This window comes from Accipiter gentilis, chromosome 29 (genome assembly GCF_929443795.1).
Source record: "Accipiter gentilis chromosome 29, bAccGen1.1, whole genome shotgun sequence".
Lineage (NCBI taxonomy): Eukaryota > Metazoa > Chordata > Aves > Accipitriformes > Accipitridae > Astur > Astur gentilis.
In genome coordinates this window covers 18,430,941-18,573,901 of record NC_064908.1, presented here as the reverse complement: position 1 = coordinate 18,573,901, position 142,961 = coordinate 18,430,941, and the positions used below count along the sequence as shown (strand labels likewise).

The window sequence follows — 142,961 nt, the reverse complement described above, 5'->3', positions numbered from 1 at the left end:
ATTCTTTTGCAAAATGTTCTGGTTTAACAGGTTGAGGAACATCAGGAGATTTCCCTTTCTTAACAACATGCAAGAAAGCTGCCTTGCCCAATTTTAGTCGCTGCCTTGCTGATAAGGCTTCCATCTTCTTCTTCTGCGCTTCTATTGCCCTTCGTTTCTCTTCCAACTGCATATGAAGCTGCACCAACTCAGAAGCTAAAAGATTAACATTATCTTTATTTTGTCTGTTGGGGCTTTGTTCTCGCTTTTGTTTCCATGTGGTTAGTGGTGCTGGGCAGCTTTCTGATCCATCTGGTGTGGTCTTTTGTGAACTACTTGTGCTGGACTTTGTTTCATAGCTATTAAGTCTCTGAAGCTTTCGTTCTGCAAAGTTGGTCATTCGGACACTCCCACTAGTCATTGACACACTGCTAACTTGAGAAATTGTACTCAAACACGGGCTGGAACGTCCACTAGCATCATCTTTATCTTCGTGTTCTTTTACCTTCATGTCTTCTTGCAATTTTGCAGATTCTTCCTCACCAATGTATTTACTGACTATAGGATGGTCATCTATGACTACCAGATCCTGTTCAGTGTCTTCTAGGTCTAAGAGATCTGAATCAGAGTCCTGTCTCACCATAGTCCATGTAGCATCTGGAACATGCGAATTGAGGCTTTTCACATAACTTACATTGACTTTACTTGCTATGTCATCATCAGATTTAGCAGCATGAAGAAAAAATCCTCCAGTGGATAGCTCCTGAGTGGAAGGATCTAAACTGCTACTAGCCAAAGGTCTGGAAGCTTCTAAACCTGCCTCCACCAGTGCCACTGGATCTGCAGTACTAGGATCTGCAACTGGAGTGAAATCGGAACTAGAAATTGGAGTAAAAGTCCTATTGAGGTCATGCTCACCATGACTGCTGTTTGTTTTCTTGCGGATCAAAGGCAAGTGTCCTTCATTTAATCTCTTTGTTATAAAACTCCTTTGTTTCCCCTCCCCACATTCATCCTCTTTATTGATTATCTGTTTTTCCTTTGCTGGTTTTAGAATGGCAGGCATTAAAGGCTCCAAGTAAAAACTGTCTGGTTTGCTTTCTGAAGTCTCACTGTTTGTTTTTGGAGACCATGCAGTTGCAACTATGCTGGGCACCCTGGCTGATGCATTCTGTAATTCAAGATCACTACGGTTTGGCCTTTCTTCAGATCTGATTATTGCAATAAGCTCTTCATCTTCATCCTCAATTTCAACATTGTTCAGCAAGCTCTTCCCGTTAGTTTTCGTTGATGGAGGATGGGGCTGATTTTTTGGAGTTACATTAACAATGTTTGAAGCAAGACTGTCTTTGCTGATTGATCTAGCCAGACTAATGCTATCACCAGACCCAGGGTCCACATCACTACTGGCAGAATGATGAAGAGCAAATGGTGTTGGCTGAGACAGAGGCCTAGAAAAGATAAGAACAGTCTACTTACACTTAAGCACAAAAAGTTACAATTTGTTGAACTAAGGACCATAATATAGACAGCTAAAATTTTTGCTCCATTTGAAAACTGTATCCTGTATCAAAAGCGACCAGCAATACTAAACAGCTACTTCAGATACTTAATTTTCAACTGTGCTTACTGAAAATCATGTTTAAAATACTTTCAATTGCAACCCTAAAATGAGTTGTGTCTGAAAATGTACTTTAAGAGAAAACAAAATTAGGTGACTCTTGGTCCAGTTCTAAGGAAGTGATACCACATTACTACAATGAAATTGTCACAGTATCCTTTCATTAAACAGTATTGTAATACTTAAATGCATGTTACCTGGGTTTCCTCTCTGGCCAAGCAAGAACTGAACCTCGTGGCTGCCCATCAACACGGGTCAGAGAATTGGAACGATGCCGATGACCTGAAATATTTTTTAAATTTTTAATGGTTTTACAAATGGTCTTTAAACTAGCATTTTTACTTTATTTAATAGCAAACATCATAAACTCTTTCACCAAGAGATGGCAGCAGAAAACAGATTTGCTGACATATTAACCAAACACAGACAGTCGAAGTCTGAAAAAAACCCAGTGAAAAGTAACCACATATACATATCTGACTTTTGGATTTCCAAACATGAAAAGGTTCAATTTGCTTTCCTCCATCAGCCCCTCAACTTTAAAAAAAAAAAAAAAAAAGTCCTCACTGCATGTTGTTAGAGCCTAAGCAGTTGGAATGTTTGGTTGGTACCTTAGCTGATAAAAGAAGAAATTCTGAGCATCTCCAGGTCAGTATAAAACCTAGGGGTTTAGTAATTAAAAAAATGTTTAGGTAAAACATGTCAAGTACTAGAGCGAGTTTGTCCTTCTGGATGACAATCTTCCTTCCTAAGACTTTTGCTAGTCTTATGAACATTTGACAAATGGCTTTTTCCTTTCTTTTCACAGAATTGACATTATTAGTCTTAATTTCTTACACTTGAGATTCTGAGAAATAAGCTTATTTGTAAAAGAAAAAAGTTTTTTAAATCCAGTAACTTTCTTAAAAGATCTTTAAATTCTTTTAATGCAAGCAAAGATGATTTACTCAAACTAAACATGCTTACCACTTGGCTGACTGCAGTTTAATTCAATTTTAGATCATACACATATATGAACTTATATTTTTATTCATTACTGTATTGACATTGATCATCATCGCTTGTTGAAACACAAATTCAAGGTAGACTTACCAGGGCTGTCTTCTCCCTGTAAAGATTTTTGTTGCTTTTGTCTCAAAGGGAGCAGTGGATGGGAAGGACTAAAGGCAGGGCTTCCTCCTTTGCCACTAATTCAGAAAAGCAAAAATTCATTACTACAATAATTTTTTTTCTATAATAAGAGAAATCACATAGTTGCAAAGTGACACTGGTAATAGTTACCCCCATCTCTTTAAAATACAACAATATATCAATAATTTTAATTTTAAAGAAGTTACTTAAAGAGAAGAAAAGGTTTTCACATGTAACAAAGCAAAAGTAAACCTACTACCTGAAATCAAACTGTTTAAGTTTCTAAATACAGCAGATTTAAAATGTGGCTTATGTAAACAGTACATTAGAGACAAAGCAAAGGCTGAAATAGCTTATTCGTTGCCATCAAACCTAGGTCAGCTGAAAAATCTTGTCGTTAACCTTCTTGTACATTAGATTCTATTGAAGTTTGTTTTCGTATCACCATTTATAGAATACCGCTAGTAGAGATGATCTGCTTAAACAGTTTTCACGTTTCACGTTTTCTCCAAAATAGAAGTTAGACTAACTTCTTCCGTCATGCAATGGTGACATTTACTGGTGGGGCTTATTGGCATTTGCCAAACAAAGATCAAACATAACAGTGTAAAGTGTTTCTTTGAACTTGAGAATTGAGAGTATTTTAGAGACTGACTGCACACAACTCAAATTCACTCAGTTTGTAGCAAAATCAGAACATTTAGCAGCAGGAATTCCTAGGTCATCCAAATGGAAGCATAAACTGAAGATTAATCTAAACAACATGAAAAACAGACTTACAGATAGTCAGGCTCCTCAGGGTGCAGGTAGTATCTATTGCAAGCTTCAGGGCCTGTCTGAGCCAAGGGCTGCGAGTCTGCTGGACTTGTACTAGCAGGGCTAGCCATGAAACTTCGCTTAGTTGCATTGGAAATAGGAACAGGTGGACGACTGCTCTTCTGCTGCAACACTGTTTTAACTGTGCATATGTTAATAACATTAACACAACTTATACGAGACATTAAAACAACAAAACAGAACAGGAAGTTTTCAGATTGCAGTACATGAGAATGAAAACTTTACTACAACACTAAAATAAAACCTTAAGTACTACTCTTTATTTAAAATATGTATCTTCTGGTGACCTTAATGGAAAGAAAGTTACAAGTAAATCATTAGTGGTTTTAGGGAAAAAATTAGCTACTTCATTCAAAAAATTCAGACCCAAGTCGATCTAGGACTAACTTTCCTTCCATTTTTACTGCTTTCAAGGATCCCCAGCGAGCAAAAAGTTTGAGTAGAAACAAAACTCCAAAGGAAACACCACCGTGCAACAGTTTCATTGTAATGCAAGTATTTCAAATAACATGCTAAAATTTATCAAGAGTTAAAAACTCACCATCTTTTATTTCCTGAATATCTCTTGGTTGTACAAAGTCTGGTTTGACATTCTCAAACCACCAGAAGAGTTCCGCAATGAACACCATGACATTAGGCTAAACAGGAAACAAGAAAAAACACACCTCACAATAACAAAACACTTATGATTTACCCACATTTTATTTAAAAATATATTCTTCATTATGGTTCTTACCTTTAAAACTAAAGGAGCATATAACATGTCCTCCAATGTGAGGTAAAAACATTTGTTTAGATATTCATTTGAGAATTCTCTCAAAAGTTGAATATTATAGAGGCTGTCCGCAATTGAGGTTACCTCCTTCAAACAAATATCTAGAAAGGTAAGAAAGAGCAAGGTATGACACTATCCCAATGAATTAAACTTCCATCCACAATTAACAGAAACACTACATACAGGAACTTCACAGACTGCTTATACACCATCATTTAATATTTATTGGCTATCAGTGACATTTCTCTACCTGTTAAGTACCAGAGGGATAGGAAAAAGAGGAAGAAAAACACAGATAAAACAGTATCAATTCTACATTCATTTTAGAATCCATATAGGAGTCTCTCTATTACAGCAACAGAAAAGGTAAGCAGGCTACAAAGAACACACATAATGACAAAATAAAATAAAACAATTAAAACCAGACATCTTTATTTGCAAATAATAAAATATTACTACTAGGATTCACAGTGCTGGTTCCTTCTGAAACCATTCAGGAGCTCTGCAAGGTACAACATATCTGAGAATTTAAAAACCAATTCAAAATGTTGATTTGTAGAGGTTAAATACAACAAGGTCATTGAATTATTGAGAAAAACACTTCTGGGAAATAAAATTCATGTTTGATATGCTGAAGAGTGACAATTGCTGAAGACTGGGAGAAACTATTTTAAAATGCCAAATTTTTTATACTTGTACAGAACAACATGAGAATTATCAGCTAACAGTAGTGGACATGTATTCCTTTTTTGTGGTCTATTGAAACCAAGTTCAGTTATTTGAACAAAGAAAGCTGTATCACCTAGATCTATAAAAGAAAGGATTATTTTGTAGCTCATAAGATACACAGCAAAGCCTTCTAAATACAGTAAGTAAAAAAGAAACAAAATCAAAGAGAGGTTACTTTAAATACACTGGTGAGGATTCCGTATCTGACCTGACTAACTTGCTGTAGTCCACTACCTATGAGATGTGTCACATTTTCATTTGATGATGTGTTTCTAGTTCAACTTTCAAAGATTGAAGAATTTTTTAAATTTTTTATTTTTATTTTTTTTTAAGAAACCTTTACTACATACCATCTAGTTTCATTTGCTCTGGACAATAATAGTGTATCACAGCTAGAAGAGCAGCACCATCGCTACCATCCTTCATCAAATCTTCAAGCAAAGGAAAGTAAGGTAATTGCCTGCTTGAAAGATGGTCTCTTCGGTAACGCACCTAACAAAAGAAAACAAGCATTCATATGATGCTAATAAAAAGGAGAAAAAAAACCAACAAACAAAAACCCAAACAGGAATTTTTGTTAAGCACTGAAAACTCTTTACGGTGGATCCTTTATAGCATTCTGCTCTAAGTCAAAAACAATTTACAGGGTTATACTTTTCTCTCAATGGAGGCCAATTCTGAAGAATACAGCACTTTCCTTTTAATCATTCTCCTTGTATCTGGAAGCAATCCATGCTGCGGAGTTCCTAGCTTCATTCACACATTTTAACTTACTGCAAGCAATTTAAGTCAAAATCCTTCCACGCAGATGCATGAATGCAGAAGATCCAAAGAAAGAGACACAGATAACTACATGAAAACACTTAAAGCTTGGGAAAAACAAAACAAAGCAAAAAATATTTCAGATGAGCTAGTGATTTCTCATACATTACCTACATCCACAGACTTGCCATCATGTCCACAGAGATTCAGAACATGGTATGTCTGGGAAGCCAGTATACAATACTAATATCGTGCAAAAGAAAAAAACATGGCCTTTTCCAAAAATGGTCAACAAGAGGAGCAAGTAGGCCTTTTACACCAATGGCAATACTCTCCTTGATTTCACTATAGATCAACAAACTCTTCTGCAAACCACCCCCCAGTCCTCACATAATTTGGAGCACAGCTGAAGAGTAGCTAAAGCCAGTCAAGTAAAGAACAAATCTTGGCATTGCTTCTTGCAACTTTTGCAAGAGAAGTTTTAGCGTTGATATTTACTAAGCATCCACATGCTAGCTAGACTAGAAGGCTGTATCTAAGTTTGGGCAGCAAAGCGATCAGGCAAGCAAAAGAAGAACACGCTACAGGGCCTAGCAGAAATACCTTTCAGTGTTGGAAAAAGATTCCTTTTACACTTTAATGCATTAATACCACTTAGCATTTAACAAGCTACCTTGACTGATATGCTGGCTTGACGTGCAGATATACAGAGAATGTACTTAATCATCAGAGGAAAGTTGGATTTTACCAATGGTATCATACACTTTCCAAGATAACCTGAGAAAGCTCTCTACACAAACACATACACACTCATATGTGTCAAATTAGGATGGCACAGGCTGAGAAAAAATCTGTTCAAAGGAACAAAGATCACTTACAATCAGAGTAATAAGAACCAGTTTATTTATTTTGCACAAATATAAACATGTTAAGTTTCCCTGGCAAAGGCAAGTAACTCTAAAAGCTATCTCTATATGCTAATGCTATTTTTCCTGTCCTTTTACCAGGTCCAAATTATTTTTTTCCCCAGCCTGGAGCACTCCACAAATATGTAATGGAATGTGAATCATACTGTACCACACGAGCATATTCCACTGGTTCCAGCATGCAGTGCGATATGGCATGCATCAGATCAGGCTTACACAAAAAGAAATAGTGAGATATATGATGGTGATTATTCAAACATGAAAATCAAATCAAATGCATTAGCAACATCCATTATGCACTGGAAATGTGGTCATTAAGTCTGATAAGTATGCACACTAAGGTGAACTGGTTAGCTTAAAAGGTTCATCATTTATCCACTTAGTTGAAGTAAACATATTAAAGGTGAACTTCAGAAATTTCTTTCTAAAGTTTAATTCCTCCTGTATTTAAAGCAGATACAAATATACCCTTTCCAATAGGCTTAAATGGAATTTAAACCAACTACAATCAATACCAAGAACTACAATCCATAATTCCTTGTTTATTTTACCTTTGGTGAAAAAACACAAATTTATCATTAAAGAGATTTTTTATGGACTTAATTTAATTCCTTATTTTTTGCTCAACTATTATTCTCTTAACCATTCAGTCTTTTGTACTGGAAAATTCCAAATTCTTTCTTATATTCTAAGCCAAGTTTTGTGGTTTGTCCCCCTGCCATGCATACAACTAATGACATTTGTATGCCTTAAAGTGCAGAAATGGGTGCTACTGAAATAGAGGTAACTCCATATTTAAAAAAAAATTTAAAAAAAAAATCACAAAAGAAAAAAGAAATACAGAAGTGACACAGTGTGGCAACTGCTATGGAGACTGCAAAATCTGTCAGTAAACCATTATAATCTATCTCACTGGACTAGCAGTGAGATAACCTCTATTTACTCCTTCCTTCACCACCAACTTGCTCAACGATATCCTGCAAGTCAACTCCATTCCTGTAGTTTCTTCTACTCTCACCCAGTTGTCTCTAAACAAAACACAGAGCTACTCAACTTCCTCGAAAGGCTATCAAATGTACACCTCAAATACAGACACAATCTTTAAGCACACTAGAATGTAAGTGATAAGCACTAGGTCAATACTTCATTATGTACTGGCGCAGGTCATTAAATGAGGCTGGAAGACAGGGCTCTGTCAGGTTTTATTAGCCTGCAGATCCCCACTTGAATTTCCTTTATATCAGATATTTAAAGTTTTTACTGTGGTCCATACATTTGGTTCAAACAAATAAAGGATTATGAGGCAGATGTGTGGGACTGAGCTCTCTGTGGAAAGGCAGAGAGACTGGGGGGACAGGTGACTGCCTGATCATGCCTGCCTTTTTTCCAAGTGCACTGCTCTTTGGAACTTTCAACTGAGACAACAGCTCTCATCTTCCCAAAGAGAAAATGAAAAACACCAAATCCAGCAAGTGCAGGAGAAGGGTATCAAGGCTAAGGAAAGCAAAGGAACAAAGAAAAATCTCTACAAGTTGAAATAAACCCAGGAAACTCAGCCAAAAGAAAGCAGGCTTGTATACTAGAAGTACAATTTTATTATTTTTTTGTATATAGTGGAATTGATATTCCATTTTCACACTTCACCATAAAGCAAATAAGTATTTTGTTCTGATATGTAAACTGCCTTTCCTCCCATTATGCCAGCTTCAGTCTCATTAATTTAGCATGCAATTCCAACAACTGTCATAACGGGTCCAAACTGGTTTGTCAAATCTCCTAACCCCATCTCAATAACAGTGTTCTGGTTTTGACAGATTTACAAACCTGTGCAAGAGCAGGTGCAAGAGCAGTGCAAGAGTATTATTTAATGAACAACTGCAAACATCTGAGTATCTTAACTATGGATTCAAAGATTAAGCAACCATTTAAACCCACCAGCTTTTATATCACCTTAGTGCTGTGATCAATTGCCTACTTACAACAAAAATAGTGCCTACTTACAAAAAAATAGTAAATGCAACCATTTCAACTATTTTTAATTTTCTAATTTTTTGCTGCTACTCCATATCCCTCACTCCTGCACTGTGGAAACAATTTTGAAATGCTGTAAAGTGATTATGCTATATGCTGTACAGTATGCAAAAATCATGTTATGAAAACTAAGCCTGATGACCCAAAAGCTTACACAGGTTTTTTTCAAAGACCATCTAAGAAGCATTGTAATGGAAGCAAACACTCTGAAGAAATTTAAAAAGCCATGATTTTGTGGATGACAACTGGTGTAAAAGTAGTTCACTTACAGGTACTAATTTCCAATACCATTTGGAAGGAGACTGCTCAGGAAGCAAGGAAAGGAATGTAGGAATAGGAAAGGAACATCAGCAATGCAAGTTAAAAGCAGTAATACTTAAATGCACTTCAGCAATAAACACTTTCATGTTTTAGAGGGGTTGTAGCCTAGAAATTTAGATCTAAAAATATTAAAATGAGACCCAAAAGTCAACAGAGAGTCAAATAGTTAAAGGGATCCTTTAGACCACGCATCAACTTATAAACAGCTCTTTAGCCCTTTATCATTGAAAGATATTGTTTTATTTGCTTTTTACGTAAAGCATCTTTGCCACTAACGTGAAAGTTAAACAATTGTGCCTTGTTCATAGCTCACATTTTTAGCCCCTTTTGCACAGCAATGCCAATTTGAAGAAAGAACTTAGCAGTTTTTAAGCCTTCCTCAAATCATAAATTGGGAGCTCAGATGCTGATACACATTATGTTTGAGAAAGATCTATTTGACATTCTCCAGAAATGAAAGTGTACTATATTTTGCAATGTTAGTGCATTGTGATATAATTTCAAGGGAAAAGGTGGAAAAAACTACAAACACACACATATAACATTTGAATGCCAAGAGTATGCTTACTAGATAGAACTTGAATAAACCTCTGAATATATATTAGACAATTAACCCATGCAAAATGAATATGCTCCAAGAGCTTTCAAAATACATATTCTGTGCTGTGAAAGCTGAGTCATATTTACCCACGTGAAGTTGATACAAGTTATTTTAAGTTGAAACAAGTTGGTTTAGTCCAACTGAAACTTAAAAGGAAAGTCAGAAGATACCAGTGGGCTTGAAAGGTAACAAGGGCAGTGATGATAGACACAACACAAATGGCATGTACAAGATCTCAGGATTTCTCTGACAAAGAAAATACCAAGACGTTTGTATTTAAATCCATTAAAAAATCAGCAATACATAAAATCACAGATGAAGACAATTTATTTTACCTTTTGGTGCCCTGGACTTTCCATTAGTTGCTGTTTTAATTTAATCTCTTTCTCTGTTATCTCTCTCATTTTAAGGTTCACCTGAAAGGGCACAGCATAAAAAAGATATCAAAATACATCTGAATATATGTTTCCACAAGTCAAGTTTTCTTCTTCTACCCCTTACTTAATGGTCAGTCTGTTCCACAAACATAAAAATTTCATCGAATAACGTGTTATAACAGTTTTCAAGACCAACTCTCTTAATCACAAGGGAATCCTGGGTTTGCAAAGGAGAAATTCTCTTTGGAATGTGACTCTGTTGTCACTTAAAAGGGTTTCAGTAACTTAACCTCTACACTCTGAAAAAGTTTCAGTATTTCTGTTAAAAGTATTCAAGCTAGTCAGAATTAAGTCTATCCTGTTATTTAAGATGAAACAATGCTTCACTTAAAAACTTATGGCAGCTTGTCTGAAAATAAAGAACCCAATTTCCACAGTTTTCCTAATTTAGTTCTTAATTATCTTCTTTATTTTAAAATTTGCCTTGAAAAATTTACCAGCTTTATTACAGCATCCCTAAGAAAAAGAAATTGCATTTCCCTGCTAGTCTGATTCTCTTCCCCAATGCATATGGAAATCTTGGGAAGCCACACAAGAAGATGAAAATAGAATACACTGCAGTAATAAGGAAATCAAATACCATTAATAATAATCTGTATTAGGAGGATATTATACCCAGCTACCATTGGACTTGAGGTAACAAGTAACAACCCAGTAATTAAAGCAGTTCTCTTCATCTTAAGTGGAAAAGATGATAGAAATGCACAAGTAAGAAAGATACTCATCAGAACCTTTTTAAAAATCTGAAAATTGACAGTAAGAAACAGGCAGACTTTTCTGAAAGGAAATTTTACCTTGTTAATCCAGAAAACCATTGCATCCTCCAAATCATAGGGCAGTTCTTTCGAGGCACTGAATGTAGAAAAACGCTTGACACTAGCAACCACCTTTTCAATGCTGATCATTTCTACAGTATAGGCCATCATTAGAGCATCAATCATGGCCATATGAGAACTCTAAAAGAAGAAAACAATAAGGACTGAAAAATAAAATCCTTTAAAAAAAAAATTACACATTCTAACTGTATTTAAAATGAAAAATTCCTGAGGTTAGCGACCTAGAAATCAAGAGCTCTTCATTCCATTCACTATTTTAAACAGTGTTAAATAAAAAGAAGATCATTAGGTGGATTTAATTAAGCTAACCATTTTGATTGGTGCACAGCCCAGATCAGATTCAGACACAGGTGTATCATCACTCTCCATGACGTAAATCCCTTTTCGAGACAGAGCCTGGATGACTGACTGGTGTCCCTGCAGAGCAGCCACCTGATCCCCCTTCAGAATGAGGCTACAGACACGGCAGTACAGCTCGCTGGACAGCAGCAGCTTGATGACGGGTGGTTTAATATGTTCTTGCTCATACTGATCTATGTAAAATGGGTCCTTCAGCTCCTCTGGGACATTATCTGAAACAACGAAGAAAATTTTCAGCAAGCGGCACCAGGAAGTGGCATTGGTTATAAACAAAAGGAAACATTTTTACTTTAATTCAAAGATGGCATATGAAACAACAACAACAACAAAAAAAATCAAGCACAAAAAATACCGAATGTAATTAAGTCTGCAGTTTCATATTGCAACTGGTTTTCAATAGGTCTTCGTGCTTAAACTTTAATTCAGTAAAGTGTATATAATTGGCTCCTGCCATACACATACTTCAGTAAAATTCCTATACATTAACATTCAGCTTTCTCAAGATACTGGAGTACCTTTCACGAAAGCACTTCAACACGGACAAAAGTCCCACTGTCTTCTACGCATCTCTAGCTGTTTCCTTGAATAAGACCCAGCTTAAGCGGAATGGTATGCTACCACCTCTACTGATTGGTGCATATTATTAGTCTCTTAATTTTATTTAGAATTATAAATCATTTACTTAGATCGCAGGCTAAAATGCTCTGTGTATCAGATGGGCAAAGTTGATATATCTTCAAAGCAAAATTTACAGCTACTTCAACCAATATCCCAAAACATCTGTGCACAGCAATGAAATAACTGCAATGCTCAGTCACTAAGAGGGACTAGCCAAACATTCTCAAATTGAAAAAGAAAACTAAGCCACCTATTTCTTGGTCCTAAACTGCCAAAGTTCATGGAAAGATTGAAATATCTGACTAAAATCTCGAGTGTTTTATAAACGGTTTGCAAAACAATTGAGTCTCCAGTGAGCTGATTTTCTATTTTTTTGACGACAAGAGCGTTGAAGCAAAAACTATTGCAGCTTTTCAGCCTTTAAAAAAAATTAAAGCCTATGAAGCAAAACCACTCTGCTTGGATTTGGATTCAACATGAATTTTAAACTAAGTTTAAAATTAACTTCTTTTGTAATGGCACAATTTCCACAAGTTGTCTTAACAATTCTATCAAACTGAACACAGATTCTGAGTGTAGTAATTTACATGCAAGTCAAAATTAACAACACAGAAGACTTGGTCCTCGCACACCACTTCTTCCCCACCAGTTCCCAACCCTCATAAAGGCTTACACTTTTGCTACTAATCAGCACAACTTCATAGCTGGCAGGAAAGAAAGGCACTAACAACAACTAACATTCTGATCACTCTAAACACATCTAAGACATTGCAAATCCATACCTTGCTAGCTGAGGTACTGCCAGTGTTAAAGGTTGTAACACTACAACACAAGGCAAATGTCAACTGATTACAACAGTTGAAAGTGGAAGGAAATGCTGTTGTAAGCAATAGTTTGATATCACTGAAAACACAAAACAAGTTAAAAATAGATATATCCCAAAATACTTCTACTCATATTCAGTAATCAGACTAGAAGCTATTGATCTTTATAATAGCCTAGCAGTAATGAGAGCCTCAAGTGTGTTTTCTTAATAGAAGCCTGACATGTCATAATTTTGAAATATAAAATTCTATCTTATGCTATCCAGTCACTCCGAAGATCTTCCCCCGAAGTCACTTCAACAGTTCATTTTAAATACGTACATCTACACTTAAAAGAATTATTACTTTGACAGCATATTTACTTTTCATTCAGCTCATTTCCAGAATAATTAAATTTCCCCATTCAAAAAACCTCCTACCCACAGTATATCTTTGAACTGCAAAATAAGCCGCACAGTATTTGTATACTGCAGAGCACTTAATGTTCATAAAGAAGAGAAACTGAAACAGAATGTTATCAATTACATGAGCCAGGAGCACAACTCACTTAAATGTGAGTAGTAAACCAATGTTATCATAACAGCTGTAAGCTGAAACAGCTACTCAGTCATGCAGTACTGCCCCTATTTTTCAAAATGGAAAGATTTTGGAGTTTTTAAAAATTAAGATCACTATTTTTCCTTTATGTGGCATTGAATGCTGTGATATACGGACTATGTACTGAAGATGGTTAGAAAAGACACAATAAAACCCCACTGGTTCTGTAGTAGTATTTGTTAACGTTGGTGTCCATTTTTAAAGAAACAGATAATAAATTCAAATATTTTTAATCTTCTTAACATTAGTCAACCTGACCTAAAATCAAAGGCTGTTGGAAGCTAATTCCATTTAATGTTCATTGCCATTTCCAGAAAGAGAACTAGAACTTCCATTTCTAAAGACTGGGAACAGATCCAAAAATCAAAATGTAAAGCAGTTCACTTAATTCAGTATTTTAGCTTCATTACAAGCAGCTACCCCTTTAACAATCAAAGATACATTACTTTTTACTAAAGTTATTTGTGAAAGGAAATAATAGAATACTAGCTCATAAAATATCCGTGAAGTAGTACATTTCTGGTAAGAGCATTAGCACCACTCCAAGTTTTTTAAAACAAAAAAAAAAAAGAGCAAATTCAAAGTGTCTGAAACCTGAAGTACTTAGGCAAGGGTTTTAGTACGAACATCTGCCCTCCACCAGCTCCACAGAGCCCGGTGGAGCAGGGTAACCGAGGTGACTGTCTGAAACTGCGCTGTGAGTAATGGCTGGACAAAGAACCCTGAATCTCCTCCAACACATCAGCTGCCCAGCTATCCATGCAGCCCACTGCATCAGCAGACAGACAGCTCTCTCTGCATTTTCTTCAGGTCCCTTTTCCACAAGCCAATAACTTCTAGTACCAGCATTAATAATTTGAATACTATCATAAGAAGTTATTCTTAAACATTAATCCTCCCGTAAGTGCAATTTATTTCACTGTAAACACTTGTCCAGTTTTATTTCCTACATTAGTGTATACAACACTTCTGCCAGCTAAATTTGCCTATCTGTGACAGAAAGGAACAGTTTTGTAACCAACCTGATGTCCTGACTAAAGGCCCACAGAAATTTTAAGATATAAAAACCACATCAAAGCTCAAGAGCAGTAATATTAACTTTACTATTAACTCTAATTTATTACACACTGGACATAATCGTACTAGCCACATGGCAGCCACAAATAAGTAAGAAATAAACGGCAGGTAAAACTGTAAAGCAAAAAGGATGCTATATAAGTATGTCACTGAGTTGAGAAACTTCCAAATATCATAGTTGTGGATGTCCTATACACAATGCAATTACCTCAAACAGGGTAACAGTCTTCCTGGACAGCCACCAACAAAAAAAGTGCTCTAATCGTGAGATATCTTCAATATTTGAATTCCGCATCTGAAAGTGCAACATAAGGGACCTATCTTCTCTTTCACATCTCTGCTAATTATTAACTGTAGTGTAATGCCACATAAAACACTTACAGCACCCAGGTCTGCTCATTCCCCAACACCCCCTTAGAAGTGTCAAAATAGCCACATTGCCAAAAATTTCAGAAATACGTTATCAGTTTTAGACCAATTACACACCATCAGAGTTAACCTAACACTAATTTAAATAACACCCTATGGGTACACAAGTAGGCACTGGTATTACGGATAGCATTTCGCCCCAGTTTTTATGGATCTGGCAAACTCCAAACATGTCATACGTTTTTTGCTTGCCTCACTACAGAATGTCAATGCTCTTTTTGAAGAAAATGACCCAGTCTTTTGAAGTCCCAGTTTCTATAAGCACCTTTCTCAACACCTTACTTTCATGACCTATAACTGAACTTAGACGTTAGAAAAATTCCATCCATTAAAACTTGTATTTTTACACATTTATGCTATGGAATTCGGAAAAATCAACATGAAAAATTAACTTCTGAGCAATTAACTTCTAAGCCATAGCTACAAAAATTTCTGCTCAAGAAGTTTAACTAATCATACCAAAGCAAACCAAAACCAATTAAACCATGTCCTTTTTTTTGCTTATAAAAAGGTGTCCAATACCATCATAATTCCAAAAGGAAGCTGCTTTTAAGTTACTACTGCATGTTATCGGAAAGCTTGCAAATAGCTTCTGCCTTTCCTAATGTGCTTTCTAAGTTGTTACCCCAGGAAAATGTTAGCATCAACTTCAACACAAGCTGTACAGTTGCCATTTTTAGGCAAACTGAGGTGCTCGGAAGACAAAGGTTAAAAACTACCAGTGTTTTTATAGTAACTTAAAAACAATGCCACATAACCTGATAATCAGATCTGTAAAGGCATAAATCATTAATTCAGTTTGTCCTAAGTTTTCTATCAAGAATTGTTGAAAAATTTACCACGCTACACTCAAAATCGGAGTTGACCAGATCTCTTTCACACATGGATTTTATGTAAATTTTATACCGTGTTACTTAGTTGCAAGCAGTCAGCTTACTATAGAGCAAAAATGCTCATTTTTGCTGTTTCCCACACTTATAAAAACAAAGTAATAACATATTTTTTCCAAGTTTCTGTAGCATAAACTTTTAAGTGTTCTTGCCCTACTGAGCCTACTAGAAGAGATATCTCTACCAGCTATTTTTATAAGAGATGAAGGACTCAAAAATAAACCACCATAATTTCTCACGAAGCAATTCTTCTGGTCCGTTCCATCATATCAATGAGTTCTAATCTCTCAAAAAACCTGTCAGTTCCAAGCATAAATCATTGCGTACAACATAGTTTACAGGATTAAAAAAATAATTTCACTTTTAACAACCATCAGAGAGACAATTATTGCCAGACTCTCTTCGCTTTAGGGTAGGAACCATTTCTTTATCATCTCACTTACAAAACCCTGTTCAAAGACGACTACCTGATTATGATTTGATAAAGAAAAATACAGCAATCTGTACAAATTTGACTTATCCCTTGAACTGGAGAAGTGGATACACCCCAGATCTTATTTTACCTCCAGAAGCATGAAGAACTGGTTTCACACGGAAAGAGAGCCAAAGCATCATGGTAAACAGAACGAAGCATATTCAAATTCTGAGTGGGATTTCATTAGTATCAGTATCTGTTCACAGAATTATTTAGTACTGTATGGATGTCCTCTAAGCTGCAGATCATGAGCAGAAGCTACATGTTCTCAGCAACTAAGACCACCTGCATTATAATAAAAACATTCTTTGTTGGTTTTCATTACAGAACTGTATTCTAAACTCCGTAAGTGATCTATAACACTACACCTGAAAATTTACATACAACAGGCAGAAAAAAAAACAAGCTAAAGACTTTGTATACTGCTAGCGAGAGTGACCGCACTCTCATTATCATATCTTTGGATCAAGCATAAAGCCACAAACCTGGATGAAGCAGAAGAGACAAAATAATAATTATGGAATTCTTCACCCCTGTAAACTTCACACAAGTAATATTTAGTGTTTATGAAATGGGCATCATTAAAGAAACAAATGTTTAACTATTAACTATTAAATATTTGCTAAACACACAGCTTGCTTAAAAATATTTTTACTATGGATCTGAGAAGAAAGCTGACAAAGACGAGAAGCAGGGAACCCAGGAATTTAGCCCGGGAAACATGCTCGCACTACCTCTACCAAACCGGTAACTGTGGGTAGCTATTATGGTACTGTAAAACCTTATTTAACAGGTAAGTATTAAGTACTTCAAAGACCAAAAAAAGCCACAACTTGCATTTCCCCTACAATGCATTACATTACTCCTTGGCTTTCCTGCCTGTATCTTGCCAAAGGTCTCAGGCTAATGTTAGCATTAAGTCTGGAAACTATGTAAAGCTCCTAGCCCTAATAAATAAGTAAAACACAGCAAGTTCGTTCTGAAAAATCCGAATTTTACGAACTGTTTTACAGAAGCGACAACATTTGTTATGGAAAGGGTTGCAAACAACCTACTTGCTCACGGCAAGCTGCAACATTGAAAAACTTCCATAAAATCATTCCGTATCTAAATTTTAACATTATAACCGTGATGGTGGAAAACATAGTTTCTACACATAAATTCATGCTGTACTAACTAGATCTGCTGAGAAATCACAATTTTTCATTGTCATTGTCTCTTTTCCCAAGTGGTACCAAATGAAAACGTACTAGTTGTGTTCCATTCTGACCGCTGCTGCTCAGAGCCCGAGGGGACAGTGGCGCTGAAGGACCAGGTCCACTTCCCTCCACTCAGCTTTGTGCGGCGTGTGGCCCTGTTACTGCTTGGCAATCTGGTTCATTCCACCGACTGTGAAAAAGTGATGTCTCCCACGGACAGCTTGCCAAGCCTCTCTAAACCTCCCACACTCACCTCCCGTGAACTTAAGTTCCACAAACTCAATGGCACCCTTGCTCCTCGGCCACTTAAATGTTATGAACTGTATTTTCACACTGCTAGTAGAATTCCTTACAGCACACATTTGGTTCTAATCAAAGTTTGCTCATGAAAAAGATAATTCTGTTCTAATCAAATTCCATTCCCTCAAACTACTGTCTCAGTTAAATGGACTTAATCTTTCAAGTGTACAGAAGGTTTCCAGATGTTTGCACACAGACTTTTAGAGCGATCCATGTCAGTACTCCCAGATTTATTTGGGGAGACGGACGACACTGAACAGGGAAACACCTTCCTTCACAACATCCTTCCTCTGTCTTCCGGAATTCTGACAAACAGTTGTAAGACCTCCCTCTGGAGTCCATCTGTGACAACCAGGCAGCCACCACAGACAGACAGAAGGGGCTATGGGCTTCCAGAAATAAGCCAGCCAGCCCAATTCCTATGCAAGAAGAGGGATTGTCTCACTAGCAGTATTTGAAGAGAGAAAGTAGCTGTCCTCGGTTGTTTGGCTACCAAAATTCTCTCTTTTCCTGGCCAGAAGGGAAAAAAGGAGGAATGCATCATCAAATGAAACAAAACCCAAACGAGGACTTAAACTCCAAATTATGTGTCATGCATGCTCTCAGTAATTTGTCCTTGAGAAAAAAAAAGAAAGGATGAAGAATTTTTCTACATAGATGCCAACTTAGATGTGGAGAATTCAAATATCCTGCAACAGCAAATAGAAAATCCAGTTTCAGGTAAAGCCTGCAGTGATGAATGACTTTTAGCAACAGTCTATGCTAGAATCAAATTTCTGTTCTTGACCATTCCCACACTTCAGCACGAGCTTAGCCTTACTCAGATGAAAATGAAATCCAAGATATGCATCAGCATTTGAAAAATTAAGGCACAAAATTATGTTAATTCGTGTACATCAATTCCAAACCTAACATTTCAGAAAACCACTCCTTACTTAGCCACTTGAAGGCAGTTATGGAAACCCTATCAGATAAGAATTACTTTAGAACATAAGAGAGTGTTTTAACCTTATAAACAGAGAGGCATTTTTTTTCCACCAAAGTGACCAGAACTAAGTCTAAGTCTAAAAAGCCCCCTAAAACTTTCACCTGCCTATTGAGATTTTATATAACAAATTCACAATTGCTTGGTAGCTGCCCAAGACTCACTGAACAATATCCAATATCTTAAAACAAAAACATAAGCCTGAGAGAGAAGTAATATCTTACGTTCAAATATTATTCAAAACAATAATCACATAGGAAACCTTTCTAAACCCATCTCTCTATGAATTAAAGAGGCTTATAAATTTCTAGGTATTTTGCAATGCTGTTCCTGATGTAAGGGTTACTATGTGACAATGCCTTGCAGGAGCCATTTCAAAAATCAAATTAAATTTCCATGGGCCATGGTCCTGCAAAGATACACACAAAAAACCTTTCTTGTTGGATCTAACCGTCAACGCAACACCAAAAGCCCCAGCAAAAAATATTTCTTCCTACTGTTCATGGCATTTAATTTCTATTAAAATGTAATCTGAACAAGCCTAAACGCAAGTAGAAAAACTGGCAAACACTACTACAACCTTCTCTACGCTAGAGATCGCATCATTGTCATTATGAAAGGTGGCTTTCTTTTTAGCTTTTAGTTAAAAGAAAGCCAAACGCTTATTCAATGTAAGCCTGTGTTGTCAAGTGCATAAACAGACTTGCTGTCAACCAGTGAACTGATCCAAGATGTATGGGCACAACCCCGAGTTCTGGAGCCCCAGAAGACACTACACCAAGAAACACGAGGCCACAAAGCTTTCTCTGCAGCACAGGATCCATGCCAGTTGATTCTAATTTGGGATTAGCTTTCTTTCGAAACAAAGTCATAATATAAATAGTGCGTCTCCATGTCTGGAATACCCATTTTATCTCTGATCCCTAAAAAGTCTTCAGGAAACATCACAAACAATTCCAGCAACTGAAAAATATTTACATGAGGAAATGCCTGTTCAGTTCTTTTAAGCTATCAACGTTCTAGTAACAGACTAACACCCTCCCAAAACTCCCACATTTTTTAAACGTCATCTGATAAAGGGGGGGTTTTTTGCCTCTTGTTGCTTGTAATGAAAATACCTTCACTAATACTAAACATTATAAACCCAAGATTTTCTGTTTTCCCCCCAATCATTAAGATGATGAGAACACTGAAAGAGCTGGAAATATTAAAAAAGGAAAATAATTCAGAAAAATATTCCAACAAGGATTAATATTTAACTGCAGGAATGGACTGCTTTTCTTCAGCCTTGTCACAAAGTAAGCTAGTGCTAATCCATTAAGCATATTATGAGTTTGGTGAATTAGACTTAAGATTAACAGGGCTACCTCATTTTCCAAAACAAGATTCTGTACACATTTTTATTATATGTTTTGTTCTGGACAAACAAAACCCACAAATATTCTATCATATTTCTCCATAATGAAGCTACTTAAAGTCAAGATGTATCTAGTAACAATAATTCAGAACAGATAGATAGATCTAATTAAAAAAAAAAAAAGCAAATTTCAATAGATGTCAGGAAAATACTGTACAAACAATACTCCAAAAATCTTTATTTTTCCATGTTTGACTGTAAAGGTTTATGACAACATGAGGAAAAGAACTCCCCTACTACCTACAACTTGCTGTTTAACGTACAGAACCCAGACAAACCGTACCTGCTCATTTGACATTTCTTTTACATAAAAGAATGTTGCTGATCATAAATGTATTGCTTTTTAGTTCATTTTGAAACGAAAACCATGATCTGACAGGAAAAAAGTCCTAACTGAGTATACAAAGGGCATCAAGGTCCTAGCATCCCTTGGCCAAGATGACTAGACCAGGAAACACACTTAAAGCCTTCACAGCCTGGAGGGACTTGGGGCCTGCAAGCAGTGACATACAGTTCTGTGGAAGCAAGTCTACTTAGCTAACATGAGGATTTAAACACTTTGAGGTATGCATTCTTCACAAGCACAATCTGTGAGTGTTCACCATTAGGTTTGCTGATTCAGGGCATGTCTTGCAGTTCCATTATTCCTGTCGAAGGTACCAGGAAACATGTAATATTGCAAGAGAACAGACTGTCATATCATTGATATTTAAAACAAAGGTGATTCAAGCCCAATTTAATTACTTCTGGAATGGCAGGGGACACCAAAAAAGCAAGAACAAAATCAAGAATGACTTCCTGAGAAAAGCGATCTTACCTATTCCGTAGGCTTTAGCACAGATCCATTGTAGATTAGCAGCTATTTTTGCTCTGGCTGAATCATAGAGCTCCAAAGGGACAATCTCAACTGCACTATCTGTCAGGGCATCCATTTTTCTTCTGGTACTATCTCCACCGGCACAAACATCAACATCCACCATCTAAAACAAAAACAAAAGGCAGCGGACTTTCACACAAGCAATCGCTCCCCTTGTATTTTTAAAACGGCGCAGGAGAGGAGCCGGCCGAACGCATCGTGCGTTACACCAGGCACAATACGGCGGGCTGAACGCCACAGGCCCGACATCCTTCAGGATTTTCCTCGGAAGGGCTCATTTAGCAATTTAAAATCCACTCGGAAATCAAAAGACATCCGAGCCCTGAGCGAGCATCCCTTTTTAGGGAAGCCAGGGCTTTGCTCACGGAAAAAAAAGCCCTTTGCCGAGGCTACCAGCTGGCGTTAGCGACAGAAGAAAGGAGCAGCCCCATCACCTGCCCGACCGCTGGAATAAAGAAAGGCTGGGGCGCTCCCTCTCCGCCCTCCCAGCGCACCCTCCGCCGCCCCCCCCCACGGCCGCCAGGCAGCCGAACAATGCGGGCAGGTACCGCTGCCATCCCCCCACCCCTTCTCCCGCACCGCCCCCGCCCCGCGGGGCCGCGCCGGGGGCAGGGGCCGGGGCCGGGGCAAGGCCCCGGGCAGCACCTGGGGCTCCTTCCCTCGCCTCGCCCGGGAGAAGCAGCAGAGGTTTCTCGCTCGCACCCCCATCCCCGCACCGCTCGCCCCCGCCGGGCGGCGGGAAGCGCCGGAGGAGGGCAAAGCCGGGGGTGTGGGGTGTGGGGGGGACACACACGGCGGCTCCGGCTCCCCCTCCCCGCCGCGGCCCAGCCCGCATCCCCGCCCCCACCCGGGAGGAGGAGGAGGAGGAGGAGAAGGAGGAGGAGGGAGAGGGGCGCAGCCCACCCGCCGCCGGGGAGGCTGCTCCGCACTCGGGAGCCGCCGCTTCCCCCCCCCCCCCACCACCACCCCGCCTCACCTCACGCCCGCCCGCCCGCGGCCTACAGGCCCCGCCGCCTCACCTTTCCGCGCTACCGCTGCCTCATCCCCGGGGCGGAGGAGGTTGGGGGGAGGAGGAGGAGAAGGGCACCACCTCACAGCGCGCCCGGGGCCCCGGCGGCTCGCCGAGAGGCGGCGGGGAGGGAAGGGAGGGGGGTGGGGGAAGAGGCTCGGCGGGCCGCGGCCGCCGCCGGTGCAGGAGGGAGGAGGGAGCCGCCGCCGCCGCCGCCGCCGCCGGGCCGGGGCTGCCAACGCTCGGGATCGCGCTGCGCGCGCATGCGCCCGCCTCGCGCGCGGGCGGGCGGGCGCGCGCGCGCGCGCTCCCTCTCTCCTTCCCTCCCTACCCCCCCCCTCTTTCTCTCCGTCCTCCTCCTTTCCCGGGCCTAGGCCGGGGCGGCGCGCGCGCTCGGCGGGAAAAGAGGCGGGGCCCCACCCCTCCCGCGCGCGCGCTCGCTCCGCCAGGCCTCAGGGGCCGGCGGGCGGTGAGCGGGGGGGGGGGGGGGGAAGCTTAATGCGCAGGCGCCGAGAGTCGGGCCGCCTGCGGCCCTCGCTAGGCAACCGTTGCCGGGGCAACGGGGAACCGGCCCGCGCGCGGCGCGGGGAGTCTCTTCACACACACCCTCACCCCCCCCCCCCCCCCCCCACCCCCCCGCCCCGGCGGGCCGCCTCACGGCCCGGGCAGGGCGGGACGCGGTCCCGGTGTCCGTGGGAGCCCCCGTCCCGTGGGTGACAGGGGGGCTGCCGGTGGTCGGGTGAGCCCTCGCATCCTCAGAGGGTGACCGCCGGGCCTGGTCAGGCCGCAGAGTCCGCCTCTCCCGCCTTGGGAGTCCGGCCGCCTCCACGGGTGGTGACCCCCTGCTGCGGCTTCGTGGCCCCGGCTCCGCTTTCTGAGCACCGGGCATCCACGGTGACAGAGAAAGGAGCCTTTCTGGTTAAAAGTGGGGTGAACCACGAGAGCGGCTCGGGCCTCTGGCCCGTCAGAGGGGTCACGGCCCTCGTAACCCGTTTGCGGGGGTTTGGGGAAGCAGCCGGGCGGGCAGGGCTGCGGGATGGGGGTTTGGGGTGAGCGGCGCGGGGACGAGCTCCGCCGCCGACAGCCCGTTGTTCCCCTCCTCTCGCCGGCAGCCCCTTCGCAAGCCGTTGTCATCTTCGCTTGGGCTTCCGTCTGCGCGCAGGGAAGCAGGGGAGTGCCCGAGAAACTTTGTCTCTTGATTGCAAATCGCTACAGCCGTGGAAACCTTTAGGTACGCAATAAATTCCGCTGCAGTAAAATCAGACTTTCGCTTGATCGCTTGAAGGGTCGAGATCTCTCTCTGCTGCCAGCCACACCTGACAAAACATTGGTTGATTAATCAGCAATACTTTTCCTCAAGTTATCGCAAATAGTTTCCCCCGAGACTTGATGTGTCAGTACCTGCTGACAATCAAAGGATGTCAAAGACGGTTTTTAGGCAGGAGCCTGGCGTATGCATCTTGCGTATTTCTTAGCAAATAGAGAATTTCTTCACCGGGTTTTTGCCATGTTCCATAGATAACAGCAAGAAACGTTTGACAGGTATGGTATGTTGGTTGTTGTTCTTTGCTGGGTGCAGTTAGACTATCAAAATCACCCTCAGGCCATGCTGCTGCGTGCCGTTAGACACCGCTGTCTACCAGCCACCGTCCAGAGGCCGGTGTCCTGCTGGTCCCACGGAGAGCCTCCGGAGTTCATCCCACCCTGTGCCGCGCACTGCGTTTGTGATCAGAACCAGATCCTGCAGATTACCTCGCTTGACAAGAGAGTTTCAGGGCTCATCTCAAAAGTGAAGCTACGTGATTAAGTGACTAGAAGTTCAAGCCTTTAATGCCCGTGCTGGATAGATGAATTATCTTAATATCCAGCTACTGAAAATGTGATTATAAGTTTAGCTGCACAACAGTGATAGCAGATTGACCTTATTCTACCTAATTTTCTTTGTTATGATTCTCATAAATTATTTTTTTGCTGCATGTAACTGGTAGATTACATAAATGTTTCAAAATCATTAAAGATTAATTTGGGTCTGTCTTAAGATTCAACATTTATTTCCCTATATCTTTTCAAAGTGTAAGTGGAGGGCATTCTGTGTCATCAGGAAATACAATCTAGCGTTCAAAGGTTATTCCAACCTCTATCACTCTTCCATATTGCAAGGCTGTATGCAATTAAAGTAGATATCCTTCACAAACAACTTGCTAGTTGTTTTATAATCTCTGTTTGAAGAGTTCGGTTTGCAATACGGTTTTCACAGGCTGTCGTTTTGTGACGTTATCACTATAACAAGCTGCTCTTGTTTTTAGATTAAGCATTAAGGCCCAATCCAAATCCCCTTAAACTCAAGAAGAATGTTTTCATTTATGTAGTGAGTCGGACATTAAATGGACTGCAGAAACAGAATGGCCCTTTGACTCTTAGAGCAGGTGACTGGTATGCGAGGGTAAAGGTGCAACCGGGAGAAAACTGACCTGCTTTTTCCTCCCATGTATTTTTGCTAGAGGTAAAGAATGGATCCAGTTGTTAAACTTATCAGAAGCACTTAGAAATATGTTCTAAGAGGGTGGCAGACTACCTCTGCAAAGCCAAGCCAGTATTACCCGGATCTCTGAAACTCTCTGAATAAAAAAGTGGAAAAGTGTGCCTCAAGAAAATGAGCACTGTGGAGAAAAAGCACAGGGGGAAGTCTAGCGGTAAGGAGAATGCTCTCCTTTTACAGGCTTCTGCTGCATGTAGGATCCTGACCTCAGAATTACCTCTTGTTCTACCCCTTTCACACACGCGGCGCTACCCTCCAGATCAGCGTTTATGTATCGCTGTCCTCCAGTCGGATGTGAAGTGTGCTGCCACTTCTTCCTCTATGGCGATACCCTGAAACTCTGCTACTTAGGGCATTGGCGTGTCCTTAAGTGGAAGCTGAAATTGGTGTTTCGGGAAACTTTGTAGGTGATGATGAAGTGGTTTGTCAAGAACTCGGCACCATCCCACATCAGCATCCTCAAAATTGTCCTGGGGATAAAAAGCCTGCATTTAAAATGGGAGGCTCATCAGTGGATTGCTAAACCTGTTTGCTTTTTCCATGAGAAGATAAATGACTCTCCCATGTTCAGTAGCAGCAAATTCATCTTTAATTTGTGTACCACTTGTTTCTTTCCTGTACTCTACTACTAAACATGCTTCAAGGCTTTGCTTCTGGAAAATGTTAATACATTGCTCTTCTATAAGAAATAATTTTCCTGTTAGTCTCCTGGATTCCTTAACCATTCAGAGTGGGTGTACATGTGAACTGACATATATACTGCACAACTTGTCTTCCAGCAGAACTCTGGAGGCCATGCCTTTAAGAAATTACCATATTCAAACACAACACCTATTACGTGTAACAAAGCTGAACCCACGTGCTTGTTTTCTGCCGTACTGGAAGAAAGCCTGCGATTTCGGTTTCTTCCACCATGTTTCATTAATCAGTATGGGAGACTACGTGTAGAACAAGGACGCCAGTCCCTTGTCATCCCAAGGACATCAGATCTGAATTGATTTTGTAAAAAAATGTATAGTCTGTAGAAATACAAGTGTGCTGTGCAATGGGATCATGTAGGGTGGAGATACATCCCGGGTATGTAAAGAAAGCGAGAGCTGACCCGTCAGAGGCACAAACCAGCACCTTCCAGTTGCAAAGGCCAGCCAGGAATTGGGATTCTCCCTCAGCATTATAAAAAAGCACCTTCAGTTGAAGGAAAACGCGTATCATCTGCCAGAGACTGCGTGAAGCCCATGCTTCACTGTCTCCCTGTAGCTATTTATGGAGAGGGAGGACTCCATCCGATGTCTCTACCCATCACATAATGCTCTCAGTGCTAAAATCAGCAAAAAAGCAGGGCGAGGGTCTATGGCTTGGGAATTTTGGCACACTGGGTACCCTGATTTCTGCTTCATTTACTTTCCTCCATGAGACCTCACCACACTTTCCAAAGTGGCGATTTCCCATCTTTGACTTCCTTTCTTCCCCTCCCCAGGAAAAGAACAGTTATTACCAGGAGAGAGAGCCTTTCCCTCCACCAGCTCCTCAAACGCTGCCCGCAATCAGGTAAGATTTACCATACCCCAGTCCCACAGCACAAACACTGTACGGATGGGTTTGCTCCGGGCAGCACCGCCACGGAGCAAACAAGAAGAAACTAGTCTGGTCTGGTGCATACTGCGCTCCTCTTCCCCCCGGCTGGTTTATAACCCACATCTTGCAGGACCGAGCTGCCCGCTGCCGGGGCTGCTCGTTAGCGTTGCTGGGGCAGCGCTTGTTAATCCACCCCTCCTCTTCAACAGCGTGTCAAGGTGGGTGGCTCTACCTGGGAAGACGTTCCTTGCCTTCAGTCTCGCTCGACAGCTCCTGCCTGCGCTCTCAGGAGCAGCGAGAGAGGACAGTCAAATGAATCAGCGGGAATTTTTTCCTGTTATCCTTGCAAAATTTGCATAACGGTCAAATGTGCTGAGGACGGGCCCGGCAGAGCAGTGAGGAGCAGCTCGTGCACGCTTGCAGCCCAGGCTGCCTGCAGCCCTCTCCTTATGGCTCTATTTTCAGCCCTGGACTAATTTTGAACACCGCTGTATCTGCTTCCCAGTGCTTAGTTCTGCAGGGCCTCGTTTGCCCCGGTGCTGAGCACTTAATATCCCCAGCTGGGATCGACTTAGAGCCTGGGTGCTTCTGGAGGTCACTGGTGCTGGCACTGCCACTGCGGGCTCTCTGGGAGGAGGAGAAGTCCCTCTTCTCTGTGCCGGGAAGCTTTGGCATCCCCCAGCACATATTACAAAGTTCAAAAAAAGTTACGTCTTACTAGAAATTCACTAAGGAAAAAGAGAAGTGGTCAAAAAGACATTTAAAATATCGCCTGAGTGAATGGAGCTGGGGTACCGTAACGTGAGGGTGAAAGGGGGGCTGGCGGACTCCTCATCCCGTTGCTGCTCTGACAGCTTCAGAACGTCTTTTTCTCCCTTGTACAAAATAGTTCCCTATGACAGTTCATCATGCAGCCAGCCTTAAGGAGGAGAGAGCAGAGTATTATTCTTAGTAATAGAACAGTCACTTCAGTGTGATTACCAACACCACGGGAACAGTTTCTACAGCATAATGCCGTTGTCAGTAATTACTTATATCCAGTTCTGTAACCAGGAGGAATATGCAGTGGCACGGCCTTGTGCATCGGGGAACCGCATACAACAAGCAATATTCTTCATGTAAATAAAGAAAACAAAGTAAGTACAGATAGTGGGACTACTTCATTCATGCATTCATATTATTTTAAAGGTAATGTGCATGCAATCCAGCTATTATACTGATGAGTGCAACAAGTTATTCAAATTTATTTCTTTTCCCCTCCCTTAAAATGTTTGATGTGTATCAAATGATGCTGGGGGAAGTACCGCTTCACACCTCCGCCTGCCATTTGGGCCTTGCCTGGGCTTCGCCTACCAGCCCACGGGGCTGCTGCAGGGCTGCTCCTGCCCCTCCGAACACAGGGACCGGGACCATCCTGCTCCGGGGGCAAACGAGCCGGGCAGGGAGTGCCGGCAGCTCTGCTCCTTGCAGAGAGGGGCTTTCCCCCAGCTGGTGTGCACGGGGTGAGGACGAACCCCATCGCATCTACAATAATACTTCTGTTCAGCACTTATCTTCAAAGCGCTGTACAAACATTAATTAATGACTCTGTTATTGCCAGGGGGAAGAGCTGGCAGAGGGAGGGGTGACAGCTCGCCTTGCCTGGCTGGCTTGCTGGAAGCCAGCCCTTCCTTTGCCGGCTGCGAGGAGCAGGATGGTCCCTCACCGGGCTTGCGGTTATCTGCAGCAATTACAGCTCTGGAGACGCTGGTGGTGGGTTTTAAGTGCCTGCATTAATCATAGGAGGGGGTTTAGTGTGTAAGATATTTTTATCTATAAGATTATTTATTTTTACAGTCCCTGGGCTATGTTTAGGAGGATGACAGGTCAATAGCATTTACGACCCACCAGGTTTTCCAGAGAGACTTTCATACCAAGAGGTTTGGTCCCAGCGTGCCTTCCCTGTGCCTTGTCCTTCCCTGAGCAACCCCAACCGGAGAGACCCCAGGGACTAGCTGGGCAAGTGCTGAAAGGTTTTTCAGTGTTGCCACGATCTAATTAATGAGCAAATGATATTTTTTTCTATATTTCAATGCATCTTTATATTCATTAAACCCTCTTAGCAGTCACATTTGGGTAGTGTTCAGACAAAAATCAATTTCAATGGGAACTGTTGATTTGCTTTACCCAGATGATTTCTTTTTAAAACGCACTTTTTTCCTGAGGACACTTTGGAAAGTAAAACTGTATTTACCACAAATGTATAACTATGCAAAGAGAGAACGACTTATCCCCAACTTTTTCACCACTATTTAAACATTATTGGAAAGCAATGAATAATTGAGAGGCAGAAGAAATGAATAAGAAAACAAAATCTAACCAAATTCCAAAATGCAGCGTCTGCCCCCTGCTCCAGGCTGTGCTTTGCAAGCTGCAATAGCCAAGAGCAACACTGAACGTACTCGGCATCTCCATCCCAATAAATGCCATTGAGTTTGTGGCCGGAGCAGTACGAAGCCTCAGCACCCCGATAACCTCACTTCCAACAGAACGGCACATAACCCTCCTCTCTCCCTATGAGCTGGTGCAGGGTTCTGCTCAAAACCAATGTCCTGAACCACTGCTAAGCATTACCTTTGGGAATTCACAGCGGACTCCAGCCAACCTTTTCCAAAAACGTGTGACAACATCGTTATTTCACCAAAACGCTTTACAATCGTTGCACAGAGGGAGATGTTTGCGTGGGAGCGAAACTGGGGCCGCCTTGTACCAGGTTCCCCATGGGATGCACAAGGCAAAAGCTGCCCGCTGGGTCCTGGAAAATCACCTCTTCCATCCCAGACACAGGAGGGATGTACTTGACACAGGTGTTTCCCTTTCCCTGTGGTGGGTTTGTGTTACGATCTCGAGATACAGGGGGTATTTTGAGGAAGGGCTGTCATTTCTGGATTTTAAGCCTTCTACCTCCATAGATTAAGATATAAACCACACAGCCCTGGGCTGAGGACACAGCACCGCAACCCGCTCCAGGTGATGTTGATGTGCAAGGCTTCAGCCCGGAGAGCTTCTAAAGAGCAGAACCTGCCTCAAAAGCAAATAAAAACTCCTCTAATTCCACCAAGGCAGGGTCTGGTGGGATGTCGGGCAGTGGCTTCCCACTGCATTTCGACTCATTCCCGTTCAGTACTTTTAGCTCCTGCTATTCTGGTGGGACGGCAGCTCCTGGTTTACCTCGCTGCCGGCTCCGTGCTGCGGCTGAGCCCTTCACCTGGCAGCCCTGTCCCCTCTCGCCCTGCCTCTAGAGAGGTGCCAAAACAAACACTGCCTTCCTCACGCCTGCCAGCTTGCACACGCTGCGCTTGAACGCTCTTAAATCTGTAGCCAGAGAAATATGTTAATGTACAAATTAGTCAGAGTAATTGAAACATCTCAATCCTGCTTGTCCGGGTCCTACTTACAGCGAGAACTCGACGACTGCAAAATTCAAGGCACCGAGCAGGAAACCACGCCGGCACCTCCCAGCCACCACCGGCAGCAAACTCCGGCCGATGGATCTCAGAGCAGATGCCTCGGACGGGCAGGAGCAGGCAGGGGGGTGGGCAGGGACCAGCCCGGTCCCCACTTTGCTCCCTGGCAAAGATGTTCATGCCCTGGGGGGCACGTCCCGTCCCACCCTGTTGCAGAGCTTGGCACACAGGGGCTCCCCGCACGCCCCCGGCTGTCCTGATCAGGGTATCCGTCACCCGTAATCCCTTCCAAAGGCTTTGGCACACCCCGAGGTCGGTAGACACAGCCCGTGGTTCTGCGCGGGCAGGATGCGGCCCTGCACCAGGACGGGTCCGAGCGAGGAGAGAGGCCGCGACACCGCGAGCAGCACCCCGGGGCTGAAACGCAACGTGGCTCGTGGTGGTCCCATCCTGCTGTGACAGGGCTGACCCCGCTGTCCCAGTCGAAGTGGGTACGGTGCTGGGGATTCGGGCCGTCAGGATGCTACCCACGCGCGTGGGGCTGTATGGCCCCGGTCCCCTACACGCAGCACCGTACCACCCCAGTCCCCGCGCGTGCTGAGGCTGATGCCTGCCCAGCACCGCTCTGCCCTGGGCTCCCCTCCTTCCCCGGGGTTCGGAGCTGGCTGAGAGCCACCCATACCCCCCAGCCGGCCCTGGGAACTGGGGCGACGAGACCCCCGGGGCTGCCAGCAGCACACGGAGAAGGGGATGCTGCAAAGGACACCCATAGCCATGGGGCTGGGGCACGGGTGCCGTTGCCTGTCCTGCCAGGGAAGACACACGGATGCTCGAAGACCCCTGGCAGAAGCCCCCCGGACGGGTAAATCCCCGAAAGCGCCGACTTACCGGTGACAGGCGTCGACATCCTCGCAGCTTCGGGGGTCGCAGGGGGCTGTGGGCAGCAGCCCGTGACGTGGGAACCCATGGCACGTCCCGGGGGTTCAGGGCCGGGGGGCTCGGTCCCCTTCGCTCCCCGGGAAGGGCCGGGGGGAGCAGGGGAGCGCTGAGCTCCCCAGCATCGCTGGCGTCGCCACGGCAACTGCTGAATGACTCACACTCATTTATGAGTGACATCAGAGATGCGGAGGAGGGGGCCGGGGGGCTGGAGGGGCCCAGGACAATGTCAGGAGCAAATATTCCCGGTTCGGTTTTGGTGGTTAAGGATGGAAGGGTTTGTGCAGGGAAAACGTTCAGATCCAGCCCGTCCTGGGCAGCGTCTCACCGGGATCCTGGCGTTATTTTGCAGGAGATCCACGGAGTGGGGAGGGGAGGAGATGCCGGAGCCCCTCCATGGGTCGGCTCGGAAAGCTGCCCAGGGCTGGCAGCTGGGCACGGGGTGGGCTGGGGCAGAGCAGGACGGACACCCCGGGCAGACGGGCCCCCGCTCCCCCGTGCTGCCTTTGGGCCTCGATTCTGTTCAAAACACAACCAGATTAAGGAAACTGCTTTAGAAATCACTTGCCTTGACTGGCTTCGCCTTCATGCCGGGCACACGAACAGGGGGAGGGCACCTTCAAGGGGCACGTTGAGCTCCTTGTCTTTAGTGATGCTGCGCCCGTGCATCATCCCCAACAGGACCCAGCCCGTCCCTGGGAGGCACTCGCAGCTCCCCAGCGCTGGTGGCCCCGGCACGGTCACACCGTGGGAGCCGAAAAGTGGCCTTGCTTGAAAACTAGTCAGGAAGAGGAAGAAGCATTAGCTGGACACACGCACAGGGGACTTCAGGCACCACCACACGCAATCGGTCCCCATCCAGACGTTTTTCCGAGCATTTTGGTAGCACCGTTGCTCGTAGCTGTGTTGTGCGGGGCTCCGTTACGCACCACCCGCCGACCACAGCCAGCAGCGATCCGTTAGATCGAGCCTGATGAGACAGAATGAAATATTTTTAGTAGGATGAGAGTCCTGCACGAGGCTCTGTACTTAGCAAGAGCAGCGCCAGGTCAGACAGTGATGCAGCAGCTACACGGTCTCCAAGATAGAAACTTTTCTCAGCCCTCTACGGGAGCAGCCCCAGGGGCATCACTCCCCCCCCCCCCCCCCGACACCCTCTCAGGGGCTTCTGGGCATCCCTCCTTACGTGAGGCTGGGATCAGGGAACCCAACACTCGGGGCTTTTATTTTTAGCACAGCAAAACTATAAATACAGCCCACGGTAACCTACGGAATTCTGAGCGACTTCTTCGCTTGGGAAGCGACGGCACCGAGGAAGCCTGCGGCGGCCAGAGCTGCCCGGCCAGCACCAGACCCCAGCTGGGTCTCTGGCGCGGAAAGGCACCGTCCGACTTCCAGACACCCAGGCTGGATGAAAATACAAGGCACTTCAAACCGCTTATGGGCTTGGCTGCCCCGGGCACGATGCTCCTGCAAGGGCAGAGAAGGGGCTGGCAGGAGGAGCGGGCTGCTGCCATCTCCTGCCCGCGCTGGCAGGAGAGGAGGGATGGGGAAGGATCCCTCGGAGGCCAGAGCGCAGATTTCACGGAGGACTGTGCATTATTTTCTTTTTTTCTGTGAGCGTTTGGGTCTGGGAACAGGGGAGGAAGGTGCCCGTCTGCGAGGAAGCCAGGCGCATGGGGGTAAATGCGGAGAGCACCCCGTGATTCATCGCACGCAGCCTGGCAACGAGCTGCTGTGTAGGGGAAAACACAGATGGAAGAGGGCTGCTGCAACACCGAGCCAACAGCACGGAAATCATCGGCTGGTGGCCTTTTAAGGATGATTTAGAAGGGTCCAAACTCTTTTTCCTTTTCTCGCACGCTTTATGGAGGAGCCATGCGGGACGTGGGGGTCCAGCAGCCCGTACCACCTGGCTCAGCCCAGCTGGAGCCGTGCTGCTGTCCGGCTGCCAGGATCATGTGGGAACAGCGCAAAAAATCTAATCCCATGTGCCAAGAAATCCAGAGAGATGTCCCAACCCCCCCACGGCCCCCATGTGATGGGAAGGGGTCGAGGCGGCTGCGTGGCTGGAGGCAGCGGGTTCGGTGTGGCACCGGGGGCTGCGCTATTCCGAGGTTTGTCCCACACAGCAGCGTCGAGGAGCAGCTGAATAATTCAACCAAACTTTGGGCGTGTGGGAGCTGCTGCGGGTACGGGACTCCCGGGCACAGATTCCCTGCGGAGCAGCCCTTCCTCAGAGGACAAATAGAGGTTCACTACAACATAAATGTGGTTTATGCCCAGGCTATGGCTCATAAAAGCCACGTAACCACATCATGCATAAGCGCTACAAGTCTTCCATGAATAATTTTTTTCAGGGTGCACCAGCAGCCACTCACACCTGCACAGCACAGCACCGAGGCGCTCGGGCAGCCCTCGCCAAGAATTAAATGCGAAGCCTCCGCAGCCGTCGCTTGCACGGCACACGCGGAGCCCTGGCTTGGAACCAGCTCGACCAGCTCACCGCTCCGTGCACGCCGCTTCCCAGAGTGGGAGAGCTCGTTATGCAACTGCTGATGGCAACGTTAACGAGAAACCTGTCTGAGAGCTGCAACTCTTCCCTATGACAGCCGTGGGGAAGCAGCAGTACTGCATCCTGGGGTGCAGGATCTGTGCAGGACCCCAAGACGTGGAGTTTGCATCCTTCCAGCTGCTGCACCCGGAGCCACGGTGACTGCCCAGGAGCCCCGGGCACTCGCGGGCTCTGAACTCAGGCCTTTTATTTGGGCACCAGCTCCTCGGCCAGCCGTCTGATTTACACCCTTGGGTTTGAGAGAGCTGGTCAGTTCTCCAGGTTTATTTTGGTCCGGCGTGGTCTGGTCCAGCACATCTCGAGTTACTGATGTCCCTCCCCCAGCTCCACCAGTGACCGGATTCCTGGTGACACTGGATACACGGGGCTCGGGCACGGCCGTCCCTTCTCAGGTCACGCTCACTGGCAGTCGTACCAACGCTGTTCGCACATCTACGCTCCGGACCTGCCCACTTTCAAGCCATTTTCCAGGACCAACCACTGAAGCAATGCTCCAGCTCACAAATGCAGGTCTTGCATTTGAAGTGAAGGCTTTTGAGTAGCGACACAAAAGAATTCGCTCCATTAATTCTGTCCCAAACCCGCTTCCCCTATAGCAAAGCATCCCCTATAGCAAAGCATCCCCAGCAGTTTCTAGAGCTGCTGCTTCCTTTGGCCAATTCCTCTCCTATAGTAAAATCACCATTAAAAAAAATAAAAAAAAATAGCACAATCAAGCACAGAGCAAATGATTGTCACAGAGGGGACTGCAGCCCTGATCTGGGCGCATCGGGCTGCCAGGGTGTACGAGCTCCCGGGGCAGCATCTGCTGTTTCTTCCCATTTCCACTGGAACCCACTCCATGCAGACACGTTAGAGGAGTCGGCCAGGTAATTGCATGATACTCTACTGCTTTTTATGGGTTAGTGTGACTAGTGACCTCCAATTCATGGGAGAAGCTTGAGCGCATGGAAGGAAAAAGCCCAATGACTGCACGGCTTGCTGGGAGAGGCTTCGGCAAACCACCCACTTAGGAATGGGAATGACTCTCTTGCCACACCATTTGCCTTAGTAATGTCTCACCTTGCCAACACCAAGTTGCATTTTCAAAGCCGAGTGCAACCTGTACTTACCTTCCCCACCCTTTGTAGTTCGGACTTGGGCTTTGCTGGAGGAAACTCTCAGGGTGAAGGAGCCTCTCTCCTTACCGCTGCTGGAGAACGCCAGCAACACGTCTCTGTGCTGAAAGCGCACTTCTCGTCTCGAGAGCTGACAAACACCACGCCAATTACAACCCATCCTGTCACTCAGATAGCAGCGCTTTTTAATTTTTAAGGTGTGGATTTCTGCCCAGACCTGCTGTACCAGTTTAGGTTCAAAAGTACCATTATCTAATGATAGACCACAAGCTGCTTTAGGGGTGTTTTATTTTTGGTCTCGTTTTAATTTTAAGTTAGTGGAGAGCTGGACCTTTGAATGCAGCCTACTGCTAATCTTTGCATTAAAGGAAATCTGAATTAGGGGCCACTTGGCACCAAGAGAATACCTGCATTTAACACCACCACATTTACAAACCTGCTCCGAACAAGCAGCATTTAGATGTCTCATACACTAATCCTCCGATCTTTCACGGGATCCAATGAAAATTACTCTGAACTCCTCACCAGTTGCTGCAAGATGTGCTAAATAAACAGGCTGCTGGCAGGTGCTCTTCCTTGCCCTGAACATTGTGTGAAAATGCTAATAACCCCACCTCTTCTTTAGAGAAATAACCTCGCACGCTTACAATCTTAATCAGTTGCCTCCAAGGCAACCACACACACGTGGGCAAGGCTTGGAGGCGCTTCCCAGCTCATTGCCAAATGGCCGGCAGCAGCACTGGCACCACGGAAGCAAGAACGGCATTTTGGTTTCGTCATGTACAAGTTGCTGTGTCCCACCACTGCGCCAGCTGCTATTTGCTGGAGCTGTTTTTCTTAGCGAGGGTTCCCTTGTTGTGGAAGAAAAGGCTTCCAATTTATCAGTCACCAACTGTCAAGATAAATACCTCTAAATGGCATCGGTCCATCACAGGGGATCACCACATCTTGTTTCACATAGCCCTTACATTGAATCTTACCGACACAACTTTTCCTGGAAAATAGAGAAATAACTTCCAGGTGCAAAACCAGGTATCGAACCAGGATTTTCTGCACAAATCGTGTTACAGGTTTCTTGACCAGCTATTGAAATATCTTATTTTCTGAGGAACATTGAACAATGTGGATTCATAAACCTTTGCTGCTCCTGAAAAAGATGTTTCAGAACACCTTGTAATAAATCAAAAAACTTTATTTTTAAGATATATTATAAATTTACAACACACATAACATCCGTGTCTTCAGTGTGTATGTGTGAGCAGGTTTAAAGACTCAGCATTCATTCTAGTCTCATCCGTGGGTACGACTTCTCCACATGCTAAAGGTACGTAATTGTTTCAGTGTGAACAGGTCTGGCTTTGCTAAAAACCTTGGTAACTTCCAGGAATATGTTTCAGTAGACAACAGTGACTGCTTAAAAGGATAACCAATTAGTAGCATTTCTTGCTTTCTGCCTGGAGGGCTATTATACAGGAGCAAAGCCTGCTGTTTTTCCCACTCAGGGAGAGGTCAGAAACCCACGCGAGCATGTCCAGAATGAACCCTGAATTCCACAGGCTCAGTGGCGTCCGCCCTAGTTAAGCTTCATAAAAGTAATGTTACATCTTAGAAACAGCTGTGCATGCCACACATCAGTGTCAGTGCCATATAAAAATTATCATATGCTGTATCTAATTATTTTATACACAGGTGAAATGAAAAATGTTAAGTCAGTACCTTGCAATATAATTTTACTGGTGCTGCCTTGTGGTAAGTGCTGGATAGCAAATCACATTCTTGTACAGTTCATTAAACTATGATAAAAATATGCAAATTAAAAATCTCTACAGGCCTCTGTTACCTGCTGCAACAAAGACACTTTGTTTTGTGGGGCTTAGTTTAAAACGTGATCCAATTTTTTCCCTCTCCCCAGAGCATGATATAAAACTGTACCCAAATTCAGTAAGAATTTAATGCATTTACATTTATTGAAGTTCACATGCTGCAAACAGGATCTGCATTCATTGAAGGTCTTCAAATATAGGGCAAGAAGTCCTTAAAAAAACCCCTTTTGTTATACCTAGATGTCAGGATGCAGGTGAGAACCACCACCATGATAGCACAGTCACGTAGACATAATATATGCTGCTTGCTGTTTCCTCTGCAGGAACAAGGGGATTGCCGCCCTGGCCGGGCTCACTGACTGTCCTCCCTCCGACAAGAGCCAACACAAGTCCTTCAGACAAATAATCGGTCCAGAGAGGAGGATACAGTCAGTGGTTTGCTTATGCCTCGAAGTACAAGGACTTATGATGGGATGGAAATACCCAGCTGCAAGTGCCGCTATTCTGCTAGTTAATAAAAATGTTATTTATTAAAAGTAGAAAAACAGGGCATTTACTTTGGATGAAACACTCGGTATCCTGTGAACGTGACTTTTGGAAAATTGCCACTGAAGTAGAGATCTCTGGTAACCTCTGTATCTCTTCCACAGGCAATATTTGCTGACAGCGTTAATATACATTCGTATGGTGCGATGCTTATTTAAACAACTTTCAAAATATATTAAAAGATCCTCAGCTCATGAATCACAGTGCCTAAAAAAAAAAAAAAAATCCTAACAGTCCTAACTAAAAAGGATTTCAGTAACCACTAAAGCGTTTCTTGGGCATGAAGATCAATCTCCAAAAGACAAGTTTAGTTCCAGAAGAGCGAGGAAAGAAATGGGGGTCAAGGTTCTGGGATGCGTCTGTGATAGAGGCTGCGAGCAGCCAAAAAGAAGCAATTAGCTGGAGGTTTCAGACCTCTTGCAGGAGTGAACCTTGCACCATCCCAGAAGAGCAGGAGTACACTGATGACTGCTTTAGAAACCGTGCAAGTCAATTTTCCAGCTGCATGGAGAACAGAAGCGTCCTTGAAATGGTGTAAAGATCAGTGAACTGTGAAGCAGCTGGGTAAGCTTGTGTGACCATTTCCATGGAGTGATGCAGCAATCTTAAAGGAAGACTCATGTCACTGCTCACAAGGAGAGAAAGAATGGCAGATTCTTTGGACTGGACCAGACACTAGAGGTTTATTAGGAGAGTTATGCTAGCTCAGGCTCACAGGTCAAGACAATCAAGGTCCAAGCTGTCAAATAGCCACTGGCATATTTTCCAAATACATCCCTTTAAATGCATCCCCCTATAAAGAGAGTATAAATATGAAGCCCTGAGAACAAACTTCCATATAGTACATTTCTATTAAAAATATTAGTGTTTTGATGACAAAATTATAAGTTATATATATTTAAATAAATAGCTAGCTAGCTTTCAAGACTCATGTAATATCAAAAGGTAGAAGATTGTCTGTATCAACTGATGGGGCAAAGAGCTAGAACTGTAAGAAATAGACATTGTCTTGGCCACCTACCACCCCATTTCCTTAGTACTTGATTTCACAGGCTTCCAAATATTCCCTTGACCGTGTTATGAAACACTTAAATATGACACGTCTTTGCTAGTTATAACTTGAACGCCAGAGATGCAAGCACAGGACCTGAACCTGTAAATCCTTACTCCTGTGAGTAGTTCTTCCTCACAAAAACTTTTTTTTTTTTTTTTAAACAAAAACTTCTATTCCCACATGCTTTGGGACCTCTCACTGGCTTACAGACCAGATCCACCAGTTCTTTACCCTTCAGCCACAGAACAGGACAGTTTATCACCAGGCAAAGCTCTTACCACACACACCCCTTGTGCCTGGAGACCTGACTGCACATTCTGACTCAATAGCAGCAATCTTTCTAGCAGTGATCTTTCAGTTATTTGCAGGTTTTGTGAAAACTGAGATAATCAATGCCTTTGCAAGCACAGTGGACTTAAGTCCCCCTCCATTTACTGTGATGAAGTAGCAATACACCCAGGTGGGATGGGGACACACAGCTCCCTAGTCTGTTACCACTTCATACCCTAACAACAACACTGGTGTCTTGATAATTCCCCAAGTGTTTCTTTAACCTCAAGGGTAGCTTTTGTTTGCTTTTTGCTCCTATGCCTTGCTGCAAATATCACACCTCCTAAGTTTTGGCCTCTTTCAGCTACTGGCCACTGGAAACTTAAGCTCTCAAAAGACAAGCAGGACTATGTTAAAGCCATACCAAGCAAAAAGTCTGTTTGGCATATCAGGAAGAACACACTCTCCAACACTTCAGCTGTGTAAGTGCTGAGCTCTGGAATAACAAAATCCAGAAATAACCACATATTCTCAAGCCTTCAAGCATTTTAAAGATGCAGTATTCCTTTGTCCCCAAGGTCTCTAACTGCTGCTGCAACATTAGGTTATGTTGTTGAACCTGGGCATTCTTTCCTTCCTCTATTACATAAGCATGATTTGTTTTACTGATACTTTTTTTCCTTACTTCATAAAAGGTTCAGTGGCACTGATTCTGTTCTGGCATACCAAGGCAGACAGCTCTGGTAACTTTCATCACCCTGATCAAAATGATGCTGAAGAACACGCACAGTTCAATAGCAGGTCCTGGCAGTCTCACACCCTGATCCCATTGCTGTGGAGCTGATGCAGAGATACACAAGCAGCAGAACCTTCACCCTTAGAAGCAAGCCACTCTGCTCTTCTGAATCTGCTCTTCTGAAGCAGGCCAGACACCATGTACCACAAATGCGCTCAGCTTCAGTCCCCTAAAAGCTGGGGAGCTGGTTCAAGTTCATCACCCACATTGCCCTGGCAGCAGCAACAGACAGTCCTGGGGGCAGCTCCTCCACTCCCAGTACAGGCAAGATGGGTTGCTCACTCTTGCCGTATGGCTAGGCCCCTAGGTTCTGCCAGCAAACCAGACGCCAAACTTTTAGATGACTCTAAAGTTGACAGATGATCCTTGCCTGGTCTGTCTGGAAGCTCTACAGCCACTCCAGAGTCTGATCACGTATTACTGAAATCAAAAGAAGCATTTTAACAAGCCTTTACATTCTGCAAAGACCAAGACTGCTACCAAAGTATCTGTTCAGTCTGAACCTGTCCTTATTCATTCAGAAGCCAAAAAAACCCCACCAAACTACAGGGTAGTTTTTCCCAGCTTTGTTTTCTAAAAACACTCATTAAAAGGAGTATTTACAAGAATCCTGATTCATAGAGAAGGACATGCGGCTCTAACATTAAAAGCTTCAAGTAATAGTGTCTTGTATTACACACAAAAAGCTTCAGGGAGTAAGAAAAAAAAGGACAAAATAATCAAAACCTTTCGTAACACTACAACATACAGTCACAACTACTCATGAGTAGTTGTGCTGAACTCACTGGGTTGCAGGATCAGGTTCCTAGCTTTTACATTTCTAGGACAAGGTTACAATTTACTTCGTATTGTCAAGCTGTCAATCTCTTCTTAGCAAGAGTCTGGGAAAATGGTTTTAGTGTCCAATTTGAACAGAAGAAGCATCACTATAAAGCTTGGAATTTCTAAATGTAGAAGTAAATATTTCAGTAGTCATGAACTGTAAAGCTTGATATGAAATTACAAATAACAAAAAAAAGCCTGGGATAGTAAGTCAAGATAAAATCTCATGCTGTTTTGATCTCCCCACCCTTCATATTAATTATGTGAAATTGGCAACTTCAGTGCCTTGACTGCATAACAGCTAGATTAGATGCCAAGTTCAGGCCAAAACTTGTTGTAGGGTTTCAGGTTGCATCTTGTTGCATTTTTGTTTAAAAAACTCAACTGCCTCCCCCCCCCCCCCCCCTTATAAAGGTGACTTGCAGAGCTATTCAGGATCTCTCTATTTGACAGGACACTTTTGTGCTATTTAAGGATAGGGTCTCCATCTGGTTACTCTGCATTTTGGAGACGCAGGTCTTGCCTAGCCTGCCTTTCCAAAAAGGGCTGTGAAACACAAGACATGGCAGGGATCATGACAGATGTCAATCATGTTTCACACACTTGAAAATAAAAACCATTTTTGTTCAGACTGTTAAACACCTGCAGAGCCCAATCATAAAAACTAGCTGGATATTCACAGTGAGTTCCGTTCTTAAAAGCTCACAACTCCTGTCTGAAATCTCAAGTCAGCCTTCTAACAAGATAGGAAAGACACAGCCTGACATTCTTGGTATTTCCAAGGTAAAAATAAGTGTCAAGAAAAACCACTTCTACCTCAAAGATGATAATAATCTCAAGAGTGCTTTTAAATATGTTAAACAAGATAAAAACCTAAGCGGTTCTGCTTCTTTACAGATCACCAATGAAAAACCCATGCAAATTATTTGCTTTTCTGTAAACAGTTTGAAACAAAGTAAAAAACCACAAGTCTCTCTTTCCAAAACTGTGCACATAAAAATGGAAAAAACCTACTACATGAATATATCCCTCCTTGTGCTAGGATGTGGCAAAGTGTGAACTTAGGAACTGCAGCCTACTTGAGAATCCAAGTCTTGGTGTAGCAAGTTCTGTCGTGAAAGAGATACTGCATCTTTAACGTAGCTGACAGAGAATCTCCTACAAGTATAACCACCGTGGGACTGCAACAACACTAACGCAGAAAATAAATAGGAAAAAGTAATGCTATTTATTAAAAGAATTCCATCTCTGAATTATTCTGTTTAAATTATAATGCAAGATAAACAAGTTTGGATAGAAACGTGCTTGCTCTCCCAATATTTGGACTTTTAAAAAACATTTCCTAAGAATCAATTTTAAAAAAGCATTTTATAATTTGATATAGCCTTAAATTAATACTGTATGGAGATGATTAATATCTTATGCTAGTGGTCAGTGACCTTTTGTAAACACTAGCCAGATGCTAGCAAAACTGGCTAGAAAACTACTGTCACAGGCCTTTTTAACAAGCAATATCGTATTTCTTTCCGACAATCAAATTCTTAATTGTTTTCACAAAACCTTTTCCTATTTTTGATATACTTTATTTTAGACCTAATACCTGAAAACATAAACAAGTCTTCAAACCTCTTCCCCTAACACTAAATCCACAAGGCAATTAACTTCAGTTGGCTGTAACTACATAAGCTCTCATATGAGAGACCCGTTCAGACAGGATCTCCCCCCTCCTTCCCCTTCCATCCACCCTTCTCCCTAAACAATCCATGCATCCTCCCGTTGAGGAGAAGGTGAAGCGAGGGACAGTAGGAAGTGGCACAGTGGACTGGCATTCCCCTCTACGTGCGATTCAGCGTCTGGAAGATTCGAGAGATCTGTAGCATGACAGGCCCAGTTTCTGGATCATTCATCCACTGAGTGCTGTTCAAGGGGTTTTCAAGCATATCCTCGAAGGCTGCCAAGAGATGGAAATTGTAACACTCAATTAGTCTTTTAGTCAGCGAAGGCTTCAATGCTTGGGATGCTTCAACAACAGGACAGTTAGAAATAGCTACAACTCAAAGGCAGTGGGCAAGCATCACACAAAAATAACACAAAACACAAAAATGGTGGGAATACACATCATACATTTACCGTTTGCACTCCTAAGTCTCCACAGCCTGGGATGCTACAGGCTGTTACGCTTTCCCTGTTCCTCAGCATTAAATTCACTGCAGACAGAGGCTGATTAAATACTCAGCTTGGATTATAGTCCACCTCACAAAACCGCAAGGACACGGGTTTGAAGAGCTAAATCCTTAGCAAATGTCTACATGCAGCAGCAGGGAACATGCTATGTGATTCATCCACATATGAATGCCCATCTTAGAAATTTGCTTTCCTATGCTGCACTTTGGACGTCCTATGGCTACTCTCTCATAACATCTCTGAAGAGAAAACTAAGCCAGCAAAATAAGAAGCAGGTATGCAAAGGCTACCCAAGAACGAGCAGCAGAGCCAGCAAAAGTGTAGCCCCTTAAGCTCCCAAATCTCAGAGCTCTATCTTTTCACAGAGGCCTCTGGAGCCAGAAGGGAAGCAGCATCTTCCCTCGGAGCAGCATGTGCTTTCTTATTCCTGGTGTTTGGAGAGTAGAGGATGTTAGGGAGGCAGCCAGTTCCACCTGCCTAGACACAGGCAGAAGGGAAAAGGCTGTGCAGAACAGTTACCTCCTTTTCTGAACAGTGACAGCAACCCAAATATTTAAGAGCTGTTTTTTCTTTCTGTACACAGCTGTCTTTATAAGCTTTGTTTTTTGGGTTTTTTTGTTCGTTTGTTTTTTTAAATGTGCTAGTTTTCACTCTTCTACTTATGTTGAAGGAACCAGGCAGCTACTGCAAGAGCTAGGCTGCAAATTTGGCAGAAGAATTGTCCAGGCGATAATTTATAAGCCTTATGACAGACACTGAGCTGGGCTGCTGGACACTTGGAGCAGCTATCATGGAACAGGACAAAAAAAGCAGTTGCACATCTGACCTATTCAGAAGCCACCAAAATGTCAGTGTTGTAAGAGTCTGGCAGACCGGCACCAAGGTCAGTGTCTTAATTCTCCCAGAAGTGTTAGTGTACAAAGCTCCAACTGACATTAGTGGGAGCTGTAAGTACCCAGGCACCTCTGAAAGGCTCATCATTAATACCTTGCTCAAGGTCATGCAGCATGCCTACAGAAAAGCCCAGATCTCACCTTTCACCACTTTAACTATATTCTTTTACAGACTCAAGAGCTTAAAAACTAAAGATTTATCAACATTCTTTAAGTATCCAATTAAATGCAGACATTCATTATTAAAATATGTGACATAAGCAATTTGTAGATGTATCATTAGGAATATATTCTCTGATGTTCATCCAAGCTTCACAAGTGCACATAATGGCATTTCATTTTCTATTTATATTCTGCACTGCAGTGTGGAACCCTCGTTGGAAATGAAGAGACCATTTGTTCAGAAATCAGAGTGGGAAGGTTCTGCTCTTGAATTGTTTAAAGGCTTGCAAACTCTCCTAATTACATTTAAAGTAGTATTTTTAAAAGCTCTCTTTCAAGAGCTGCACATACACCCTTTATTTAAAAGCATTGCTTCAAATACATTTTGAAGCCAAAGACTAAATACAGAACTTTTTATATACATCACAGAGCCAATGTCATTCTTCTGTGTCCTCCTCCAGAGTCAGAGAGACCAATTCATCAGAGATTTATGTTTCGCCATCAGGCTCATCAGTTGGGTACTTGCTGTGCTCACAGCCTTTCTGACCATGAGCACACAGACTTTACCACAGAGCTGAAACTCAAGCAAGTTCCTGGGGAAGTGTATTTTCACATACGTTCTCCCAACTTTGATAGGCAAGGCCTTACTTAGCTTAGACTTCTTGTTTGGTTACTCCTCCACAAGTTATCTTCTGTCTCGGTGATCAGGCCTCAACACACAGTAAGCTGTACAGCAGGAGACAGCCTTGTTTTTTCTGTGAAAAACATTCCTGATTTTTCCCCTCGTGGCCAAAGGGAGCACACAAAAGGTCTCCTAAATCCACAAAAGCATTGCAGCCAGCAGCTACCAAAGTTCTGAGTTCAGCAAGTGTAATCCAGTAGCCTGGGAAATTAGTATCATTTCTGGGACAGCCCCAAGTTCTGTTCTGGGTTTAGCTGAGTTGCAGTATGAAGCAAACAAACAATATAGCTGCTGAAAGTGAGGAAAAGGGTACAGAGCTGCACCTAGCCCACAAAGTGTGCTGTCATCATCCAGGCTCTACTCTTATTTGCTGAACTACAGAGACAGCATACATATATCAGGAACCCAAGTAGGACTTACCTAGTAGAGTTTTAGGGTTGGTTAGCCCTAACTGTACCACTGGGTTTTCTAAGATGGCTTGGAAGAGCGGGCTATTGGTGTCAATGCCCTTATCTAAGTCCTCTGGAGAAGGCTTTCTGTCTCCCAGCAGCCATTCACACTGAAAGAAATCACCAGGCACAACAGATTTCATGATTGGTTCCATTAGAATCAGTGTGTCTCAAAAGTTTTGACAATGTGGCATGTTAAAAATATTTCTTCCTCTCACAGTTAAAGACTGAGCTATACATTTCTTTTCACACTAGACTACTATTCATTTGTGTGTTGCTCCCACAGAAATCAACTCCTATTTCAAAGGAACAGCAGCAGTGCCTGGTATGGTAATGAAGTTATACCAACTTTGGATGTTTCAAAGCTCAGGGAAGATGTGTGTTATCCTACATATGTACTGCCTCAAAGGAACCCCATCAACATGGTTACAATGCAGCAGCCTGAAGTACCATCCAGCCCAATATCCTCTCTCCAACAGTAAGCAGCACTGGATGCTTAAGAAGAGAAGATTCCTTGGCTGTCAGGTGTGTCCGCGTAATTCTCCTTAACATATCATCCACTAGCAGGGGACTAATCAATCTTTGAAAACCTTTATGTTTTTTGATCCCATAAACTGTGGCATACATCGCTGCAGAATGGTAATTTACACACTGCATGGCTTGAACCTCTTGCTTGATCATTTATTCCTCTCTTTTAATCAGTTATCAATTATTGGGAATACCTCCTCCTTCCTCATGATAGCATAATCTCTTCTGCAGACTCTGGTGAGGGAGTTTCTCAAAAGCTTTTAGAAAATCCACATGTGCTATTCCAACCGGATCAGCCTCAACCTCACGCATGCTGAGTTCCTCTCAGAAGTTTAAAACCTTTGTGTTCTAGTTGTGTATCTAGTTTGAAAGAGGCACAGAATATATAGTGCTCATTTCATCTCCAGTAACAGTTGGGCTTTATGATAGATCAAAACATCAACCAATTCAACGATGAAAAGAATTGGTTGAACAGACTATTATAGCAATAAGGAACAGAAGTGACATTGTACTCACAGCCGCGTTTTGCTGGTTGTTGTTTACTCTGAGTGCATCGACCACTTCTTTTTCATCAAATCCCATCTCCATCAGGGCAATGACAGCCTAGATCAGATTTGCACAGCTTAATAAATGTAACATTTAAAACAGAAATGAGAACAATCATATCCTTTCACCTTCTGTGCAGGAGCTTTTTGGGGGGTAGAAAACCCCATTGTTTCCATTTGTAGACCGCTGAGTATTCTTAACTACAAAGTTTTCAAATACCCTATATCAAAAGTGTCTTTATTATGGAAGAAGAATAAATCTTAAGAGTGAAGGCAGTTCCCATCCTCAACACTGAAAGCTGAATGCAATGCAAAGAGCAAGTGTACCTGGGGTAGAAAGGAGAAGAGCAGGGCAGAAACACCTTATTTAGAACTTCCCTCAGGTCACAAAGCTTTTGTTCACATCTCACTGACAGATCAAGCTTCACATGCATTTGTAGTTCTATTCACTCAATTTAATGTCACTTCCTGGATTTATTATATTGCTAGTGAGTGTTATGTATTTAGACAAGCGTACCTAGATAATGTTATGAGAATGTTTAATCATTTAGAAATTGTACCCAGGTCATCAAATACATTTGCAGCTTTTAACTGAAATCTTAAGAAAGAGCTAGTTGTAAAAACAAAGTGTTAGATTCTAAAGAGCACCTCCTGGTGAGTTTACAGTGTGATAACAACACATTTCACTTCAGCTAATACTGTGTTCTGAAAAAAAGGCTAACTTGTGCATTTGCTGCAAGACTTAAATCTGCTGGTGACACTTTTTCTTGACCCCTAAATACAATAGCGCTTTTCTGTTCTTTTCTACAGCAAAAGGACCTACTCCTGCCCTGCAACCCCTCCTTCCTAGACAGCAGTCATTAAAAGCAGTCCCAGGAGTCTGGCAGCTCATTTCAGTCCCATCAGTTAATTTTCAGGTGCAGAAGTAACAGCGTCAGTAATTTAGATACTGCTATCTGAGACAGCAATGCATTAATTAGGTAATATCGCTTTCAGCAACCTGAATTTAAACAGTCCCTAAAGACTTCCACTAAAATACCGTCAAGCCAGCATAATATACATCTACCCAGATGTCCCATTTCATTTATTAACTAAACATCTATTTGGGTTCCATGGTGCCCATGCAGTCCCTTCCAATCCTAAGTTACACAGCGAGATAAACAGCACATACTCGTGGGTCTGGACGAAACTCCCTTTTCCTCCGGATCTTCTTGAATATTTCTGTCAGCTCATCCTTGGCCTCTTCCCCACCCGCTTCTGAGCTAGGACCTGCAGCTGCTTCAGCAGAGGATGCACCAGCTTCAGCTGTGGCTTCTGATGGAGTCTGACCTGGAAGTGGAGCATCCACTGTAGGGTCATCTGCGTGTTCTATCAACCACTCCATGGCCTGTGTCACTGACATACTGAAAAGCAAATCAAAACACAGGGATGAGAAATACTCTAGATGTACAGTAGTGTTCCACGTACATTTGCCTTTGCATTTATTCCCATGCTATACTGCCTTGCAGGGTAATTAGCATCTGAAAAGTCATAAAAACTTTTGGAGCAAATCTCAGAGTGCCTTAATTCCCTGTGCATTCAGGGCACCACAATCTTCTCTGAAGCCAGGAAGTCAGAGGAATGAAGTCCAACGTGGACAGCTGCAACCCAGATTTTAAAAGGTGTTTCTGAGGGAGTCACCATATTCTCCACATCATCTGCTTCATTTCACAACAGAGAAACACTGACTATTTGCAATTGTTGACAAAACTGCAAACAAAGCATGTTCCAGATTTACATGGAACCACATCTCACATGCAAGCTGCTTTGTTGCTTCTTAAGGAGCTCGCTCTGACATCCATCCAGTATCAAGGAATGCCATTAACAACACAAGAAAGAAAGAAGGTGGAAAACATTGTATGCACACAATATGGCTTGAGCGAGAGCAAAATTCAACACAGGCAGTTGTCCTTGGACATGTACCACTCTGTTCTTCCTCCACTTTGGCTTAAGAAGAAATCTGTGATCCTTCAAAGGAGAGGCCAGCCCAAGGGAACAGAGCATCATGATCATAACACAGTCACTTGCTATGCAACGTAAGTGCTCAAGCTAAAGGATCTTGAGAGCGCCCCAACACATCTCTTCCCAATGAATATAGAGGAAGAAGCAAAGATAACGTTAGGGTAACTGAACATGTAATTTCACTTGACACATGGGAATTATTACATGTTCATGGAAAGGAAAGCCTTTGCCTATTTGGCTTTCCAGTTACAACATGAAAGATGGAGGACATCAGGGGAGAAAGCCTTTCTGAGCCACAAGGGAAAGATACTGGAAAAGAGTGACTGGAATATGTTGTGGATTCTCTATACATTTTCAAGAATGGCCTAATGAACCCCTCTCAGGAGTCAGTCAGTCCAGCTAATTCTTTTTAGGGCATGAGAAAAACTATGTTACCTCCTACTTTTCTACAGTTGCTATCCAGACTTCACAATATTCTTGCAATGTTTTTAAAAGATCAGCACAAAGTATTTTTCTACACCTGAAAGACCAATGTGGATGGGCTAGGTTTGCTTTTTTTCACTGTAAAATCTGAACTCTAACGTGGAAGGAAACGTGAGTTTAATACTTGGAAACAGTGCAAGCCTGGCAGCCTTGTGAACTGCAGACCAGCTATTCTTTCCAGAGCAAGTATAACACCGTTTCCCCTTCCCTGGGCCATCTGCACCTGCGCACTGCCTGAGGCAGCACTGTTCTTTGAGTTAATGCTTTTTCCAACCTAGATTTAGGTGACCCACATTAAGGAGACTTTAGAAAAAAAAAAAATGCAATTTTTTTTTTAACCATATCAAGTAATTTACAGGCAGTGTGCTGAGTACACTTACTGATTTAATCGAAGGGCTTTGACAGCTCTGCTTTCTGGAAACCCCATTTCTGTAAGCTGTCGCAGAGCTATCTCATCCACTCTGTCTTCCTCATCCTCATCCAGCATGGCTATATATACACAAACAAAACAATGTTCAGATTGACTTCAAGCTAAAATAAACCCCTTTCTCAATGGAATGGCATGTGTTAAGTTCGAACCCCATTCTTCTCTTCCATCCCTTCTTTTGTTTCTGTCCCGAATTTGCTATCTCATCATTTAATTTGCTGCACTCAGCTTGGTCCGGCTCAGATAAATTCTTCCAGGACAAAGACTTTGTCCAGATGTGTTCAAGATCTCAAATAAAAGACAGCTAACTGTCACATGACCACAGGATTTCCACCTAAGTAAATATATAGGAGATTCAATGAAGATCTATTTATCGTTTATCTAGAAAGTAAGCTGGATCTGGTTGTAGCAGATCTCAAGGGCAAGCATTTCCCAAAAACTGAAGCAACAGCTATACTTTCTCCTCATTTTACTGTCTCCTTGTGCATTTTCAACTATTCTTTACCATCTCTAAAGTGCAACTCGCGAAGTTTTCAGATTTTTTCACTACTAATTATTTTAAGTGGAACTTCTCATCCATCCCAAAGGGACCTTATAAATTCACAAGTTTTATACAATCTATATCCACAGGGTGAAACCTTTGCCACAAATTTTGTAGTAGTTTTGCTATTACATCAGGGTCTGGACTTCACTCTGCAAGCCCACTCTTCTGCTATGGAAGCAAACAAATTCCCAGGATTGAACCAGTAACTATAAAGATATGTTCATACCATTTGCCTTCTTAAATAGTTCAACTGCATCCGGGTTCAGTGCTAGCAATTTCTGGGCAACTTCTATGAGAGACACTAAGATCTTCCGGAGCTCTGTCTGGAACTGCAAGAAAGGAAACTGTCAAAACATTTAGACAGGAAGTTACCAGACATCATTGAATCTTAATATATCTATTGTTAGTATCTCAGCAGTCATCTGGCCCCCTGTACAAAAGGTTGCTTTATTTTCATTGTTTAGTCTCTCAAGAAACACTGGGCCTTCCCTGTGGAGTGCTACACATAAGTAAAAGCTACTTGGCAGAAAGGTCCTTTTATTTCTACCACAGCCCACTGCCTAGTACCACCACAAGATGTGCAGTGTTCAAGAAAACTCACTGCTTCACGGAAACACTTTGACTCCCACCTTGCAGAAGTGTTGTAAGAAGAGAATCGCAGTAGCTCCGTACCAGTGCTACTTGCTTCTGTGAACCAGCAAGCCTTCCTAGTCTATTTGCTTTCCAGTAATCTAAATTTGAACATCATAGATCACAGCTTTTTTCTAAACTGAAGCATCACAAATTCATTTCAGTTGGACATTTGTTTTTAAATATGCTGTGCTCAGTAGGTCATGTTGGCCATTAAACAGCTTAAATGCCAATTGTCCCCTTTGGGTTACTAGGGCACACTGACAGCATGCAATACGTAGGCAGATTCGCTGCTTCATACCCCTACTAGTACAGAAGGGTGAAAGTAGTCCCCACACTGCTGAAGTCACAGTTTAGAAGCATTACGGATTCTATCAGCATTCAATTACTGAAGTCACAATTTATGCTTAATTTCTCTTTTCAAAACCATGGAAGAAACAACAAAAAAACCTGCAAACACGTGAACTATTTAAGTCTGGAGAAATACCCCCCCCCTCAACTTCACATTTGCCAGATCTTGAATATGTTTACTGTGGCTCTCCCATGGACAAATAAAACATTTAAAATCTTGACTTAGAACAGAGTGTTTTATTATCACTAAATAGTATGACCTGTATCTAAATCTTAAACTATCAACTTTAATATACATTACATACATCTGAATTTCTCTTCCAGAGAAGACAACCACATTCACACGTAAGAGAAAAGGTTATACAAGATAACCTATTTGGTTAGCCTATTTGGATGTTAGTGTGTGAGTTAAAAAAAGTCAAGTCTAATACTTACATCCCTCATGTTGTGATGGGCCACGGTGCGATCTACATTGCGTGAGGGCAGATTTGCAGTTGCTTTGAGAATAGCATCCTTATCAGGAGCTTTCTGCTCTTGTTTCCTCTGAAGGATAGGAAACATGATCAGGTTTCATAACCCATTATCCACAGAACAGAGAACACAGCATAGCGGAGAGCAGTTTCATATTCTTCACCAAGGCATCAAGCAGTGCTCTGTAACTTGCAACTATGAGAAACAGCAGTCTAGCAATACAATGGATTAATAGCACCAGTACCATTTTGCAATTATAGAGCAAAACTGGACCTGTTGGGTTGCCCCACTTTCAGTCCTTATACCTATGTCTGTTATCTAAACACGCAGGGAAATTCCAGCATAAAGAGGGAAAGTGATGTATCAAACATGGAGAGAACTCGGAGGCCTCTGTGCCCAGGACCATATTCTGCTCCCCATGGTCTGCTCACAGCACGCTCTCTTCAAACCCATGGTTTGTCGAGAGATGTACCACTACTGTGCACAGACTAACACTTAACTGCTTAACACTGGAAGTGCTTCGCCACTTGCAAGTATCATGCAGAGATATATGGTGCCTTGGATTTTCAGTACATGCTTATAGTCCAGGGTACAAACATAGCAGGGTACAAACTACAAATATTTCCCAGTCTTATAACTTATGCTCTTACAGTGACATTCTGCACAGCAAGACCATACTGAAGAGAGACATACACCAATACCTACAGGAAGGGATACAGAGACATACACCAATACCTACAGGAAGCAAGAAGAAACAAAGCTGTGCAACGACAAAGTAGAGACACCTAGGAATTCACAATGTCAAGCACACCATTGCTCAAAGTGTTTATGCGATAACATCAACTGCAGTACCACTCATGCACAAGCATCATCCTGAGCATCACTGACCCTCAGTAACAATTACATTCCAATAAAATAAAAAATAATAGTAGGGGGGTCAACATGTCAGCTCTAGAGACCTGGTTAGAGGGTGACAAGCCACACACAGATAAAGACAGAAGACAGCCTGACAGCAAATCAACATATTACTATTGGGTTTTCAGAGACAAAGCAAGGCACTTGCTGAACTATGCTTATATAGGTATTAGACATTTGTTCAAAGATCAAATCTATACCACTTCCACAGAGTGTATCTGTGTGTCTTATTCTAAGGCAAATGTTCGCACAATCAAAGTTAAAAATGGAAAAACAGCTTCCTCAAAGTTTGGAAGAAATATAAAATAATTTCACTAGAATTTAGAAGCACTAGAGGCAGCATTTGCCTCTACAAACAAAAAGAATACACCACTGTAATCCTTTCGCAGCTCATTAGTAAAGCAGTTAATCAAAACGGCCAAGTCAAGAAGTCTTTCAAACTCACTTTCTCCTCTGCTGACACGTCTGCCATTTTGGGGAGCGGAGGTGGTGCACGCTTCTTTATTAAAAGCAAGACATCTAGAAAAAGAATGATACTGAAATACATTAGAAAGTAATACGAAAACAGTTCTTGTAAAATACCTCACAGATTCAATTTTTCCTAGAGATTATTTTTGTATTAATTCCCCTGTAGCATTAGACCTTTTTCACACTTTAAAACCTGTATGGCTCTACACACTCCCCTTCATATTTGCAATTCCTTAGTGCACAATGAATTCAAAACACAGTCTATTATTAGTTATGCTTGGACTGTTACTGGTTACTTCTCCTCACACACCACCATTAAAGAAAGGCTCCGGTTGCCTTGTACATTGATAGTACATCAATTGGCTCATCATAGTAAGAAAGCATCAGCACTTCCAGTGCTTCCACGGAGAAGGAAGAAGCAGAAACAGGTCACAGATGGTTTCTGGTCTAAGCTGGGGCCTTCCTTCAACTGCAGCAAGGCAAATGCCAAGCTTCAACAAGAACTTCCAGTATCGGGCTGAAGCTCGCCTTTGTGTGTGAATGGCAGTGGAATAATTCATGGTCTACAGCAGGGATGCAGCACTGGTAGCCCACCAGGGCAAATCTCAAGGGCAAAAAAGTCTTTGGTCTCAGATATCCCATATGACCTGGCATGAGTTTGATTTGGGCTTTTAAGACTAATACTTTCCCCTTACGAGGCACCTTTTTTCTAGAGACTACGTGATGCTTTATAAGTTTCTAGCGCCTCAGTTACCATCACATACATTCTAAGGGTGGAAAGATGCAGACACACTAGTTAGAACTCAAAACAGGCCTGTGCACCATCTGCAGTCCTTCAAGCAGATATGGCCTGACATGCAGTTTTCAGTCCATTGCATTAAGCAGGTAACAAGCAAACAAAGCATACTTTGCACAACAAGTTTCCTTGGTCTGGCTCAGCACATAATAGCCAAGAGCAACAGCTGGTGAAGGCTGTTAACCCTCATTTGTCCAGCTGATCAGAACACGAAAGGATCCACATGCTGACTCTTGGCTGCCCTGTGCAGTCAGCCGGTGGCAATCAGCTGTTGGCTGCGATCTCGTCTCCCTGACAAGCAAGGCACGTGGAAGGTACAGCACATGGCAGCGGGAAAAGGAGTGAAGAGGCACTCGCATGGCAGCTTACTATGACTACACAGTTACTACTGCTTAGATGCTGCAAACTGCAATTCAAAACTCTGTAAGAGCCAGCGCCTTGCCTAGAAATAATACACCACCAATCAGCAAAAATGCTGTCCCTTGCCTAAGATGGCACTTCTCAGCTCCTGTTCAGCTGTAAAGGTGATAGGTGACACTGCCTTGGAAGAGACACCAAACTGCTCGTATTCACAGCAGCATTTCTCCAGCCTGCATGAACTCAGGCAAAAACCCAGGAATTCTACTCCTGCTGAATTTCTGGTTCAGACAGTATTTCAGCCTACAGCAGTCCTGCTTCTCTCACTTTGTGCACCACTGCTCTTTATCTCCAGAAGGGCCCATTAGCTTAAGCTGCCTCGTAAAAACTGACTCCAGCTGCCCTGACAGCTCTCATCTTTAGATCTTGTTTTGTCCTTTATACGTTTAACGTTCAGGAGCAAATACATACCTCACATACTCTACTGTAGTCAGTGATACTATAGTGTGATGGATTTTGACCTATGTTTGCAGAGGACAGAATGAGATCTAAACTGCAGACGCTCTGATACACTTCAGCAAACATCCTTCACAGACAGGGTTGTCTGTCTTGGAATACTCAGCCATGATAACTATTTTTTAATCATTTAGGAAGATAAATGCTGCCCTGGAGGTTTAACAAAAATCCTTTAAAAGGAGGTAAAAATGATCTGTTTAACTTATTGACTTAATGAACACTCCTAATTCCTTTTCAACTCCTAAAGGGAAGCATGAAAAAACACAAACTGTTCAAGGTGCTTTCTCTGGAGGAAGAAAAAAAACCCAGAAGTCTTTTTCCTCTTCCTTTTTTGCCACCTTATTAGCTTCCTATGTCAAAGCAGAGAGTAGATATTAAAAAGGCTACTGTTTGGAACTCGCCAAATAGTTAAACACAATCTCATGTTTCCAGGCTGATAGGATTAAAAACCAGACAACCTTACCTCTATCTTGAATGTTTTCCTCCAACACTGTTTTTGTGTCTGTCAGCACCTTCTCAGAAGTAGCATGTATCAACTTATGATGTGTCACGGTTTTTGGATCTTCCAAGCTCCCAGGTACACACTGCAGAAGATTATAAATATTGAAGATCAGAAGACAGAAATAAGCCTACTGCATGAATCACTGCACTTTGCACTTAAGATTCTCCACATGCAAACTGTACCATCATTTATCAGCTTCTTAATAGCTTAAGCTAGAGGCCAGTGCACAGGATGTATTTTATTAAAGAAACTGAGGCTTGATTTGTGCTGTAACAATACTGACTGTGGTAGGTTTCTACCTGTGTATCCAAGCTCCTGGCTAGGAAGAATAATCAACAAAAGGAAGGATTCTAGCCTTCCTTCCCTGATACTGTTAAATTAATAGCTACATCAGGGAGTTGGACTTGATGATCTTTATGGGCCCCTTCCAACTTGAGATATTCTATGTTTCTATGATTTAAGTGCCGACTGGTTACGATGTTCTAAAACACTTCTTTAAACAGACAGTTTCAAAGACCTAACGTTACAGCCCAGTCGCCCCAAATAAGCCCTTCAAGGGCACCAGCCTGTGTGCATGGATTTATACTTTTGTCGTACAGTACATCTCCATCACACTTAATTTTGAGTGCTTGGTCCTATAGTCAGGCCTATGGAGATTTGGAGCAAAGCAAGGATGCTCTAGGACCCACAGCTACGTTAATTCTGCAACAGATTGCTAAGGTCACTCACTCTTAGTGAGAAGTCTGGGGGTAGCAATTAGTATCATGAACTAAGAATGCACATCTATAAAGACCATCCAGTGGTTTTTTTGCAGAAAGGAAGGCTATAATAATACAGTATGTTTGTCATTTGTAACTAGTGTCAAAATAGAGGAGAGACTCTCTGCTTCATCTAATAATTATTTACACACACTGTCAGACTAAACAAGCAACTGCCAGCAGTGATTTTGGTATACTTGACCTTAAACTGGGAAAGAAAGAGCAGTTTCCACACCTTGTTTGAAGCTGAAATCAACAGACTTGGCTGCTGGAGCCCTAACCTGGGTTCCTGCTGAAAGCACTGACAAAAGTTACATTCACAACTTTTCTTCCCAACCATAAATAAGCAGTGTACAGTAGATTTTTTTAATATCTGACTGTTATGCTCAATTCTTTATTAGAATTCTAAATTGCATGTCAATTAATTCACTAGGAAATCAAGCTCAAATCCTGAAAAAAGAGTGCACGCACACGCAGGCCTTGAACTGACTCATCCTCACACCAGAGTGGCTCCCAGATCCACAGCTATAGATTTCAAGAACATTACATCAGTGCATCTAGAGGCTTCTAATTTGTTTGAGTGGAAAAAGAAAGCACAGTGGTTGCAATTCCAGAAAGGCAAAATTAAAAATAACAACCTACCAAAGCTACAAAATTGATGCTGTTCTCGCCACAAAATAGGACACTTAACACTGACCTCACCTGCTCTGCTCACAGAAAACAGCTTTTAATGACACTTCTTTCAATACATGTTTCTACCAAGCCACTTTTACCATGTCTGCAGACGGGTGTGTTCAAGTAACACACATTTCAGAAACCCCACTGAAACCAGTCCTTCACTTTAACGTAGCATTTAGTCCTGTTCATCATAATACCTATCACCAGGCTCCTCCACAGGAATCTTCTTAGTCCATCATTACCTCTTCTGTTGTGACTGCAACTGATGGAAAACTCAGCTACCTGCTCTTTTTCCAAACATAATGCACTTGTTCTCAAGACAGATCCTCAGTTCCTCATCTGAACTTCTGCACGGTTCTGATGCCTCACTAAGATTGAGGCGAGAATGTTTGAGTCCTGCTTTGTGTAACAGTAGCTTCTTACTAATCCTTCAGCACATTAACTGCTGAACAAAAGCCAAAGAACACATTAAAGCCTAGAAGCAGCTGGAAGTACCTCCTGTAATTGATCTGGTAAGTTACCCAAAATGCCTAAGAGTACATCAGTGGAATGTCACCTCTCTGAACAAGCTCAAAATATTACTGTTACAGATCCCGAGAGACAGACCCCAAAAGGGAGAACTTGAAAATGGGAGCTGGGAGGTGTATGTTTGGGGTGAGACTGGATGGGACACAACACAGACCTATTATATCCTTTTTTCCCCCCTATGTCCTGGTTTCAGCTGGGATAGACTTAATTTTCTTGCTAGTAGCTGGTATAGTGTTATGTCTTGGATTCAGTATGAGAAGAATGTTGATAACGCACTGATCTTTTCAGTTGTTGCTAAGTAGTGTTTAGACTAAGTCAAGGATTTTTCAGCTTCTCATGCCCAGCCAGCAAGAAGGCTGGAGGGGCACAAGAAGTTGGGACGGGACACAGCTGGGGCAGCTGACCCAAACTGGCCAAAGGGGTATTCCATACCGTGTGACATCATGCCCAGTATATAAACTTGGGGGAGCTGGTCTGGGAGGAATCACTGCTTGGGAACTAACTGGGCATTGGTCAGTGAGTGGTGAGCAGTCGCATCGTGCATCACTTGCTTTGTATATTCCAATCCTTTTATTATTATAGTCATTTATTACTGCTACCACTATTAGTTTCTTCCTTTCTGTTCTATCAAACTGTTCTTATCTCAACCCATGAGTTTCACCTTTTTCCTTCTGATTCTCTCCCCCACCCCACTGGGGGTGGGGGTGGGGAGTGAGTGAGCGGTTGCATGGTGCTTAGTTGCTGGCTGGGGTTAAACGATGACACCCTAGCACATATAAAGGGGTAGGGTGTGCGTGCAATCAGAATACTAATAAGGTGAAAGTATAAGGAAAGAAAGTTGCTGTTTTGAAAGAAGAGTCATGTGGACACCTATTCTTAGTTTCTGTTCCTCTAACCACTTTATTAACAACTGCATATATTAATAAGGTGTATATGGACAGTACCGATATCAAAGAGACTGCTTAGTGAAATGCTTAGCTTATCTTAACATTTTAACATGCCCTGGAACCAGAAAAGACATCTTAACGGGCAGTGCCTCCAGTAGCTCTCAACAGACCACCAGAAACTACCACCACTTATCATCAGATCCCAGTGTGGAGTTTTGCTTCATGAGAACCGCATCTGCCAAAATACAGCATTTCTGTATTAAATACAATGCTTTAAAGTGTAACTGAAAACATCTTCCTGCCTAGGGAACAGCACTGGTAATCCACAGGAAAGGTAGTGAGGGGGAGAGGAATTCCCTGCACAGTGCAGTGGAAGCATCTGTCACACAAGTGAAAGGAAGCCAGGAAATCAGGGTGCACCTTGAAGCAGAGAAATCAGGGTGCACCTTGACGCCCCGGGGCACCACAGGGTACAGCTGGGGTTAACAAGCACTGCTCCCCCAGCAATTAGAGGTGCAGAGTGCTGGGGAAGATAAGCACTCTCTCATGGTTCTGTACAAAAGGATTGTAAGGAGAGGATCTGCTGTTTCATCATTTTGCTTCCAGCATAAATATTTGCATTTCTTTTTAACACTGGAGTTTACAGCAGGCTGCTTTGCCAGGCAGGTGAGAAACCTTTGTTCACAGGTGCCTGAGCAACTGCTGACATTGTAAGCCCTGGTGATGCCAAATGCTATTTGCGAAGCTTGGAATCCTAATAAACCACAAGGCTTTCTGTTTGTTTTTAAAATAAAAAAAAGCATTTTTCATTTGCTTTTATTAACAGAAACATTTGAAAATAGCATTGAGACTCCCTGCTACTAAGCTTGGGTGGCTTAAACCATCTGCATTCCTCACAAAGTATTCAAAACATGCCAAGGGGCATGAACCTACCTTACCTTATCTTTGTACTCTGAGAACTAGCACCTTGCATCTCTGTTCCACAGATACTCCTTATCATACCTTAAAACCCAGGTGAGAATCACTGAGGCAGCTTAAGAAAAAGGGGAACAGAAGCATTAAAACCTTGCCGCACACTGCCAGGAAAATTACCCGTAGAGCTTACACACACATACAGCCCACATTTGTGCATCCCAAATGCATGACCACAATTCACAGCAGTATTTCAGAATACTGCTGAGCCTCAGCAAGAAGCAATGGTCTCTTGCTATTAGAGTATCAGAACCAGTACCCGTCTACAGCACCGCTGGCCCATGCAGGGCTGTGCTTGGACTGTCAACACTGGGCACAAGAATTATGAATCATAATAATACTTAAGCTTGAGTTTCTGTGGTTAAGCTGACCCTTCTCAATTCTTGTTCTGAAACGGATAGTTGCTTTTTAAGGAAACCACAGGAGAGCTCAGGGCCTGCTCCCGCTGAGGTGCTGGGGCCTTGTGCAGGGACAAGTGACTGTTCCAAGAGAACACTTTGGTGGTGAAACTCGAATTAAAAAATAACTAGGAAAGGAAACGATGTATTATCAGGTATTTGTTCACAGACTACATAGACAGCATTACTAAAGGCAGCAGTTTAACAACAATCACCACTGAACTGTTACAGGTCAAGAGACAAAACTAGTAGGAGGGGTTTGTTTGGGTTTTTTTGCTTTATCTGTAACAACACCACCCCAAAACATAAAATTTGGGGGGGGGAGGGGGGGGGCGGAGAGACAACAAGAGTGACACTTCAGAGATCAGTAAGCATTTGAATGTTACGGAGGGAAAAGTGGCCACCTTCCTAGTTCAAATCTCTTACAAACATTACCTTGCTCTGCTTCCTGGAAGAATGATTTCAAAGACTTTAGGGAACATACTAATCAGCATCTCACAAGAGATGGCTGCATAAATTGTCTCAAGGTGCTATCAAGATTCATTGCAACGTAGCCATGATAAGGAGTCATGATTCCTCCATTTCTATTTTTCCCTTCCATAAAACTATATATTATCCATAATGGTTATGCAAATCCACACCATTAGCACAAAGCAGCAGAGAGAATGAAATCAAACATCATGCCAAGTTATCAATTGTCTTCTGCCCTGACTTGCACTGCAACGCCAGCATCTATTCAATTAAGCTTCCTGATAATTAAAGGCCTTTCATCTCCGCACATATGCATGTAATCATTACCCCACCCTGTTTTGGCAGTCTTTGCACCACTCTTCTGCTTAATCACTCAGCTGTGCTGAAGGGGGACGAGAGGAGCACTGAACTTCTTCCAGGAAGATAACAGTGTGGGGGGCCCTGAACCCCACAGCTTTCAGCAAGGCACCCCCATTTTCCCTCAAGAAGAATCACACCTACCTCAGGCAAAGAAAACCCAAACGTAGTCCTTCTCATCCCTAAATCAAAAAGCACTTACAAAGACTACGGGACAGGAAAAAAAAGTGTGTTCTGTGACCTGTAGTTTCCAGGGGTTCTAGCTGAAAGCAAACAACTAGCAGGCCTGAGGCAGAAGGTGCCTGGGCTGCTGGCCACCCTTACTTCACAATGTGCTCATTCAGAAAATAAAACCTTTTACCCTTCAAATGGGGATTAAGCAATTACATATCACAGGTATATTCTCCTACTGCAAGCATATTTTATTAAAAAGTCTTTGCAAGACTTTGAAGACAAAAAAAACACTATTAAATGCCATTTAGTAACTGCGCTCCCAGACATGGGAGTAGAGGCTCTTGCTTTTTCCACTGAAAAGTTACACGTCTCTCGGCAAGAAATTCAGCAGGTTTTGACTCAAGCTGCCAGACCACGTTGTGTTGGTTCCAGAATGATGGACTTTAGGACAGTCCTGGTCATGGCTCACAACCTTACAGACTGTTGTTGTCAATCATGTTTTTGCTTCAAAGTAAGACGCTGTCATGGCAGATCTTCAAAATTCAGTCCAATAGTTTTGAAACCACTGGTTTAAACATTTGACACCCACAAACACACCAACGATAATCGAGCATGCAAGTACAAAGAGCCAGTGTATTCCCACTCAACTTCTACAGACTATGCCTGTGCATTTTTATGAGTCTTCTCTTCCAGACAGTGATTGGTAATTTACCCTTTGGACACAATCATTAAGACCTTACTCCTTAGAGCACAAGGAGAGCATTAGACAAGTCTATTATCTTCCCACCGAATATCCCACTAGCTACTGGGCCAATGCAGGGTAAGGCTGTACTAAGATTTTTTTCAAAAAAGGTAAGCTCTCCACCAGTTACTACTTTCCCTGTTTGTTCTTAAATAGAAACAAGAAAGAAACCAGGCTATAATGTCTGAGAGGAAATCATCAGAAAGCAGTTCACCAGTCCCTTGCAAACCATGGTCACCAGTTTATAAAGCGCACAGAGGAGATGGTGATCTTTAACACTACCACAAAACACAGGCCAAATTCTGTAACTAAAGGTTGCAAAGTAATTTCCCCCAAAATCCTCCTTTCCCAACACACGAAACTCTTGAAACGGGCGTTTTCTTGGTATATGGAACAGTTTCATGTAACTCGGGGGGGTGGCAGACACGACAAACCAGGAAACCAGAACACAAAAACACTTACTTGAGCTTTTTTTTTTTTTTTTTTTTTTAAAAAAAGACGTTTACAGGGCGTTGGCAAAATCTGTTTCCTTCACAGGGGGACGTGCCTGCCCTTCCCCTCGACCATGATTTTCAGTCCCAGCCCGGAACGCGGTGCGTACCGCAGAAAGCACCGAGATTTCAGCGCTATCTACAGCTCACACCCGCCCGGAGCTCGCCGCTCCCCGCCAGCGCGCCGCAGGACCCACCACACCCGAGGGTTTCCCATGAGTAGCCGCCAGCCCCGGGGAACGGGACGGGACACCTCTCCTTACGTGCTTCAGGCACCGCTCCTTCAGCTTCTCCACCGTGGTGTCCTCGGGGACCTCCTCCAGCCACTCGGCGCCCTCCATGGTGCACACATGGAGCCTCAGCACCTTCCCCGCGAAGATCTTCTCCTCCTGCACGAACATCGCCCCGGGTCCCGCCGCCTCCGCTCCCCGCTCTGTCCCCGGCGAAGCCTCACCAGGCCCCGGGCACCGCCGGGCCCCGCGCTACCGCCCGCCCATGAAGGTGACCCCGCCAGGCCCGAGGGGAGCGGCGAGCCCGACCGGGCCGCGCTGGGAGAAAGAGGAGGGGGAGCTCGGTGGGACCCCGGCAACGCTGCCCGCCCGGCCCGTCCGCCTCCCGGGCCCGGCCCCGGCCCCGCCGCCGCTCCTGTCACCGCCTCGGCCCGGCGGCTCCCTCTGAGGGGACGGGGGCCCTCCCGCGGCGGCCGGAAGCGGAAGGGCGCGGCGCCGCGGTGCACGCCGGGAGATGTAGTTTTCGGTAGCCGCGCCGGAAACGAAGGCCGGGGCGGGACGGAGCCCCCACCACCACCCCTGGGTGCGCAGGAGAGTTTTTTCAACGTTTATTAACGGCTCCGCGGCGGGCGAGGCGGCCGGCTTTGACACAATAAAAATAATTTTTTTAAAAGAATGTGTTTTCCCCGGTGCATTGTGGGAATCGCGGCCTCTCCTGCCCCGGAGCACTGTGGGAAGTGTAGTCCTCCCTTCCCGGTGCACGCTGGGAGTTGTAGTCCCGGGCACCCAGGCCTTCTCCCGGCCGCCGTTAGAGGGAGAGCGTGAGCTGCCGTGCTGCACCGGGGCCTGTCTCTGTCAGTCCGGGGCCTGTCTGTCTGTCCAGGGCGTGTCTCTGTCAGTCCGGGGCCTGTCTGTCTGTCCGGGGCCTGTCTGTCTGTCCAGGGCCTGTCTGTGTCAGTCCAGGCCCTATCTCTGTCTGTCCACAGTCTCTTGTCTGTCTGTCCAGGGCCTGTGTCTGTCTGTCTGGGGCCTGGCTCTGTCCGTCCAGCCCTGCCCGCCTTGAGGCTGAAGTCAGCCGCCCATCTCCCATCCTCTTCACCTTCCCCTGGGTGTTGCGGGGTGCGGCGGATTCATTTCCCCCCGGGGAACGTGCGATATTGAAGAGTAATCCACAAGTCCCAATGCCGGTCGCACGCTTCCCGCGCCGCTCGGTGTGATTCGGCTTCGGTTTTCCCTTCCCAGGTTATTGCCTGCAGCCTGACAGGCTGTGGGGGTTTTTTTGGTGTCAAATGCACTGTTAAAGGGAGCTTGAAATGAAAAAAAAGGGCACTGCAGCTATAGCGGCTGGATTTTTTTTATGTGTGTATTAAATAGAGCCGTATTTGTCTAGAAAATTTGAGGAGTATGTCATCGTTTCATCTCTGAGAGTGAGCGCTGTAATATTCATGTTACACACTCAGTCTGGAGTTGGTTGAGCAGCAGCTAAAGCTCTCTGGAAGATATAAATCCAGACAGAATTAGCAGACCCAGAGACAATAAAGGCAATAAAGCGTTATGTGAGAAGGAGCTGAGAGCTCCAGAGAGCCAAAATTCAATCCCATCAAAAAGCAGATTTAGTTTGGGGTTGTCAAAAGCAGTAGGTACCGCTGAAGACCCAACCCAGGAGTGCATCTCTGGGGGTCTTCATGCTTACACCGTGCTGGGCCAGCAACTCCCAGGAGTCAAATGGGAGATTTTCTTTCCTGTTTTCCAAGATGTGAAGGAATCCCGTCCCTTTCTGCAACCATTTCTGCCATACCGGGCTCAGACAGCAGCTCCCAGAGCTCACGACAGGGAGCAAATTCCCCCTCAGCAAATTCCCTGCCAGCAGCAGCTCCCTTTGGGGACAGCCTGGATGTCTTTCCTCCCACCACAAGCGTGGCCCTGGAGACATGGGGTGTCCGCCGGGACTGACACGAGGGGAAGGCGCAGGTCCCGAGGGCAGCAGCGGGGTAACCCCAAATCCTGCCCTTGCAAGGGGCCAAGCGGGAAGCCCTGGCTCCAGCCGAGCTGCTGCCCAAAGCCAAGCACCAGCTGCCCAACATGTCCCGGCCACCGAAGCCAGGCACAGGCACTGGCAGGGGGCTGGGTGCCCTGCCCAGGGAGAACCACTCTTTTCTTCTGATTACCGGCGTTATTTGCTTACTGCAACTTTTCCTGCTTCACGAAGGGAGCTGGAAGTCTGGACGCCGACTCGGGAAGGCAACGCTCGGTGACCCCAGCAGCCACTCTCTCTCTGTGGGTGAAAGCAACGATAACGTTTTGCTAGGAGATATTTTAAACCAGCAAAGAAACACCGGGTGATTTCATGGCAGGCTAAATTCAGTTGTAAGCTCTTAGTGTGGGGAGGATGCGTGGATGGTACACAGCCATAAAGAGGGCTCTTAGGAGTCACTACTGCAAGTAGAAGCAATATTTGGAGATGAATCTGGAGCTGAGGCAGAAAAAAAAGGAGATTTCTGCTTTCTGGCCATATCTTGCATCGAAACAGTGCTTGCCTAACACAAGTGGAATACTTTATTTTCATGCTTTGAATGCAGCTCCTGTGTGCTTGATAAAATGTACCCATAAAATTGCAAATAGAAGGCAATTTGACTACTGATGGCTAATGCATCATAACGGCTAAGGAAATGTGAGCATTTAAAAATACCCCATTTAAACGTTGGGCACTACCTCCTGTACTTGCACTATAGCAGAATAAATAAACAATATGTGTGTATTATGTTAATATTGTCCAAAGCCAAAAGAATGAGTGCACGATGTGTTACTTGCTTTTTATGACTGACCCATTATGTCCAGAGACCAATGTGTGAATGAGAAAAGGGGGAAATCAACAGCTCTTTTCCTTTGAGAAATGGCTCCTTTTGTTTTACGTCTCTGGGTGAATTATTTTCCATGATTGCATCTAGCAGCAGAAACCCCTTGCATTACTGAGGGTGATACAAGTCCCAGGGAAGCCGGTTGCAAAACTCCGTTGGTTTGATGATGGCAGGTGTTGGTCTGGGGGCTACCCCGCGTTATGGGGGGGGAAGGCAGAGCAGGGCAGGGGGGACAGAGCCCACCCACAGCCAAACACCCCGTGTTTGGGCTCGCTGGACTGTACCTGGGCAGCAGCGTAACCTTAGTGTCGACTCCTGCAAGAACCAAAGAGGAGGACTGTGGGAGCAGGTGCTGCTGCCTAGGCTCTCCTTTTGTGCAAATTGGAGCAGTTTTGGGACTGCTCGAATGTCTGCAAATTGTTTGTGGCCCTCCTAGGGAGGTCCCGGCTCCGAGGACTCCTCGGCACGTATGGGACGCTGGCTGTGCCTCTCCTAGGCTGATTTCTTCTGCGGCAAGGACTCCAAGGAGCTCATTCCAGACCTCCAGTGCTGGAGGAGTGGGGACATCCAGCTCAGGGAAATCCACACCAGCAAACCCCTAATCTCTTTTAAATTGTCTGAGAGTGGGAGGAATAAAAGAGAGTGAAAATTACACCACCCCCCCAGCTTTTCCTGGGCAATCTCAGAATTTATTGAGACAACTCCTGTGGGATGCTACATCATGTCATCCAAGACTTGTGTATCGACTCTCTTTTCCTGCTGCTGCTGAGTGAAGAAATATGATGGCGGGAGGGATAATGAAGCAGACATGTTTTCTTCAAATCAAACCAATTCTGTCTTAAGATGGAATAAAAGGGTAAAGAACTTTCCCTTCGCGATATTTTTCTCAGTAATGTGTTTTGACAATTTAATTTAGAAGTCATAGAGTAGCGAAGACAAAGTCACCCGGTGGGTGGACATCGGAGAGTTCAGTTGCCTTTGTGATGAATTGGTGATAGTACAGAGATGACAAAACAACACAGGGGGACAAGAAGGAGGCTGGCAGCACTGTCGGCAACATGCACAGGATAAATTGAACACTACACTTCATCCAGGATCTTCAATAGTCCCAGGCATCCCGATATAATTTATGAATAGCAATTAGCATTTTATTATGGCTCGTGCTCGAGCTGCGTACCTATCGCTTGGGTTCAGGTTTTGCAAGAGTTGCAGAGCAAAGTTTTCCTAAGTTTAAAGTACCTGTTTATTTAAATTAAAGCAATAAATATGCTCAAGAGGTTGCTTTCCCGTTTTTAAGCTGCAGAGGTTGAGAGCGTGGATTTCTTGCGGAGGCTTCTCGGGGCGCTGGCTCACGTGGCTTCTCCTCGCCTGGGCTCCGGCAGCACACGTGCGCGTCCTGCTTGTGTTTGACACAAGCTGTGGCGCCTGGGGCAGGATCGCCAGCAAAGCAGCCGAGGGAAGCACCAGGATCTGTCTGTGCCCAACAGCCCCAGTATGGGATCTCGGCTGCGTTCATCACGGCCGAGCCGTGCCCCACCGTACTGCGGAGGAGCCCCCGCTCCCTCCCGGTCTCGGAGCCGTCTCCGTGTGTGGCTCCGAAGCCCCACGGGAGCCTCGTCCTGATGCTTTGAGGCCGATGGGTCCCAGATTTATTTCTCTTTTTCCAAGACATGGAAACTTCCGTCTCTTGCCCCTTAGCAACTTCCCCAGTCAGACGGTTGGAGGAACCATCCCTTCTCCTGCTCCCCTCTCCATCCCAGCTGGAGAAGCAGCGCCCTTCTGCTTCCCCTTCCCTGCAAACAGAGGATCATTAAAAAAAGAGCCTCTTAAGCTGGATACTGGGAAAACTGGGGGGCAACATGCGTCGGGCTGTCATTGCCGGCACCGGTTCAGGACCCGCAGCACCCCAGGGCCGCGGCGGGCAGGAGGGTGCCCAGCGGGGGCTGCCTCGCTCCCCCCCGCAGCACGCCGGGACCTCTCTGCCCCATCCAGCTTCGCCTGCAGCGGCTGCGGCTGATACCCCGGTGCGGAGACGCGCAGATCTGTTGTACAATTTAGCTCCGGAATCACTCTGCAAGGCCCCTGACTGTGCTCCAAACGACTCTGTAGGTTGTTATAAATATACAAAGCTTTTTGTGGGGATATTCATGAAATTCTATCACCGTTTACCCTGGCTGGTAATGGCCTTGTTTATGTATGGGCTCTATACCTGGCTTTGCAGCCTCTCCAAACACAATTCTATTACCGTGTTTAACTGCTCTATCAGTGTAGTACTTAGCACTCTCTGCTTTCCAGCACAGCTCCTTAATGGCCGGGGAAGGTATTAGGCACTGCAGTTTGTGAGTATTCAAAAGAAAGTTCAAATCTCACGATGTCTTTATTTTAAAATTCATGGAATTTCTAAGTACCAACTTCTAAGCCATGACCAAATAGTCATTTCTTTCTTAAACAGCCTTTTATTTTCCCCTCTTCCCCCCCCCCCCCCCCAAGTTAACTTGCTCTCACCAGCTTTGCGGGACGCGCAGCTCTCCGGATGCCAGTCCCTGCCTGTCCCACCGCGTGGGCCACCACCATCCTCCGGGTCCCCACCAGCTCTTTTCTCGCCGGGAGCAGCCGCAGAGCTGGGGGGGGGGGGGGGGCATTGGCGGGAGGGGGGTCACTTTGGGGGTTTGCAGGCGGCGTGGGGCAGGGACTCACCCGTGCCCTCCCCGAGGAACGCTAGGGTGGGCAGCAGCCAGGGGAGCAGAGACAAGGGGGAAAAGAGATTTAGAAATTGGGGGGAGGGTATTTAAAAGGATGTGATGGTACCTGCGTGAGAAGGGCGGCAGAATCAGGCCACTGGCGGTGCTGGGGGCGGCAGTGGTGGAAACCACGCTTTGAGTCCATCCTTATAATCAGCGTTTTGGGTTTTGGTACCGTATGGATCCAGCTCACAGATTTCTTTCCTAAATGGAGAAGAAAAACCTTTCAACTTCATATTTAAAATTCCACTTCCCACACACACCGACGGAGAACGATGAACACCCACGTCCGCCCGCCGCTACCTCGTCCATCAGGTGCCGTTTTACCCGCGACCGTCACCGCTGCGTCTGGGTGGCAGGAGGCAGCTGGGACAATTTGCCTTCTCTTTTCCAGCTGATCGAGAGTGTTTTCCAGTTTCCTCGTACGTTTTGGCAGAATGTCACAATTTAATTGTTGGAAACAAGAGCAGGAAATATTAGCAGCACCGGCACAATAGGATTTTAATTTAGCTTCAGGATAGAAATGGGTCTCTAGCAGAGTGCCAGGCTCCAGGATTGCCTGCGAGTACGAGGAGCCTGGAGTTCGCCTAATAGTTTGCACAACTGGGGTAATTCTGTAGGGATGCGAGGGACTTAATTGGGCTCATGCTTAAACATCCTCGTAATGTGAGGCACACTGCATGCTCCGAGCATTATTATTAAACAGCCCATTTCACTTTTTAATGATCATCTTGGATCACCGTAACAGTGATCAGCAAATAATCTTGGACAAATAAACATCTGTCTTCAGTGTTTCCAGAGCTGGGGCTGCCTCCCGGCTCCGAGCCCGGCTGGGGTGGGGGGACGGCCGTGCCCCCAGCCCCACGGGAGCCCCACGTGCCCCCCGCTTTGCCCGGCACCCTTCATCGGGCCGGGGGGGCTCAGAGGTCGGGGTTAGTCCTCAGCACCATGTACCCCTTGGGACATCAATGTCTGCCCCAAACAGCGCCGGGCTGCACACGCAGGAGGCGTGTCGCTGCCCGCCTTGACATTGAGGTAAAATATGGGGCAGCACTAAATTATTCAGTTGGTGAGAGGGGCTCTCAGGATGGTGTGTTGCGCTTCTGCAGTGTAATTAATAGTCTTTAGATTAAATATGAAATCATTCCTAGTCATTAATAATTTAGCCGCAGCGTGGCGATCTTTAGAGAGCAGCAGCACTTCATATTCTTCTCAAGTATGTTGCCTGAAATGCTTTGGGGGAAGCCAGCCGCCCTTTCATCCATCTCAATTACAATTGCTGGCTGCTCCTTTCCTTCTTGAACATTGTTTTGCGAAGGTGTAAAACTCTTCCGCTCCCGCTTTTCCTAAGTCGGTGCTTAATAACAGCAGTGTGTCCTGGAAACGAGGGGCCGGTGCTCTACCCCAACAGCCATCTGCCGCGGAGCGGAGGCGCAGACCTCCAGCGCTTCCCAAGGTGTCCGTGCTCCAGCCCTGGCGCGCGCCGTAAGAATTTCGGGGTCGGATTTTGCTCGAATGCAGCTTCCACCATCCTCACTGTGGGACGGACGGACGGACCACCCCGAGAGGGGGCTGAGCGCGCCGCCGGTCCTTGCCGACATTGCCGAGGGAGGTGGAAGGATGGAGAAGAGCTTCCCGCGGCCGAAGTGCCTGCACTGCCGCGCTGCCATGGCTTTTGCTGTGGCGCCGGTGACCTCGGCCACGGCCGAGCCACCAGCACCTTTCCCAGCACCGCGGCACAATAATCCGGTCCTTATAATTTCCAGAAAACGGGAGCTGACCCACCTCTCCTCCGTTTCTTCCAGCCCCCAGGCCCCACCGCCGTGCTTTTTATGGGCAGGATGGAGACGACGGTTTTTGCTAATGCTGACAACTACCATAATTTAGCTTTACGCCAGCACTAAAACTGGAGAAAAAATTCATGTCCTGGGACATCTGTGACACAGTTGCAGCTGACGGCGGATTTATGTGCAGCCCCAGCGGCTCCCAGCAAGGAAAGCACCCCGGTGCATATGGAGAGGTGTAACAGCTCCACTCCTCCGCCTCCGAACCGGCGCCGATCCTGCGGGTGAAACACGTGAAACCAGCCGTCCCGCCGCAGTTCCCGGTGCAGACCCTTCCCCCTGGGGACAAAGCCCTGCTTTGCCTTAGCTCAGCGCAATCAACGGGAACAGGGGAGGGGGAAAAAGCCCCATCCGCATCCTTCTGCGAGGCTGGTGGGCTCCCACCGGTGTGCTGGACCAGGCGGGCGTGCAGGGCCCCGCTGCGCCGGTGCAGGGGTGCGAGGATGCTCTGGAGAGAGCAGGGATGCTCAAAAGCAGGAAAAAAAAAAAGCAGCCATCTGGGCAGAAGCACTGCTAAATCCCCCTGCAGCTGGGCTCCCGCTCCCCGCCATGCGATCACAGCTCGGCTGCAAAAGGCCACCCATAGCAGGAGGAACATTTTGGAGCCCCGGGGTGCTGGGCTGGGGCTGTGCCAGCTGCCGGCAGTGGCCCCGGAGGGAACCCGCCTTTCACCGAGCGCCGTAATTCCTGTTTCCAAACAGCAAACAAATGTTAGACAGCTGCTGCGGTAAAATTTGAAATCAAAGCCAAGTCCCCCAGGGGTGCCAGCAGTGGCTGGGCGAGGAGGGGAGAAGGGACAGGATGAGGCCAACCCCGGCACGGGGCAGGGGACCGCAGCCCTGGGCTCGGTGGGGCGAAGGCAGCGGCTCCGGGGGTCCCGGTGAGTCCTGTGGCCCCGGCAAACACAGGCACTAAATGTCACATCTCCCAAGAAGCCCTAAATAACTGCACGGCTGCTGTAACCTTTATAGAGCCCTCCTGATTCACGCGTTAGCTGTTACAATAGGATAAACTTGTTTGCACACCTGGCTGTGTTTTAAATAGGTTTAATTCCTTCGTGCCTCTCCGCAGCTTCCTCCGATGACTAAATGACTTGTCAGCTGTCGACGGCTGAACGCTGCCGGCTTCGACTTGCCCCCGCACGAATCCTCCCCCCCCCGGCAGCATCCCCTGGGATGGTTTGGAGCCGCTTGGGCATGAAGGAACTTGGCCAAAAGTGCGGTGCTGGCCCCAAAATGCTGCTTTCCGTGGGGTGGGAGGACGTAGGGTGATGGGGACGAAGGGGCAGCGAGAGGCCAGAGACACCTTAGGGGGTCCAACAGCCTCCGGCGGAGCCCCACGGTATCGGGCACCCTCCCGGGAGGGGCTGGCCCCCAAATCCTCCATCGGTCCCTCTGCTGAATAACGGGATCCCCGCATCCTACGGGGAGAGCGGTCGGGGCGATGGGCGAAGGCGCCGATCTGGTGCTGGCAAGGAGGGGACGATGCCGGCGCTGGATCCATCCCCAAATCACCCCAAAGGTGCTGGCGGTGGCAGCGGGGGGGGGCTGGGGGAGCCGGGGCTGGTGAGACCCCGGGCATCCTCCCCGCCGGGGCTGGCGGGTGGTACCCGAGCGGTGATTCCTAATTAAATTGGACACGAACCCAGGCAGGGATTACAGAGCGGATTCCCGAGACCCGTTTCATTTCGGGGACCAAGCTAGTGCTAGCCCTTCTGCACGGTGCAGCGGGATATAAAACCAGGACCATAAGGGAGCATAGTAATGAATATGGAAACCTTCTTTTCTGGTATTGCGCACTCATAAATGAATCCACTTTATAGAGCCATAGCAGAGAGGAAATGACTATTCGGAGCCTGATTTATCTGCTCAAATGCTTTGTAGTACTTCAGATTAATAAAAATATTTAATAAAGAATCAAGATGGTTTATCTGTAATGCAAAGAGAATCACATCCCCTGTATTTTTATTACTGAAAAATTGGAAGCGGGAAGAAATAATGATATAAGCTACTGTATAAATGACAAAAATACCCATTCTAGTTATATGCATTGCTGTACAATCTTTTTCTATCCTATAAACATAATATATTCTTATGCCTATTTCAACTGATTCAGTAGTCATATGCTGCATTGTGCAGTTTAATACCATCCCGTCCTCAACAGCTCTGGCAAGTGATTAAATAAGAAATAAATTTTGCTGTCATTGCATTTAAAATCAAATCAAGGATCATTTGTTACCCCAAACGAACCAGTTATCCTTCTCTGCTCGTAAGTAGGCTGCTGTTTGCTGAAGCATTTAGAAATGTATATATAGTAAACTCTTTGCATAATGGCTTGTACTGTAATATGATCTTTATGAGCCTGCCGCTCCGGAGACACTCGGAAGAACCAATAAACAGTACATTGCTTTTTTAATTTAAAGTTATAGGTATGAGACATTTCATATTCTCCTTATATTCATCTGAGCCTCGTTGGCCACGCCGCAGAGCTGGGCCCCAAACTTCTCATCCCACCAGTGCCCCCCAGACCCGGGACGGCCACGGCATCACCGCGATAACCCCCCGGTGCCGGCGGGTACCGGCCGTGCCTGCGCAGCCCTGCCCGACCTCTTGAGCATCGGGCAGCCCCGGCACCGTATTTCTTGCCTCCGGGAAGAAACACGGCAGCGCCGAACCCCGACCAGCCACCCGGGAACGCACCCAGGAGGGAGAGACAAACCGTCCCATTTGCCAAGTACATTAAATTTAATGTCACCGCCTCGTTAATGGCCCCTCACGTTATAATGTGTAATATAAACTTACAAATTAATTGCGATGCCTTCTAAAGCTTCTTTAACTGCTGCTGAAATGAAACCTTGTTAATAACCATAATTCTAAAGTCCATTCTTGTTAGAAGATTGCGTCTGACCGAACTTCTTTTGTTGGCACATTATTTTAATTTCTCTCCTCCCCCCGAGAGTTGCCATTTTTCGACCACCTACACGCCATCATCGGGATTTACCGGAGAGCAGCTGCTATTTCTTATGGGCTTCCTCTCTGATGGATGAGCCTACGAAACTTTGATGAACAATCTGCCTTGTGCTCCAGGTGTGCAAAAAAGCCCATGATGGGAACCTTTTTTCATAGAAAGAAAAAAATAAAAGCATTTTCATTAAAAAAATGACCATTGTAATGAGAAGGAGGTTGCCCGGGGTGTCCCACGCAGCGTTGGGCATCGCCGCTGGCTCCCAGCCCCTCGCCATCAGCCCCGCGCCCGCCATGAACCCCACCAAATCCAGTGGGTAAATTACTTGTTGCAAATTATTTGCTGCAAATTATTTGCTCAGCTTTAATTATCAAGTTTTGGCACCCATTAGTTAAGCCGGTTAATTTTATTACAGAGAAAACAACAAATCACAAGGCTGACAATAATGAGGATGAACAGGCATTTAATTATCCTTGTTCTAGACAGAACAATTATTAATTTTAAATTGCAAAAACTCATTTGAAAAGTTTGGAGTCTGGAGAATTATCGCGGGGAGCGTAATATTGCTGCGGGAGATCTACGGTCAGCTGTTTCATTAATACCAGTAAATCAAGCAAATCAATTCCTTCACCAGCCTCTTCCTCCCTGTTGTAAAATGTAGCAATAAAACTAATAAACTTTGGTGCTGGGGTTCTTTCTTTGTTAAAAGAGGCCTGGTGGCCCCAGAACAGGGCTGCTCTAGAGTCCGTCTCCCAGCCACCGTGCTTGTGTCGGACTCGGAGATGTGCGCGACCCCTCTCTGCAACGGCATTTTACCCAAAATCAGGCAAAGGGTCCCCCCTGGCAGGGCAGCCACTCTGTGGCTGGGTGATCCAGCCTCAACGGGCACCCATGGGTGCCCTTCGGGGTGAGCACCGACCCCCAGCTGCAGAAATCGCTGCTCACCCTGAGCACGATGTCCCCAGGTGAGGATGAGGAAGGTGAGATGTCCCTAGGTACACTGTCCCCAGGTGAGGATGAGGAAGGTGCGATGTCCCCAGGTGAGGATGAGGAAGGTGCGATGTCCCTAGGTACGCTGTCCCCAGGTGAGGATGAGGAAGGTGCGATGTCCCTAGGTACGATGTCCCCAGGTGAGGATGAGGAAGGTGCGATGTCCCTAGGTACGATGTCCCCAGGTGAGGATGAGGAAGGTGCGATGTCCCTAGGTATGCTGTCCCCAGGTGAGGATGAGGAAGGTGCGACGTACCCGGACGGGACGGGAGCAGAGGGTTGGCACTTGCACTCACCAGGGCACGGCACGGAGGATCCCCACGACTTTGGGACAACGCAGTTCCCTTCCCTCAGGTCCTGCCCTGAGCAGCTCAGCGTTGAGGCAACCTACAGGCAAAAGGAAAAACAAACAAACGAAAAAAACCCAACAAAAAAGAAGTTGGGAAAAAGAATCTGAAGCTTGAAGAAACAAATGAAATCTCATCATTTATCCCCAGTGGTCAGTGGCACAGATAACATTTTTCAAAGTGTAATTGCAGTCAATTGTACTTTCCCCCCAGTGCCCGTCAGCTCATCTTAGCTGGCGTGATAAATGTTAGCTTTTAAGCAAGAATGGATTGATTATTAATAGCTTAGATACCAGTTACAGGAACTGCAATAAAACTAGATTTTAATTTCCCTCTCTATTAAGGAATCTCATGTTTCATTCAACGTAGAGAGAAAATAGGGGGTTTTGCGAAGATATTAGATTTACTGCTACTATAAGAGATCATTGATGCACCAAACTCTGGGTTATATTTGACGAGTTTTTCAACAAAAGGCAACTTGTTCGGTCGCAGAGTCTGAATTGCGCCTGGCTCAGCCCTCCCTGGTGGAAAGGGGCTGGGAGGGGATGCTCTGACCAGCGTTAAGGCATTACCTTTAAAAAACTCTGATGCTTCAGGTGAGCAGCCCTCTCCTGTGCCGGGAGAGCTCGCTGTTGGGGTGGGAGGACGCAGCACCCCGGGGTGCCCCGTGCCCATCGCCTCTCCCCATCCCGGGCAGCGCTCGGGACCCCGAAACTCCCCGGCACCGGCGAGCCGAAGGGTTTTGCAGCTCCAGCGTCTTCGATGGCAGCAGAGCCCGGCGCCAGCTCCTGCTCCGCTCTAACCTCCCTCCCGTGCGCTCCTGCTCGCCATTAAAACAAAAATCCCTGCAGAAAATCACTTAATCAGGGTAGGGATGTTTCGGCTGTGATTTGTGTCTAAATCAGGAGAAAAAGCATAAAAGCTGCCTTGACTGAAGAACATAGTTGTGCATTTTAATCTCTTATAACTTACTTTTATGATGTAATTCTGAATTATGTTATTGCATTTGTATTTAGAGAGCACACCAGATGGTGCATGCAGTAACACTTTAAATTAGGGTTTCCCAAATACACATTAAATTTAGATTTAATAAGACAGTTATCACATGGGAATTAAATACCAATTGATTATTTATAAAATATCACAGCTCAGCAAAGTGTGCACCGCAGCTGACGCGGGGGAAACGCACCTTTCGGGAGCGACTGGGGGTCCTGCCCCAGCTCTTGGGGGCACCGATGGCCACCGGCCTCCCTGGCTCCTTGCCACCTTGTCGGCCTCCTTGGCACCTTTTTCGGCAGCAGAGGATGGACACGAAGGGAGGGACACTGCCATCCTCCCCCCAGCCAGGCCAGCGCCCCGGCGTGCTGCCTATCCCAAGTGGCACCCAAATTGGAGCAGTGACTCCCGGTCTGGCAGCCGGAGGGGGACCGCCGCTCGGCTGATGCCTGTTTCAGACCGGCATCACCTCCGGGTACGTAAAATCACGCCCTCGAAGGCACCTCCAGCCACATAAATCTGTGCACGTCCCCTTCGGCCATGCACGTCCAGCCATGCCGGTCGCCCGCGGCCCCGCACCTACACCGAGCTGTGCACATCGCTTTTGGGCAGGGAGGTGCCGCTGGCAGACCCCAACGGGCTCGTGCCCTGTGGAGGGTGCCGGTGGCGGGGGGGGGGGGTCCCCAGGGACGTGGGGCTGCTCTGCCCGGGGGTCCTCCGGCGCAGGGAACCAGCCCCGTCTCCGTGCCGGGCAGCAATCACAGCTCAGTCACTGCCCGAGTGGCTCCATTCTGTGAAAACAGTTAAGATCCTTTGCTGCCACTGATTTATTTTTTTTTATTATTATTATTATTCAGAACTGCAATATGCTGCTCATATACTCTGGGTAATTTACTTTTCTAATCAAATTGATTTCCATTCAAATGAATTCTCTTGTCCGTCTCTATTCCAGTAATGTTATTTTAAGCATAAGCTGTGTCTTGGTACAAATGTATAATCAAACGGGTAGATGCAGAGGGCATTGTGGTACTTTATGGTGAATCAAATAGAAGTGAAATTATAGAAGCTTTTAGGCGCAATAATTTATGTATTGTAACTTCTGGTTGGGCCCAGCAAGTGAGATTACATACCCCTCCTGGATTTATCTGTCGTCTTGGTTTGTGGCTCAGCATTTCTTTCCTTTTTTTTTTTTTCTTTCTTTTTGTCCTTGCGTTGAATTAGACTGATCTAATTCCTCTCCCAGAGGGAGCAGAGGCCCAGGGGTCGAGAGCTGGGTGAGGGCTGCCGGCCCCGTGGGACCCTGCCCGAACCCAGCAAGGACCGGACCCCACCACCGAGGATTTGGGGTACCACCCCGCTGTCACTGCCCCCATCCCAGCCTCAGCGCAGACAGCATCCCCAGGGCCAAAAATCAAGTGCCTGCCTCCCTTAGCCATCCTCCCGCAACGCATCCCTCCGTTAGCTGCTCGGGGAGCGGCCACACGTTAATTATCTGCACGCCGGTGGCAGCTTTCCTGCAGGAACGTGTTAATTGCTGCCGTGCCACCGCCACCATCGCTGGCTGTCACCGTCCTGGTGCGACCCTGAGGATGAGGCCAGCCGCCACGCTTGCGCTCCGACCCATCCCTGCCACCTCACACCATTCCTTCACCAAACCTGGGGCATAATCATTACTATTTTTATTATTACTCTCAAGCTATCCTACAATAACACTCCAAAGACCCTGCCTGCAGCCCTGCTTGCTGGGGCTGATTTATGTGCCGGTGGCAATCTTAATTCAGCGCCGGTGCACCCAAGTCAGCGCCGCAGAGCAAGGCGGGCACGGCGGCGTGCGTCAGGAATGATGCAGTTCCTACCCTTCACCCTTTATTTGTATTTTCTGTCCTGCACGATATATATCAGCCATCGCCGGCGCTGGAGTGCCGCTCCACAGTCTATTATAAAATGGCTTGGTGCAAAAGATGCATATAAATAAGAGAAGCCATGAAGTGTTCCTCAGCCGCTGGTGCAGGGAGCGCTTGCGGCCGTGATTTATAGCATCTGCTCGATGGGCCTCTCTGACATAAATCTCACACTTCATTCACATGTACGGAGTTAGGGAGAGGGAGCGGCGGCACCCCCAGCACCCGTGGGCGCACACCCTCTCTGCTCTTCCCCCCCGCCAGCAATCTCAGGGAAGGGGAGGCGAGCCGGGATGGATCCAGCTGTACCTGGTGTCTTGCTCTGGCCAGGTGCAGCTCTTGCTCTCTCCTCTTTCCCGCAGGGTCGAGAGCAGGGCAAGTGCCAGGCTCACATGGGAGCTCAGTGCTGGTGGAGCAGCGTGGTGCTGGGATACCGCAGCTCCCGGTGTCCGCTGGCTGCCTGCCGGCATCCCCCAGCTGCAAAGGCAAGGACCAATGCCTTCTGCAATGGCCAACGTCATCCGCAATGGCCAACGTCATCCGCAATGGCCAACGTCGCCTGCAATGACTAACACCATCTGCAATGGCCAACGCTGTCTGCAATAGCCAACACCATCTGCAATGGCCAACTCCGTCTGCAATGACCAACACCATCTGCAGTGGCCAACACAGTCTGCAATGGCCAATGCCATCTGCAATGGCCAATGCTGTCTACAATGGCCAATGCCATCTGCAATGGCCAATGTTGTCTACAATGGCCAACACCGTCTGCAATGACCAACGCCGTCTGCAACGACCAACGCCGTCTGCAACGGTCAACACCATCTGCAATGGCCAACGCTGTCTGCAATGACCAACACCATCTGCAGTGGCCAACACAGTCTGCAATGGCCAATGCCATCTGCAATGACCAATGCTGTCTACAATGGCCAACACCGTCTGCAATGACCAACACCGTCTGCAATGACCAACGCTGTCTGCAACGACCAACGCCGTCTGCAACAGTCAACACCATCTGCAACGGCCAACGCCATCTGCAATGGCCAACACTGTCTGCAATAGCCAATGCCATCTGCCACGACCAACGCCGCCTGCAATGGGCAATGCCTTTTGCACCAGCCAACATGGGTATGTCTGCCCGGGGCCATGCTGCTCCCTGGCCCTCCTGCACGTGGTTCCGGGCAGCTGTCTTCCAGAGCCTCCTGCTTTCCCCTATCTACAGCTCACATTTCGTGATCCTTCCAGGCACCTGGAAGCAAGTTCCTGGCCCTTTCGGCTCGGCCGTGTTTGGTTCCAGCCGGGCAGCCTCACCTCCTCCACTGCGGTGGGTGACAAGCTCCCCTTCGCCCTCCTGGGGTGGTACGTCATCAGGAGCCGGTGCAAAGCAGAGCTGGAAAAGATAAACTATAAAAAAAGCCCCCCAAAGCAGCCTAAATCTGCAGCCCAGTGGGGACTGCAGCGAGCGGAACAGCTTTTACTCAATTTGGGCATTTTTTCCTGGAGAAGGAGGGAGCCGCGGGGCACCGTGAAAGACCTGGATGTATTTTCCCCCCAGCCACGCAGGGTGGAGCGGTGTCCCTGCTGTCCCCGGGCTGGTGGTCCCCGACCCCAGCACCCACCTGGCTGTGTCCCTGGGGGCCCATGGTGGGGACAACCTGCACCCAGAACAGCCCTGTAACACCCCGGGGACCAAAAACCAGCAAGGGTGGAGGTGAAGAGCCAAATTCAGAGAGTTTAGATGGGCGCAGCGCTCCTGCATCTCTCCCTCCGGAGCAGATCCCAAGAAAATGAAGATGTCTCCAGCCTTTAAAACCAGGGCTGCCTCCCAGAAATCAGCTGTGATCCAATACAGCATCAACCGATCCTCATTGTTTAATGCCCCAGGGAGGGGCGCACCCACGGGTGCACCCATCGCCCCGCGGCTCAGCCTCCTCCCTCTCACCCGGAGGGTGCTGCCGAAATCACGGCCCCGCGCCGGGCAGAGGGAGACCGGCCGTTTTATAATAATAGCAATAAAAATAATAACATTAACGTAAAGACGAAATCTTTCTCCATCTGCCCCGCGTCTGCTCCGCCGGTTCCCCGCGCGCCTCTCGGCTGCCGCAATGCGAGGCACGTTACAGCGCGGTCCTGCCCCCCCGCCCCCCCCCCCACCTTCCCTCTGCACATTTCTACAGCAATGTCGTTTACTTGGTTAAATAACTCATTTATCTTTTTATACTCTCTGCAGATCATAATACACCCACTCTGACAATACCGCACACCAAAGACCTAATTTTAGAAATGGTGTTTATAAGTAATCAGTTTGAAATATTGGAGCAGTCGTATGATGGTTTTTTTTCTGAAATACTGACGTTTGCAAGAAAGCTGCTCATAAGGAAAATTCTGATTATAACAACTCATTTAGAATAAATCAGTTTGAAATGGTTTATATAACACGGCGGTATGTGCTGTACATGAGCATCCAAGTTTCTGTGTTTTTCCTTTCAGTAAGATGAGATTAAATGAACCCCCAAATGCAAGTGGTTTTGGGCACTTTTTTTTTTTTTTTTTTTTGCTAAGCAGAGGAAATGCAGCTTCTCAGCAATTTTATGGCCAATTGGGTTGGGGAAAAAAAAAAAAGAAAGACAAAAATTACAGAGAGCAGAATTACCACCCTAACAGCCCACCCCACTCCTGCTCGCCCCGACACCCCCAGCCCTCCCTTCCAGCTGGGGGGTCCCTTGCACCCCACTCCACCCGCCCCGCAAGGGCATCTCAGGCTTTTTGGCTTTGCCAGGGGCTTTGCAATCCTCTTCCCCCCCCTCCCCATCCCAAAACCAATGCCAACCCCTGCAGCAACCCCATCCCTGGGCAAAGCCGGAGCCAGGAGCCCCGGGGCAGGTACAGCCTCACCACCGGAGCATCTTCCCCATCCATGCCGGTACCTCGCCCCCCCCAGCCCCGGCAGCAGGGACGGCGTACGCAGCCACCGACGCTGCATCTCACGGAGCATCCTCACCTGCTGCCCGAGGCCTGGCAAACTCATCACACGTCTCGGCGGGCTGCGGGCCGACTCCCACCGTGGAAGCAAAACTGCCCAGCCGGGGTGCGGGGCAGCCGTCCCTGCAGCGGTCATTTATCTGCCCCTATTTTTGGAGCCCAATTAAGGTTTTTCCCTTGACGATCAGGCAGAAGGTGCTTGGCGGAGCGGGGAAGCGGCAGGTTTTGGCTGACGCTGCATCCTCCGACCTCGGCCCCGGTCTCGGGCGAAGCGCCCGAGTGCCGCTTTGGGGGGCTGCGAATTAAATTTAAAAAAATAATAATAAATAAAGCGAGAGCGATAGGGAGGGAGCATGTGATGTGCCCAGGAAAGAAAGCCAGAAGATGCCCAAAGCCAGCTCAGGTGAGGTGTGGGGGGAGAGCCCAGGGCAGGGAACTCCAAAAACCCCCAAATTTGGGTAGAAACATGCCACGGGCCAAGGCTGGGGTTCGTGTCACAGCTCAAAGTGGACCCGACCCCTCGGGGCAGCACAGGACCCTGGAACCCCTTCAGCCCACGTCTGATTAACAACATCCACCACCCAGAAAGAAAGAAACCAGAGCAAAAAAGAAGAAAGCTTTTAATTGTAATTTACTTTATTATTTTGTAAATGTGAATTTTACAAAGCGTTTTACAATTAATGATCACATTGGGGTTTTTTTTTTTAAATGGATTTTTCATCATATGAAAACAGCTATGAGCACAGTTCCAACTGGGGGTCTTAATCTTTTCTCTTTTTTGTTTTTAGTTACTGATATATCGTGTCAGCCATGGCTACAAAATAACAGTCTTAACTATACAGAGTAAGAGCACATAAATACTAGTGAATAATGCACAATAAAAAAAAAAAAGAAAGGAAAAAAAAAAGAAGCTAGCATCGTTCGTGGCTGAGACAGTTGAGGAACATAATTCAGTGGTACTGTGAGATTTCCGTACAGCACAGAAAGTATTTTTAACAGTCATGAATTACAGTACTACTTAATACCCTATGAAGACGCTTTAAAAACAACCTTGTACTTTAAGTCCTTTTTTTCCCAAACATTCTGTCCAAAGGATTAATGTTCTATTTGAATCAAGTGCCATCCAAATGTTCAAGTCAAAAATATTTATACATTTATACTCAGTTGTTTTTTTTTTTTATTTATTTATTATTTCTTTTTTTTTTTTTTTTTTGTCTGCTAAAAATAGTATTGCAAGTTTTGGCTTTTTACCTTGACATAAAAATCACAATTTCGTGTGCAAAACGCTTAAACAGTGGAAGAAACTCATCGGAGGAGTTGAGGGGTTTCCAATGTGAGTGCGTTAGACGTCAGCCCCCCCGGGCGAGCGGGGCTGGGGGGCTCCCCGCTCGCTTCCCTCCCACCCCGCGCGCTCGGGGCTCGCTCGCTCGCTCGCGGCGCGACCGATTCGGACAGCAGGAACACTTTGAACAGCAGTTGAAGCCCAAGATGGCTGTGGACTGGCAATGGGGTGGTGGGGATTTACTGCCGGGGAGGCGGCGGGGGGCTCGTCCCGGATTTTCCCGTTGGCCCTTCTCCATTGGCGGCGAGCTAATTCCAGAAAAACGAGCGATCCGCGAGCGAAAACCCCGGCGGCAAAGGGCCGAGGGGAGGCGGCGGCCCCCCGCGTAACGCCACGGCTAGGACGCTCCCTCCAACGCTGGTCAAGCCGTGGGCAATTCCAGTTTTGGGGGGGGGACCGCGTGGGGTTGAGCCCCTCGCCCGGCCGCAGGAGGGGAGCCCCGGCGCGCGGCACCCACGGCCGGGCTCCCCCGCCACCAGCCCCGCGCCCACCCACCCTCCCCCGGGCAATTTTGAGGGTGAAACCACAGTTAGAAGAATTAAACCAACGAGGTGGCAATAAGGACCCGCTCCCCAATTTCTTCCCTCTCCGCGGGCAGCTCCCGCCCGCGCCGGCGTCGCCGCCACCGAAGCGGCGCGGGAACGTCACCGGCCCGCGGGACACCGGGGGGCTTCACCGCGACCCCCCGGGCAAAGCGGGGCCCGCGGGACGCCGGGACGCGGGACGGGGGTGTGGGAGAAGAAGGTCATGCAGCCCTTCTGCAAAGCGGCAGCTCGCAGGATGGTGGTGTTAATTGGCGCTAACGAGGAGGAGAGGGGCTGGCTTCTACACTATATGGCAGCTGCAGGTAACTTGTATGCTTACACTCCGTTTTCTTTAAAGGTGCTTGGTATAACTTTAGATATATAATATACATGTAATATTGCTAATAGTCAAGCATAAGAATAAAGGTGCAGACATACCATAAATACTGATGCTTTGATTTTACACTATCAGACCTAGATGAATGCAGTTTCCTATTCACATTATAAAGCAGCCCCAAATTCTATAATTTAAAATAGTGTCGTAAACAAAGAGGAGGAAGGAGTCGGTTATGATCTGATCTTCTTAATCTGTTTTCCTTGGAAAAAATGATCAAAAAATTCTAAGGCACTCAGGAAAGCCGCATACAATCGATGGACTGCTCTGTTCTCACCTTACATTCAGTATTTTAAAGGGGTTACTTTTTTTTTTTTTGTTTTTGTTTTAGTTTTTTCGGAAGAATACAATCATTACCATATAACATTTTCAAACACATCATTAATCCTCCACACACAGGAAACATTAGTGCAAAATGCTTGCCCTCATCTACCAGATAAGGAAAAACCCAACGCCCTTCACATTTTAGAAGTTTGCCTTCCTAATAAAATAATTAATAAAACAAACAAACCCAAATCAAAAAAAAAAAAAAAAAAAAAGGAAAAAAAAGAAAAAAAGAAAAAGAAAGAAAAAAACCCCAAAAATATACAGGAAGTTGTGCTAGGTATAAAAATATATATTTTCACTGTGCAACTTGACTCTCTTCAGACTCTCTGTCCTAAGCCATTCAAGTACTTCTGCTGCTGCCCCCCCCGGGGTGGCCCCGCCGGCCGGGGCCGTCTGTCTGGGCGCGGGTTTGGTCCAGAATTAATACCTGCAGCCAACTGCGAACCCCGGCTGGCGGGCTCAGCCTGCTCACCGAACCCCGGCAAGTGCCAAAAAGGAGGAGGAATCCTTTGCGGTATCTTTAATATATCTATATATGCACACAGACACACAACGAAGGGACGACTTTTGATCTCCGACACTCCGACCTGCTCCCAGCTTGCCTCAAACTTTTGGCAACCCCAAACTTTGGAGGATCAGGAGGGCCCTCAGCCAAACCTGACCCCCTGAGCCCCGCCAACCCGGCCGAGCTGCCCAAGAGCTGGTCCCCCAGAAAACGCTCCCGGGGCGGACGGGCACACCCCTCGGGCCAAGGAACCGGACCGCTCCGTCTCCTCGGGAGCGTCCGGGGAAGAAGCCCACCCCAAGCTCAGCCCTGTGGTCCCCGGTACACCCCCCGCTCACGTTCTGTCCCCCCGGCACAGGTAAGCACCGACGGGCATCACCGCGCGAGAAGGAGCCTCCTCCCGCGGCAACGCCGGGCAGGGGACGAGCTCCGGGCTTCGGCGAGAGCGCGAGTTTTGTTTGCTGACGTGGGTAAAGTGCAAATAGAGCCCCCGGCCGTGCTCGTCCCCCGCTCCCCGAAGCATCGCGCACCTCTGCGCCGGCTCATCATCACGCCGTCGCCCGCACCAGCCCCCAAAACCCACCCTGCCGGCAGCAGGGCGCCCGGTCCGGGGCGTCACGGTCCACCCAAGCCAAGCCGTGCCAAAACTCAAGAGCTGTGCAAGACACGAGGCAGAGACCGCCCCGTCCTTGACTGTTTTATTCTCGGGGCAAGGAGCAGTGGAACAGGCTAAGCGCCGGACAGCTTTGTTACCACGATGCAAAAAACTGCTTCAAGTATCAAAGAAAAGAAAACAAATGGCCAAAAGTTGGGTTATCCTCTCCCCACTCCCCCTTTCCCAATGGAAATACAAAGAAGGAAGAAAAACCCTGAGCAAAGCGCCGTCTGGATTCAGGAACCAAAGCAGGAAAGAAAAGAAGAGCGCAGCCGCAGTAGCCTTCAAAAGCGACTCTCGGTGCACCTTGCATTTGTTCAATAGTCCCAAACTTGTGAAAGAACGAGCTGCAAATACCATTAAAGCAGGCCGCCTAATCACAATAAAAAATAATTAAAAAAGAAAAAAAAGAAAGCCATACTTGGCTTTCACGTCACTGCCCCCAGCCCTTGGGTGCATCCCGGCTTCAGCATCCCCGCGGGTGCCCGGCACCCCCCAGCCCGGCGGCAGCACCCAGGGCAAAACCACAGGGATGGCAGCGACTGTGCCCAGCGCCCTGCGGGAGCCGGGTCTGCGGGAAGGGTTGCGGTCGCTTTGGGGCATTTTTAAGGGCGAGCGGGCAGAGCCGATGCAGGCAGGAGGCAGCAAGCGGAGGGGGTGAGCTGGTACCCGCTGCCCGGCCAGGCTCCAGGGGCACCTGCAGGTCCCATCCCTGCGCCCGCACCATCGAGCCGAGGCCAGCTGGGGCCACCAAAGCCAACACAGCCTGGGGACGTCGGCTTTCAATTTAAAAAAAAAAAAAAAAAAAAAAAAAAAAAAAAAAAAAAAAAAGGCAAATAACTCAATATTGGGCTTTTCCCCAGAAGGGCCCGTCTGGAGGATGAGCAAGAGGCGAACCCCTTCCTCTTTCCCAAAACCTCTTCACAGAAGGGCACAAAGCTATTTATTTTTTTTTAAACTTTTTTTGCATCCAATACACTCCAAATTATTAAAAAGTGAGAGCCTGGGTGGCCTGGGGAGGAGGGGAGGGGGCAGCGGGCGAGCCCCGCACGCCGGCGGCTGCACCGTGCCCTGCCTCCGGTGCGGATGCTCCTGGGAGCCGGCGCCGAGAGCTCCTGGCTCCGTGCCCTTCGGAGCAAGACCAACATGCTTTCCGTGCTCAGATTCCCCTCCAAAGCCCTTCACAGGTGGCCGAGGGGGGCTACTCCCCCCCCCAGGAGGTGGCCCCAGGACTTGGTCCGCCTGCCCGCCCGCCCTGTTGCGGTGGGGTGACGCGAGCCTGTTCGCCCAAGAAGCGGGTGACGTGAAGTTGCAAGCAAGGAGAAGCAAACGAAAAGGAGTCGCTGGGAGGGAGGGAGGGAGAAACCAAACCCAAAACCCAGCTGTATTGGGAAAAAAAACCCGACAACAACCACAACACCGGCCAGGGACTCCACCTGCATCCCACGCAGTCCTCCTGACACGTGCAAGCCTCAACTCCCGCGGAACCATCCCTGCTCCCGGGAACTGGATAAAAATCCCCGAGACAACGGCACCGAGTCTCCGCCAGCCTCCGGCAGCGGCCGGGCACCGCAGCACCCTGCCCCGCAGCACCCACGGCAAGGGGCTCCCTCCGACACCAGAAGCCTCTAACGATTTCCCCCACCCTGTCCCACTTGGCTAGAGCCCTTCTGCTAGAGACAAACATCGCCAGTCACAGCACTTGTACCCTAACACACCTTGCTTTCCTGTTAAGTGACGGTAAAACTTTCTTTAGAGGACAAGGTTAACGATGGCTTTACTTCTGAGCTGAGTAATGGATGGGGTGGTGATGATGGGGGGTGGTGGTGGTGGTTGGGGGGGGTTGGCTAGCTTTTCTCCTCCCCTTCTTAAAATAAAAAAAAAAAAAAAAGGAAAAAAAAAAAAAGAAAAAGCTACAATCTTATAGACTAACCTCAGGAATATCAAAAAAGGAGCCCAATATTTTTTTTAAGTAGGTCGCCACAGACCTAGTCGTTTACAGTATAACGAATGCGATTATTTCCTTCATAAATTTTAAATACAAGCAGAATAAAAATCACATTTTTTTCAGGCAACAGTAGCAGTTCAGTAGGTAAGTGGCTTGATCACATTTTTTGTTTTGTATTAGTAATGCATGCAAGCAGCTTTAGTATTACAGATCCCTTATAGGTCACGAAACGTTTGCTCTCTTTATAAAGTCCCTCCGTAAGTACCATCTTGTCTTCTCACGGGAGTTTCGGGCCGGCTGGAGGAGCCCGAACCTTGTTCAAAAGGTTGCGGAGTGCTTTGGGTATCCGATGCCATAGCATCTGTGGCAGCTGCCTCCTGTATCACAGAGCCAGCCCCTTCGGCATCCTCGCTCTGTTCGAAGGACTGGTTGGATCCATTGCTTAGCTCTACGTTCACCGTGTTAGTTCTCAAGGCTACTATAGTTCCTGAATCGCTCCTCCTTTCTGCATAGATTCGCTGCTCAAAGACCTGAGCAGTGTTGGGCTGGAATTCAGGATCCAGGGGGACACTGTTTGTGGTGGAGCCCATGACCGTGCGGTACATCTCCATCCCTTCGGGCAGCATGGACTTAATCTTCGGCAGCCAGCGCTTGCGGACCCGGCGGGCGTTGGTGCACATATCGGCTGCTATAACATTCATCTCGCTTTCCTTAAAGCTCGGGGCAAAATTCTGACAATACACTGCAAAGACAGGGATACATACAGCTGAGGATTCAGAGAAAGCAATACAAAGGCGGCACAAAGGTGATCACAGCCTCTGCCCCGTCCCAGAGACCTGCCGCGGGGCTTAGCGTGGGCTGATGCCACGGAGGGGAGCCTCGCCCGTGGACCGGAGCTCTCGCAAGGACAGACTTACAGACAAGGACTCCTCAGCTCAAGACAGAGACAATCGAGAAGGGATAAAACCAGAAGGCTGAAAAATCCCAGCTGGCACAGGACAGGGGCTGGAGAAGGACCACTCGCTCCCCGGGGACCCAGCGAGCCCCACAGGTACCGGGGTCCTGCAGCCTCCAGCCGCAGCACGCCGGGATGGCCAAAAGCAAGAGATGGACCCAGAAAAGCTCAGCACGAACTCCTCAACAGCAGATCCGTTAATGGCTCTTAAAACCACGGTGGCACAGGCAGAGCTGCGGGGCTGGCAAACGTCAGAGCTGCTCTCGACCGAGCAGAGGGGACTGCCCGAAGGACTGTCCTCTGCCCGTCCCATGCTTCCCACCGGCCGCTGCAGAGCCAACCGGCACCGCACGGAGCACCGGCCCGGCCGGCACGGCTGCTCCAACATCCCACCACCAGCACATCAGCTGGCACGTAGCCTGCAGAAGCCCAAAATACCTCGGCTGCAGACCCGCTCCTCCACGGGGGCCAAGCACCTGACGTTACGGAGCAACATCCAAGAAACTGCCATGGTGAATAATTATCAACTAAAGCTTGTGCGCAGGGTAGAATTGGGGCAGTGAGAAGTCATCCTATGCCCTGACACACGACGGCATGTCGTAGGCGCTGTCACTGGACAGCAACGCCTTTCCAAGCTCCGAAGGTATTTGGAAGCCGTAGCGAGGACCAAGGCTGGAAGGTCCAGACCCAGGGCTCCCCGGGGTGAAGCTGCTAACGGGGAGGCTGTCTCAGGAGAGCACCACGAGCAAGCTACGGGCAAGCACCAACAGCACAGTCTAGTGATTTTGTCTTTATGTACTGGACACCTGCCACCTTATCCTTTCTCTCCACGTGCTACAGATCTCAGAGGGTGGCTGGAAGACCCCTGGAGTTCAGCAGCACAGCAACAATTAGGGAGAGGAAAGATTTATCTTCCAAATCTTAAAAATAAAAAATAAATTGCTTAGAGTTTCATTTTCCAGCGCAATAATATTTACATAAAGATTTACTATCCAGGATCCAGCGAGGGTGAGAGAACACATTGCTTTCCACTGTATATCAAGCCCACGGTAAACAAGCTTTGCTGCACTAACCCATCAGGGTTTCCTACACCCCACAGGTCCCCACTCACCAGCAGGTACCTTTTGTCCCACAGCACACTCCTTGTATTCAAGGGTGACTGCAAGAGCCAAATATTTAACCATTTGTTTCTGGTGCCTGCCCTAAATAATGAAACTACCTTGATGGAAGTAGCAAAACTCTCCTTTTCTTGTACGAACACCAGGCATTGGGCCCAAATATGCACACTGAAGCAGGCAGCCTTGCACATCTCAGCCCTGGCTAAAGTTAGGGCGCTGTGTAATCATGCAAACACAGGGGATCTTACCTGCAGGACAGCAGAAGGGGTGTTCAACAGCTGAACCTTTTGTACCCCTGGCTCTGAGACAGAGCTCAGGGGCTCTACAGAAAGACAGACTGACTAGCCGAGCCACGTGGCACGATGCCGAACTTTGTTTGCAGTTCAAACGTTAAAAGCAAAAGGTCCTGTCGCTTTATGCAATCTTTTGAAAAGGCAATTACTTGCAGCAGGGCTCCCATTTTACATATTTAAAAAAAGAAAAAAAGTCTACAAAATATATTCAAGGACATAGACTGTAAAACTAACAGAAAGGCTGCCAGCGAGATGGAGAGCAGATCCTCCCATGCTGCCAGGGCTGAAGCAGCCAGTGGATTCCCTGATTCCTGGGGGCCCATTTACTGCTGAAGACCAACAGCCCCCAAAGCCCAGGGCACCGCAAAGCACGGCTGCTCTCGGGCATCGCCACAGCCCGGGCGCAGCGGGGCCGGCACCTCCGAGAGATGCGCGGAGGACGTCTCTGCGAGATGGATTGGAGCTGTATGCTCTGCTCCTGTAAACCAGGGGATTTGGCAGAGCCCTGCACTTGGATGAATCCAAATATGAGCCGGAGCCTGGGGGCATAAAAGCCAGCACATGGAGACGGCCTGTTTCAGAGGTATCAAGCTCTGAATGTTGCCAAACCCATAATTTCAATTTCCTTCTTAAAGCCCCTATCAATAAAATGATTAACTGCAAAATTAGTGCTTTAAAATATTGCAAAACAGTCAAGTAGCAATAATGTTTTATATTAAAACACTGCCAAAACCCACCAAAAATTAACTTCAGCCCCCCAAAATGATGCAAAATAAAAAATCATTTTCCTACACTCTAATTTCACCATATATAGTTCCCATTATTACGCAACAGAGATGGCCTTCCCTGCTTAGGTTTCGGCTTTGCTCTCGGCATGCTGTTCCAACAGAGCAGCAGTAAATCTCTCTCCTTACATTTGACTGCATTAAGAACCCTGCTGTCCAGGGGCTTCCTGCTGGGATCGCTCGTGGAGGACCGGATTCCAGTTCCGCAGCTGTTGGCGAGCGTGTTCCTGCAAGAAAGGCAAAGGAAGATCCTGACACCGGGGACTCCAAGGGACAGCCACTGCCTTGTCCTCTTCCCTTTAGGTTCTTACGGAGGGATCACCACGTTACACGACTTTAAGGCAAGGAATTGGAAAATCTGGTGCTCGGGTTCAAGCATTGTTAAGAAAAGGCACAGAAATCAATGCAGCATATACAAAGGATGAAGCACTCACGAGAAATTATCTATTAACATGGTTGAAACACCAGAAACTAAACCGAATCCCTTGGGAGAGCACAAAGAGGACATACCGATCAAAGAAGGTGGCCAGAAGACGTCTCAGAAGGACCTTGTGTTTGACACCGGCACATAAGTGGCAATTCATCAGCTGCCCCCGGGTGATGTAAACACCTGAGCCTGGAAGGGTTGGAGAGGGAGAATTCAAAATTAAACCCTTGCCTCGCCGACAGCACTGCCTGCAAGCCACAAACAAACTGCTCCTCCTGCGCTGGTCGGTCCTGACGCTGGTGTGACACGGGAGGGAGCGTGCTCGTCACGTCCTGCTACAGAAGCTCAATAAGGACGGCAGGATTTTTGGAAAAGCCTCGCAGGGACGGTTATTGCAGTCCCTCAGGGCCTTGGCAAGTCCCAGGTAATAATAATTCCTAATTTTATCCGTACAGAAAGGAAGTCTGGAAATGAAATGACCCTTTTTAAAATTTTTTTTGCAAAGACACACAGTGCAAGGCTTTATTCTGTGATTTTATGTGTACAGAACAGATTATTTATTCTTTCTGAAGGAAGAAAACCCCAATCCATTTGGCCTTTTCTTTTCTCAAGTGAAAGATCGTAGAACACAGAACTAGAAAGAAAGGAAAAAAACCCCCATCTAGCACAGAAAAGGTACTCGGTTACACTACAGATCTAACTGTTTCCAAAAACCCCAGCCCATCACCTCTTGATACCTCTGGTGAGCAGGGAATTTTCCTTCTAATGCACAGGAACTGCTGACTTTGAAATAGCCTGCCTTTAAGGACGTTCTCCAGAAGAAAAAGGAGCCCCTGCCAAAGCAGCTTTACCCATCCAGGGGTTTGGCAGTGCTTTACAGCAGGTTTCTTATCAAACCCTTTTACTTTGCACATAGCTCACAGACCAAACCGCTTCTGCCTCAGCATCGGCTTGCAGGGGGAGGTTACCCTATTTTTCAAGCGTACTGTTATACAAGAGGGTTTTGGTATTTGCTTTTAATTAAGATTAAATAATGGGTCGTATCTGGATCCAGAACACACTCTGTCCTCCTCAAGATATAAAAACATCTACTGCAGAAATAAAATTACCTCCTGGATTTCCAGGAAAGCCTACAGATGATTGTCCCTGATCTTCCGGATGAAGACGGAGCTGCAGAGCAGCCCACGCTGGTGGCGGCAGGCGCCCCGCAGCCCCCCGAGCCCGACCCTCTCCCCGCGGTGGGCAGCTGCCTGCACCTTTCCTGCCGCCGTGGGCAGCCCGGGCCACTGGTCCTGCCCCTGAAAATAGCAAGCATCGCTCTGGATCTCCGAGACATCCCACTTCTCGCCAGGTATCTTCCACATATCGTCTTCCACGTATCTTCCATGTAGTGTCCTCCACACACAGCATCTGTCCATCAGATGTACTATGACGACCGCAAGGCTTGTTGAAGACCCTCTTGGAGAGAGCTGCTGAAGTTTGCAGAATCAGTCGTAGCGTGAAAAATCAGAGACAAAAAGGAAAATACTCCGAACGGAGAGTTGAGGAAAACTTTCGCTGCAGGATCTTCCTGCGTGCTCCGGGCTCGAGCCCCCCCTCCCAGATCTCACCAGGTTTGAGACAGGAATTAGCTTTCTTCAGCAGTGGTATTTTAAGAGATAAGCCATCAGAGAGAACGCCAGACACTACCGAGGGTAACTTCACTTTAATAAATAAAAAATAACCGAGGCAGCCACTATCGGTTAGTGATATTAATCTACTTTTTTTCCAGATTGAAAAATGTAAATCAAGCAGAGCTGCCTCAAGCGAGTTTGCAGCTCTCACTGTGAAAATAACCTGCACCACTTGATGGTTTTAAGAAGTCTCACATAGAATGTAAATGGGTAGAAAATGAATATTCCAGATACCAAATAAATACTTGTGGTTGTACGCTGTGCTGCAGCGTGTGTCTTTTACTCCTGCCTTCTATCAAAGACCCACGCTCCATCAGATGGAAACCTTTCTGGGCATCCCCTGAAATTCAGATTTCTTCTACAGACTGCAAATAAAAATCACACTACTCACCAAGAGATAAATGACCAGCAAGAAAGGACAACTGATTTGGATTGATTGTGCTGCCACACGTCCTTTTTGTACCAAGGGCTTTACAGGTATTAATTAAACCTCCCTGCCTGGGCAGCAGGTACGGGCTGTCGTGCAAACATCGCTTCATCTAAACATAGCTATGTCCAAGGGAAAAAACTTCACAACAGCATGGGCTATAGGCTGAGAGGACCATTGCAGCAGAGGGAAGCTGGGGGGAACTTATAAAAGCAGATTATAACTATTTAATCTGGAATTTGACCTGGACACCCCAGTCAAACATCCATCTTCTGTGCAGCGCTCGGGGTAACCAGGCTGCAGGCTGGCACAGCCACAGTTTCACGCCTACTGGATTTCACTCTTTGTCCAGCCCTATACCACTAGCATCATTAAAAGCTAAACAGCACCATCTTCCACCTCAAGTTGGCCATAAATCCTTTACAGAGAAGTAGTGAATTCTCCCACTATCGTAAATTCTCCCCAAAATGAAAAAGAAAGGTAGAAGAAAGGACCAAAACCAATTCCTTCTCTTTCTACTGCAGCGTTCGACCATTTAGTAATGCCCCCAATTTTTAAAAAACTTTTACAGGTTTTTCAAATCTTGTTCACTGACGCAAATTTATCTCCATTGCTTTGTAAATCTTATAATGCGATATGTTTTTTTGGGTTTGGGTTGGTTTTTTTTTTTTAGATCTGTGCATCTAAATCAAAACACAATTGCAATGCAGCCCACACCAATTGGGAAGAACACAAGCTGGAGAATTCAATTAAAATGCTAAATTAATTCAATTGAATAAATCCTGTTAATGACACATTTTTCTATCAGCAAATTAAAGGAAACTTAGAACTTTTAAAAAGATGATTGGGGATGAATAATCCAGAAAGACACAGCAAGGGCACACAAGATGCACGACTCCAGCAACAGTGCAAGCAAGATGAACACATTTCAAGAAGGAAAGCATCAGCGATCCCCAGGCGTTCTCAAGCAAAGAAAAGTTACCCCCTCATTACCTGCAACGAGCTCAAGTTTTTCTCCAGGATCTCCCTCTGAGTAGAGTTTCGGGTGGCAACGGTATCCGATTTGACTGATAAGACTGGCTGGGAGAGCAACTAGATCCCGTCGTATGAGGACACAGGAGCGGTTCTCCAGTGGGATCTGCTCTGGCTTCTCTTGAGCAACTTAAAAATTAAAAGGGAAAACCATTAAAGCAGTTTATTATGCAGGCACAACATTAACAGAAGGTCACACTTTGGCCTTTTCCCGTAGCTGTTGGAAATATTCCTCCCTCTGGGAGTACAACCACTCGCCAGGGCTATCGGTCACAGGGCATATGCCACCTGAAAGCACGAAAAGATCCCCTGGTCTCCCCCATCATCTACCACAGCACTCTCGTGTGCACGTTCAGGTTCTGCAAGAGGGATTCTTAGAATCTAATTACGCTTTAACTTTTCCTAAGTTAATCATTTATGAAAATGGGCAACTCTGCACAGCTGGCATCGTTCTGCAAGTGCAGCATACGGACCTGGCTTCCCCAAACACTCCCAGAAGAATGGCAGGTTACTTCACCAGGGGTTTCTAAAACAGACAATAAATTGCCCGAGTTTGATAAATACCTGCATCAGTACCATAACTACTTCTCCTGATGGTTTTTTCCCTGCAGTGCAGATACCCACTGCAGCGAGAAAAGTCGCTGTAGCTTCCCCCGAGGACGGCACCCACCAGCCCCCTCCTGCAAGCTCCAACTCACCCTCCGAAGCGCCTTCTCTTACTCTGCCTTTTGCAGGCTAACGTTTCCTCTCACTAACAAGAAAGACCCCAACCAACGAGCCAAAAAATGTTATTAAACTGTGGCTTCAAAACCAAATTACTGGGGTTTTGCCAGGGCACAGCTGTGACTTGCTCCAACGTACCGTCCCCAGAGCCCAGCACTGCCCATTAGCAACTTTTAATGTTGAAAAGCTGGAAGTACCGAGCTGTCCTACCACCACCGCCCAAGTCTGGGTCCTGTGGGCATACAGAGGATTTGCTTTCTAAAGCACTTTTACAGTGCAAGTCCACAGGCTTGCTTAAAATTACAAATTTTGACAGCAAAAGAGGGCTGACATGGGTGTACATCAACGCCAGCTGCACTGGGACGTGGTGGGAGCAGTTACAGTTCTGTATTGCAGCCCAGCTCTATGATGATCCACCTTTTTTCCCCAAACTGTTTGATAATGTAGCAAGTGCCACGCATGACATCAAACCCAGCACTGTGCTTCAATATCTGTGAATACAGAGAGAAGAAAAAACCCTAGCAATTAGCGTTTCTGAACTCAAAATGTCTCCTACTCAAGAGAAGTCTTTTCCTGCAATTATTTCGGCGTTCTGGGGGCCACTTTTCCTCTCTCTAGATAAAATAACAAGTTTTGCAGACTTGTTGCTTCAGTAACCGAAGGGCGATGGCTCCCGTACAATGGGAGCAGTGTTCTAACTAGGACATGCCCCGCGACGCCGTGCTGTGCCGTGGCATCCTATCGCAGGCACGGGGCTGGAAGCATCCCCACCCTCATCGCTCCCTCTTTCCCTAATAAGTCGGAATACCAGGAAGATGCCCCTTGCTCGTGGAGCCGCACGGCAGCAGAGTGGCGTATCCTTCAGTTATTAAGGACCAAAGAGGGGCAGAACAATTCACGCGATGTTTTTAAACTAACTTCTCTTGCCATCGCAGCCCGATTATCTATGCAAAGTGGCAGGACTTTGTAGTGCTGATGTGCAGTCCCACCGACATACAGAATTTTCACCAACTGCAGTATTTCCCTGTCTAATAGCACTCCCAAACATCCAGGCACCCTCTTCTTGGAGATGGGAGTCATCTGCTCACACAGAGGAAGCATCTCAAAGACCTGCTATATTTCTGGTGCTTTCAAAAAGCGATAAGCACAGTATATCCAATTAAATACTAGTATTTTCCTGCTTAAACACATCAAAAGCAGAGGGAGAACCAACACCCAGGGAGGGCCGCTCTGCTGTCCTTCACTGGCTTTTTGGCTCTGGCAAGGCACAGTCACCAAGGCAGCACAAGGGCCACTGCGAAATAAATGCAAATCTCAAGGGGAAAGGAAGCAGCAGGAATGGACACCACAGTCCGCTCCCACTCAGAGTCCTCTGCAGGTTACACACAGGCTGAACTAAAAGGTGAAATTATATATATACCACATACGAGCTATCGTTCTGCTGATGAATCCCAGAAACCAGACTGGGACAGCCAAGGTCCTCAATAGCAGCAACAAAAGATAGGTGAATGATGCTATTAGGGGAATTTGGCAACAGGTTTTTGTGCTAAATGCACGTGCCGGAGCTGTCAGGAGACAGGACAGGTGAGGACGAGGCTGTGCCCGTGCACGGAGCTCCTGCTAATTGCAGGCAGCTCGTCAGGGCGAGCGCTCCACAGCGCTGGGCTCTCCACGGAGCCACCGCTTCGGCTGCTCGGAAGGAGCAGGAAAACCGTCGCAACCCCTCACAAGCACAACGCTCCGCGCAGGCCGTGTAAAACGGCATTTTTGATATTTCATTTTTACTTTTAACTAATGACTCAGGTCAAGAGCGCCCACGACATTCAACCCCACCTAAAATCCAGCAGATGTTAAGCTGCTGAAGGGAAGCTGGGCAGACTGATACAGATTCTCATAAAGTTTCTTAGAGGCTTCCAGTTATTTTTTAAGTGATATAAAGGCTGCAGGTCTCCAGGGAAAGTAGTTTCGCAATCAATACCCCAAATGAGACAGAGTTCAGAGCAGCAGAGGCAGAAGAAGGTCCTCGCGGCTTGTGACCCAAGCTGCTGTAATGGGAACAGAAGAGAAGTCAGCCCGGAACGGCCATCAGCCGTGCCCTCCTCCTGCCCGCTTCTTCATCAAGAATGCTGCCACTGAAGAAATTGAACACCTACAACATCCAAGTGGCAAACAGCTACAGCGGACAAGGACAAACCTACCTGCTCTGCCACTTTGCATAGGCAAACATTCAATAAAAAACAAGTTTTGGGTCAAAGAGATCCTAAGGTAGCAATAATGAGGCAGGCAAAGAGAAAGATCAGCACCAGCACTGTGCCCACGCTACCTTCCTGGAGAGGTTTTGAAGGATTTGGTATCAAACCTGTTTCCTGAAAGAAAAGCAGCTTTTCAGGAAGACAACGCTGCCGCGCTGGTTGGTGACAGTCCTGCCTTGAAGAAATTCTTTGCTTTTGAAGACATTTCGCTTCCTACACACGGAGCCATCGAGAAGTTTACATTTCTTCCTGTGAAATCAAATACTTCATAAAACAAACTAAAAATCGGGCTAAAAAGACCAAGTGTAACTCAATCCACTATTCTATTTCAGTTACATCTGTCCTGCTGGCTCGCTGTCTATAAATCTATTAAACATGGGCATGAATCATTTTTTTGACTTTGTTTCCATTAAAGCATTAGCACAAATTCAACGATACTAAACAAAAACGACCAAAGATTTAAGCCTTTCAGTGCCACCTCAATTCAGCAGATAGCAATCAGTTATGTAAAGAAGCAGGATACAAGAGACACTTTGGTCCCATGTTTTCAAAGAAAGCCAGTCTGTTTGGCCTTTATGCTCTGAAGAACAGGATAGTATTCGCTTCTAATTAATTTGTATCTTCAGAGGGCAGCGGCTCCTTCCCTTTGAATGAAAGGGCAAACAATGTGAAGTATTGTTTAATACAGTTTTGTTCTTGACTAAGAAAGGAGCCTACCAGCTAGCGGAGAGGGGCAGGAAATCATTACAGAGGAAGCAATGAGACCTGCCAGCCAAACACTGGTATATTTTATTTATTCAGATATTTGCCTTCATCTCAAACTTCTACGGATGCTGCAGCTAGCAACAAGTGCTCCAGAATGGGAAATATCCCAGGTTTTCTGGCTGAAGAAGCAGCCTCAAACCGACTCACCGGTCCATGCTCGGAGGAAAGCCGGAGTCACGGGAATTACCGGGGCTCCAGGCTTCGCGTGACGCTGGGAGCGCACGTTGTCCTCATCCCTAAAACGTACCGTCCGGGTCAGAGGTCTGTTACACCACCTTCTCGCTGAGCCCATGATGGTTTTGGTGATGCCAGGACGGTTGCACGCCCCACCTGAGGTGCCTGGGACCAGAGATCCTGAGCCCACACAGCTCCCATTGACCCTCATTGGTGATGGGCAACAAGCTGCTCCGGTGAGCGCCTGGGGTCTGGCAGGGCTGGGAATTGCTGGCCACACACCTACTGTGCCAGTATTCACTTATTTCCTTAGTTCCTGACAATCCAAACACCAGGGCTTGAAAATTATTCATGAGCCCCCAATTCCCACCAGTCTGGGTTCTCCTCTTGACCATTTACTGCACGTAAACTTCAACACGCTCCCGTGGGTAAGAAACAACTATTTCTGTTTTAGGAGTGGGGTTTTGAGATACAGAAAGAGCAGAGCGATGGACCTTCACCCGAAAGTTAACGTTTCCAGAGGCCCAACATGAAACTGTAAGTCACGAGCCCCGGTCCACCGCAACGGTTACAAAATCATCTCCACCTGCTCCACCACCAGTCACCACGTATGCAAACACATGGATAATTCTCCCCTGTTCTCTAGATGGCGAGAAGTTTCTTTTCAAATAGCAATATTTTACAAACATTTTTATCCCATTAGCCTATTTTCCACTGGCAGTAGTTCTACCCCAAAAATAGCATCCCTGCCGCAGCCCCGGCATCGCCAGCATCTGCCTGCGTATGTAAACCTGTACCACAGAGGACACACGCACACACTGTGGGACAGATACATGATATAGTCCCAACCGGGATAGTTTATGTTTTACAAATAGTACATTTATAACAACATACTGGAATGTAGCGATTTGATTTGTGACCTATTTATACAGGGATGTAATCTGGAATTAGTATAGGAAAAATATTACTGGTTTATAAATACCCCTATCTTGCCTTCACTTCAGATCTCAGCCAGGAGTGAAACATCTGCCAGCCTAAAATTAAACATCTGTGTTTTACGGTGAGGAAACTGGGACTGGAAGTTTAATGCCAAAAAAGGGCAGAGGCTGCGCGCCCCCGGCGTGGGGCTCTGCCTTCCTCCGGCTCCTCAGCGGCACCGGTCCCCGTGCCAGGACGGACGATGCCGGCGCTGGCCGGCTCCCGTCGGCACACAGCAGCACTTCCAGCAGCAGGGCTGTTTGCAACCCTCAACAAAAAGCCAAAGGAAAAGCGCTCTGGTGAATAAACAAGGCGTTCTTCACCACTTCATTTCCTAAAAAAAAACCCCCGCTAGCTCTTTGCTCGCGAGCATCCCCCTGTTGCGCAGCACAGCGTCAGACCAGCCATCGCACGGCACTGGTCCTCGCCGGATCAGATCACCGTTCCCGTAGTTAGAACCAGTTACTTTATTACGGCCGCAATTATCCGGCGTCGCGAGCCGTGATTTACATCGTCGCAGGGTGTTGCTCCCAGGCTCGGTTTGGGATGCTGCACTGGCTGTGCCGGAGCCACTCATTATGGATTCTGGGTTGTTTCTTGCCCTCTTTCCTTACTGTCAGGAATCAGAGGCCAGGAGAGAAAACTATTCTCTCAGCTAATTACCACAACTATTCTATAATGGCTATTTTAGATGAATTTTTAATGAAGTGTGCTCTTGTCAGTTCGGGATTTCATAACTTTCAAGTCCAGCCTTTACATTCCAGCCATTTGCTGCATAAAGATTTTTCCTCTCCCCGGCAAACCGGCGCAGCAGGAGCAGGGGAGGAGGACGGACCCTCGCGCAACTTCGCTTGCGCCTGTCAAAATTAAATTAACTGCATCTGCTAAGCAGCAAGCTGACTGACAAGAACGCGGTTCAGTGCAGAAAAACGCCGAGCATCTGCAAGTCCTGCTGAAACCCACTTCAGATCAGGCCCACGACGCTGTAATTAACAAGGATAAAAATACTTTGCTTTTGTTTAATATTTTCTGGAGTTGTGCATTCCTCAGATCAGATGCTAGAAACCTCATTAAGTCTCACTCATGTCCTCAAGGCCCACATGTTCTCCACCACCAGACCTAGTTACAGAATAAGGAGCCATTTTACCGCGATGCTCCCAGCCTGCCACAGCAGCAGGCGGGCACGGGCACGGTGGCGGTGACACCACGGCCACCGAACGTGGCCAGAGGCAGGTGGAAGCCGAGGCACCTTTTCCTACATCCCTCTGCAAGGTGCCACCCCGTCTACTGACACCTAAACCTAACCCTCCCATCGGCCCGTGTTTAAGACTGGGCTTATCCTTTCATTTACCTGCTGCTCCTTTCACAGGTCCAACATTTTGTCCTGGTCCATCACACCAGTGCCACCAGTGCCACCAGTGCAGGAGGCACATGGCTTAACGGGACGTCCTCCTCGCTAACTCTACCACCATCAACCCCTTGGCCAAGGCGATGATGTGCTCCTTGTCTCTCTGATTCCAGTTTTGGAGATTTGCTGTGGTTCTGACTATAAAAAGGGGTGAACAAAAAGTAAATACCGCCCCCCCCCCCGCCCCCAGCCTTGGGGCAAGAAGAGGCTTCGTGCTGGGCACCTTCCCCTGCCCCACGCTGCCCCAGCCTTGGGAGCAGAGGGTGGTGATGGTCAAGGTGGGTGATGCTCAAGGCAAGCGAAGAGCATCAGCCACCAGCATCCCACCACACACTCACCGGCATTAGCTCAGTCAACGCTTCAGCTGGGGAATGGAAAAATGGAGAAAAAGGAGGAAAAAAAAAAAAAAATCCCCAACCTCTCTGAAATTCAGGGCTTCATCTGCTGTGCTCTTCTTTGGCTTTGTTTTTGTTTTTACAAACGGGGCTCTTGGAAACCTTGGCAATCACTATTTTAAAGGGCTCCCCCCTCCCCCAGGCCTTTGTAAGGCTGTCAGGATCTACATGCCAGAAGCAGGATTAGCTGGCTTCTCTCTTCCATCTTATGGTTTTATTATTCTGCACCTTTTGAGGGTACAGTTTATCCCGAGTAATTAAAACACAGTTAGCTGTACAAGTCCAAACCATAATGGAATAGCTTAGGTTTTATTTTTTTAATCTCTTTTTTGTGTGCCCTCTTTTCCAGAAAGCCTGATACTATAGCTGGCTTATTTAAAACAGGAAACTCACTTAAAGTGTGCTGGTGTGGAAGAGGTATTTTAGCAGGAAAGTGGTATATTAGAGCATTACAGTGAGGCTGGGCAGCACCACGCTCCCAACCTGCCTCCTCCCCGCATGGCCCCTGCCTCAGCATCACGACACGGTTCAAGTCTTCCCCCTACAGAAACCAAGAAGGAAAACTTTGCCGCGGGATGCCCGGTTCCACTGTGAGGGCTGGACGGCTGCAGCATCTCCAGCGATGCCCAAAAAAGCTGCTCTTATTTTCACTTTTCCAACTGGGATGACTCCCGCACCGCAAGAATTAGATACAGCCTAATAGCTGCTGCCTGCACCATCCCGGGGCTGGTCCTGCCCTCACCTTCTGAATTTATTTTGTTCTTTTACCGCATGAACCAGCCCCGTGACAGGGAAGGAAAACACCGTGTCCAAGGGTATAATCCCATTGCTCTGAGGAATAATGTGGCGAGCTCCGGCGCTCAAGGCAAACCCACATTACTCACCGCCTGCTCCACAGCGGGGAAGCGCAAAGCAAAATAAAACCAAAACCAGTGTGCGGGAAAACAGCCTGATTTCTGTTCGGTCTGACTCTAACAGCAGCTGGGGATGGGCGGCCATGGAGGAGACCCCAACCTTGTCCCCATCCCCTGTCCCCACTCCTCCTGACCCACCTGGTACCAACTGCTGGGACTTGAAGCACGGCAGAGAGAGCAGACAGGCTTTTGAGGCTCATTTTCTACAACTGGCTTGTCCGCTTTTCTCAGCAAATATTTCTACTATTAAAATAGTAACATCGCTACCAGTATGCTTTCTCCCTTTTGCACATGGCTTGGTAAAAACGCTTGGAAAATATTGCTTATCTGCTTGCTACCTGGCAGGGGGACATGCCAAGGGGACACTGGGCTCTGGCTCTTTGGGATGGGAAGGGATGGGACAGCATGTGGGGATGAGCCCATTCTCACTACTAGGGAAAGCCTGGCTTTAGGTAACAGAAATGGTCATATTTGTCAAATCTTCTCCCTTGCCTAAGAATAAAATCAAACAGCTTTGAGGAAAGCATGCCAGCTCTTCAACAAACGAGACTTAAATATTTGCAAAATTAGTCCAGCAATTTCAGCACAGAACTGTATTGGGGAAAGTGGCTCCAGGCGAGAGGATGCTCCGTGCGGCCAAAGCTGGCGGGAGGATGTCCCTCCCCAGGGAGCACCCGCGGATCAAAGCTGCCACCACAAACACCTGCAGCTCCGACGGGGAGGCCGCTGTGCCGAGGCTGAGCCTCCGCACGGGATGAGGGCACGCCAGCAACCCAGCCGGGCATCTCCCCCTCCGGTCCTGAGCCCCCAGCTCCGTACCCCCCACTTGTCCCTGCTCCTCAGCAGGGTCCGAGCCCTGCCCGGTGCCAGGGGCGCACACCCCAGGAAAGCCTCTCCTGTGTGGGAAGGGAGAGGGAAGGGGTTTTGTGCCCCTGCGCCTGCCCTGGGGCTAAGCCGTGGAGCTCTCGGCTGAGCACCACCAAAGTGGAGCCACCTCCTCTAAGGCATGCCCAGGGACTCAGCTAATAGAGAAATAAAATATTATCAAGAGGCCCCCAAATTGCTTTTCCGTTTTTGACAGCGATGTGCTGGGCAAGGCTGGCAAAGGAACGGGGGGTCACTTCAGGCAGTGGTCATAAAAGTCCTTCTTTTCTTCTTTTTGCAGATGTGCCTAATTAACATCTATGAAAATGATTTATTTGATGTTTTTCTCCCTTCCTCCAAATGTCGTACGTTCATCAGCTTTTAAAAAATTTTACTCTAAAAGGCCAGGACGGAGGGAACGTGCACCTTGCTGAAGACTAACTCCCAGCCCGACCACCTAACCCCACTGGGCTGGCAAGGGCTGACACTTCCCTTCCCACAGATGACCATCCCTCTTGGATGACCGGTGGCAGGTGAGCTCAGCCATCGCCACGGGATGGTGTCACCACCGCACGCCTCGCATAACCACCAGGCTGCTTGTCAGCAGCCTCAGCCAAAAAGCGAAGGGCTACCAACCGTGGCGGATGACGTAGCCTCTCTCATCTAAAGAGCTTCTCAACTGGGGACACGGCCCGTGAGCGATGGCATGGCGGGAGACCTGCCCATGCCATACCCGGACACCAGCACTGAGCCCACCACGTGCACCGCACTACGTAAATAAACAAACGAAGCCCCTGAAGACAAAAGCCTGATAGACAAGCCCAAAGCTACCCGTGCCGGCTGGAGAAGGACCAAGCAACCACTGAAGGAGAGCAGAAAACCCAAGGAGAGAGACGGTCCATTACCAGAGTAGCCTCCCGAGGACTTGATGTACATCTGGCCGTACTGCTCCTCCACCATGGTGTCGTACGCCTCGTCGTCCTCCTCGTCCTCCTCGTTGTGGTAGGAGGTGGGGCTGTCGGTGGTGGGAATGCTGCTGGCGCCGGGGCTCGTCCGCTCCCCCTGCGAGTACTGGACCTGCTGGACGTTGGGGATGAGGGTGGCCAGGTTGGGCATCCCGTAGTAGGAGACGCGGGAGAGCTTCAGGGGACCGGCGTTGGGGCCACCACCGCCGGTCCCCTCTCGGGCGCCGGGCTCGAGGGGCCGCTTGCCGGGCAGGCCGGGCAGGGCAGCTGCCTGCAGCTCGAGGTTCTCGTGTTTGACGCGCGTGAGGAGCGGGATGGGCATGGAAGGGGACATGACGTAGGGCGCCGAGGCCGACTGCAGCTGGTTGCAGGGGCTCTGCGGCTCCGAGCTGGGGTCTTCGATCATGGTGGTCTGAGAGTCACAGTGGGGAGAGCTGACCTTGAACATCAAGTCCGTCCCTTTCTCCACGATGTGCTGGATCTGCAGGAAGCCCGCTGTGTACATCACCACCAGCTGCTCGCTCGCCGCCATGGTCAGCTTCCCGGTGTAGCAGAAGGAGAGGATCTGCTGGAAGCAAGCGGGGGGGACGGTACCTGGCAGCTCAAAGGCATTTTTGCTGTTCCCACTGAACAAGTCTCGGAAGTAGAGGCTGCTGGCGGCCAGGACCGCCCGGTGCGCCTTGAAGGCTTGGCCCTTCACCACGATGGAGACATCGCAGTACAGCCCCAGCAGCCGCTGCTCGTTCAGACAGCCCAGAACGGTGTTCCCAAAGTTGGGAATCTCTATGTGCAACATCTGCGACATGGCTCAGGATCGGCTGGAGCTCCTCAGACATTCAATGCAGGAATATCCAAAGTAGGGCACATCTGAAAAACGGAGAAGGCAGGAAGAGAGGCACAGCGTTTTTAGACAGTTCACCAAAGCAGGCAGAAGCAGAGGAACCCACCTCACCCAACATCAAAGGCTCAAAGCTAAGCTCTGAGAGCCGATGCGGAAAAGCAATCGCTTACAAAAATTACTTATCGATGTTTTCAAACAACATTGGAAACGCTATTGGTGGATGGCAAAGGATATTTGGAAAACACAAGTATTTTCTTCAAGTTGTGGTCTGTTTAAATAAGCACCACTGATTTATTCCCCCAGGGGTTTTACTTTATGCAGGAAAATCTGAACGGTAATGGGAGAGGAGTGAACAGTAAAGCAAATGTAAGATAGTCAGACAGATCTCGGGTAGCATTATATAAGGAACACAACAACCACCAGCTATGTTGAAACTACAGAAAAGATATTTATAAAACAATGTGCCATTCTGCCTGAAATAAATACAGGATTCTGCCGGAGCGACAGCTCCCAGGAAAAAGCACTTTGAAAAGCAATCTTCCCATTTGCACCAGAAAGAGGGAGCATTTCAACAGTTAAACCCTTTCTCAACAGATTTATCCTCCAACAAAACGAGGCTTATCTCCAAATTAAGCCAGATATTTGAGCCCCAATAAAACAAACCAACGTGCCGCAGCGAGCCGCCTACCAAGTTGTCTTCTTATTTTTCTCCCCGAAATCCAAAGTGGGGCAGGGGGGAGCCCCAACCCAGCCCCTCCTGCGGCCGGAGCCCCTGGCCCCCCCCAGCCCATCGCCCACCGGCCGGGGGAACCGGCCCCAGCCGAGGGGCATCGGGGACCCTCCGAGCAACCTCACACGAAAACGGGCTCGAGGCGACGACAGCTCCGGCTTTGCATCCCATCGCAGCCGCTCTTTAAGGCCAGCTGTACCTTTTGGCCACGGGGATAATTCCTCCTCTCACCGACCAAAGCAAGCCTCGCGTTCGAAGGGAGCTCATACGCAAACCCCGTGCAACGGCGGAGCAGGTAGCGTTAGTGCAGCCCGTGCACTGGAACTCCAGCAAAGGAAATCACTGCGGATTCACCGACACGAGCCGGAGCCCAAACCCCCCCGTCCCCCCTCCCCAAGCTCCACGCAAGAGTCCAGGAGATTTAAAATCCTGTTTGCCTTCAATACTCCTGAAGAAAAACTATGGTTAACTAGTGCTGAAAGCTCGTAGGAACAATATTAAAATAAAAAAAAAAAAAAAAAAAAAAAAAAAAAGAAGAAGTTTATCTGAGAAAGAGGAAAAAAATATATCTCCGAAAAGAAAATAATAACCCACAAAGAGCTGCTCTGTTCCCATTGCTGGCAAAAAAAAAAAAAAAAAAAAAGTCCTATCTGCAAGGCCACGGGGTAACAGGAAGAAAAGGGAACACACTCGGAGCCAATTTAATTGTATCTGCATGGTTAAAAAAAATTCTTCCGAGCGAGGAAGTTCCCGGTCCCCTCGCCTGGCTGGGAGCGAACGTACCTTCAGCAGCAGCCGGTGCCCAGCGTGGCCGCTGGCCGGAGGGGCTCTGCGTCCCTCCGTATCGCCCAGGCCGCCACGCTATACGCAGCGACGACGATCGCTCAGGGGAGGGGAAAAAAAAAAAAAATTAAAAAAAAAAATATAGTATCAAACCCTGGGTTTGTATCTGCTGTAGCTCAAGCTTTTACCAAGTCAAATCTCCCCGGCAGCGCACAGCATCTAAATGAATAGGCCGGATGCAGATTAACATTCAGGCTGCTCTCTGCAATGAATAGAGCCCTTTGATTAGGGACCTGAAGTAAATGCCAGTTTCAAACCGAAGCTTTAAAAACAGAGAAATATCAGTGCCAGAGGAATGCTCTCAGTGTTGGTACAAGACAGACTTTTGATGAGTCACTGCAATGCAAACAAAGATGGCAGAAATACTGTACTGTATGCTGATGAAATGCTTAGTGGTGCCACGGCAACTGAGACAGGTTTTAAATTTATAGTGCAGTTTTGCATATGAATTACGCTGTAAACTGCCTCCCCTGCCATCTAGTACATCCAGAGTGTCAAAGCATTTAAACTATTCCAAACAGTCTGCAGAGCTGGCACTGCTGCTGGTTAACTCCTGCGGCCGGAGGAAGGCGCGGCCAGCATCCCCCAGCATCCCCCAGCATCCCCCCAGTCCCAGCACCCCCCCAGCCCCAGCACAAACCCCCCCCCCCCAGCATCCCACCCCAGGGGCTCCCCAAAACCGCCCACCCAAAAGGACAGCCTCAGGAATGCCCAAATCTGCCCAAAATAAAGGTGCTCCTTGGGCGGCCACAGTCCTGATTCGTGCCCCCCCCCCCCCCCCCAGGTCCCGTCCCCCCCACCCCCAAGAAAGCCTTTCAAATGCAGGAAAAATGTTTACCCCTTGGGGAAAGCTTCTTTCAGTCTGTGGCTGAATCCACTAAAAGCAAATCCATTTGCTTAAGTAATGAAATCCTAGTCACATTGTCTCCTGGATTCAGATTTTAAATTACCTTCGCATTTATTGAGCATGTTTGGTGCTTTTTTCTGGGAAAGAGGGTGGGGCCTCACTTTGCTTACTTCTCTCTTGCCCAGAGCGTTTTTATTTCTGCTACTGCTCTCAGATTTGTTTCAATTGCTCCGCTCGGATGGTCACACACAGTTAAAATTTAGGAGATTAGAGGTGAAGCCATCCTTAGAGGAGGATAACCGTAGGGAAGCGCAGACCGGGCCGGTGATGCTCCAGCACAACCCCCCCCGCCGATCGTGCTCATACCTCCACTTCCACCGTCCACATCGATGTTTGGTGCATTAAGTTCAACTCCACAGCAGCAAACTGCTGCCACTCCTGCACGCCCAGGGCTGGCTGCCTTCCCCTGCTCTTCCAGCAAACGGCACTAACACGTCTGCTCGGCATCCCACGGGACCCGCAGCCTCCCAGCGCTTGGCAGAGCCGTGACGCTCCCAGGCGAGGACCTCCAGGACCTCCCCGCGTCGGGAGCGCTCAACGCTTCGGCCAAAACTCGGCGTCAGGTCAACGAGAGCTCTGCCTGGTGTTGATGAGGAGGCTAAAGCACCGAGAGGGGACCAAGGTGACATCCGGCGAGGAGGTCAGAGATGACACCGCAACGGCCAAGCCCAAGAGCCCAAGACCTCTTCCAACCACGGCATCACCAACCTCTGCTGGAGAAGGAAAGGCGTCTGCCCTGGCAAACGCAGATCCACTCTGGATCTGTGAAAATTACTGAAATTACATGTGCTTTACAGAAACATAACTTCTCCACTCGGGGACCTGAATGAAGCCTTGTCCGTGCGGATGGCAGACCACGGGTGGAGAAGGATCTCCTCCTCTTTTCTGCCAGCAAGAGCTCCCTTAGAGCTGGAGGAGAGACCAGGGAGGCACTGGATGGGACCTCCTTGGACCCGCTCCCAAGCCCCTGCCTCGGAGAAACCCAGGAGGGCAGGATGAGTGGGACCAGCCAAGGAGAGCTCGGTAGCACAGAACAAACCAACTTCAAATAGATATCAATTATTAATATTGCTTAGAATCTGCTCTATAAACAAGCCAGGCATGCCAGGAGGAACCCATGCCTCTCTCTGAAAACACCAAAATCGTGCCAGTTCAGGATACGTTTAAGCCGGTGAGAAGCACCAGAGTGCCCCAGCCTGGCAAATTATTGGCAGATTTCATGTAAAACCTCCCGTGAGACATCAGAGTTTGAACCAAGATGCTCCACACAAGTGACCCCTCCTGGGGGATGCCTCCCGCAGAACTGCAGCCTGGCCTCACCACCCCGAAGGGATCCCATCCCCAAAACTGCATCACTCCAGCTCCCGCTGGCCTTTCCTGCCATTCCAGGAGATTTCTGGTCACAAAGGTGCCAAGCGAGCGGGCGAGCTTGCTGGTGGCACTCGGTGACAGGGTAGACCTCCAGCTTTCCCAGAGAAAAAAGGCCCCAAAACACCCTCACAGGGAAATGGTGAAAACAGTAACTGTGTTTGGTCTAGAAACGGCATCGAGGAACACAGGCGAAGCTGTACCAGCGAGCTGCAAAAGCCCAAATGACTTCAACAACCATAGGCCAGGACTGCTGGATTTGTGTTTCTTCCTCCCCGCTTTGCCCCTGCCTTTTCATGATCAGAACATAGAAAAAAACCAAACAACCCAAAACCATCAACAAGCCCAAGCCCCCCCAAAATCCAAGAAATAAAAGAAGGCAGTCTTGAAAGCCAAGGAGAACCTGCTCACTCCCAGACCTCACATCCCCTCAAAACAACAGCAACAAAATATTATTGTGACTAGAGTGAATGCAATAACATCTGATAACATCTAACTTAAAAATCTCCTCTACTAAATATGCTTTTTTTTTTTTTTTTTTTAAATAGAGCACCAAACTACTTTTGCATGGTTTGAAATGGCTTCGGTCCATTTGACACGGGAAGAGCTGTGCTGCAGGAAAAATGACCTTAGCAATTACAGATGTAAACTGTATTTTGCAATCTCGCCTCCCAAGCTGAGCTGTGCCCCAGGGTGCAGGAGTAGCCCCCAGCAACATCACCATCCCCAAAAAATCCAGTCCCCTTTGGGCTGCCTCGTCCTACAGGTGACAGATCATCAGATGGACATCTCTTACCAAATGGGAAAACTTGGACAAAAGGGGATTAAAACCAGCCAACCACCCCTCACCCCCCCGATTATTTAAGATACGTGACCATTCAAGCAATACATCATTTTGTTTTCTAATGGCAGCCTCTTTTTCCAGCTCTTGGATATAGCAGGACAATTTGTACATGTCTGCATGATTTTTGTAAAGTCATAGCCTTTGTCACAAGATGTTCATAAAAAATGCAGCTGTTATTTGATACGACTTCCATGAGAGTTTGAGAATCCTCAGTTTGTGTTCATGTGCTTTGGGGAGAAAAAAGCAGGTTTGCTCTTTTCTAAAGTATTTTCCTGCTCTGAGGCCTGAAAGGTCGGGGCGAGACGACAACAACAAAGGAAAAAAGCATCGACCTAGAATAAGATGCTGGCATCAGAGCTCCCCCAGGAGTAATCAGAAATAATTAGATAATGTATTTAAATTGTCTTTTTCCTTAGCCAATATACAAAAGGACTCAAAGACTTCACCCACCCACCCCACCCCCCCCCCGACAAAAAAACCCCAACCCCAAAATCCCCAAAGTCCTAAGGTCCGCAGGAAGGTGCGCTGGCAGCTGGGACAGGGACAAAGGCAGCAGGACCCGCTGGGGGTGGGAGACAAAGCGGTGGAGGGCTTGCACCCCCACCCAGCCAAAGCCCCTCAAAAGAAAAGAGCTGAAAAGTCCTGCCCTTGAAGGCCCCAAAGGGTCAAAGGAAACTTCCCTTTCTTCTGTAAATGAGGAGAGAGGGGGAAAATCCCACCCTTGGATTTGAGGCTGGCAGGGGGATGTCATCCAGCCGGGCGGGGGGCTCCCCAAGGGCTGTCCCCAATTCCACCCCCCTGACAGAGGGGTGCCACCCACCCAGCTCTTGCTACAGGGTTTTGGGGTCCCCCCCTCCCTCTTTTAATGAAAAGGAAATGCACTTTTTACATAAGCCCGAAGGAAAATACGCAACAGCTAACTGCAAAACTCGGTGGCGAAGGACCATTCCCTCAGCACGGAGCTGCTCTAACGCCTTAAATAAAATAAAGAGTTAAATAAAGTCAAATAAAATGCACTTCAGGTCCACGCTGGGCATACCTCCCCCCCACCCCACGCCATGCACCACAGCGACAGAAGCAAAAAAGAAAAGTCTTTGCACCCCCCCACCCCAAAACCAACCCTCCCCTCTGCCCGCGTCGGGGTTCGGGGCAAGAAAACCCAGGGAGGGAGAAGGAGAGGGGCTGGGGCACAAATGTGAAACGCCGTGGATGCCTGCACAGTTTAATGCCCGTCTTTGGCAGGGGAAAGAAAACAAGGTTAAGTTTGGTAATCAAATGACAGTCATAGCGAGACTCCTCTTCTCTCCTGCAGCATTTGTTTCTGCAGCTCCAAAGTACTTATTTTTGAAATGCTGCAAGTGGCAAGCAGCGAGCAGTGCTAACGTACCCTATTTTTAGTGTAGCAGCCAGTGGCAATGGGTGAAAGAAGATTATTTCTGCCTTATTAAGACAGCAGAAACGGAATTTGCAAATATTACTAAGTAACACATAAGCAACGCACACGCAGCAGACATGCAGCACGGAGCTACGTTTGCTTTATAATCCTAAAAGTTCACCCGGAAAGTAAAGACCTGAAGGCTCGGCCAGGGAATGGGGGAAAAGATGGGAAAGTGAATTAAATTAATGCTGATGAGGCAGCCCCGCCGGGGCGTGAAGCCCCCGGGATGAAGCCAGGGCAGCCCGGGGATGGGGTGCTGGGTGCTCTCCCCGGGGACCCCGGCACAGCCCTGGGGTGCTCTCCCCGGGGACCCCGGCACCGGCAGCAGCTCCCCGGGCTCCGTCCTGCTGCAAGGTGAGTCACCAGCAGCCTGGGCGCAACATCACCGCTCGAGGTCACCCACCCGGCAGGCTGCTGCCTCCAAAAAGTGCCGTCATTCAGCCAAGGCGAAGCGTGTTATTGCCATTATTTTTTAATTTTTTTTTTCCATAATCTATCACTGATTTTAAGAGCTCTCAAAGCAAGGAGAAGCAAAAATAGAAAATGCAACATTTTAATTTTTTTTTTTTGCAGATTGCTGTGAGGGAAAGGGGAAGGGAGAGACATGGATAAAAAAAAAATACAATTATTCTGCAGAATGTAAATTTTTTGCAATCTAATAAAAACTCAAAACCCCGACTAAGTTACATCCACCAGAAAGCATACAGCACCCCATCACCATGCCTTCTGCAAAGCGTGCATTGCCTGCATCCCATCGCAAACATTAATTCACATCCGTAACACATCAAAAAGACAAGTGCCATGCTGAATTGTATTCTCCTCACTCCTAGTACACAACAGCAGAGCTAGCAATATATAACATGCATGACTCAGTTCTACCATCGTGCCACTACGGAGCAGAAAGCCTTAAAATAAAGTAAATATCTTAAAAGGTCAATTAAAAAAGCTTACAAAACATCAGACGCTGCTTCTTGCTAGAGCTCATTACCTAGTATGGTGGAGCTGCCTGTGTGTTTTTTTTCTTGTGCAAGTTAGTCTGTGAGTCAGCATTAACACACATGAGAACATCAGGAATACTGCCTAGTTCTGATGCAATGGAGGTTGTAAAAAAAAAAAAAAAAAAAAAAAAAAAAAAGAAATCGCGCTCCGTTTGGACAGGAGCCTGTAATTCAATTGCCTTTACTTTTCAATTACTGCATAGCCTACCCTGACCAACCTGCAGAGGGGAAGGAAACTTTGCTTACATCTCTGTCTTAAAATTAATGACTTTTACTTTTGGCTACAGCTTATTCTCCCTGCTTTCAGAAAAAAAAAGTAGGCATAATATAATTAACCCTTGAAGGGCAGCTGAGCCCTTGCAGCTCTCGGGATCTCCATGTTTTTGTAGAAATTTCAGCCCTGGAAAACAATACTGCCAAAAAGTTCTGGCGAAGGAAGACATTTATACATTAAACTTTTAATACTCTATAAAGCGAAGCTACAATTGCATCTGAGCTTGATCCTTAATGGAAATATAAGCCTGCAGAAAAGGAAAGTTATAGACTGCAGAAATTTAACTCTGTACTTCCAGGATGACAGAAGCAAATACTAGACTGCATAGCATGTTTTTCAAAACTGAGGTTTCTGGTCATTGAGCAAAAACCCCGAGAAACCTAGAAGTTGTGACAAGAGGTGGTCACCGCAGCCTGATGCCCACTTCCCCCAGGCTGAGGGGGGGGAAGCAGAAGACCTGCATTTTTCATACATTGCATTCATTGCTTGCGCTTCAGCAAACAATTCTCTCTCCCCCCTTCCCGGGGGGAAAACCCCCTGCAGACTCAGCTCCCACTCTCAGGATCGCAGCATTGAGGCATGAAGGCACAGGAGACAACACCAACTTTTCATTCCTGACTTCTCTGCTCTTGCAACAAAACCTTCACAAATTTTGCCCCAAGCTTCAGAATGTGACTATTTCTGTAACGTGCCCTAAACACCCCCAGACAACACTGCAGCCCAGGATATTATATTATATATCTACGATAATATAGATTATATATGGTCAATATTTTATGTATATAATATTATTTTTTTTATATATGTATTATATATGGTCAAGTACGTCTTCAGAGCCAACACTAACATCTTACAAGTTTTGTGCTTCTGTGCCACAGCTGAACAGCCAACGTCCCCAGGAGAGCCCTGCTGATGCCCAGCTCTAGCTCAAGCACATACATTGCTTACAACGTGGGGCTTTTACGGAGATCCAAGCCTCACGGAGCAGAGGACGGTCAGAGGTTGGAGGTAAGAAAGTCTCCCCAACGTTCACAACATGCTGCAGACGCGTGCTGCAAACACCGAGCTGATCCCCTGAAAACGAACACCGATCAACCCATCAAAAAAAAAAAAAATAGGTATAGCTGATGCGTATGGATTAATAATCCAGTGGATCACAAGCATATTCTAAATCCCAGTTTAGTTTGCTGGTTGTTTGTATGAGTGGACACAGGCACTATAAAATTCTTTTTTGTTTGTTTGTTTAAATACGCAAGTATGAATAATTATTAATGCTCATTAACCAACAAGGAAACCCCCTGATATTAGAGTTCAATCACTTCTGCAGCTCCCCTTGCACGGAAGGGTCTGTCTCAAACCAGTATGAGCCTGGTGGGTTTTTTTTCTTAAGCATGTGGGATACTTGAATACAGATGAATTGAGTTTTAAAGGAAAAAAACCCAAGCAGCAACTTCTGGGCCAAGTTCTTGTGTGCCAAACTTTTCAACTGCCACAGCACAGCTCGACAGTGTTTCAAAAGAATTTAAGCACTGTTTTGAATACTGCTGACAATCTTCCTCATCAAAATTTGTAATTTAAATACCTCAAATCTGAAAAGCACGCTCCCTGGGGCATGCTTCATTCTCCCTCCCCGCCGCCCACCCTCCCCAAGCCCCAATCGGCACAAAATCCATTGCTTTCTGTATCTGGCTGGTTGTTCCCCCACCTCCCGCAGCCCCCCGGCATCACCCCGCAGCGTCCGCTGCATCCCGCAGGGACCCCGCTGCTCAAGCAGAAGTTTGTTCTTCAGGTTACCCGTGGATGAAATCTCTGTGTGCACTGCAGCACCCCAAAACACCGTCACCTTCCTCTTTTATAACTATGATGCTAGTTTAGAGAGAAAACTGTTTACTGGTTTAGAAATAAAACCGTGCTAACCGGGCTTCCCAGGCTCCTACGTCAAGAAAGGGTTAACGCGAGGAGCCCCGCTTCCCAACCCTCTGCTATCCAGTAGATAAGACGTTCCTTCAAATGCCTTCGGATGTGTCAATAAACCCCCAAATAATTCTATGTCAGTAAGTCTAATTGGCGAGGAACGGCAAAATTAATTTCTTGGGGTCTATGTGATGTTAGAGGCAGCAGCTCCATTTTGGCAGGAGCGTGTTTAAGATTCCCTCCCAGTGCTGCAAAGCACCTTGAAAGGTCGACGAGCGCTTTCATATTCTCAGATCCATCTACAACGCTGCAGCAGATGAAACGGATTGACCTAGACGAGAACTGAAACAGTCTCTGTGAAATAATCCATCAACACCCTTCGCCAGCCGCAGCCGCCTTTGTCATGGGCACGCTTGGAAATCACACCTACCTATTGCAGCCGATCCGGGGCTCAATAGGGTTTAAATCACGGCCCTGCTCTCCTGGGATGTAACCAAACACGGCATCGATAGCTGCAGAGCCACGGAGACGGCACACAACATAAAATACCTCCATATTAAAGTGTGTGCAAAGCCTGTGCCCATTACCGAACTCATTAAAGACAGTGATACTTTGTAACATACTCTAATCTTTAATATTCATAGCTTGCTTCATTTGCATACCATGCCATAAATAGTTGAAGCAGAGGTAAAACACAAAGCGCTCTACTTGCATTTCTAATTATGCCTAAAATCAAATGTAAATCACAACACATCCAAGACACAGAAAATACTAAATTTGCTGTCTCTCAGTTAAAATCTTAAAAAAACCCCAACCTCCCCCAAAAAACCCCCCACACGCCCAAACCCAATTATTTTTAACAAGAAAAATCAAAGGGGATTACAGCCGCCTGTAGCGGGGATGACACCGTTTTAAGAGGGGAGCTCACACGTCCAAGCCCCAGCCCTGGTGACGGACCCCAGCAGCAGCCCTGGCTGCAACCCCTCCGGCCAAGCGCTGGCACCAGCTCATCTCCCCGACCCCTAAAAAAACCCCCAAAAACCTGCATTTACCACCGAGCTGTGCTGCAGCTGCTCATTTAACCTTGGTCTTTGAAGAAACAACAGGAGCCTTTTCCTCCGGGGCAGCCAGGAAAGCTGATCTCCAGCAAAGGAGGTAAATTTGAAGAATCAGCTCGAATGTGAACTTCGGCTACGGTGTTGGGCTGGCCGGAGGTCGGTGCTTTGGCATCGCCGGCCGGCGCGGGAGGGAAAGCGGCCCTGGGGCTTGGAAGCTCCTAAACCCAGAGGTTTAATGAGAAAAGAGGTGTCTTGGGGTGCTCGCCTTCAGCAGCTCCCAGTCTAGGGAGAAACAGATGATTTCTGCTCACAACGTACCAAAACCATGCCGAGGTAGCACGGGGTGGTTTTTCTCCGTTCTGTTTTTTCCTGAAACATGGAAGAGGGAGCTGCCCCGGGGTGATCCCACGCCTGCTGTGGCACCCACCGGCATCAGTCCCACGGAAAAGGCTCAAGATCCCGTTCAACAGCCGGTGATGCCATTGACGGCAAGGCTTGGCCTTACGGAGCCGGGTGCCCTCCAGATACATCCCGGACATTATCCCTTATTATACGAGCTACAGCAAATTCACCTGCCTCCTCCAGAAAGGGTACTGGGGATCTGGGTGCTGTCATGAATGGCTCCTGGGACTTCAGACCCCAGCCACCGCGACCCTGGAGGGTTGGTTTCCACAATGACTCTCAAATTATCGACTTCTAAGGAAAAGTGCGGTGCTGGTGTGGCACAGGACGAGGAGCTGGGCTGCCCTCGGGGCACGGGGGGAGCAGAGATGAGGCCCGGTGTCCTCACCTGTACAACTGAATTAACCACATTTCCCCCCACTTCACAGAGGCATCAGAAGACCGTGAAGCAGAATATCTGTAAAGCAACTCGATACCCTCGTACGAAAAGTGTTATTAGTACATTGCTGCCAATGGCATAAATAATTTCCCTTTAACAAGCTTGTTTCTGCATCAGGCAGCGGAGTCCTCTTGATTTTATGGAAGTCCATCACCACCGACATATGAAAATGCACGTTTTTAGTTCAAGAGCGCTGGCAGGGGCACGGCGTGGGCTTGCACCCACACGCTGCTCCCCGCAAGGTGGGTTCCTCCTGGCCGTGACCCACAGGACCCACTGCAACCCCAACTCAACCCTGGTCCTTCTGCCACCTCCTGCCCTTCCCTGCACCGAGACACCGCTCCCTGCCCACCGCACCGGTTCAACACACTGCTGCTGCTTCCAGGAAGCTCAAACCCTTCCTCTTCTTCATCCATCTCCCCATTCCTCCTCTTTATCCATCTCCCCGTCCCTCTTCTTCATCCATCTCCCAAGAAGTTACCCGCAACAGAGAGGTGCAGCATCCACAGTACTCAAAATATAATAAAATTTTACAGATTTATGCCCAAAGTCTTAATTAAAATCAAACAAACCAAATTTTGCAGAAGTAGGACAAAAATCACACATTTTGGGGAGCCATAAGGCGCCCTTGCCCAGCAGAGGAACGTGGCATCCTTTCCCACTTACCTTCCCTTTACTGCTGGGACTCCAGCCGCACAAACCCACTACGTCTTAATGAAAGGCTTTTGCGGGTGGCTGTCCCCAGGGAAAAATGCATTTTTAAGTCACTTGAACCGAGACTGATTTTCAAGAAAGAGCCAGCTAAATATCACCAAAGGGAGCCGGGCACCCGGCAGTCGCCCCGGCTGGGAGCACAGCTCCGAGCCATAGCCTCTCCCTTATTAGATTTTTCCCATCTTACAAAAGGCTTAAAGAGACTTCTGAGAATGGAAAGCTGAAAGGGAAAAAAAAAAAAAAAAAAGTGTATCATCGCCATGTTCTGCTCCTGCTCGTATGCCAGGTTTTCAGGATCCTCAAATCCCATCAGGGAGCGGGTCCAGGGACTTGTGTGAGGGTCTCCCTGGGTCCCCCCCCACGTGCTTGTCCTCCCCCGGCACTACAGCTCATCCCGCTCCCTTTCCAGACTTGGGTCCAGCTCAACAACAATATTCCATTGGTTCTATTAAAGAGTTAAAGGATCTTTTCTGCAGTTATTGACTTCCAAAGAATTCCAGAGACGTCATTAAATTTAACCCCCAAAGGTGAGCGTTTGCTCCGTCCCCCCAGCCCGCGCCGAGGGAGAAGTGAAAGTGAGCTGCTCACAGCCTGCAAAGCTTTTTTGCTGTTCGTATGTACCCTGGCATCTTGCCCGGACCTATTTTTAAGCCCATTTACTAGAAATCCCACAAATTAAAGGAAATACGGATAATGTTGTAAGAATCCTTTGGGCCAAATAAAAGCTACACATAATTTTCCTTGTGCATCAGAGTAAGATCCTTAACCACAAAAACCAGATTTCCCCAAAGCTCTTTTGCAACAGCGAGAGAATCTTGTTTTGTAAAAAGTTGCTTTGATTCACTCCTGGATTACAGGGAGCGCGGCAGACAACCGCTGCCTCCCGGCCAAACCGGGAGAGGTGATTACTGTTATGAAACAGAAAGGTGTTAGGAGAACACAAATAAATTAAACATCTCTCGCTCTGGAATGGTGACTATTAATGACAGCAAAGCATGCAGGAAGTGCTCGTGGAGAGAAGCTGTAGGATGGTTATTGGGGTTTTTTTCTCTGCATAGGAGACTGACTGTTGTGTGTTTTTATTTTCTAGCTTCTTTCAAACCGTGTGTTCATGGTGCTCATGAAAGGCCAACGTGCTGAAAAGCCTCCTCCAGCGCGCCGCTGCCGTCCTGGGCAAATTCCTGCTTGGTGCACCCCAACCCCACCTTATCCCAGCTCCGAGAAAACCCTGATAATCTTGTTTTGACGGTCCATCAAATAAGAAGACCATCAAACTCATTTCACTTGTCCTCATGCCAAAACCTGACCTGTTCCAGGCAGGACAGTCACCGCAGACCTGTTTCTCCATCTCCAGTCCCCATCCCCAACTGCACCCCAGTGCCACGGTGGGGCTGGGGGTGCTGCCCACCCCCCCACCCCACCCCCCCCCGCTGCCCACCTGCACCCCCAGGACAGGGCCAGCAAGATGCTGACACAAGCTGTGCATCACGCCAGCCGCCGTGACGGGTCTCCACAGCATCTCCTCGGGGCTTTTATGCAAAACAGGGATTTTATGCAAAACCAAACCTATGCTCCGTATCTCTATATTTATTTAGTAATAGCGGGATCTCTCGTGGGGTGAGCACAAGGGAGGGGCAGTGCAGGAAAGAACCGATGGATCTTTCAGCAGAAAGCTCACCCACCGCTCTGCAAATCTCCATCCTGGGCGAGTGGTGCCGGTGCCCGGTGGCCGTCGGGTGTCAGCCCCCCGTTCCCCACGGGCACCCCTCACCTGCCACCGCAGCAAATGGAAAAGGGGCGAGCGGCACCGACGGCCCTTCTCCTCCACGCGCTGCCCTGGCTGGAGGAGGCTGCTCCCTTCCCTTTCACCCCTCGCCCACACCGGTTAAATAAAGGAGCATCCGACTGCAGCATCTTCTGCACCAGGGCCGTTGGGAAGGAAGGAGAGCACCCGTGTTTTATACAGCATCTGCAATTTTAACTGTGCAAAGACTCCATCGCGTTAAATAAATTCCAGTAACAGCTCTTGTGTTTTGGTAGGATTAAAAAGAAACTAGCAACCAGATACATGTTTCGATAAAACTCCTAAGACAACCAGAAACAGCCCCAAAACACAAGGGTAAAAGTGACATTTGTGGTTAGTCCTTGCGGGGAGGGGATGAGAAGGTGCTTCATTTCCAACAGCAATAAAGCAAAGCAAAGCAATCATCATTAAACTTGACTCTCCCTTCACTCTTGTTCATCCCCAGCAGTCACTTAAAACGCCTTCATTGCAAACATTTCAGCTTCCTTTTAAAAGGAAAAATAATTATGCAGGGGACTAACCACTTCTATTCTACAAAGACACAGATCTGAACAGTTAAACACGCAACGTTGGGAAGTTTTCCAAGATTTATATGTTTTGCATGGAAAGCAAATTTTTTTTTTCCTGCCTGGGAAAATATTTAAGTGCTAAGTTTATGAAGCCAAGTCCATTTATTCCTGGTTTATGTTGCTGCTCGGATGGAATCTAATTAGCGATTTAACCAGCAGCGTGGGGATGCGGCGCTGGCCGATGCCACGAGCCCCCCACCCGCGGCTGTGCCAGCACGCAGCCCCGGGGACTCTGGCCCAGAAATAGGTTTTCTCCACGGCACAGGATGGCAGGACTGGCCGAAGGATCACACCGTGACCACCCTTCCCTGGAGCATCCCGAGGGCAGGCGGTGCGGAGGTACCCAGGAGAGAGCCCCAGGTTTCCTCCCAGCCCCACCAGCCGCAGTTCATCGCCATCGCACTTTTTGACACGGTAAAAGTCTTTTTACAGTGATGCTCTTAGAAATAGCAACACTCGATTTGCATTTTCCTGCACAACTTGCCTTTCTTACTGAATTGCTGCCTTCACTGTGCCCAGACTGAAACTCCTCCTTGTCCTCCTGGCTCAGAGCAGCTTCCACCTCCGTCAGTCCCAGGTGGGATCGGTGCCGGCGAGCCGAGGCAGCGGTGGGGAACAGTTCTGCCGCTGGCGGCTGGGATGCCGGTGGGCAAGACTGGGGACAGGCAGCTTTCCCCACCGAGATGGCATTATGTCAGTGAGACGCACGATGCGACCGTCGCGGTACGGAGCAGCAGGACTCATTGCGCAAATGTTATTGAACATAAACCAACCCCGTTTCTCAGCCCAGGCTCCGTTTTCACCCGCACCAGTACCTTCCACAGACGCATTCCCTAAGTGCATGAAATACATCTCCCCTCCTTTTTTTATTATCCCGCCAGTGCAGTGCCCCTGCTCCCGGGGAGCCGGTGGAGACGCAGAGCGGGAGAAGGCAGCGGCAGCACGGCTGGGTGCTGGCGGCAGCCACCTCGCTTGCCCCCAAATTTGGGAAGCCAGAGAACAAGCCTTTGTCCTTCATCACGGGCCAATGTGGGAGCAGGCGTGGAAAAAAGCCCCAATGGGGCTGGGCACCATGTGCATGTGAGAATGGGGGTGACCCCAAAGAGTAACCCCAATTCAGCAGCATCATCCCTGAAGCACACTGCTGACAGTCCAGGATGAGAGCAGCCCCAGGCAGCCCCCAAGGCACCCGGACACTCACCTCCCAGGAAAAAACAAGGGAATATGGCCCACAAGGGCTTTCCATGCTGAGAAAGAGCTTCCACATCCGAGCTGGGACTCACCACCTCTCAAGGTCCCTGCCCTCGGAGCAGAGGATGGTTTCCACACCAGCAGCCTTCCCCTCCCCGCACAACAACACTTTTCCCATTCATTTCCTAAGAACTGGGAATGACAAACATCCCTGTTCTCCCAGGGAACTCTTAGCCTGGGAATTACTTCTTATTTCTAAGAGGAGCTTGTTCTGGCCTAACCGAGAGCAGCATCAGTCTTTCATCAATTAAAAGACCATAAAACTCTGAGACCTGTTCAGCCCCAAGTCTCAATCACTTGCTCAGACAACTAGAGACTTTTCACCCCAGACACAAGGTCCTTCAGCTTTTTAGAGCAACATGGCAAGTGATTTGCCTCTATTTTTCCATTTATTTTTGTATTTATGAAAATCTTTCTGGCCAGTTAGACCAAAACCATAGCAATTGCGAAATCCAGGAAATTTGCTGCAACGCTCTGTAACATTTGCAAGGCAATTAGCCAAAACCTCACACAAATAAGCTTTTTTGCCACACTGTTCTAACCACCAAGCATTAACCCATTTTCTTAGGAAATAGCATCTGCTGAAATAACTTCCTAATCTAGGAGCAGGTGTGGAAAAAAAGCTGCTGCAAGTATCTCTAGTCCACGGTAAACAAAATTTTCAGGCAGAGTTGTCCCGCTCAGAGGGTACCGACTTGCCCCAGCTGAGCAAAGGGCTTATTACACAGACCCGCTCCCCAGAATATTTATTACCTGGCCAGGAGGATGGACAGGGTTGAAGCTTTCCCTGCAGCTCTGATACGCTTGAGAGATGGCACTTCACCGGAGAAGCCCACGGCAGAGGCAATGGTGGAGCAGCCTGCAGCTTTGAGGCAGGAATTTGCACCCTTGAACTTAACTGTTGTGGGGTCTGAAATCCTGGGAGCTATGGGAGCTGCATCCTATAGCTGCAGGAATAAATCACAGCACAGGCAGACAGCTCCTGGGTAATCATTGGTAAGAATAAAGAAACCACTGGGCAATAAAGCAACCGTTTCCATTTCCTACCCCTGCGTTTACATGGCTTTTCTTCCTGGGAAGGTGTCAACATATAGCAAAAATTAAGCTTCATGATTTGCCCTAGGAAACAGTTTTCACAGAAGACAAACTGAGGCAGAGCACGATAATCTAACCAGCATTACACAGCAAACCAGTGCTCGCAGGCAGCAAGACAAAAATCATGCTGGATATTTTTCCTTATTTCAGATTAAAATAGCAGCTACGCTTCCGTGCTATTTGTTGTAACTCATTCCCTCCCTTATTCTCTGTCCCTGCTTTCTCCCCCATCCTGAAAAACCAATAAAATAAAATAAAAAGCTTCCTTTTGGGAACACGGCGGTAATAATACTGCTACCATCTGTTGATAAGTCCAAGGACCTGCACAGGGAGCAAAGAGGCTGCAAAGCTGAAAGGGAGTCAAGTGTTTGCATGGTTTTATTGAGAAATGAAATCCAGCTTTAAACACAGTAAATCGGAGACTATTCTGAATCACCTCTTGAATTTTTTAATGCTACTCCTGGGAGCACTGAAGGTAAATATGTTAATTTGACTTCAATCATGGTGCAGAAAAAAAAGCACACTGTATTAGTTTAGGGTACCAAGTCTTAAAACTATTCATGCATTTCTGCATATTTTATACTCAGCAAATAAAGTTCCAAGGTTCTATAAGGAGGCTGAGAAATTATTCTGAGTAAGCAATAATGAGGTGTGCATTATATAAGGCTGATACTAATGGTAATCTATTATTAAAATTTAAGAGTTATAGCAGCTACATTTCAAACAGTCCTACAGCAGTTTTTCTTCTCTAGGAAGGGAAAGCAGCACCTGGAGGAGGGAGGTTGGCGAGACAGCAGGTTTCGTATGTGGTACATGGGGTAACGGGCTCCGACCGAGTTGTACCCCAGGTCCTTGGGGTAATCTCTCCGATGTTCCTCTAATTAACTCTTCCACAGCGTACCACCACCGCTGTGGCGAGCAGCCTTGTCCAGCCGCTCAGGCACGGTCATGAGTCACGGCAGGTTCATATTCCCAGCCTCTTTAATTCTCTGCCTGATGTTTCAGCGTAATGGATCTCCCAAAACGCATTAGGCGCTAAAAAATTAACAGGGTTTCAAGTTTGTACATCTTAGTGATCCTCAGGGCTATCTTGACCCTTGATTTCTGTGGTGATACCCCACTTAGGTTGCCAGGAGGACGGGAACGTGACCAGTAAAACCCAATGTGCTTTTCCTACCCCTGCCTACGCTCCGGCCAAGTCACCTCCAGGACCCCGAGAAAAACAGCATCACTACATCCACGTCGGACACACGGACCACATCAGCATTCAAACGAACCGAGGGAAAAGTGCAGCATCGCATCCTAGCAATGCTCGTCAAGCTCAAGCCGAACTTTGCTTGGTGCTGGTGTGAGCTAGACCTGCTCTGCCCCAATCCCAGCCCCACTCCTGCCCAGCGTTGGATGCTTTCCTGGGGACCGGCCAGTCGCCCCAACGGGGAATCGCCGGGAGCTGCGGGACCCATCCCAGCGAGCTGTGCGGATTATAAGGACACATCATCCAGCGCAACGGCACCTCTCAGCACCGCCGTGAGAGAAACAAACAGCAAAACCCCCCCCAGAGTTTGGCTCATTTTCCTCCTTCCTACATCTTTTGGTGAGAATCAAAAGGAGTCTCTGGGGGCTGTAAATCTGTATCTGACAAACCCATACAGAAATAGGCACATCAGCGAGGGAGCAGGCGCTGCAGCAACGTTGGGCGTCTCCACGTTTAACCTGTTACAGCTCTGTCTCGCAGGGCTCACGGACCCCGAACACAAGCCGGGAACGCGGTAGTCTCACCACATCGCCTGCCCCTTGGAGGAAAATCCCCCCTCGGTTTGCATGAAATGCAAAATTAAATTTTAGCTGCATTTTAGAGTGTATTGCTAGTGTGCAGGCAAGTTCTTTTTTTCAAATGAAATTTTTCAGTAAGTTTAGATCCCAAAGGCAACATTCCGCCCAAACCGAAGGATAATGAAGCATAATAATTTCAGGAGAGACAAACTTAAGTCTGAGACCTTTCTGCACTGAAAAGGATCTTAAATAGTGACGAGCTCTTTGCTCTCCAGACTGGACAAGGTGCTGGGGAGCAGACTAAAGCAGAAAGGATGGAGGGGGCACGGAGCAAGTCGGCATTTGCCGGGTGTTTATGGCATCTACCTGCTCTGTCTGCCCATTCCTTGCTGTATCACCACCTACCTGGGTCGAAGGAGTTAACAACTCTTCTAGGACGGCGTAACAGGAGACAGGAGTTAGTCATCTAGGCATGTCCGGATTGGTATGAACAGGGAGCTGGCATATGAATGAAGTTGCCTTGGAGATGCAGCCAAAACCAATGACCAGATATTAACTTTTCACAACAGGCTGCCAAGGGAGGCAGAACATGCGAAACCAGCAGGACGACAGCTTCCAGTAGAGGCGGGACTGGCTGCATACAACGGGAGGGACCCCTGAGCCCCCCTGGAGAAGGAAAACCCTGCACGTTTTTGCTCAAGAGGCAGGAGAAATTTCCCCTTGCAAAGCCAAGTGGGCCAAGGGCTAGCAACGCAACCCTGGTCTTGGAGCTTATGGGGTGGGTAAACGATACCCAGATGCAAGACGCTGTCTTCCCTTGGCCTAATTTTAAAGTTGATAATAAAGATACCAACACCCAGCTCCTTACTTCTTTCTGGCACCAGCTTCATAAGCAGAAAGAACAGCTACGGGCACCTTACACAACGCAGCCGAAACGAGATGTCATTAAACAAAAACATTAACAAGTAATTCAAAGGCTGGGCTGGTGAAGGATTACACACCAGCAAACATTCCCCTGCCTAACCCCAGCACTTCATCTCCACTTCCAAGGGCAGTTTTGGAGGCAGATGAGCAGAAAAGAAGTGGCTGCTCCGGCCGTCTGCTGGGCTCCTCCGCCGGCAGCCAGCACGGTCACTCGGCAGGAGGAAACTCAGCTTCAAGCAGAGGTTTCTCAATCTCAGCTCAGAGGAACGTAGCTTCCTACGGGGCATTTCTCCCACCCTGATGAAGGTGTCAGCCTGCTGCCCAAGGGGACTGTGCCAGGAGGACAGCGGGTGACCAGCTAGAAGGCAGTAGGTTGCACCAGCGGGAAGAGCATCTGCTAAAGCCCATGGGTGAAGACCATGGGCAAAGATCAGCTCACCTAGACCTCACCTCCATCCAACCTCACCTCCATCCATCCTCACCTCCATCCATCCAACCTCACCTCCATCCAACCTCACCTCCATCCATCCAACCTCACCAGAGCACCGACCCATGGAAAGAAACAGCTTTCCAACCATGACAAGGCTTGCACTGCACAAGATAAATTGGTGCATCATTCCCTCCACCCCAGCAGGCAAAGATCGCCCGCCGCTGAAGGACACCCGCCGTCAAAGAGCCATACCACAACGGGATTCATTCACACAGGGAATGACTTACAGGAGAGGGTTGGATGTGGGAGAGCCACGATCCCCCCACCACGGCTGCACTGGACATGAGACCCAGTCCCACCACCACCTCCGCCGGCCGGCCAGCCGATGAAGGGGCTGTAAAACTGCCCTCCAGGCTATCTGGGACATCACAGAGCTGAACAGCGCTCGCCATCTCTCTCATTAGAAGAGTGTGAGATGAAACGGACATATTTGTATTAGAGCCTGAAATGCAGAAAGCTCCCGTTCCAAGCCGCACGCCAGCCCCTTGATATTTTTTCCCAGAAGGAAAAACAGAAGATGCTTTCCATAAGCAGACAATTTCAGCAGCTAATTTTACCATCACTTATGGTCGACTTTATGACTAAGATTTCATGCTGACTATATTAATCCTGTCAAATTTCAGAGTGAGAGAGAAATGATACTGTATATTTTATGGCTGCAATAACTTCTAAGCCATTAGACATGCATGCTGACATGAAAGTAATCAAATTGATTTTTTCCTATTACAATGAAGAACTTTGTATGAGCAAATAGTCTTTCTGGCACAGGAATGAAACCCCAAGAAGCCTGCACTCACTCAGGAAATTAGGAAATTGCCACGAGCCATCGTTCAGAAATTTGGGTATTCTGCTTACTCACATGTTATTGTCACCAAAGCTGAAAGGAACATGTTAGTCAACCAAAGGATTGACAAAAGCCAATGCGAGGGATAATTGGAGGTTTTTGAAGAAGTTGCAGTTAATTGCTTTCCCACCATCAAAGGCTCCACCGTGCCTTTTTTAACCTCATCAGACACACCGAGCCCCTCACATGGCACAGCAGCTCGCTGGCCACTTCTCCAGGTGCTGGCTGTACAAGCCAGAACAGGTCAGAAGAAGCTCTTTAGAGGGCTTCTCAGCAAGTCCTGAAGACCTGGCAGTATTAACGAATATACTACAGGTGCCAAGATGAAGCCCTGGGTGCGTGCGTGTGGATGCCGAGGCAGCAGTAAATGAGAAAGCCCGTGTGGCAGAAGGTCAGCTGAGAAAACCCGCTTCGTGTTCAGCCCGGCCTCTGCTCCATCCCTCTGCAGAAAGCAGAGACAGATCATTTCAAATAATTCTTTAAATGTAAATAGGCCTTTAATTATAAATTCCACTTGCTTAGTGTTTTGCTGGTTTTTTAAACCCAACTCACACCTACACTCGAAACTAGGAAGCCCTTCTTTGACTTACACCAATTACCAAAAATTCTAATTTAAAAACCTTTAATTCAACACGGTTGTAAAGTTCTAGAGAAAGTCAGGTCAAAACTGAGCCCACGATGGGCAGACAAGGCGCAGGGCTGAGACGACGGTCCGGGGTGTCCCCGGCTATGTGCCGGACCCTCGGTGCCAGTACACCCCAGTACACCCCAGTGCATCCCAGTGCACCCCAGGGTGACGTGGCCGCTGCCTGCGCAGGCAGGGGCAAACCCAGCCCAGGGCAGGGGCTCTGCAAGCCAGGCCTTGCACGGGAAGGGTGAACCGGTCTGCACACCTGCAAGGTGCAAAAACCCGTGAAAACCTGTTTTCTTCCTCTGATGCGTGAGTGCGTGTTGGGTGTGAGAGGACAAGATTGGCTAGGTTCAAAATCTTGAAAGACGCAGTAACCAGAAGCAATTAAGTGTAGATAACACGTATAATGTAATAGACTTACAAGGCACCCTGAAAGGCGTAGTCGCGTCTCTTCCATAGCCAATAAAACTTAAGATTTTCTTTTAATTTTAAATATGGATCTCATACCTTTTTGTAGAATATAGACATAAATCATTAAATAATGTCAGATCTTTCAAATCAAGTAACCTGCACATAAAAAATTTGCATATGTATGTGCTAAACCTGTCCAAAGGCTCAAGTGAAGATGGGGTGGGGCGTGTATGTATGTATGTATAACTTCTTTGGGCTTGCAAAAGAATTGCAGATTTAACATGCGTTTAATTGCAAACCAAAATGCTTTAAAGGCTCTCTACCAATAAGACTTATTTTTTATTTTGTATGTGTTGTTTGAGTTTTGTTTTTTTTGAAAAATAACTTAGAAATACAAAATCATAAACCCACAGCTACATGGATCACCTAAACCAAGATTTGCTAAATGACAATTTTAGTGAATTCATCCATCCTACTACACAAGATATTTGTAAAGCCATTGGTGGTGCTGCTGCAGTCCAAACATGCAAAAGGTTTCCATACATGTTATTAAACAAAATGAACTAACTTTTTGGATCACTTTTACACTTACTTTTTTTTAGTTTAGCTTTAATTCTAATTTAAGATTTAGCACCTTTCACAAACAGTTCACAAAAGCACAGAGACTCACACTTGCACCTATAAAGCCCCTTGCTGTGCACTTCGTTATCAATTTCTTACCTTTTAAAACTCAAATAAAACCATCCTGTGACTTTGCCATTATCTCTTTTAGAATAGGAGAGCTCTGCCCAAGCAGGGCTGAGCAAACATCCCCTTGCCGCCTTTGCCACTTCTTCCAGTGTTTACTGGTCCCATTTTTTTTTACACGAATCCCCTCCCGCCCGATGCCGGGGAAGCGGCAGAGCGGTACGCACGATCCGGGGAGTTACAGCCCAGCGACGCATGTGTTTCATTGCCCACATTCCTTTGCAGTGACTGCAGCACTCAGCACCATCGCTGCTCCCCGCGCTGCTACAGGCGTGGAGGGAAGGGACGGACTCGGGGGGACGGACACCCCCAGCCACGCTGGGGGACAGGGACAGCTCGGAGGGCTTCCCATTGCTCCAGCTCCAGCTAGCATCGCCTCCTGCAGTTAAGAAAGCAGAGTTGGTTTGGGGTTGGTTTTTTTTGTTTCGGGAGGGTTTTGCTTGGTTGGGGTTTGGTTTTATAAATGGTGGATAAGCAAGCCCTTTCCCAATAAAACCCAAGCCAGAGCCCGTCCCGGCACACTGAGCACCATTAACCAACACCCACTAAACGGGTCCCCTCCACTGTCCCTGCCGGTTACACGGATCCCACCTCCCGGAGCAAGCCTGCTCCATGCACCGGCTCGGGATCTGGCGAGCTGCAGCTCCCAGAGGAAGATGACTCGTCAGCACATGAGACATGAGCCACAGCCCAAAATCAGCTTCACCTGAACCCCGGCGCCTGCAGCTACCCGGTTGGAAAGAGACTCTTTTTAGCCAAATCATTACAAAATTGCACTTTAAAGTTATTACCCAAACCCCCCAAATCCATACTTTTGCAAAGGTAGGAGAGGTCTCCAGGGAGAGGCGGCGAACAATATCCATGAGTTTCTCATGACCTTACGGAGATTGCCATGACAACACTGCTTCGATCCTCCAAACATGGATATATTCATTTGCACTAGTGTGATTGAGAATAATTAGAGCGAGATTCCCCGAGCCAGGGAGTCACAACCGTACAGCAGTTCATGGCAGCGGAGCCCAAGTTTCGAGGGAAGCAGCCTCAAATTTAAATGTAAAAAAGAAAACCCACAACACTCTTTAGAGCCGTGTGACCTAATTCATTATAAAGAATGTCAGTTAGCAAACCTTTTAAATAAAACATTAAGCTAGAGGTAATTTGAAGCCTTGTGGATTTTGTTTTACTCAATTATTTTCTAATGCTTCAACTTCAAGAATAAATATGCAGAAATAAAAAAAAAAATACTAAGGGTTTCATTTAATTCTTTTTCAAAAGAAATGAAGACATTCATACTAAACCAAAATACCCTCAACCAAGCCAGATTTTTAATTAAAACTTTTATGTCCTACAAGATTCTTCAAGGTTGTAATATCTGCTTCCACATCCGTGAGCTAGCGTCACGCTTGCAGAAGGGCGAGCCCGTAATTCATGTTAGACTAACCTGTGCTACGCATTAGTATAACTTATTTCCAAGACATATACTCACAAATTAAACCAGGTTTGAATATTTTTTTTTCCTTGCCCGTAATTTACATAACCAGTTGCAATTTTCACTCTGTTTGTTGGGAAGTTTCCCTCCAGCAGACACCGAGACGGCAGAAGATCACGCCGGCCTCTGCTTTGGTTTTATTAATGCATGATGGCAAGAATGTGGTTGTAGCGAGGCAGGTAGAAATATAAAACCTGGCGAAGAGCAGTAGAGGATAAAAGCCACTGTTGATATGCACAGTGTGATATGAGGTTAATTGGGAAAGGGGGAAAAACAAAGGGAAGGAGCTTGACGATTAGCGCTGCAAATGCTCTTCTAAGAAAGACTATAAAACCCAAAGAAATTCTATTTCTTCATGCTGCAGCCCTTCATAGAGGTTAGGCTTACCCACAGAAAGAATAATTTAAGAGTCTAGAAAATGTCACCGTATTTTAAAAGACTCCGAGGTCTTCACTCAACCTGGACGAGCTTTTCTGAGCATTTTGTGCCGTCACTGGACAGGTTCCCGAAGGGCAATACGTGACTCAGGCGAAGGGAACAGGGTGCCCTGAATGGGTGCCCAGAGTCCTCCGTGGGTCTGGGTGCTGGAGCCGCTCTCAGCACGACCCAGCTCCACGGCGGGCTCACACCTCAGCCCGCTGCCACGCGGCACTCCTGATCTTTGCATTTACAGTCTTTTTCAAATGAAAAAGAAAAAAACAGGTACTTATATGCAGGGCTGGTTTGGTTTTTTTCCATTTCCTAACTGCTGCAGCAGTTCAAAGGAAGAAAATTCCCCATTGATAGGGAGTATTCCTGGATACATTTCCGACTGGAAATACAAGGGAAACATGGGAAAAGAGAAATCAGCTGTCCAGCACGAGAGATAACCCTGCTGTCCCAGTTAAACCCAGCCCTGGGCATGCACACAGCAGGGCAGGCAGAGCCAGCGACAGCAAGCCCAGCAGCGCAGCCCACCTCCGAGGACGGAGCCCACCCAGGACAAGCCGAGGAGTGATCACTGCAAGTGTCCAGCCCCACGGCCCCCGGGATCTGCAGGGACAGAGGTTCTCGGTGGGACGGCTGCTGGTCGCTCCTCAGCCCATACTCTGGGATAAGCAAATACAGTCAAAAGGAGGAGTCCTTGGGAACAAAAGAAAATAATAAAAGAAAGTTTAGAGCTAAATATTTGATTTTCATTTGGCAGCATCAGCCTTTTGAAGAGGATACCAGAACAAGATTTGCAGAAACATGCTTAACACTGCTCCTCTAGCGAGCCTGCACTACGAAACACCCAGGAAACAAAGAAACCCAGAAGATAAAAAGATTCCTTTCTGCCACTGTGTTTAAAGCACCTCACTACTTTCACTCATCCTTCCATGCAATCTTTAAAAAAATAAAAAGTCGTCCTTTCCCAGTAATTCATTCAGTGGGTCGCAGTGTGCATCTCCCTGCTCAGCCAGCAGCTCGTGACGGGGGTGAGCGGGATACTGGGTGATGCCCAGGGCAGCCCATGGGAAGCGCAGGGCAGAGCCAACTCTTGTAATCCCTCCCTGCTGTAATTATCACGTCGCAACCACACCCTGGGGCCACTTTCAGGGTATTAGAAGTTCTCCTCTGGGCCACCGAAATACGACGTTTTGTGTTGGCACAAGGTATCAATGGCGGTACCCAGCTGAGCACCGTCGTGCACATCACACAGATACATCCACCCGCCCAGGGCGCTCCGACCCTGCTCTCACCAAGGGCCTCCTTTCAAGATCGAAAACTACTGATGAATCCATTTCTCTGCAGCAGAGAATAAACAAGGATTAGTATTCACCCGTTCATAACAGGGAAACCCTGCAGCTAGAGGTGGAGTCAGTCAATGCCTGAACATCCAGCCTAAGTTGCTTGACGAATGCTAACTACGACTTCCAGCTTATTTATCTAATTTGGTTTGATTTTAAAATATTGAGTTATCTAACCAGACACAAAAAGAAGTCTGAAAATTTCCCATGCTAGTGAAAACTCTCTCTGCCATTTTATGATGCTATAATTCAATATATATCTCTGACTATTACTGACTTTTCTCAATCACGTTTGTATTGAGAAATGCCTCAAAAAAATTCAGGACAAAGGCTACAGTTTTTCAAAATGATCTTAAGTGCCTGAAAAACAGGGTTCTACACTGAATGAGCCTTTCCAACTCTGGCTGCGATCCGCAGCCTGTAAACATTTTACTCATTTAAGCTGGTTACAATATTTATTAGGGTCCAGTTTTGTCTATCAATCTATAGTAAAAGCAGAACAGCCGATACCTATAAAACAATCCTCTTGATTTTAGTAGAGTCTGGTTTCTGTATTGGAAGGGGGCAGCTCTGAACCAATACAACCAGTTTGTAACAAAAAACCAACCAAACAAACAAATATGGAGGAGGGATGAAGTCAGTAGCAAAATCCACAATACCTTCAGCCAGAGCCAGGATCTCCTCCAGGAACGTGCTGACGCTCAGAGAAACCCAAAGAAGATGCCAAGGCTGGACCGCCTCGGGGCAGGACCACCCATCCCACCACAGGTGCCCCTGGTCCAACCTCCCATCACCCAGGCAGTGCCCCTCACTCAGGATGGTCTTACTGGTACTGGCGATACAGAGCCTTACCAGTGCAATAAATGTGTAATATTGGACATCTGGGGAGTCGGACACTGTGAAGTGTATTTAAGTCGGGTACCTACAAGGCACTGCTCATGGCGAAGGTGATGCGGTGCACCCCTGCCCGCTGGAAATAGGAGACACACCACCAAATAGTATCAGAGAGAGACGAATAGCTGCAAACTAACAGAGCCCATAGTGACTATCAGTACGGACTTGAAACAATGATCTAAACATGAAAAGCCTCCCTGCCTATTCCTGAACCCATGAGGTACAATACTCTCCCCCCGCAACCCCAGCCCTCATTTTAAAATTCATCCTTTATCAGCTTGAGTTGAGAAAATCCAGTAGAAAGGCACAAATAGATTGTGCTAGTAAGCAGAAAAACTGTTACATCTTCTGAATGTAATTTTGCCAAAAGCCTCTGCACAATTTTTTTTGTCACGCTTTGCATTATGAAGGAAATTTCTTTTTAGAAGAACAGGAGAATGATTTGCATAATATTCTTTGCAAGTTAATATCAGCCTCTGATAATGATCTCTGCATAATGCAAAAACGTTTGAGAAGACTGTTACAACACTAAGTAATCATATTTTAAATTATGTTTCCCTTTATAGAAAGGTGTTGCAAAAACACACAGACATGAAATCTGTCTGTTGAAGTCCCAAGAACCACCTGACCATCTTCCCACTATTCTACTGTTACAGATTGCAACACTGCCTTTCAAAATCTTACAAAACAAATTACGCTGCAACAGTCTGGCTTCACAGAAGGCAGAGCTTTTTCCTGTGCTGATGCTCCAGCACATTACATTTCACAAGAGCTTCTGATGTACTGCACAAGTTAAGCAAGGACCTGGAAATTAAGATGTAATACAATTAGACGTACTGCAGCAATTAAGGCGGATTCTCCCATCTGCACTTGCACCGAGCCGTGCCACGCTGTCGAGCTGCAAGGTACCGCCGAGCAGAGGTGGCAGCACCGAGGCATACCCACCCCAATTGCCACCAGGTACTGGGGACGCTGGTTTATCTGGGTTCCTTCTTTTGCCCGGTTGGCTGCAGAGCCACGTACAGAGCGCTGGGAATTAAGACCCCGTCACCACCATCGTGTCCCCACCGCACAAGAAGGTGTCCGCTCCGGCAGCCAGCAATCTTCCCGAAATCTCTCCGAGGGATTAGGTGTTGTCTGATGCAGTCACAAGATCTCCACTAATGCCATTGTTCATGCCTAATTAGGTCAGGAACTAAACATAAAAAGAAGAGGTCCAGGAGGAAGCCATTTATACAAGCATGCCGAGCAGCATCCTATTAGATGTGGGCACCGACTATTTCCCTCAGCCCATCTCAAACGGGGGATGTGGGTGGGAAGCTAATGCACTTGGATATTAAATGCTCAATATGTCACTAAGACTTAACAACCACAACCAAGTGGTTTAAACCTGAGCTAACCTTCCTTGAACTAAAATAAAACTGTGAAAGGAATTCAGAGAGGTTCTTGGGACAGCCCTTGCACAAGGCAATAAAATACAGGAGTCGTACACTTTCAACGAAGCAAAGAAAAGACAACACGGTCAGACCTATCTATTTCTCATCATACAAATGATGTAACGGTCTCAGATTTGGAGGAAAGCACAAGGCGGGATCCAAGGCGTAGGCTGCGCTCCCGAGAGCATTGCCATGCAGTGCCAACGCCAGTACGTGCCCCAGAAAGCAAACGTCCCCAGCCTCTGTCCATAGCATCCTCAGGACCACAGAGAAAAGTACATGTAGTCCAGCTAGCGCTACCCACGTCTCCAAAATATACAACAGGGCATCATTCAGCATTGAGGGTGGGTGGTTTTTTCCCACCTACAAAACTAAGTCTCAAATTCAAATACCAGATCTGTGCAGTCAAGGCACGGAGAAAATAGCCTCTTGCATGTCAGAGTGAGCTCGGGAAGGCAGTCGTCTCTGCTCAGCTGCTGCACTCGGTATAGAAATCATAACACGGACCCGCGATCGTTCCTCCCCCTACAAGTTCAACTTGCAGAATTTGTCCAACCGCGTTCAGCAACAGGCAGAAGAAGAACAACCAGGGTAAGCTGTCAGACCACAGAATGGCTAGACAGTTTTTAGGGGAGATTTTTGCAGACCCTCATTTCTTGGTGGCGTTGGTTGTCACAGCCTCATTAGCCCGCGTAAACGCTCAGATGTTTTTGCAGGGCCTTCAGCGCAGTGAGTCTTCATACAGCAGGCTGTACCTACAGATGCTCTGGCACTGCGGACACAAACCCCTCCGTCCCTGCCCTGCTGTTCGGCACACCGCAGGGCCAGACACTTTTGCAGTGTATTGTCAGGTCCCAGCACACCCCACCTGGAAGCAGCCCAGGCTAAACCTCCAACAACCCTCCGCTCCATCCCATCCCCTCTTTTTCATACCTTTTAACAAGTTTCAAGCAGTTCCTTGCCACACCTCATCACAGGCTTCCTTGAATGGGTTTGCAGACTCCTTGCCCTCTCACCAGCAGAAACGTCAACGCTGAACCCACCAGCAGCATCCTCGTTTCTGTGCTGGAGATGGGGCACCAGGCTCCTCCGCAGCTCTAAAACTTGTGTAACAGTGACTAAAATGAAAACCAGTGATGGATGCAACACTGGAAGAAGGGAAAATCAGCGGCTGCCCCAGGCTCTTGTGCTCCAGTGCAGACTGTGCCCGCAGGCACACACTGAACGGCAGTACGGGGTCAGGGCGCAGAGCAGCTGCTGGATGCCGCAGATCTGGTGCTGGGCCCAGAACTCGTTACAACTCTTTAATGAGCAGATTTAAAATCAGCTGACTTGGTTTGTGGAGATGCGAGCTGTGACCGTGGCGAGGAAGCCTGGCCACCGGCTCGGAGGGGATGCAGTCGTACAGAAAGCCCACGAAGAGGCAGCCACCCCACACACAAAGCCACCAACACCTCCGGCCACATCCAGCTGTGTCTCCAGCAAACCTGCAGAAGAGTCACCACGAACAGCAGTGTGGGCAACGAATTTGCCCACCTCTCTGAGTACCAGATCAAAACTGATCCTTCTTCATGATGCTGCGGCACAGCGGGTTCCAGGGTGAAGCCCCGAATGCCCTGACCGCTCAGGGACACCGAGCAATGCAAGCAGCATTTGGAACTAGTTTTCTTCAAAAATTGCAAGCAAATCTCTCCCTTCCATCCGCAAACTGGCACATCCATCCATACCAGCGGGTGGCACCACCAAATGCAATTCATATGCACCCTACCCACCTCCTGCGTGGCTGACAGCCATCACCTGGATGCCAACAGGGAAAACTTCTCCGAAGCCTCGGCAAGCACCGCAGCCATCGGCACGGGCGCCTGGGAGATCACAAGGGTGTGGGAACTGCCTCATGAACTGCCTGAACCAAGTATTTCTATCACTAATGCTGCACGTTGCGTTTTACACAACATTTCTGCGACACAGAGGAGGAGGTTAGGAGCAGGCTGGAGCGTGGGGAGCGGACAGGCAGCTTACCAACGGTCTGCGAGACATCCAAAGGATTTCAACAGCACGTATCCCTGCTGCTCTGTCAAGGGAGGCTGCAAGAGCAGGGCTCCTCTTGGGCTGGCACTCGGCATTAGCTTGTGTTGCTTTATAAATATATTGCAATTGAGCTGTATATAAACTGCTTGAAGAATCTAGGGGGGAAATACCAGTTTGGATGTGCAAGGGCTGCATTTGTTTTTCCAGGTGCTATAAACAAATCATGACTTCCACTCTATAAAACCTTACAAAACAGTAGAAAAGGCTACTGGAATATTTTTGTTGTTTAAAATCCTTTAAAAAGCAACACGATGTACTGTGGACATCATCGGTGGACACACGTACCACCGTAGTGGTCCTCTGTATTTTGTTGGTGGCCAAGCAGAAAAAAATAACGCTCGATGCTCTGCCGAGCTGTGGTGGCCTGAACCAAACACGCTCAGACTGCAGGTTCTGCTCTGGATGCAGACCATGAGCGAGGTCTGCCCAGAGCTCATCAGGGTGTCAGGCAGGTGGTACCCGAGAGCCTGCAGGAGATCTTTTCTCATCTTTCAGGCAGGAGCTGCCATGAGGCAGCGGCTCCCTGCCATCAAGTCCTTCTGCAGGGGCTGGCTGGCCCGGCAGCGCTCAGGTGAGCACAGACTGGATCTTTCTAAACAGTACCCACTGGACTTTGGTAAAAAAAATATACTTAGTGGTGTCGGTAAGATGCGTAAGCCTCAGTAAAAAACAAACAGCTCTGGTCTATCTGCAGAAAACAAGCTATCTGGGCAGCGTGACCGCTGCCAGGACTGCTCAGCTCCAAGCCCTGCTGTGCACTCAGCCGCTGCCTCTGAGGATACACAGTGATTTCATCACTTGGTTCCTCCACCCCTCCAAGCTGCACGGCCCTCCTGTCCCACCACCCCAGCCTCAGCTCCCTTCCAAAGAGCAAAAAGTTAAATCCTCCCTTTTGCATCGTTTCTTGTGCCGAATCCAGATCAGTCAGCAAGTGCTGCAGCATACACCTCCCCTAAGGCCACTCACGAACAAGACAACAGCCCGTTTGGGATCTTAAGGGGAAGATAAATGAGGAAACTTCCTAAATTTGATTGTAAAAATATTCATGAAGATACCGAGCGGCTTGGGTACCTCCAGCTGCTCTCCGCAGAAGCGCCCACCGACTCCCAAGGAAACGCACAGGCGCTCGTCCAAGCCTGTGAAGGGTCTCGAGTGGGGACCGTGGGGCAGCCCGTGTAAGCCCAGGGAGAAGGACGGACACTAACACAGGTACTACTGACAGCAGGACATCGACTGACCTTATTCACAACTGTGACCAGCTCTGAGAAGGCAACGGCTCGAGATGCGCCCGGCTCCCACTCTCCTCTCCAGCCTGGTGCGTGCTGGGGAGCAGAACGGGACAGCGCATTATGGGCTCTTCCCCAAACCGGTTCAGGAATCTTCAAGGATATGGGACTAGTAATCTTAACAATGCCATACAAGGATATAAAAGCTGCTTTGTGCTGAGATCGGCATTGCAATCTGGAAGCAGAAGCGTTGCCACCATTAGTGGATCTGAACACCACCCAGAGCCAAGCCACCCCAGCTGGCAACGCGGCGTCTCCAGCCCTCGCTGCCCAACTCCAGAGTAAACCAGCCTTGGGCTCGACACTTACACTGCAAAACCAAAGCACTACACGTACATTTTGCTCAATCTACATTTTTACAGTTGCACAATGAAAAACGCCAATGAAAAAAACCCCCAAACCAAAACACCTAACAGTCGTCTGAAAGACCCGTTATTAGATTGCTTGAAATGACTTGAAACGCAATTCCCACAGATTTTATTGGACTACTCGGATATTGATTCTGGTGTGCTTCTTGCTCTGACTGCAACACAGAAATCCACCTTGCTAGAAACCCCACCTGTGTGCTGGGCCAGAAACACGCGCTGGGAACGGTTGGAGTTGCTTTGTTTTCCTCCCTCTTCCTTGGCCTACAACTGCCAGCACACATCAATAAAATAAGCCAGGAATTTCAAACAGTAATTTCTTTGTTCCCTGCCTGCACGTCTGCCACCACGCTGAGAGATGGAAGAGCACGGGAAGCCTCCGTGCCCGCGCAGGACAAGGAGCGTGCGGCGCAGACGCCGCAGCTCCCACCTCTGCCCTGGGCGGTCGTCTCCACGGTGGCCATCACCCGGCTGCATCTCTGACAGCTTCTGGACCAGACTTGCGGGTCCCCCTCCGGAGCCTCCCAGCCCTCCTGCCCGCGGGAATTCCCTCCTTCCGCAGGATCCCCCCGGGACTGTAGGAGGGGAGGACAGAGACGGAGATCGAACACGCCAGGATATTCTTTGTCGCTCTGGTGGGGTGGTTTCCCTTCCCATCCCCTGAGGCGGTTTGCCCTTGGTTTCACCCACGGGCACAAAACGGCACCCTGGGGTACGCCTGTTCCAGCAATACACCACCAGCACAGCCGACCAGCAGAGCTGGGACACGGATGGGTCACGCTCCGGTCAGGTCTGCCCCATTCCTGTCAAGTAAGATGATTTTTGCATCCTCATCCCAAATCCTCTCAGGTTATAAATTCACGTGACGCCTCAACACTTGACACAAACCAACAGCAGTATGAATTATTTTTTTACCCACATAAAAAGGGACAAAAACAATTAAACCCCAGTCTCTGCTGTGTGTGAATAGCTAGTTCAGAGCTCCAAGAAAGGGCCTCCATCGCCCCGGCCGTCCAACATCCGAGTCCCTGTGATGAGGTGCCAGCAGCACGCTCTGTGCTTCACGGCTCGCTTCACCAGGCATGAACCCAGCCCCAAGAAACTGCCATCATTTTCTCCCAACCCCTGCAGATGTTTCAGCTCAAGTGGGCCTCCTGGCCAACACGCCAGCATCCACTCCCTCGCTCACGCGCCTGCGCAGTAAAGCACCGTGCGACGGCACAGCGAGCTCGGAGGAGAGCGGAGCAGCTGGAAGACGACAGCTCTGCAACTTCCAAATTTCTATTTAGCTTTTTTTTAAAAAAAAAAAAAAAAAATTAAAAAAAAAATCACGCTTGCAGCATAAACGCGAGCTGGGCTGGTACTCCGCTTCTCCCTCATCAGGATACGCTCATCCTTCAACTTACAGCTCCTCCACTCCTGAGCTGCATCGCTGCCTCGTTAGCAGCACACCCACCCTGTTAACGAGTCAATGCCCCCGTCCCGATGCTGGGAAGGACGGTTGCATCCTTCACTGAAGGACCTGCCCTTCCCAACTTCTCCAGCATCCCTCAGGAGGTGCAGGAGATGTGAAGCTCTTGGACAACACAGGGCAAAGCTCTGGAGGAGACAGCCAGAAGCCGAGCGAGTCTAAGCCTCGGGCCGACCGGCACAGACTGTTCTGGATGGGCTGGAGGCTTGGCGAGGCTGGAGCAGCCGAGCGCAGCCCATGGCCCTGACGGAGCCGTGGCACGGATCCTGGGAGCTGTCTGATGAGTCAAGAAGTCCCGTTGTTCGATTCACTACACAGCCTGTGAATTAGTCAATCCTCCTCTTTTGCCTACCCCGCAGGCTGGAGGGGGGGAGGCTGGGCCCCATCCAAATATTGTGTAAGCTGCAAAAAACCCTATTTAAAAAAACCCAAACCAGTTCATCTGTAGAAATACTATTTTGGAGGACTGGGGGAAAGCTGAAGCCGTAACAGCAAACGATTCCTTGCTGTTCTCCCATTCCCTTCCTCCAAGAGCCTTAAAAAGACTTCCCACCATCCCGCTACGGCCCTTCTCGCATTACATTCGGATAAACCGAAGAGGAGCGTGGTGCTCACGTCCTGCCCAAGGTCACGGTGACAGCACGCCGAGGAAGAGCCCAGCCCGGCGATTCCCGGGGCTCTGCCCCAGTCCACGGCGTTCCCGGGCTGCGGAGCAGCAGGTCATGGGCAAGACCTGCTCCGGTGGGGAGAGCGCAGGCTGGATTCAGGCAGGGGAGCGATGGAGCTACGAGGCTGTTTTCCATCGGCTTCATTTCCACGGACACCCACGCAGAAAGCTAACGCAAGCTTCCCAACTTCTACTTTTTTTTAAAAGGCTTTTCTCTCTCCCTCCTTTTCTTCCCCCCAGTTTTTAAAATCCAATTATAGCACGACTCTCTCAGCAGGGGTCAGTGTAGAATAAGAATCGCCCGAGTTAATGGACATAAGACCAAGAAAGAAGAATGCCTAAATGGTTTCAAAAGTTGTATGATGCCGATTTCATTAACATTTTAATTGTAATGTATCTTTTTAATCTTCTTTCACACTAACGGTTTTATATGCTTCAAAAAAAGAAAAAACTGCTGACAACAAAAATATCAACATACCAAAATTAACAGACGGAACTGAGTGCTGTAATGGGAACTGAATGAAATGCAGAAAACCGTGTTAATGATGCATTAAGAGTAGGAATTGTACTCAGACAAGAGTCAAAAATTCAGCGCTACAGTTGTACGCCCTGTCTTTTGCCTTCCCCAGATATTCGGCACAACCCCAGGTACGTATGTGTCTTTCAGCGGGGTTGTGCTAAAGCAATAACCCAGGCAGCGTTACCAACTGCACGCATAGATTTATTCAAAAGAAGAGTGCTTTCGACCTGGCAATTAATCTCATTTAACCAGGGTGATATACCGGAGCAGCAGATTCAGAGGAGGCTTCTGCCGCTGCTGCTGTCCATTACCCTCCTTATTGAACGGCACCGCCGCTGCTGTCACCGCTCTGCAGGCTCAGGTACCGTGGCCACAGCAGCGTTCACAGACGTGAAAGATGCAGTTACAACCACCGTGCAAAATTTTATTTTACTTAATTAGAAGACAACTAAACCTGAGGTAATGTTTCATTAAGCATGGGCATGTATTGATGATGTTACCATGCTCAAACGGAGGGAGGGACAAAAGGAGGAAATAATAGCAGAGCAGACAGATGAAGTTTCCAACAACTTTTCTTTGTAGGAATGAGTGACTGTGCGGTGCAGATGGTTTCACCTGCCTGCGAGGCAGGGCTGCAGCTATAGGAGCGATGCAAAAACCACAGCGTTTTACTTCACAGTCCATCAGAACTTGTTAGAAGGGAGAAGACCGACGCAGAGTGATAGAAACCCTCCGTACAAGCGTTAGCAAATCGCAAACCCCTAAGTTTGCAAGGAGAGTGGGATTCCAACCACAGCCACAACAGAACAGAACCAAAAAGCACATTATCCTACTCAGATGTAGTCCTACGAAGGTCGCTACAGCCGGCGCAGCATTGAGGCAGGTTCCCAGTGAAAGGGCACCCAGGAAGAGGGGTTACCCCTCTTTGTAGGAATTTCATTCCAGCAGGATCTCAGCCACGAGCTTTGCACCCAAGAGAAGAACCTCTCCCCAGGAGGGGTCCGTGGCGCACCAGGCACATCCCGTCCCGCTGGAGGTCTCCTACCCAACGCTGGCCAGGCCCATCTGCCCCTTCCCTTGGAAATCGAGTCATTTTAACCACCTTCAAATGTACAAAACCTCCCTCCCCGGGTCTTGCGGGCACCCGGCCATCGCCTTCTGCATGGCATGCCTTGAAATGCCGACCCTTTATTTATACACCTGCACGTTACACCTCTACGTAGCATAATCCCTTCAGAGCTTAGCACCCTGGAAAGCACCGAGCACCGAAACATTATCACTCCTTTGCCATGTCATCACTAAACAGTATCTTCTACAACAGGTCCGCAAGGAATTATGTTATTTCCAAGCCTAACCCTTGTTTTCCTAATGCTTCATATAATCGGAGCGTAAATGTTTGTCCTATGACAGAGAGAACTGGCATGTAAAACATGTACCCACACACAATATATATATATATATATATAAAAAAACCCCCGAGGCTGCCATATGCTTCCCCAGTGGATATCATGATAGGAACGCGCGTGTGGAGCCGAGCCAGTGCTGGCACTCGAACACAGGACCCTTTCCACACAACCGCTCTGCCACCGAGCCCACGAGCCTGAGTAAGCACAAGCTCGGTCGTATTTAACTTGCAATTCTTCGCACACGCTGTTCTTCACCGTGCTGCCGAAATTCGGTCTCCAGACACCCAGGGATGAAAAACATCTGGCTCCTCTCCCCAAATCGACAGATCCAGAAGAGAGCCCGGATTGCTGCAAATGAGATGCTGCAAAGAAAAGAGGATTTTCCTTCTCCTGTTTTTGCAAATGATTAATAGATCCTGAAATTGGCTTTATTGCTGTGGGGATGACACCGGGAGGTGAAGTATTTAATCTCATCCCAGTGACTATATATGGTCACTCTGATGGAGTCACCTCCCTCCCCTCACGCTCCGCTGCCCTTCGCTCCTGGCACTGGCCTCCGCAGCAAACTGGCAGTGCTTGGGCACGGCGCCGGCGAGCCAGAAGTCAGCAGACTCCCCATGTTACTATGCTCTCTCTCTCCCCCTTTCCCAATTTTTTTGGCTTGTAATTTTAAAAATCTTAACTCGGGAGAAAAACAGAGAGAATACACAAATACTCAGGAGAAAAAAAACCCAAAAAATTTTAGAGTACTTTATAGGGAATTGTTGCATGTGGAAAGAAAAAAAACCTGTCAAGATACTTATGTTTAAATGTACCGTTCATAATCGCTTAGAAGCTTAAAAAAAAAAGAAATAAATCAATCTTTTTGTGAAAAGTATATCAATTTATTCAGCCCACACACGCTGGTTTGTTATTGGAGGGTAGTTTGTGGCTGCCGAAGCAGTAGCAGTGATTTCTGCCCCCCCATCCACCCACCTAGGGGAAAAAATGCACTGAAATATTTGTCTTCACAGGAAATGAAACAAAAAAATGTACTTGACACGCAGATTTTTTTTAAAAGTCTGATTTGAGGACCTCTAAAAAGTCTGAAGCCAAACTGCAATGTTTGTGAACAGCCCTGGGAACACATGCAGCACGAAACATGTGCCAAGTGCTATTTATCTTCATTTTACCCCATTGAGCCGCGAGCTTTCAGGGGGTCTCGGTCACCGTACCAAATAATTGCTCTCGCCACCACCGGCCCCAACACCTCTTCCAGCGAGGAGCTCAGAGGAAGAGCTGGTGTCGTGCAGGGGCTGCAAATATCAGCAGCCCCCCCCCACCGTCTCTCCTGCCCTCCCCGTCCATCAGTCCATCCGCAGGGCAGCCTCCGCCCCAGCCGACTCCGGGGATGAGGAAGAGTGTGGTACCTCCAGCAGGCTGAAACCCCCCCACCAGGGAAGAGAAGGAGCAAGCTCTGCACACTCCTTCCATCATCCAGGGCTCTACGTGGCAGGCTCTGTCCCAGCAGTCCGATTTTTATTACCTCCGTCCCCATTTAGGAGTAACCACATGACAAAACCGAGAGCAATCCTGCACAGCGGAGCTCGCCCGGGGATTGCCTCTCCCTCCCTGGGATCACGGCATTTTAGCAAGTTTTCCCTTAACAGCAGCATTTGCGGATACAAAGAACATAAGATTTAATATTTTTCTAAATTTCTGTTCTGCCTCCAAACATTTGCTTAAAAACAAGTTGAACTTAAAAAAAAAACAAAAACCGCTAATGAATCACAGTTCCTAGCAAATGAGCAATTGCAGTTGACACAATGAATTATGCCTGAAGCAAGCTGGGAAACATATTTTGCAAATGATCTCATCCACAGGCAAACCTGGCATGACACTTGATTTGCTAAAAAAGACACAAAGCCTGTCAAAATTCCTGTCACTTCGCAAATAAAGTCAGGTAGAGAAAACCAACAGCCTCACCCTCTTTTAAGCATGCTTCACCTATTTCTCAATTGCTCTACAGGCTTGATTTTAAAAAAAAAAAAAACCACAAAAAACCCCAAACCCCACACCACCTCCTTTAGGTGTGCCCATCCCAGCTGGGTGCTGAAGGCTATTGGCTCCGCTTCCACTTCCCCGGACGAAGAATAGATGGGCTGGGAGGGTGCTCTTTGGATGGCAAACACGGGCTCGATTTGAGGGCTAATTGCAGCAAGACACAAGGCTCTCTCTGGCCATTAGGTATGGCAGAGAACTTACGGTTCAGTTTAATTTCCTCCAGCTGAATGCCTGTATTTTATTTCTTTCATTGCATTCAGCTAAACTCAAAGAAATGTAGGAAAAGGCAAAAAAAGAAAAGCAATTAAAGAGCAGCCCCCCGCTCCTCAGCATCCCCGGAGCTCTCCAGGACCGGTTGCTTTCGGCCCGGCACAGCCCACCCGATTTCCCCACCTAAAAAGCCGGCTGGCTCAGAAAATCTGGGCAAATTCAAACCCGTGGCTGAAGCCTCCTTCTAACCCCATTTTGTCAGGCCTGGGTATTTTTAAACACAGGCATTGTACAGAGCAAAGCAAGAGCAGAGTCACATCACCCTTCCGCAGGTTGTTTCGCTATGTTTATCCCCAATCCACGCCATCCTTCACCGCGCGCCCCAGAGCCGCGTACCGATTTCAGTACTAGTACGTCAATAAAGGCAGCTCTCGGATACAGCACATCCCTGCAGAGCTCCGCAGCCCGGCACGAGCCCTCCAGAAGGCCTGGCAGGGGAAAAAAAAAATAAAAAATATCGGGCTTTATGTAAGACGACAGTCTAAAATAAATATTTCCATTCCGAGGCGAGATGGTTTGCGTCCCCAGTCTGGAGGTTTCTCTGAACCCAACCCAGAGCTTCTCGAGTCGAACCGGCTCTGGCAGGAGATTGCTTGGCGCTTCTTCCCCGAGTGCCGACCGGCAACGCCGCAAAGCGACCTCGCACCCCCTGATGCCTCGGCTTGGGATTTGAACCAAAACTGAGTCCGGAAAGGACTTACCTGGAGTTCACAGGCAGGCTCCTTCAAGTTCAAGGAGAGGGGCTTTTCCTTTTCCAAACTCACCAGCAGTAACGATGCTCTACCTCCCCCAGACCGGCACCACGACCGTCCCACCGGGAGGCCGACCTGTCACCGGCACCTGCCGAGGGGAACCCGAAATCTGCCCCCCCCCCCCGCCCCAAATCCAAAGAGACTCCCTTAGGAAAGCAGGGAGTTACGGCTGAGGGAGCGAAAAGGCTTTTATATTGGAAGAGAGCACTGAAACCATCACTTCCAACGCGACACAGCATCAGCGCACGCGTCTTATCGAAAGGTGTCCGTCTCCTAGGAACTCTGGGAAAAGCTTGAGGAGACGCTAACAACCAAAACGTGCCGGCGGTGAGCGGCAGGAGGGGCGGAAAGGGAAAATTTCCCCACGGGCCGGTTCTTCGCCAGCGTGGGAAGGGCGGTCTGGCCCAAAGGGTGAACTCGCGGGGAAGGGGGGCTGACACCAGGAACCAAAGGCGGTTGGGGGGACGCAAGCGCGCAGCCTGCCCAAAACACGGATTGCGCGTTTCACCCCGGTGAGCCCCTTCGAACGACGCAGAGACCCCCCGCTCACGCACGTCCCGACGTCTGACTTCTACCCACCTATCTGTATCGCTCAGCAAGCCTCGGCAGTTTTCTCTGACAAATCCTGAGTTCTAGAAATCCATCCCCGCCCTTCAGCGCTCAAATATCGCAACTTTTCTCCCCTGAAGCCTCAACTATAAGGCCTCTGCAGGAGGAAAAAAAACCCAAGCCCACAGCAGTTACAGCTACGGAAGGACATGCATTCTCGGGGGGAGGAGGACAAGATCCCCAATTATTTTATATTTGCTGCTTACTTCAGATCGAACTATTATTACCTTCATTACCCACACCTCGAGGTCACGGACTTACTGTCCTAGGCTGGGCAAACAACATCAATTCAGCTAATAAGGAAAGGCTCAGCTTTCTTCTTTCTAGTTGCAGGGGTTTTTTAATAGCAGGCTCTGAATAAGGCAGGTAATTTGGGCTTAGCTGCGCTCGAACGCCGCCGCTTTTGAGCGGGACCGGTTCTCTCGGCCTCCCCCGGCACGCGGCGGGCACCGGGGACCCCGCCGGGTTTGCGCAGCTGCTGCCAGGGTCGCCCCGGACCCAAAGCCAACGTGGCACCGAGAGGGCAGCAATCATTCCGGTTTGTTTACCGATTCCGACTTCTCCTCCTGTTTAATATTTCAGCTGGAGAAAGTAAAGTGGCACGCCAGCCCCTCAATTACGCGGGGCGCGAGGCAAACATTTGGCAGGCAGGAAGCGCATCGAGCCGCCCGCAACCTCGCAAATGCCTCCTGAAAGGAGAAAAAAAAAAACCAACCGTTCAAATTAACGACCCGGCAGCGGGTAATGGAGACTTGGCTGGAAGCGATCCTGCGCTTTGCCGTCGGTCGGTACGCGGGTGAGCCCGGCGGAGCGCAGCACGCGACGTACCGCTGTCGTTTTATTTTCCTACGGCAGGGAAGATGTTTGGCGAAGTCCTTGAGCGCAGCAAAAAAACGCACTTTTAACTACAGCAGGGCTGCGGACTGCAGCAGGCGGGGGAACGCACCGGCGCTCGGGAAGGCGCTTACCCGAGAAAAACCCAACCGCCTCACCCCAATTTTTCTCCCCGTAAGATGCCAACGAGCACATTCACCCCCCTGCCCATCACCGACTGACGGGGGTCTCGCCCGCAGGGACGGGGGGAACAGCTCCCCCGGTCCCACCGCAAGCCCCCAGCTGTGTGAGGGGGGCACCGGGCACCCCAGGGTTCGCTCCTGAACTCCGAATTGAGGCGTTCGGCCGCCTTTTGGTTTTGTGGTTTGGTTTTGGGGGTTGTGTTTTTTTTTAGTATCTCCCCTTTCACGGCGTTTTCCTCCCCTGGGAGAGAAAGTACGAGCCTGCGTCTGCATTTAAGCTGTTAAAAAATAAAACCGCCAGCCAGCACCGCAGCCTCCTCAGAAAGGTATTTCTAATAATAACCCGATTTTTCCACATTTCGCGCAAAGACTCGAAAACACAGCCCAGGAACTAACCCGCTTCGTCCCCCAACCCCGCTCCCCAAGGGACCCCGTGGGTCGCCCCCTCCCAACACCCCAAAAATCCCCATTCCCCCCCCCAAAAAACCCTCAACGCGCACCCCGGTTCGGTTCTGTTGAGCCAAACCCTCTCTGCGGGGGAAACCGCAGTGGGGTCGGAAAAAGCTTCGGGTTAAAGGCGCGATGTGTGTCTGTCGTGGGAGTGGGGGTGTGTGGGGGGGGTCCCCCAAAAAAAGGGGGGGCCGGGCCGCGTTCGCGTGTTGCACAGCTTTCCCCGAGTTTCAGCATCGGGGGGGGGGGGGGGGGTGTCTTCTCCACTTGGTGGAATATAATAAAACCGGCGGGGGGTAGGGGGGGGGGGGGGCGGATGGCGGCTCACCCCCCCCCCCCCCCCCCCCTCGCCTCAGCCCTCCCCTGGCTCTCCCGCCCCGCCGGGGGTCCCGGGGGGGGCCGCGTCTCTCACCTGCGGGGCGGCCGGGCCCCACGGACGCTGCCCTGGGCCTAGCGGCGGCGGGTGCCGGCGGTCCCGGCGGCGGCAGCAGGAAGTGATTCCAGCCGCTCCTCACATGGACTTTCCCTGACCTCGCCCAGCAGCCGCGGCCGCCGCGTTCTGCCGGCCCCGCCGGCCCCGGCACCGGCACCGGCACCGCCACGGGGACGGGGACGACGGGCCGCCCCGCCGCGGGGGGAGGGGGCGGGGAGGGGGGACCGGCCCTGGAATCGGGGGGGGTGGGGGGTGGGGGGGGGGGCCGGTCCCACCTCCCGCCCCTCTCTCTCGGTCCGTCTCTCTCTCCGGGGATGCCCCCGCGCGGGAGGAGGGAGCGCGGGAGGGCGGGACACGGGGGCGGGGGGGAGGGGGGCGGACGGACGGGCGGACACCCCACCGAGCGCGCACACACACACACACACACACACACCCCCCCCCGGGCATCGCGGTGGAGGGGTCCGGGCGGGTCACGGGGAGGGGGGGGGGGGGAAACCTCTTCTCTTCTCTGCTCGTCTTTCGGTTTATTGGTTTGGGCTTGTTCCGGGCTAGTTTGGGTTGGGGTGGGTTGGTTTATTTTCTTTTCTTTTACTTTATTTTATTTTATTTTATTTTACTTTATTTTACTTTATTTTATTTCATTTTCTAAAATTTTATTTTTTTATTATTTTATTAATTTTTTTTAATTTTACTTTATTTCATTTAATTTTATCTTAAATTTTATTTTTAAATTTCATTTTATTTATCTTACTCACTTCATTTCATATCATTTATTTTATTCTATTTATGTTTTATTTATTTTTTTATTTTATTTTAAATCTTAATTTACTGTCTTCTATTTTAATTACGGTTTTAATTTTATTCCATTTTCCTTCATTTTGTTGCTTTGTTGTTTTACGTTTTAGTTCATTTGATTATTTCAGGGTCTGTTTCCTTTTTATTTTGTTTTTATTTCCTTTTTACTTCATATTTTTTATTTTATTTTTCTTACATTTCCTTTTCTAATTTTTCATTTAACTTCATTCTTTTTATTTATTCTTACTTACCTTTATTACTTTCTTTTCTTACTTAAATTTTTCCATTTCATTA

At 47.5% G+C, this 142,961-nt stretch overlaps 3 protein-coding genes across 19 annotated transcripts in view; all 3 read right to left on the bottom strand.

Annotated features, from left to right (window-relative positions):
• CAMSAP1 (calmodulin regulated spectrin associated protein 1) overlaps window positions 1-30,538 on the bottom strand; it is a 36,918-nt gene extending 6,380 nt beyond the window's left edge. Inside the window, exons 1-14 of one of the 8 annotated variants that reach the window (XM_049832539.1) lie at window positions 30,492-30,538; window positions 20,975-21,137; window positions 11,296-11,558; window positions 10,945-11,106; window positions 10,049-10,129; window positions 9,061-9,093; window positions 6,912-6,971; window positions 5,423-5,564; window positions 4,305-4,444; window positions 4,110-4,206; window positions 3,512-3,689; window positions 2,693-2,787; window positions 1,798-1,882; window positions 1-1,430 (exon numbers count right to left, since the gene is read on the bottom strand). The exon at window positions 1-1,430 is cut by the window's left edge and continues 1,007 nt beyond it. In XM_049832539.1, the coding sequence (XP_049688496.1) occupies window positions 1-1,430; window positions 1,798-1,882; window positions 2,693-2,787; window positions 3,512-3,689; window positions 4,110-4,206; window positions 4,305-4,444; window positions 5,423-5,564; window positions 6,912-6,971; window positions 9,061-9,093; window positions 10,049-10,129; window positions 10,945-11,106; window positions 11,296-11,558; window positions 20,975-21,137 (2,929 nt within the window). In that variant the 5' untranslated portion in view covers window positions 30,492-30,538. Of the gene's footprint in view, window positions 1,431-1,797; window positions 1,883-2,692; window positions 2,788-3,511; window positions 3,690-4,109; window positions 4,207-4,304; window positions 4,445-5,422; window positions 5,565-6,004; window positions 6,022-6,911; window positions 6,972-9,060; window positions 9,094-10,048; window positions 10,130-10,944; window positions 11,107-11,295; window positions 11,559-20,974; window positions 21,138-22,053; window positions 22,118-30,491 lie in introns of those variants that run through there. The other 7 variants (XM_049832538.1, XM_049832540.1, XM_049832544.1 and 4 more) reach the window with 7 other exon arrangements.
• A 4,865-nt stretch (window positions 30,539-35,403) lies between these two features.
• Window positions 35,404-60,567, bottom strand: UBAC1 (UBA domain containing 1). Of its 3 annotated transcripts, none has more exons than XM_049832319.1 (10): window positions 60,167-60,566; window positions 53,409-53,529; window positions 51,254-51,327; window positions 49,858-49,965; window positions 48,668-48,785; window positions 47,851-47,959; window positions 46,158-46,389; window positions 44,958-45,044; window positions 43,885-44,023; window positions 35,404-41,494 (listed from the first exon to the last, which is right to left on the bottom strand). In XM_049832319.1, exons 1-10 carry the CDS (start codon window positions 60,302-60,304, stop codon window positions 41,379-41,381), a joined length of 1,242 nt encoding a protein of 413 aa, XP_049688276.1. In that variant the 5' UTR covers window positions 60,305-60,566; the 3' UTR covers window positions 35,404-41,378. The 3 variants fall into 3 exon arrangements, with proteins under 3 accessions (XP_049688276.1, XP_049688277.1, XP_049688278.1); XM_049832320.1 differs by having other exon boundaries at window positions 48,668-48,770; window positions 60,167-60,565; XM_049832321.1 differs by lacking the exon at window positions 43,885-44,023 and having other exon boundaries at window positions 60,167-60,567.
• A 17,822-nt stretch (window positions 60,568-78,389) lies between these two features.
• Window positions 78,390-141,974, bottom strand: NACC2 (NACC family member 2). Of its 8 annotated transcripts, none has more exons than XM_049832399.1 (6): window positions 141,852-141,974; window positions 99,540-100,466; window positions 90,123-90,290; window positions 87,113-87,218; window positions 86,732-86,829; window positions 78,390-84,193 (listed from the first exon to the last, which is right to left on the bottom strand). In XM_049832399.1, the coding sequence occupies exons 2-6, from the start codon at window positions 100,402-100,404 to the stop codon at window positions 83,694-83,696; spliced, it is 1,737 nt and encodes a 578-aa protein (XP_049688356.1). In that variant the 5' UTR covers window positions 100,405-100,466; window positions 141,852-141,974; the 3' UTR covers window positions 78,390-83,693. The 8 variants fall into 8 exon arrangements, with proteins under 8 accessions (XP_049688356.1, XP_049688363.1, XP_049688360.1 ...); XM_049832406.1 differs by lacking the exon at window positions 141,852-141,974 and adding an exon at window positions 138,949-138,967; XM_049832403.1 differs by lacking the exon at window positions 141,852-141,974 and adding an exon at window positions 107,559-107,577.
• Window positions 141,975-142,961: the final 987 nt, after the last annotated feature.

Excerpts from the sequence above, each read along its gene's own strand:
- NACC2 (XM_049832399.1), bottom strand. The coding sequence starts at position 100,404 with ATGTCGCAGATGTTGCACATAGAGATTCCCAACTTTGGGAACACCGTT. Across the intron at positions 87,219-90,122 it reads AAAACTTGAGCTCGTTGCAG|GCTCAGGTGTTTACATCACC; the intron begins GTAATGAGGGGG and ends CAACCCTTCCAG. Across the intron at positions 86,830-87,112 it reads CTGGCCACCTTCTTTGATCG|GAACACGCTCGCCAACAGCT; the intron begins GTATGTCCTCTT and ends CCTTTCTTGCAG.
- UBAC1 (XM_049832319.1), bottom strand. The coding sequence starts at position 60,304 with ATGTTCGTGCAGGAGGAGAAGATCTTCGCGGGGAAGGTGCTGAGGCTC. Across the intron at positions 49,966-51,253 it reads ACGTGTCAGCAGAGGAGAAA|AGGAAACAAGAGCAGAAAGC; the intron begins GTGAGTTTGAAA and ends CCTATCCTTCAG. Across the intron at positions 45,045-46,157 it reads AGTTTCGTCCAGACCCACGA|GCTGTCATTGCCCTGATGGA; the intron begins GTATGTGCTGTT and ends AATCTGATCTAG.